Source organism: Myripristis murdjan, chromosome 24 (assembly GCF_902150065.1).
Source record: "Myripristis murdjan chromosome 24, fMyrMur1.1, whole genome shotgun sequence".
Classification (NCBI taxonomy): domain Eukaryota; kingdom Metazoa; phylum Chordata; class Actinopteri; order Holocentriformes; family Holocentridae; genus Myripristis; species Myripristis murdjan.
Window position 1 is genome coordinate 12,610,108 of NC_044003.1, and position 120,074 is coordinate 12,730,181.

The following is a 120,074-nucleotide window of genomic DNA, read 5'->3' on the forward strand; positions in this document are numbered from 1 at the left end:
CTTTAAGGCTTCCCACAGTTGCATTGAATTGACTCTGAATACACTGCTGTCAGGAAGGGATGCACTTGACTGGCAGTGAAGTTCAGATATCCACTGGCATTCAAATATTGCCCTGTTTTTATCTTTGTGCCACCAAAGGACAGCCCACATCAGTGCTACCAGTCCTGAAGCAAGCTCTCAGGCATCAGGATTCATCAGACCAGGTAATAATGAATCCCTTGCAATGTTTCCATTCTGTAGACCGACGGCCATTTGCATCAACATATGATGAAGAATACACTTAAAGTCTTAAAGTACCACTGTTGTACTAGATTGGCCGGTGACTAAATTTAACCATTTTAATGTTTTGTCTTCCCCATTCTCTCACACTCACAATCCATTTGTCAGGCTTCTCCATGCAGGCTCCCTCCTTACCCATTTTATTTATTATTTACCTACATTTATAGAAGTGCATTTACCAGGTGGAAAAAAACTGATTATGGCCTTCACCTGTATTCTTATTGTTAATCTACATATTGGAAAGCCCACATGTTTTTCACTCTCTTGTGCAACCAGTGGATGAATGCAATAATGTCACGCACACTTTTTTAGTTTGCATTATTAGTACTGTGATTCATGTAAGGTATATATGTCCATAAAGTGCCAGGCAGCTGTGAAAAGATTTTTTGGTCTTACCTAGCACAAATTTTCAACAAAATGGATAGTATCTTTGAATCCCCATGTTATAAATTGTTTAGCCATCATTAAACATGATATAAAGTGTTCACAACATACCTCAGAGCACACAAAGCTGCAAAGAGATGTAGCATAGGGTCACCCTTATAAATAGGTGTGTTTGGTGTGTTTAAACAGGGCATGCATTACCCATGTCTGGGTTGATCCACTTACCAAAGGTAGGCATGTTATATGGGACCAACACACTGCTAGGGTCAGATTAGCCAAACTATATTAAAACAGCTCATTATTCAAAAAAGTTGAGATGTTGAATAAATTTTAAAGGGTAAATTACACTTAAATTATAACTGCATCTACACGCACAGACCCCTGGATTTTGGGCCCTTTTGGTGGTCTGGTGCTCTTGGTAATGTGAAACTGTATACCCACTTGGTACCATCCATGCATTACAGATAGAAGGCTGGAAAACTTCTGATGGTGCAGATATTATGGTTGGTGCTGCACAGAAAGATGAGTCTTCAGGTGTTGAGGAAATAAAGGTGCTTCCTAGCAGTGATGAATAACAAATAGCTTCAGTGAAAAAAACATGTAAAATAAGGTGTGTTTACTCTTTTTAGGAGTACCTTCAGTTTGTTTCCTCATGCTTTTTATGCTTGTCAGAGAAACTGGCTGAATGCCCGCTACCTGCCGCCTTTTCTGAACTGGACGGCTCTCTTCTCCCACCTGTTTAATTCCTGCAGAGCTGTCCAGTGCTGAAAACATTGATCAGACATGACCACATCTTCATCTACAGGTTTATCTGAGCCACAAATTGTTTATTTTGTATAAGGTTCTTTACACTTATATCCCTAAGCTGACAGTTTTTTGATAGACCATCAATCCTGACTTGATTAAAACAAGAACTGTTGATGAACCAGTGCCAAGTTTCCTGATTCTCTGACTTCTAGCAGCTGCACAACACAAGACATGACTTAAAAAAAATAGGCTTGCCACAAGGTAAAGGATTGATTGATGGGTGTTTATTTTATTTGAGGACATAGCACAGAAATACATGTGTACTTTCAGAGGGACACATTTTTTCACAACATTGAGTTGACGGAGTGGCATTAGTATTGCTGAGCCGACGGGGGAAAAAATCATAATATTCCTGTAACATTTGGAAAGAGACGTATGTGTGTCAGCAGTGAGTTTATTATGCTCTTACCGTACCTATTGGCATTTATTAGACTCTGCTGTGGTATTGATATAACGTAACATTTCTAAAGGGCATTTATGCTGTGGTATATAGCATCTTTCTGCTTTGCTATAGAGCTGCTGTTTGATATCCTTTTCATAAAGGTGAAGGTGTAAACCATTTTGATTGGAGTCTCTTGACCAGTGCATTAGACACATGATCAGGGTATTAATAGCACAGGAGATAGTCACTGCTTGAAACCCTTGTGGTCAAACCTCCCACACAGACTGTAATCCTCGAATAAACTCACTGCTGTGTCCTTTGCCCTGAGGTGTGGCTCCAGCATCCAAGTAGTCTCTCTCTCTCTCTCTCTCTCTCTCTCTCTCTCTCTCTCTCTCTCTCTCTCTCTCTCTCTCTCTCTCTCCCTCTCAAACATGTCACTTTTAGTCAGGTTCAATAGCAGATGCTTGCTCCAGGAGCCCCAGGCACCAACAGTGGCAGTGTGATAATGGCTGCTCTATATGTGTATTTGTGATTTGTACCACCTGGCCTAAGTCACGACTCGACCCTGCGTGCTAACCGACTCAAGCATGGGCCCAGTCTTTCTGTGGGACAACGCGTGGCGTTAAGTTAGGTCATTAGCACCTTTTTTCACCCAACAAAACACTTGGGGGCGAGGTTTGCTTGAGTAATGCAGTGACCTCCGCTGATCACCATAAGGCAACGGCCACTATTAATATCAACATAGATATATTAGATTTCCAAAAGGCATGGCTTCCTTTTCTCATAAAAGACCATGCTCTAATAAATTATGCTTACGTTAGTGTAATAGGATCACTTCTGTGACTACTATGATGTATACCATGGATTTATGGCAGGCAGTAAAGATTTATGTCAGGCCCAGAAAGGTCGGGAAACTTATGTGATTACTCTCCACTTCATCTTTACTCCCAACGCTTGGTTTCCAAATGTCAGCGATGGCCGTCCTGCACACGCTAGATGGCGGTGCGTGTTACTGGAAACGGGCAGGTTACACCTCTGTCCATGGTGCTGAAAACAAGGGGACGAATGGGCCAATCACCATCTGATAGAGCGTCGATTAGAGGCCAGGTGTTACAGGTAACTTCAAACTATGGAAATGCATGTCAGTTCAGTGGCTCAAAATCCAGTCTGCTATAGCCCAGTTCTCTTGATATTTTAGGGCCTCATTTTAGGGCTCATGGGAGACAGTGGTGCTTAGCGTCACTCTGGACAGACTAAATATATGACATGTTCAAATGACATTAAACGTCCTGCTTGTTGTCACGCTCCTGTCTGTTTGGGGGTCACGCTTGTCTGTCCCACATCTTACTGGTCCCCATCGATTTGTGGGCTCTCACACTAAATGCGAGTTAACGCCGTATGACACCCATCCCTAATCTCTCTCTCTCTCTCTGTCTCTCTCTCTCTCTCTGTCTCTCTCTCTCTCTCTCTCTCTTTTCCCTCTTAGCTGCAATAGGCTTTATGCCACTAGAGTGCCCCCCCCCCCCCCCCCCCCCCCCCCCCCACTACCATCCACACACACACACACACACACACACACACACACACACTTAATGGTACACTGTTGAATACCTGTGCCATTGCTGCACTATCACGTGTTAGCTGTTTTCATTAAATTCAAATGGTTCGTGTTTCCCTAACTGCATTTTTCCACTGATGGTGTCACAGTTGGCGTGTCCTCTAGCCTGGCAACACCAGCAGATAAGTTGCTATGAATTTTCATTATCACTGGCATGGATTCACTCACTCAGCCACTAAGGTTTTCCTACATCTCCCTGCATCTATAGTTTACCGTCAAAACTTCAAAACCTGCTTGTATCTGCAGTTCCTGGGAGCAAATAAGCTACTATGGACTGAAAAGAGGTTGCAATTGTAGGTCACCAAACTACTTTGCACAAATACGCGCCCTGCTTACCCTAGTCCTGACGTCCGCTGAATTTTACCATTGAGGAAATTTATAATATATTTGTACGTTAATTTTTGGGCTGCAACAGATTTATGGTGATTTTTTATCTCACCTGCAATATTGTAATTTTATTTCATTTAACATTTTTTTAACGAACTTTTATTTATTTATTTATTTATTTATTTATTCATAAAACAGTTTTTTTTTTTTGAGGGAGAGAGACTGGAATAGTGGAGAGGGGAAAAGACGATGGGTGAGGGGGGCTCTTCACGTTTCGAGAGAGAGAGAGAGAGAGAGAGAGAGAGAGAGAGAGAGAGAGAGAGAGAGAGAGAGAGAGAGAGGCAGACGATGAGTAAGGGTACCTATGCGTTCTGAGAGAGAGGGAGAGAGAAAGTATTGTTTTTGTTTTTGGTTATAATTGTATAATAAATCGCAGGCTATGTAATTTCCGATTTTGAGTGAGTGAGAGAGAGAGAGAGAGAGAGAGAGAGAGAGAGAGAGAGAGAGAGAGAGAGAGAGCTACTCAAGTCACAGCCGAGGACCGCGCGCTACACAAGACTGACTGAGGCACGCGACATGTCTCGAGGATTCAGGTACAATCTAAGTTTTTATGGCTGATTTATTAAACCAAACGAGGTGAGCATTAATCGATGTACCTATGGGGCCATGAAAAAGACTGATGGAGGCAATTATTGAGAAATAGCCTACATGCTTCTTCCCGTTATCAGCCTCATTTGGTACATGCGTATTATTATTATTACTGTTATTATTATTGTTGCTGTTATTAAGCCTATTATTACTATTATTTTTTTTTTTTTTCCATTAGCGCTCACCGATAGCCTACTTGCATGACACTTTATGTGGCAGGGAAGAGGATAAATGTACGCTCAGTCTAACATGATAAAAACATGCATCTTATCCTATCCTATCTTCATCTACATTTCACATTTGACTCATCCACATTAGGACTGTTGCTCTCGGTTCAGTTAGAGGCCAGCTAAGGCAAATGCCGTACATCAGAGAGCATGATCAGCCCAGGCACTGTCCCAAAAACGTCCTTGCAAGGTAGTTGGGAAGCGCGCTGTCCACGGTGCTGAAATCTGGCTGCTGCCTGATTTTCTCAATGAACACTGGCCACGAACATTCAGTTTCTAGGCACACAAAGGTGTCATGCTATTTCTTATAATTTACCAGCCAATGCACCCAGAGATTTTAGGATGCTTAACTGCACTTGCTAAATATACTTAACCCCAACCCCCTCACTTCAACAAGGCTGTTTCCTCTGCTGGAGCCACAAGCAGCTGCTCCCACTGGCCAACAGCAGAACACTGTGGTTATACTGGGCAGCTCCTAGCGGCTGACAGAAGATTGAGGTTATGCTGGACAGCTCCCAGCGGCCAGCAATGTTCTAGGATTAGTCCTGTTTAGCCTATTATTGTCCACTGAGCTGTTGGGGATTGAGTGCCTTGCTCAAGGGCAGGTCGATGGAAGGCTATAGTTACCAGGTGTGTAACTGAGGCAATGTGAAATTGGGCGTTGCTGGAAAAGAGCATGCGTGCACAGTAGATTTTCCCCAGATGAATAAAGAAATGTATTTTTTTTTTACCCTGCACATCTGGGTTTGTTCCTCCTTGCGCCTGCGTTTCACAGCACTCTGTCTTGGCTCTTTGCAGGTGTGCGTGGATATGCTCCGGGCGCCGCGCTCACAGATCATGGTCGCTGGGCTAAACGTGGATGTACTGACAGACAGCAGATAGTATGCCTGCACAGCTGGCACGGCTCACGCGATGTGGCACAACATGGCACGCGTAAAGATGGGTCTCCTCGTGCTTCTGTGTCTCCCCACGTTCCTGTTCCGCGTCCTCGTGCTCTCCCATAGCAGCAGCATCTACGAGAGATCGGTGGTCCCACGCGCTGTGTCCCGTTCCGTGGCCCGGATGGATGGAGACGTGATTATCGGCGCGCTCTTCTCCGTCCACCACCAGCCTTCTGCGGAGAAAGTGGCCGAGCGGAAGTGCGGGGACGTCCGCGAGCAGTACGGCATCCAGAGGGTGGAGGCCATGTTCCACACCTTGGACCGGATCAACGCCGACCCCAACCTGCTCCCCAACATCAGCCTGGGTTGTGAGATCCGGGACTCTTGCTGGCACTCCTCCGTGGCCTTGGAGCAGAGCATCGAGTTCATCCGGGACTCCCTCATCTCCATCCGGGATGATAAGGACGGGTCCAAATGGTGCATCGATGGGACCCCGTCCAACCAGCCCCCGCCCACCAAGAAACCCATCGCCGGGGTGATCGGGCCGGGCTCCAGCTCCGTGGCCATCCAGGTGCAGAACCTCCTCCAGCTCTTCAACATCCCGCAGATCGCCTACTCTGCCACCAGCATCGACCTCAGTGACAAGACTTTGTTCAAGTACTTCCTGAGGGTCGTGCCCTCGGACACCCTCCAGGCCCGGGCCATGCTGGACATCGTCAAGCGGTACAACTGGACCTACGTGTCTGCGGTGCACACTGAGGGTAAGACCCCATCACTAGCCCCCTTACTGAAAAATTGCCATGAATCACAATAATGCCCCCTTAATTCATTATTAATCTGTGGTACACCCCGTGAGTGTCATCTCCTATGGCATCACTACAATATTACTCCCTGTGGAATTCAAAGTTTCTGTATAAGTTTTATTCTGTATCCTAAATTGTTCTTTTCAAAAAGGGCTTTCATCTAGGATTTGGGTGTGGGATGGGATGATTTTAAAAGGAATGAGATGTACAGAGGAAGCCGGAAATATGATTTCAAAGTAATATTTAAAAAATACATTAAAAAGCAAGCAAGCAAACAAACAAACAGTTTTATTTGTTAAAATGACCACCAAAATCTCAGCACACCATCGTATTTGTATAGCATAATAAATAAACCGAATTTCTTCCCTAAACAAGCAGTTTTCACACTGACTTACAGTAAACTCAATTTTTTTGTCAGTGCCCTAATTGCAACTTGTCAAGAGCACTCACATGCTTATTTGCCTATTTATGCAGGATAATGGGAATTGGTTGGAAAAGATCAAGACATTCCTTTTTGTCTATCTGTCTCTCTCCCTCTCTTTGCGTTTCTCTCTCAGGCTTTTTATGCTAATACCATTCCATCAGAGCAGAGAGGCGGTTTCGTCCACTATTCATTATGTGCATCCTTAAGTATGTCTTAATTAGGGCCTCTAATGCAGCTGCCCTGTGCTGCTCTGTCTGGAGTTGCAGATTGTGGAACTTTATAGCCTTATGCATTGTAATAACTTCTGTTGTGGGTGCACAGTCAAAATAGGAGAACGGTAAACCGAGCAAATATAGGGAGGCTACTTCTTTTTTTCTTTGAGGAAAAAACAACTTCCTTTCCCTCCTCTACCTTGGCACTTGGTGGATATGATCTGACTGATGCTTAGGTGTATGGAAGTTCTTGGCTGCAATATCAGAGATGTCATAGCAAGCTGTCATTGCAGAAGTCTATATTCAGGCAGGCACATGAGGGAGTAGGGTCAGAGGCTGAAATGAAATAGTACTATTCTAAAAAACACTGGACGCGTAAATTAAAATTAATTTTATTTTAGGTCTTCGGAAATTAGTTTTGGATTGAGAGATACGCAGTCATTGTTATTCCCCAAACACCCACCCACAGCTTCTAGCAGTGAGAGTATTCAATATTTTTATTGTGTTACAACATTTCACACCTTAGTGGGTTCACTTCCTGATTGAAAACTGTGTCACTCATTTGCTCACCCTTACATCACAACAGCATATGGTGGAGATAGAAGGTAAAAAAAAAAGAGAGAGGGCATGTGTAGGCAGTGTAATTACTGCAAAGTGAATTACCTCCATGGCTTTTCATTAAAGTCTAAGTGAAACACAGTCAGTGATGTGCACCCAAATTATGATTGACAGGATACATTACTCAGGATCCCCCTTGAGGATTCATGCACTCCTGGGGAGACTAAGACATCTTTAGAAAGTCTTGTTTTAGTCAGGTGTTGGAGTGGGGCTTTGACACAGGATGTTGTCAGGTAGATGAGGAGAGGGAGTTAGGGAGATGTAGTACCTTGAGGTATAACTAGGGGGCATCAGCTATCTGACCTTCAACAGGCCTACTGGAGGATCCTGTGGGACTGAAGTCATCATGTAAGAGTAATGACAGATCACTCGTGGGAGCAGTGAGTTTGAGTGCCAGCAACAGCAGTTAAACAATAGGCCACATTTTAGGAGAGTTAAAAATGGAAGAGGCTGATAAGTTTCCATCAAGTTTTTGAAAACTTCATGTACTTGCATGCTTTGGCTTGAGTGAGACATTTTTATTCTTATGCAAATGGTAATTTTGTGAGCGGAAATACCCACACAGGCAAAGTGTTTTGTGACAGACAGACAGACAGCTGAAGAACTGGGAACTATTGTGATTGTTTTTTAACTAAGTTGACTTGCAGTAATAATAAGATGTTCAACTGAGACCTTCCCCTGACCTCTGACTAAGCATCTGTGGATTCACCTGTTAGCGCTGCTCTCTCTATCTGTAGTTATCTCGCAACAGCGGGTACGACGAGATTCAGCTTGTGAGTTGTCTCTATCTACCTTAGTCAAGTTAAAAATGCAGCTTGTTGCCCATAGCAACAGCTAGGGCTCTGAAATTGCATAAATTACCTGTCCTGATTATCATGAGTCTAGCTGGAATATACAAATCAGGTTTTGGTGGTCAGTGTCAAATGGGCTGTCAACTAATGCATCACCACCCACCTGTCTCACAGCCTAGATGGAAAGAGAAAAATAATTGGATATCATGATTCCATTTTCCAGTGGGAGAATGAAACGAGGCAATTGAAAATACCATCAAAGGACTATTGGAAAACCAACACAGGGGCCTATTGTGTGCCAGAGTAAATGCATTACTGTGGTGCCAATTTCTGCCAGTGTCCATCTTGCCCTATAAAGCTATACCATGCACAGAGATTTTATTCATTATCACCTTTTGGAAACTATGGGGAACCTGGTATGGAGAGCCTCAGGGTCTGTCATGACGGCAAGACAAATGTTATCTGATTTTACTGGATAGGTGGTCCTACTTTTCCTTTGAAATCATACACACACATAGAAACGCATACAAGTGATGTGGCTGTCTCTGTAAACTAGCTGCTAAAGAGCTCTTCTTGGTTTTATCAGGAATCCAGACCATGACGCATTTAGTAACACTGCAGCCTGCATGGACTGCTTTACAGAGCTTTTTTGAGATTGTGATGGTGTACAGATAAATCAGGGCAGTCCTCTGCACCCCTCGCAGCTTTGATTGCAATTAGGAGCCAGTAAACTTTCTGGCTGTCATTATCAGAGGATCAGAGCTGTGGCACAGGCTGGGCCCTAACACATCAGAGTCATCACACAGACACAGATACAACAGCAGTGTAAGATTATCTAGGCCTCTACAACTGATTTATAGTCAACAACTCCTGGGTATACATAGTAAACTTCATGCGGCACACACTGCTGGGTCAGTTGGAAGGAGAACCATTTAAGCTCGCCTGATAAAAAATATGGAATAGGCTCAAAAGTTGGTGGAGTCTACATGGTTCTTGCTTTCTGCCTGATGCACTGATGAATATTATGTTTATTCAATGTTGTTTTTGTCACTTTAATCAATTTTGCATACTGCACCTTAAAACAAAAGTAATGGCTCGTGCTTTTTAGTGATGCAGGAGTGAAAGTAACAAGACATGTCATGTCTTTGTTAGTGCCATGTTTAAAACATTCATTTGTCACTTGCTGTCGGAAAGCAATGTCCTATATTGTGCTCTCTCTCAATTAGTAAAAATGCTTCTGCACCGAAACTCATCAGTGCAATATTCAGAAGGCGTATTTTGAGAAATGGTATAACTGTAGTCAAAGAAAATATTTTTCAGTGTTTAATGGCATGAAGGACAGAATGTTTTCAGCCTTTGGGATTTGACCGCTTGTGTTGTGCTTTGCCGCTGCTGCATCCTCAAGAGTAAATGACATGCTGTTTTCTCCATCAATGACAGGAAACTATGGGGAAAGCGGCATGGAGGCCTTCAAGGAGCTGGCCTCTCAGGAAGGCTTATGCATCGCCCACTCGGACAAGATCTACAGTAACGCAGGGGAGAAGCACTTTGATCGCCTACTGAAGAAACTACGCGAACGTCTGCCCAAAGCGCGCGTGGTGGTGTGCTTCTGTGAGGGCATGACCGTCCGAGGTCTTCTTATGGCCATGAGACGACTGGGTGTGTCTGGCGAGCTACAGCTAATCGGCAGGTATGTGTTGCCTCTGGGTGGGCTGTTTGGAGACGGCCAGGGAACTTCTTGGAGGTGTAAGTGTCAGTTTAGGGCAGGGTGGGTGGCTACGAGGAGCTGTGTGGTCTTCCTCCTCGTGCACATGTCACCAAGGCAACCAAGACGAATTACACCACATACCAATAGCGCCGAACAGAAATTTTCTCCACTAATGAATAATTTGTATTTCTGTCACATGCACAAAACTAGAGAGGAGAGCAGTGCTTCTCGTTTACTCCCCCCTTCTGCCTCCTCGTTCTTCCATTCTAGCCCTCCTTCTCACATTCTGTTTTTCAAAGCAATGGCGGTCATATCTCATACAGAGATCACCAAATTAGCATCCACTATACAGGGAAGGAGCTAGACGCTCACACATATCATTTTAGACACATGAGGAACATATCGAATCAATGTGAACTGTGAGATTCTCTTGATTTCCTTTGCAAGACGAAGCCGCCTCTGTATTCTCACCATGACTCGCCTCTTCATTTTCTTCTTCCTGCATGTCTTTCTCTCCTATCCTTACCCCCCCACCCCACCCATAAGTCAATGCTGAGTGACACTGACTGACTATAGCTGTAATCTTACTCATTAGAAAAGGGCAAGTAGAGTCAGCTCGCATGCATACACGGCGGTACATTACACCATGAGTTAGCCCTTGAGGAAAATTCACAGTTGTCACTAAAAGCTGTAGCGACCTCGACGGCCACATTTCACTTCATTCATACAAATTCTACTACCCATTTGTTTGTAGAATGAGGATATTTTTCACAGTCAGGTCTGCTGAAGGACTGTTGTCAACTTTAAGTTGCGTGAGGAAGGTATTAATAAGACAGCTTGCGCTGACCGAGTCGTATAGCCCGGCTAAGCATCGCTCTCAGGAGAAATGCTGAACGCTGCATGATACTCGCTGCTCATATTCAGAGCCAACATTGTCTAAGAGGAGGAACCGGAGAGTAAATACAAATACAAGAAAAAAAAGTCACAGTTATTTCCATCTTTGCTGAAATGCTTTTATGCATACCAGGTTATTCCTGTTTTGGCTAAGAGTCACTTGGCTTTAGAAGATGAGGTCCTGTAGTGTTCTACTTGCAACAGACTTATTTGATCTCATTGGCACGGTACTGGGTTTCTTGGTGAGCCTCTGATGGTGTGCCATGAACTAGACGTGCCTTTAAAGGAAAAATCCACCCTCGGATACTCCTACACTGTTAGATAACATCAATTTATGATGTTCAATGCATGCGAGGAGTTATTTTGTTTTAATCTACTTTTTTTTTTTTTTTTTGCTGTACCCACTTTCTGTCAACCTCTACTTCTAGTTCACATAGTGATTTTCAATGTTTCCCAGAATGACTTTTGACAGTGCTCCATTTAGGGACACAATTCTACAGCATAGAAAATGGGCTCTCTGTGCTGTGCACATGTAGGTGGAGAGCAATAGTGTTAATGTGAGTTTTTCCAGTCAAGAAAAGTGAGAGAGGAGAGAGAACAGTGCCATTGTGTGCCGTACCCTGTTGTTCAAGCTGCAAAAAAAAAAAAAAAAAAAAAAATCTTTCAAAGACAGCTTATATTACCTGTGGTAGATCTGCAAAGATACACGCTGCATTGTAATATGGTGCACTGGGGTTACTGTGGTGGAGAAACAGGTATCTCTGCCTCATCTATGATGGCTCTCTCTCTCTGTATGATTTCCGTATGTTGGCGCAAAAGTCTGGGGGCCAGGACTGACACCAAAACCTGATGTTTACTGTTTATAGAAAGAAATAAGATGATGAAAAAAAATAAAATAAATAAATACAGTACATGAACATTGACAGGGAAGAAGAACTTTTAATAAGTGTCGGAACTAGGGAGACGTAACCAAGCTTGGTAAGTCAGCTACTAAGCTGCAATGAATTTCAAGCTGAGAGCTCTTCCAAAAGTTTTGTTTTGTTTTGTGCATTATATGTTTTTTTTTTTTTTTTTTTTTTTTTTTTTACACGTTCTATTTAATGCACTCTGCTCTATAATCTGACAGTTTGTAGTCGCTCTGCAGATCATCCAACTGCTGCTGTTGACCCAAGCTGCTGCATAAAACTTCCTCCATCAACCCCACCTCCTCCCGCTGTTATGACGCTTGTGTAAGCTATCTCTGAATTATGTCTGGTATAATGTTACGGTTTTCATGTTATTGAATGATAGATGCCTTAGGGGCTTTTATTAATCTCTTTCATGCTGCTTGGATTCATTTAGGGCGCATCTTTACGAGCAGAGCCTTTTCTGCCAAATACAACTGTGTATTTGTTGCTGAAAAGGCTCCAAACTCCTTTGACGTAAGTGCCTCTGACTTTTCCTCTGACAGTGTCAAAGTGCTTCATGGTTGATTTTTCCTAAAGTTAGGGAAAAGTAACTTTGTTGCTGTTGCTTCTGTTTCAGCGGTGTGATAGAGTCTGACACATCTTTCTGCCAAACCAGCTGAAAAGAGTTTAGGGCACAATTTCAGTCGTCTTGGCATGCAGTTAGGATCCATCATTATATCAAATAGAACTAAGATTAGGTTTTTGTCGCATCTCAATTTGTTGCCTGTAAATGTGCACATTAGTAAAATCTTCCATTCTGGTCGATACCTCTCTCTCTCTTGGCTGGCACGCCGGGATTTTTTATCGTCTCACCACATTTACCTTTGGGAGAGCCTTTCCTATTTCCTCTAATACCTCCCAGTGGTAGAAATACAGAGTTTTAACTAAAGCGAAGGAGACAAGCGTGGTTTTTAACAACCTCTGTTTGTATTATATTCAGTACATATGTGCATGTCTTTGGAGAGGAAAGCACTTTTCTTTCAAGACTCAGTATATACCCTTTTAAATTATCTATTATAATGACACTCCAGTGTTACATTCCTCCCCATATCTCTCTCTGTTTCTCTCTTCGTCTCTGCTATAGAAGATAAGAGAGTGGGTCTTTTTTTAGCTGTTAGTGGAAGTCTCCATGGGCAGAAGAGATGCTTCTGGGTCACAGAAAGAGAGAGGGAGAGAAGGGGGAGGGAGAGAGAGAGTGAGAGAGGGACAGAGAGAGAGAGAGAGAGGGACAGAGAGAGAGAGAGAGAGAGAGAGAGAGAGAGAGAGAGAGAGAGAGAGAGAGATGACTGATGGTGATAGTGAAAATCATAGTCCTCTATGATTTTCACTGGGCCAACACAGATGCCAAGCCATGTGTGTGTTTCCTGGCATGTATTTGAACAACTGAATGAAGCTGGCAGACAGATATTAGCTCATAAACAAAGAGCTTATTTTCTTAATTTGTACCCTCACCTCCAAACAGAGTGAGAAGCTGCTTTTATGTAGTTTGTGTGAGTGAGTGTGTGTGTATACGCGTGCGCGTGTGTGTGTGCTGTGCACATAGAACTGGAGAGAACTGGATGGATATAAAAGAGAAAAAAGATAAGCTTGGAGTGACCCCGAAAAACAAGAACAGCGACTAACACACAAGCATACCCACCAGTCGCTCTTGTAGTTTTACAGAACTATCCATTCTCAACCGATTTCATCAGGTTGACAGGAAATAGCCAGATATAAGATGATGGTGCCGGCACCCTTTTCTCCAATCCGTAACAAGGTGCATCGTTTAGTAAGGATACAGAAGTTCTGGCATTTAATTATAGCACAGTGCCTGAATGCATCATACCTCCACATTGTGTTAAATTTGCAACACTTGTGTTTGACATGTGACATTTGTTTTTAAAGGTACTATTTTGCATTTTTGTGGTTATTTAACTCAGTTCCCTGTGATTTTTTTTTTTTTTTTTTTTTTGATGCAAAGCACCCCAATAAGCTAGGGGTGGGAATCACTGGGTAACTCACGATACAATACTATCTGAACATTTTACCTCCAGTAATGACGGTAACACAATATAGGCTATTCTGCATTATACACAATATATTGTAAGATAATCATTAAGCAGGAATCAGTCATGTTTTTCAGGGTTTTAATATGCACACAGACTGCAACATGTAAATGACAGAACAGTTCCGGTTCAAATACGTAAAGGCAGGGAACAAATACACTTCATAAGAACTCAAATGTGCTATCTGTTGAGTTGAAAACTCAAAATGTGAAAAATATTGATACTTGGCACAAGTATATTAATAACATCACAAAATGATCTATCATGATATATTACATTGTCGAGTTATTGTTGCACTCACTCACTCACTCACTCAAGGGAAGTTGAGGCAATTTTATTTATAAAGCATGTTTCATGCACAGATTCATGTTGCTGTACATAATGCAAAAAACATAACAATGACAATTTATCAACTGAACATCTAACAACAGAATTAGAAGAGTAACGACTAGAAGCCGTTCACTCACTCACTCACTCACTCACTCACTCACTCACTCACTCACTTTGGATGAGCTGGCTTGCCGCTTCTTATCTAGCAGCCGGTGTGGAGCAGAGAGTGTGTGCCGCAGCTGTTGGCTATTGTGCAAAATGTGCAGCAGTAATTGTGAAAACAAACAATAATTAAACCATTACTGGCTCTTCATCAAAACCAAACTTTAAAAAAAATCATTAGACAAAACAATACATATGAAAGACAAGGAAACAATTTTGTACAATTTGGGGCTTTTAACATTCTCACCTTTATTCACAGCGCCCCCTTTAGGTCAGTCAGTATGACTTTTAAAATGAGTTGGTTGTGTGTTGCAGCTTCCATCAGAATCAGACCAGCAGTGCAGCTGTCGGGACGGTGTGGCTCAGGAGGTGGAGTGGTCGTCTGGCAATCAGAAAGTTCCTGGTTCAGTCCCCGGCTCCTCCTCCACAGAGAGAGAGTGTTGAAGTGTCCTTGAGCAGGACGCTGGACCTCTAACTGCTCCTGATGGGCGGCTTGGCACCTTGCATGGTCGCCTCTGCCATCAGTGCGTGAATGTGAGGCTTTGAGTGGCTGGTAGACTGGAACAGCGCTACAGAAATGCAGACCATTTACGGCCTTTCAGTGAGAGCTGTTTTTGCTTTTGATCACAGCGCCCCTGTGAATGTACATTTTTAAACACCAGAACAGAGTGACAACATGCATCATCCCTCCATGTTTCATAAGCACCCACCCACTATTTCATAGCATGGATGGCAAAATAAAATGTAGATTTGTTGTAAGTAATTAAAAAAAAAAAAAAAAAAAGCTCTGAATGAAAATCCGTGAGCAGGCAATGAGCATACGCCCCTGCCCGTGTTATTTCCACCTCGCTATATGTATATGAGATAATCATAGAAAATTATAGAGGAGGAGGAGGTTGAAGACAGCAGTGTAAAGCAGTAGCTGCACAAATGGCAGGGAGGCAAGCAGACACACACACAGACACACACACACGCTCACAGTTGAGAGTTGAGTCTGAGAGCTTTTGTTTTTGCAGTTCGCCTAACCTGCTCTTCAGACGAGGGCCAGGTGTGGCGGTGTGCTAAGCCCACTTTATCCCTGACCTGCAGACTCTGCTCTGCATCGCTCCAGCTCTGTATTTCCACTCTGCTCTGCTATTGTCAGTCAGATGGGCTCTTGTCTCCCTCTCTCTGATGTGAGTCACGCTTTTGCCAATCAGTTGTCTCTTGTAATTGTACTACAGCACACACACACACACACACACACACACACACACGTGCTAATAGACACGCACGCAGGCAACAGTTATTGGATGCTTCAACTCACACACTTTTCTCACACTGAAGACGCCTTGAGGAGGTCATCACTGAAATGATTTTCCTGCACGGTCATATGAAGACGCCGATGTCTGTCTTCTTGTTTTGATCAAGCACATTTCAGAGCTGCTCCATTAGATGATAAATACATTCTGCACGGACATGCGCAGGCAGCCCGGAGAGCGTAATCAAGCTTGTTGTGCTTGCGCGTCCCTTTTCACCTTGTTTGATAGATGACTGTGTTGTGAAAAGTCTCTTCTATATTTACTGATGTCTTCATCTCCCCTGCTGTCGCTGCCTGAGTTGCATCGGAAGAACATAGCCAGCTCAAAATCAGTTATTGGCCTTAATGTATTTCAGCATTTAAAAATAAAACACTTGATTGTAACCACAGCATTTGGTTTTCAGGGTGTATATCCAAAATGAGTTATTTTCTTAGGGAATTTGCCCAGTTTGACTTGACCTTTCATAAACGATCAAAGACAAAATTCCACCTTGCTGAAATGAAGGTGATCGTTTCAAGCCAGGGCAGCTTCTTTTCTAAATGTCTCCATTACAAAAAAAAAAAAGCCTTCTTTGAAATTGCAAGGAATCTAAGGAGTTTAAGAAAGATGTTAGAGGGCATTCTTAATAAAGGATGAATGTAATCCTTTTAGCTTTAACTGAGAAAAGGCAACACTTTATGAATATAATATTGGTCTGTCCAGAAAAATCTATGAAAATAAACTACTTTTTGTAATTCCAATGAATACACAAGAATACATGAATACAAATATCAGTGGAAGAACAGAGGTAGAGAGAAAATCATTCAAAAGAGGTTTTGAAGAGGACGGGTGATTCAGAGGCAGTGTAAATGTAACATGCTAAGATGCACATCCCTGTTGTGGTATTGAAATTTTGTGACAAACAAAAAAACCCCAAAACACTATGTGAATGTCAAGTGCCTATATGACACAGTGTGCGGCTGCTCTTTACCCTCATAAGAAACCTTCTTGGAATGCTGTCGAACAAGTCGTGAGCTGCGAGCTGTGGGATACGGGACGTTTTGTTCTTTGAGCGATGCAGGACGTGGGAATATTCTTCACTTGAACCTTAAATTATATTTAGATCATGTCTAGTGATTGGGCAGGGAACTTCATCTTGGTGTTTATAAATTGGTATTCATCAGTTTGCTTTGAGACGTTTGTTTGGGGGTACTGCCATTGTGGAATTTGGGGACATAATTAGGGAATGTAGAAATGTAGAGAGAGGATCAGACCTAATGACTCCCACCATATGGCTGCATGTGCCATTATAGATCTACCACTATATTTAACACTTGGTCACAGATGTCGCAGATTGAAGGCATCCTTTATCTCTCTCCAAAGGATGGATGCAAACAGTTAAGCACAGTTCATAAGACTGTTGGGTTTTATGCTCCTTTCACCATCTTGTGCACTTCTTTGAGTTGGCCGTAGATAAATATGCTTTCCAAGTGACTCACGATGTACAACTTTTGCTGAGACTGTGTCACAGAGATGTAGATTCAATTCTGTGGTGAATTTAATGCTCTAGTCTTGTGGTGTTTGGAGTGTTGCTCTTTCCTTATTAAACAGCTTTGCATTTTTTTTTTTTTTTTTTACTGATTTACCTGCAAACTGGTCAGGAACTGTTTGGCCTCTTTGGTACTTGCTCTTTTAAAGTTGGTATATCCTGCTAATTGGCATTAGGCTTAATATGGCTCATCTGTCTAGCTGCCTTTGTAATATCAAATGAATGACTTCTGGTTCAACGACTACTGCTTTTCATGTATTGACCTTGTTTGATTTTGTCCGTCCTCCTCTGGTATTCTTCTTACTTGAATTGAAAGTGAACATGATCTCTCACCAGCTGAATCATTAAAAACAGGGCACCTATGAGTCGTTCTGCATAATTTCAAATACACATAATTATCAGTTAGAAAATAAGACTTTATTCTTGCCACCTGACAAAATGGACGTTTTGGATATAGATGTTTGTGCGTCCCAGTCCCAGCTGAGAGAAATGCTTTAGCTGAACTCTTACCGATCGACGCAGAGATCAAAGGTAGTACTGGGACTCGGAGCTGGGAGTTAATTGCTCGGTAACCCTAACCAAAATCATCGGTACAACTTTGCCACGGGATGCACAGATACTAGATAGAGAAAAAAAAGTGGCACAGGAGAGTGTCCATCGATTCTGTTTGAAGTCCTGAAGTCATGCTGGCAAAATAATAATAATAAAAAAATGTATACAGTGTTATTTAACAATATGCTAGTTTTCATTAGGAGAACACTGAGGAGTTTAATGATTCATGAAGTTATTTTTGGAAACGTTAATCGTGAATGTGAACAGATGTCGCTATGAGTTGATGGGGATAGTATTTAATGGCGGTGTTCCATATGTTAGGGCTGGGCGATATATCAATGTTATAGTGTTGTTGTAATGTCAGACTAGAAATTATATTGGATTTTGGATATTGTAATAGTGTGATTTGTCATATGTGCTGTTTTCCCCTGCTCTAGCTGTTCTACTGCTTCTCTCCTCCTGCTTGAATACAAATTTTCCTCTTTGCAATAGATGAAAAAACAAAAGCTGTGATTTTTCCTATTTTTTTTTTGCAGCTTTAAAAGTTAAATGTACATCCACAGCGCCTTGTGTCATCGCTTCCTCCAGCGTGTGTTCCCAAAGTGTTGAACTTAGCCTCCTGTCTGAGTGTCAGAGTGGAGTGGGCCCACCACCTACCCTTCCGCTCGCCTGCTTGCTCACTTGCAATTAGCAGCATTCATCTTCTCTCTCCCTCTAATGCTGCTTGAACGCTGTTATTACTAAACGCAATTTGCATAAGCCGCTTTCCCCATTTGTAACGCTCATTTCTGGCACTGTCTTGCAGACACAATGTTGGTCTGGGTCCCATTTTTAATGCTCGGCTTTTTTTTTTTTTTCTTTAAATTTAAGACAAAATGGACACTGAGATAGGACTTGGGATGCTCTGCCATCACAATAGCTAGGCAGCTTGGCTCTGTTGATATGCAGGGAAAGCTGTGAACCCATATTGTGTGTATCATATACAGTATATCTCTGCATTCGGCTGCCCTATTCCATTTTCCATAGCATGTGAACTAAGGTTTGCTCTTAGCTTGAATAAATGAAATGTTTGGGGAGCCTGAGAGAGAGAGGAGTTGTGGCGTAACACATTTAGCTGCCTTCTCCTGTCATCTCCCAGACTTTTATCTCCTCCCCATCTTAGGGAGGAGAGTGCCGAGTATGTGGAAATGTGCCTATTCAGTTCCTCGTGCGAGTAACATGGCAAATAGTGATGCGTGAACGAAACGATACCTTATCTCTGGCAAGAGCGCTGGCAATAATACCAAATAAATGAGCAGCTCTCTCATCCCGAACTGGAGATGCACACACAGTTAAAGCACGTCATTCACATCCCATCATTTCTAGGGTTTGGTGTAATCTGTTTATAAGTCTACCTGAATCAAGAGCCAGATTTATGAAAACGGATCAGATAACAGGATAGATGCATGGTAAGATTATGGATTTCCAGAATACACACAGAGGATGATTTGATTTGCTGTAATTGGAAGGATTTTATTCCCCCCCCCCCCCCCCCCCCCCCCCCCCAAAAAAAAAAGAAAAAAAAAAAGAGAAAAAAAACATTATATATATTTATATTGCAGCTTGCTCCCAGATAAAAAGAGATGATCGCCCTCCTGCCTGAGATTACATTTTCTAGGGCTGTGAGTATGTCCAAAAGTCTCTGGTAGCTTCCACTAGATAATCTATGTAGTCTGCTCTTCCCTTCTCAGGTTTATCCCCAAAAACGGTGTGATGCATGATTCACTCAGCTGACAGGGTGAGTGTGTCGGTTCCCTCTGCCCGGCTCACTTTCCAGAAACATCGCTCTTTCTTTAGACTTCCAGGTTGAACACATTAGTGACTGATACATTAGTTATGAGTGAGACGACTCAAATAGGGAAAAGGAGCGAGAAAGGGGTGGAGGGGGGGTGTGAGGGAGCGGGGGACCGAGGCGCAGCAGCAGAGGAGATGTGAGCCTCCATCTTTACATTGCTCTCTTTTCCGCCATGTTGCTGTCCTTTTGACCCTCCTTAGTGAAGCAGCGCAAGTTTAAATAGAGTTTATTGGGGCACACACATCACGCAGGAAATGGTTTGTAATAATGTGAGGGCAAACTGGAGATGCTCCTCTCCCCTATCAGGGCAGCATTCACCTCTGGAATAAAAGGTTAGTGTGCCGCTTATGGTGCAGTCACCATGGAGATTTTGTTTGGTCTAATGAGAGAGTTGGTGTGATCATCTCGCTGGAGATCTGTCATTCAGTCTGTCAGTGTGGCTCCAAACAATAGGCCCCTCTCAGAGAAAATGGCTGACATCTGGAAAATTTCACCCAATAACACAGTAACAAAGATTGTAATTATACGATAAAGACACGCGCACCCTCGATGTTCATTCAGCGATGCAGCCGTACTTACGTTTGCGCATGAACCTGGTTCGCCAAAGTATATCCAAGTTGAGGCAGGAGTCATGATTGCATCTGTTTGTGTTCCACCAAGCAAGGGAGCACAATGAGCCGGATCTGAATATTTATAACACGCCTCTGATGTTAATTGAAAGCAGCAGCACATTGTCAAGGGCACCTCTCTCTTTCCAGTTGATGCTTTGTGCTCCCATGTGCAAGGGAATGGGTGAATGACATTGTGATGATCATAAAGAGTATAAGCAACATGTTGCATCAGATCTGGATGTTGATGTAAGATTGTGACGTGCAAGGCCTGAAAGGCTTTCTGGTACAAAAAGCTCCCGCTGTAGTGCGGCATATTGATACAGCATGCACAAAAACAGTTTAAAACACACGCATTCACACTCACAATCACTGCAAATCAATCACGTTCCGCCCTTAAAAGCAGTAGAAGAGGCAAGCAATAGGCAACAGCTGTTTATGGGGTTGTATGGCACACAGAACTTGAATGGACTAAAAGTGTGTGCTGTGATCATTTGGCTAGTATAGAAAAAAATGGTGATTTTAGTTGTTAACTGAGATAATGTATGTCAGCAGGGTCGTAAAGTGTGTCACACTAGCTTGAGAGATGATATTTTGTGCGGTGGTTGCTTGCTAAAAGCAATAAATCAATGTTAATAGTTGCCATCAACTGGCCCAACACTCCTCATTTCTGCTCTAGCAACAGAGATGGAGCACAAGACGCCTCTCCACGCTCCAGACTCAGGTCAGCAGCCTGCCGCAAGTCATTTTTTAAGGAAGTTAAGCCACACACAGTCCTCAATACACACAAAAATGGGCACCTTCACTTGAAACTCTGTGGTATGGTGATATGTTAATTGGATCTTGTAGTTTTTATAAATTTGATTTCCATATTGAAAAAAAAAAGCCACAATTTTCTTTCCAAGTGGCATACACTCAATATCCTATCCTATTTTTTTTAAGTGACAAAGATATGTAATGCAGTGACGTTGTTGTAGCAGCTTACAGTGATAATGACTTTTTTTACCTATCACTTTTCAAAGTTACAAGAGTTTCAAAGCAAGCGTACGTTCATCAACAACAATGGTAAAGTACAATCATAATGTATATGACAATAGGATCAAAATCAAATGAAATTAATGTTAAAATGCTGTACAGTAAAGACAGTCTTAAAATATGATTTAAAAGATGACAGTGAGTGTGTTCCATTGTTGAGAGGCATTGTTGAGAGGAAAATGCCATCTTAAAACACACACTGTTCAACTCTATTTAAAACTATGGATTGGCGATCTACATTGCATTTCTGTTGCCGTTTTGTTGCTTGATGTTGTCTTTTTGGTTATTTCACAGCTAACTAGCCAGAGTTACATCCTCTCACACCACTGGTCGATATTCTCAGTGCACTTAGGAAATATATAGGAAAAAACTCAACAATCAAAAGCATTAGCTATCAAGGTGTTATGTCAACCCCTAAAAATACAAAAACAAGGCTTCTTTGTAACTGGTTTGTAGTGTTTGGTGACTTTACCAATGGTAAAGCAGAATTACATGATAAAAAAACAAAACGTCACCCGAAAAACACCATATATGTCACATTCCCAGTTTTTAAACAGTGTTGATGTGATTCAGGGTGAATTTTTCCTTTAACAGCAAAATCTTGTCCCTTTAGTTTTTAGCCTGAACTCCAGAACAATCAGTGCGGACTTGTCTGAAAATTTCAGGCTGTGCACCAGCTCATGTGGGGCCAACAGGTCTGAAATATGGGTTGGTGCTCACCCTACTTTAAAATTAATAAGTAAAATCTTGAACTTGGTTCTAAAACGGACAGATTACCAATGAGGAGATGCTAAAATGGGGGTAATGTGATTTTGTCTCCTAATTGTACATAAAAGCCTAGCAGCCGGTTTAGAGAATTGATGTCCCCTGGTAGCGCAAAGCAAAAAGGATTTTCTCCCAGCAGTATTCCCCGTCAATGAAGAGGAGACCAAGTTTCAAACTCAAACTGGGGCATGATGAATAAGTAAAGGTGCCTGGATGGGCTTTTAATGGCTCCCCGGCCCATCCAGGGCCCTCTGCCTGCCTCGAGAGAGCCCTGCTGGCACAGCGTAGCTAACAAACCACTGCTGCTCCTGTATTAAATGAACATGATCACAGAGAAAGAGAAATGCAGGAGAACAGGAGAGTAGGAAGAGAAACAAAGGTAGAGAGAAAGAGAGAGGCAGAGTTGTGGAGACGCAGCATTAGTGTGATAGTGGGGATAGCAGGACGGTGTTTCCTCCGCATTCGGCCGTGGCGAGCTAGGATCATTTTCACATAACATTACACAATATCACCACAGCTAGAGAAAATGTAAATTGAGATTAATAGTTATGTTAGCTAGATTTCCTTCTGAGACACAGAAAAGTTATAGTCGTGATGTTTACAATTAACTTTTCATCAATATGAAGCATCCAAAGAAATGTTTTCAGCACTGCAGCGGCTCAAAACCAGAATTCATCTGGGACCAAAACTAAAAGCACCCCTTGGAACCATTATTGCATGAATCAAAGTTGGCAAACAGGTAGAAAGTGACAGAGGTGATACAGGATGATGAACAGAGAGACTGGGACTTGGGATAGAGGATGAGGAAGCTGCCATGTGTTGTGCATGGTCTTATTTTTGAGAATAATTGGGTGTCGACTGGTCTAATTATGAGAATTAGACCAGTCGACACTCTTGTGGACTCTGAATGACAGGGAGATTAAAAGTCTCTCCATTTAGGCACCTGAGCTATTTCGACACTCACATTGAGCAATTAGGAAACTCTTGACAAATCTCTGCCTTTTCCTCCTCTTCCTCTTTTTAAAGAAACTCTACCCATTCATCCTCCAGGGGAAACGGCGCATGTGATTAAATCTCTGCCCTGCCAATTAATTCATGGCTTCATAAATATACAAATGTGCTATCAAACTGGAACTAGATCATCCGACAGAGACAGGGGAGCTCTGAGTCTCCTCACTGCGAGCTCTGCTGTATCCTGCTCTATAAATTATCCAGCTGTTGGCATGCACCACTTCTTTAAACAGTGCTGCACACCATCAAGCCCCAGTAAATCATCAGATTATACACATCCCCATTATTAACTATGTGGCTTCAAAAGAAGCATAGTGTGCTGCTGACTTGACTTGCGGAGATAAAGAGGGAGTTTAATGATTCATAAAATGTAGTTGGAGAATTGAGGGGAGAAGAGAGATGAGTTTTTGTTGAATACTGTCTAACTTGTTTGCCTTAGCCTTTATGCACTTCACTTAGCTGGATCCATTGTGCCCAAAAAATGTTATCTATTTTACATAATTGCTCAATTTGACCATTTACATCAGGTACAGTGTCAGACGTAGAAAAGCAGACTAGATTGTCTTGCAATACTTTTCAATATTTTGCTATTATCCAGTTGGAACTAACTGTCCCTCAAGACTGAGGATCGGGGAAGGGACAATAAATTGGACTCTGTCTGTATGTTTCACGCAATTTCTAAGCCTCTGCTGACTGGTTTTAGATAAAACTTGGGAGAAAGGTAGATTTTGACTCTGGGGTCCAGCATTGTGAATATAAATTTGAATGGCCCACCACAGCGCCACCATTAGTCCAACAGGGCCCAAAGTTGCATGTTCAACATCTCAGACTCAAAATTAAACTGATTGACCCGCCACAATGCCGCCAACAGTCCATAACTTTAAGCTGCAATGTCTCCGACAACACACATCACACATATAAAAAATAAACAATTACACCTATGGGGCAACTTGCACCAGCTGTGGAGGTCACGGTCACTGTTGACTCATTTCTGGAACTCACTGTATTGTCCCGTGTGGCAAACCAGCTCCATCTGGTATTCCAAGCAAGTTAAAACCAACTAAGAATGATTTGCAAATCATTTTATGCCATGCATCTGCTGCACCTGCCTCCCTGTCTGTTTTCAGTGTAGCATCTGCAAAATTAATAATATACTTGAACGGCGCTGACGCCTTAATCTCCATAAAAAGGTTTTCCTCTGCAGTGCATCTGACTCGGGCCATGTAAAGATAGGCCTTTCAATACACAGAGTAAAGCTGTGGAACATTAATTTAGCATAAATTCAGATTTCGTCCCATTAGGTGTCCCTCCGGTGGCTTGGGAGTTTTGATGAGGTGTCTGGATTTGTGCCATCTGCTGAGAGAGGACAGCGAGAAGACAGAATGTCATTTTGCCTCATCACAACCTCCAGTGTGAGAAACAGCAAAACATGTCTGCGAGGCCTTGCACATTATTCATGTGTGGAGGATTGAATAGCTTTTCTCCCCATCCCCACCCCCACTCCTTCCCCTCTCTCTCTGCGTCTCCCTGTATCCCAAATCCAATCTGTTTTCCACAGTTCAGTTGGGATAAATATGTTAAACCTTGCATTGTATTGAATACAGCACATTAAATGCAGTTGCTGTATTCTGTCAGGGTCTCTGTAAGCAGTAAGCTCTTGGAACACACACACACACACACACACACACACACGTGCACAAACACACAACTTTTAACATTTTGCATTTTTGTGGGCTAAAAATAAACATGGGGAGATTGTAGGAAAGGCACAGGAGACTAGTCTCTATGAGGATTTGAGCCTAAAAACAAAATTTTACGTTTTTTTTCTGTTTCTTGAGTGACAGGAATTGTAGACTTAAGGGTCAGAGAGATTTTGACCCACACATACACACATACACACACACGTGCACACACACACACACATGCCCCTACCCATCACCCAGAACATCCTATCTGTGCAAGGTAATTGGTTCTGTGGTGAGTCATCCCCTAATTGGTGGGTAGCTGTCAATAGCACAGGTATTTCAAGGCAGTAGCCTGGAGCCCGCATTAGAGATAGAGAGACAGAGAGAGAGCAAAATATAGCCCGAACCCACACTGGCTCAGACTCAGCAGAGCAGAAAAAGATCAGAGTTCAGAGCGGCACTGTTTATCTGTTAATTTGTTTTTCAGAGCCTGTGTCCCCTCCACTGGTATTTTCCATTTCTCTGAGCGCCCACTGGCCAGCTGCATGTCCAAATTAGCTGGGTAGGGGTGGAAAATTCTCACAGAGAGTTATACATGCAAACAAACAACCGAGCAGAGGGGATTGTGTAAAGCCGGCGATTGATGTTGAGGCGGTAAAGTTGAGATGTCTATCCTCTCAAATTGGGGTTTGTTACTGTGGACGGCGGGATAAGCCACTGACTAGTGTTGCCAAGCTAATTTAACAAGGGAGAAGTGGAGACGACTTACTGCCTCAGGTAAGGCTGGAGGAGACAGTTGCAGCTGAATTTCATTTAAATTAAAATCACACACATGTCCTCTAATGCTGTTTGGTCTTCTCAGTCAATCAGTCGCACATACAACAGCCTAATCCCATAACAGCAAAATATAGATATCCATCTTAGGAATTCATTTAGCCCCATATTCAGTGTTAAGATCTTATTTGTCTAAAAACAAGTGAAACAATCTGCCAGTGGGATGAAATGATGCCACTTGTTTTCCATGCAGTTTCACTTGTTTCAGGGTTTTGTCTGTTAACAGGTGTGAAAATGTCAAAAATACGACTGGACAAGGCAGATCAGCCCACTAGTATCAAGAAAATGACACTTAATTCAATATATTTTTTGATTAGGATTGGAAACAAGTGGGATTATGTCATCCTGCCGGCACATATTTTCATTTGATAAGAAAAGCAAGATTTTGACACTGAATATGAGACTAAATGGGGATTTGTTTTTTCTGTTTTCCTACTTTAGTATTTCACTTTATTGCATATTAGTGCTCTGTATATTAGCCACTCAGTGCATCCAAAGCGCTTTTCTCTATTGTTCTGACTGATTTTTTAATTAATTTATTTTTTCCGTGTTCATGGTACGCCTCTCATGCACTCCAACTGTGCCGGTCCTTGCCCCACTGTCGCTTTTCATAATTGATTAGTGGAACACATCTTGTTAAAGTTGGAGTAGTGTTAAGTGAATTTAAGTGTTAATGATACCACTCGTGTGCGCAGTGCCATGCCCCGTTGTGATCCGAATCAGAAATGAAGCGTAAATTAATTCATTCTGTTTGCTGTACTCTTTCCAAGACATACAACTGAAGATTATTTATGGTTACAACGCTGCTGCTGCTGCTGCCGCTGCTGCCTGAAAGCAAGCCAATACAAAGCAGAACGATTCATTCAGCAGCACCCCGAGCGATACAATACAATGAAACCTATGACAGTGACAGCCGCTGCATCACCAGAGCGGCACCTCCCACTCTAGACTACCCCACTGTTTCATTCAACTTCTGTCTTTCTTGCTTCTCCGTAATCCTTTCCTTTTGAACATCTTTCCATTCACTAACCATATCCTCCTCCACTCCTCTCTCTCTCCTCCATTTTTGCCCGCAGTGATGGGTGGGCAGACCGTGACGAGGTCGTGGAGGGCTACGAGCAGGAAGCAGAGGGAGGAATCACCATGAAGCTGCAGTCTGCCGTGGTCAAGTCCTTTGACAACTATTTCTTGAAGCTGCGGCTGGACACCAACACCAGAAACCCCTGGTTCCCCGAGTTCTGGCAGTACCGCTTCCAGTGCCGCCTGCCGGGCCACCCACAGGAGAACAAGAACTACAAGAAAGTCTGCTCTGGTGCGTGAATGATCAAAGTCTACCACCTGAATTTTTTTTTTGTGTGTGTGTGTCTGTTTTGGAGCAGTCGGTTAGATTTGAGAATAAGAAAAAAATCCAGTCCAAATGAAAAGGAAAATGCAGTCTGTCTTCTCATGTTTTGCTTCCAGGCGTTGCCCTCCTCTCTTTTATAAAACTGTCAGAGAGAGGAGAGAGGTATTTGCCTGGATTCCACAACTCATGCATAATAACAAAAAACTTATTTTTCTCCCCTTTTTCTTCCCTGAATATTCTCTCTGCTTGCCCACAAAAGGTGATCACGGTAAATAGAATTGCTGACTTGACAAAATAGTTCATCATATTTGCAAGAAATACCACAAAAAAAGAACACATATATAATCAAAGCTACATTAAAATGCATTGATCAGCATGCTTTCAAAAACAAATGATAAATGAGAAGAAGTGACATAGCGGATTGTAATATAGCTGCATATGACGACTCATTCCTGTGTTTTATTTTTACATTATCGTTGAACATATTTGATTGAGAAAAAGCATTTTACACTGAACTTCAAAAAGACAAGCTATCAGACCAGTAGAGTTATGGTTGCTCTTCTATTATCTGTTATTGCTTTCTATTACATTTTATACTTCTTTTATTCCAAAGACCTTCAAGGTGGTAAGTGAATATTTTTCGCCCATGATTGTGGTGATGATTTTTATCCACCTGCACTGTGTAGATTTCACTCCTTCACAACAAGAAGAGTTTGACTGATGCGTTGTTGGTCCACAACACTCACACCAATCTTGGAATTGTGCCTTAGTGAAACAGAGGAGACACGGTGGAATGGTATTGGCACTTTTAAGGTTTTATAAAGCCTGAGGTGAGGACTGTATCAGTCAAACTCTGCTGCAGAGCACTGGGCTTGTTTGAACAGATTAAATAGCAACCTTGCACTTGGAGTGCACAGAGGAATGGCCCACCCAGCACCCACTCTTCACCCAAGCCCCTGAGACGCTGTGGTCCGTGACAGTGTTGTTTCAAGACAGATCACACCCTCAGCCACCGATGTGCATGTTGTTGTGAAAGACAATGTGTGTCTGAACTTCAAACGCACTGTCTAGGCCGAGGAAAACACGTAGACACATTTTTAGAAAGTGAGAAAAGTTTCGTAGGATGTAAAAAACATACAAAGCAAACTTTGGTATGAAGAAAGCTTTTTTTTCTTTTTCTTTTTCTTTTTCTTTTTTTTTTTTTTTTTACTTTTGCTTGAGTTTCTTCGCCCACAACACACTCTGATGACTTTGTAACATTTAGACTGTGCGACAGTGCTTTAAGATGGCTGACTATCGAGTGCTTCCTGGTGTCCAAAGCCTTAGCATTTTCCCTTAAGTGTTCCTCTGCATCGTCTTCCCACTAAGCCTCTGGACACCATGTTGTGATTTCTTTACTGTATGCTGATCATATTTTGCTGCAAAAAATTGATTTCTGTTTTTCTGTATTCTGTTTTTCATGCCTGGATCAAAGATCACTCTGTTCTGTGCAGTGCTATAATGGTTTTGCAGCACAATATTTGTCATGCCTTTATTTCCACAGTGCAACTTCACTTCAAACACGCACGCTGCAAGGAAATCATCATCTTAACAAGTCATTTCATGTCCAATTCAGTGTTAAAATCTCATGAAAGTGAAAAAAGCCAGTTGGATGAGATAATCCCATTTGTTTCCAGAGCTAATGGACTAGAATTCAAGTGTCATTTTCTTGATCTTAGTGGTCTGATCTGCCTTGTTGCACCATATTAACCCTCCTATTATGTTTGGGGTCAATTTGACCCCAGCCAATGTTTAACGTCTCTAAATAAATGATTAACATCATTTTTTTTGCTTCATATTTAATGAGTGTTCCTAATGTAATGGGCACTACTGGGTAAACATGAAATTGACATGATGATATGTTTTCAATGTCCTGTACACACTTTGTAACGCATTGGTTATAAATGACAAAAATCTGTACTTAGAAATAATATAAAGCCATTAAAACACCAAAAATTAATATTTCTTTCCAATTTTAGATCAATCAGTGAGATTTTATGGTGATTTGAATATTTTTCCATTGTCGCGTAATAGGAATACTGGATGTATAAGTAGGGGTGGTGGGGAGTTATGTTTTATTTAAAGGACTATTTAGGTAATCAACAAAGAAACATCAAGTACTTGACACATAAACTTTGGTAACAATATTAGTTATAATAATTTTGTGAAAGTTTAAACTGCAGGGGTCAAATTGACTCCAAACATAAAGGATGTTCAAAAATGTGAACATAACAGGAGGGTTAATGTTTGCTCCCAGAAATATTCTGAAGTTAAACTGCATCAAAAAAGAGGGATTATCTTATCCCACTGACAGATTTTGTACACTTGTTTTAAAAAAAGCAAGATTTTAACGGCGAATATGAGACTAAATGATTTGTTAAGATGGGAAATTTTGCAGTGAAAAACAAACAAGAAGGCTTTCCTCAAAGACAAAACTAGATAGAAATCTTATCTATGTTCTTCTTTGCCCCCACTAACAGGAAATGAGAGTCTGCATGAGAACTATGTTCAGGATAGTAAGATGGGATTTGTGATCAACGCCATCTATGCCATGGCTCATGGCCTCCATGACATGCACACTGAGCTGTGCCCGGGGCAGACGGGGCTCTGCGAGGCCATGGACCCCATTGATGGCAGCAAGCTGCTGGACTACCTGCTCAAAACGTCTTTCAGGGGAGTCTCAGGGGAAGAGGTCTATTTTGATGAAAACGGAGATACCCCGGGCAGGTAAGAGGATGAGCAGGGTGAAAGACTCGGAGGTTGGAATGGAGAAGCAGGCAGGAAAATGGGAAAGGGGATTTCATGTCATTGAATTGGTTATCATCTATGAATCTCTCGCTTCTCCCTCTCTTGCTCATTAGCACACACGCACACACAGACACACACTGACACACATGCACACACACGCGCATCTTTAGCACGTAGGACTGTAATGAGTTTGGACTGGAACAGATTCAGTGTATCGTCTGCTGCGGCAGTTGTTTTCATCTCCCTTCAGTACAACAGACAGCACTTGACAGTTAGAAAACAAAGCCCTGTCATCCCCCAGTCAGCTCGAGGTCAGGTGTAGCAGCCAGAAACATGGTCACATCCTGGTTCAATATACAAATGAGGCCACCGTGTGCACTGGCACGAGCTCTTACCTCTGGTTGCTCTGGGTTGTAAGCTGTTTAAGTGACTCTGGATAAGAAAAGAGGTTTGCTAAGCCGCAGAACCGTTATCATTAAATTACCTGTCACTCGCCTTTTCTCCCCTCACTCTCTAGTCTCCTCTCTCCCCTTCTGTCTTGCACTCGCTGTCTGTGATCTCTACCTCTCCCTTGTTCCTCCTTATCCCCTCTCTCTACCCTTCATTCATGTTGTACTTTTTGCCTTCTCACTTAACAAACTCTTCTCTACTCGTTATCTGTCTCCTTCTCCACTTCCCTTCCCTCACCCTCTCTCTCAGGTATGACATCATGAATCTCCAGAGTGTGGGTGATGGTCACTATGACTACATAAATGTGGGCTCCTGGCATGAGGGCATCCTGAACATCGACGACAACAAGCTGTGGATGAACAACAGTGAAGTGGTCCGTTCAGTGTGCAGTGAGCCCTGCTCCAAAGGACAAATCAAGGTGTGGACCAGAGCTGCATCAAATCAGGACACGCAAATGTTGCCTACAGTTTGTTTTAGGCGACGACAGCACCAAGTGGGAATACTTAGCCACCAAGAGCCATACAATGTTTTTTGAGAGGCACTGGCTGCTCTGTTTTAATGGACTTAAGTAAATATATAGTGCTGAATCCTATAGTGATTACTTCCATTTAATTTCACATAATATGGTTTAAGGCAGAAACAGGTCAGAGGGTTAAGAGTGGAAAATACAGACCATAAGCAGAGCCGCAAAGTGTCACAGGTTATTTGTATTCTGCAGTAAATAGCAATTTGCATTGTGTTAATTGTTTAATATGCTTGTGCTCACTTTACTTTGATTCATGCAATTTTCACTTTCTGCTGAGATTTCATTTCTAAATGACCTTCATTAGAGCAGATACACCATGCTTAATTTTGCACAAGACTTACAAATTAATTCCCTTGCCTTTCGCCCTACCTGGATAATGACACAGCCGGCTAGTCGCAGTAAATAATAAACATTGGTATTGAGTCTAGCTAGAGGAAATGCCCTGATTTGCTTCATCAGGGGCCAATTGTTTTCAGTCTGGTCATACTCTAAGTCCCCCTGAGGGAGGCTGCATCCTCTCTCCTGCCTGCTCTAGCTTTCCTCTCACTCTGCTTTGTTTCCTGCCCCACTTGTCACCCTATTTTACATATCACAGCGCTGGTAACAGCTTCTCTTGGAGTATAAAGTAAAAGTAGCTGGCCTTGTTTTAGAAACAGTGTGTCTGGGGCTCAGGAAGAAAGCTGTCCTAGTGCAGGTACCTTGTGAAAAGCACCAACAAAAATCTCTGGTATCCCTGTGCATTAATTTAGGTTTGGTTTAAGTGCAATCGATCGCTGATCCTGGCTAGGCTGGTGCTGTGGCTGCTGGCTGTGGTGTCCTCGAGTCCTCACGGTTGATGTTTGGCCTCTATGTGTGCAGGTGATTAGGAAGGGGGAGGTGAGCTGCTGTTGGATCTGTACCACCTGCAAGGACAATGAATACGTACAGGACGAGTTCACCTGCAAGGCCTGTGAGCTGGGATGGTGGCCCGACGAGGAACTGGAAGGTAAGGGAGACAAAAATCAGCTGGTTTGAGCCGAACCCAGACCTGTCAGCCCTAAAGAACAAAAGTCACTACATTGATTTCGCAATGCAATTGTGTTTACCTTGTGTGCATGTGCAATTACATGTGACAAAAAAATGCACCATGTCATACTGTAAGTGGAAATACAAACAAAAAAACAAAACAAAACAAAAAACTCTCCTGAACAATTTGTGTAAATACATCAATTATCAACTAGCCTACTTACTGATGACATTGTACTACCTAAAACTGTGCTTTACCTCCGTGCTATCAATTTTCATACAAATTGGAGAAAATTGCTAAAGAATGTACCACAGAATGTACTAGATAATGTCTCCTGAAACAAGGGACATAAACCAGAAAAACACAGGTCAAGCTCCAAATTAAAATTTTTTTCCTTTTTACAGTAATTTATAATGTACAAGCTAATTAGAATGTGTTTGTAATTCATAACAGTGGACAATAATAATATAACTGGTGGTAAATATCACAAAAGCTCATCACATGTCCTGAATTTGTATTTGAAGCAGTTTTGGAAATAACATGATATTTCACTTTCATATTGCAAAATAGTGAAATAGTTTTTCCCTCAAGGTCCTAAAGAGTGAATCACTGGAGCACCGGTCTGTACTGTACCTGTATTTTGGCGATGTGTCTTGGTCTCATAAATAAATAAATAAACAACCAAACAAAGAGAGCCCCCACTCTTTTGGCATATTTAACCTGTACAAGTGTATGACTGTGAAATTGCATGGCCCCTATGCTGAGTGCACAAAAGTTGGCGGGTCTGCAGTCCGCAATCGTTTTCTCCAGCAACCAGGCATGGACTGGCCATCTGGCATACCGGGTATTCTCCCAGTGGGCCGCTGGGTCTGTGGTTCTTTTTTTTTTTTTTTTTTTTTTTTTCTTATGGAGTGGCCCATGGCTGATTGGCCCACAGAGCAGGGAGATATTGTGTGATCGGCCCTGTGAGCAGAGCACAAACCTTTTTTTTTTTTTTAAACTTAGCTACGAGGTTAATAATAATACACACACACACACACACACACACACATGCACACACACACATATATATATACATATGTGTGTGTGTGTGTGTTTTGGCTATGACCAATATTCCCTGTCATAGGCCCAGTCATAGTGACCCAATATGTGAGTATCACCCTGCATCCTACTGCTCTAGTGACAGTCTGTCAGTCAGGGCAGCTCAGCAAGTGTGTGTGTGATTCACGGGCCTGGAACCGAGCTAAAAGGAAGTAGCTTCAACACCACAACTTGTACCTTCAAATGACACAGACTTACAAACATCTTCGAAAACTGAAAAAATGCATCAAGATACAAAATAGGGGATTTAAAAAACAAAAGAAAAACAACAACAACAATATCAATTATACGGAATCATTATCTTTTTTTAATGGAAATCTTTTTTTACCCCAATGTTCATCATAATTACAACAAAATAACCCCTAAAATACAACAAATTCTTTTGATCTTTTTCCATCTTTACATGATGTTTACTATTATTCCTTGTATTAAGAGCTCAGTTAGTCAACTAAAGCATGTCTAAAGTATGTCTTTAGTCATACTTGATGGTGCTTTTTCGGTGGTGGTGGTTGGCCTTATTTACTTTTGGATCACAGACTGAGCTGTTGGTATGAAGTATGAAGGCATATGATGATGTGACATCAGTCAGCGGGGAAAACTGTGTGTTCATTTGCATCTTCTGCTTTTAAAATAGAGTTGCCCTCAATGCCTGGGCCCAGTGTTGTACATTAGTGAACATTTGCTGTCATGCAGGCAGGTGGTGGGGTAGCTGGTGGAGCTGGTGTATTCATGCAGTGTGGGCCAGTGGTTCATTTGGGGGCTGTAGAGAATATGGAAGGTGTGCCTGTGCTTGTGAGCCGGTCTGGGGCCACGTTTTGGTTCCCGTCCATCCGTGCCAGCAACACTTCCAGTGCCTCCCATACTTACACCTGTGCTATTTCCTGCCCTGACACTCCTACACTCTTTATTTTACTCTCTGTTCATATATTTGCTCACAGCTCTTCCAGCAGCAATATCACTACCTCTTTTGAAACAGTGCCGACCCTTGTGGATAAGCTCAATCTGGATCTCGCTCTCAAGCACCCTCTTCCACCCATACACCTATTCATACTGTGCACCCTGACACCTCAGCTGCTGCGTCTCGTCATCCAGCTCCTGTGACCCTGCTCTTTCACTGCTTCCTAGCTGCTCTCTCACAAGGGACTGTGATAAATTACCTGTCTTTTTTTTTTTTTTTTTTTTTTGCATAATGCATTGATATTTTCCATGGCTATCAGTCTCTGTGTCACTCTGTCACTCTCTGTCAGCAGCTATCTTCCAAATATGTTCATTTATTTCATGATGATATATATATTTTTTACTTGAATCTCTCTTCAGCTGCTCTCTTGCAGCTGTTGCCACCCCCTCCTCTGCATACCTGCCAAAAGTCTCTCTCCACTTGCCTTGCCCCCCACCCCCTCCCAGCTCTTTGCCTTGTTGTGACCCAGTGGTTGTTTTGAAAGAGATTTATAGAGTTGAGTGCTGCTCTCAGCTCCCAGGTGTAAAATCCTATTACTGCCGTGAGAAGCTTGGGGATACATTTCACCAGCTTGTCGAGGAAGAAATTCCACCGTCACTCTCATTATATGTACCTACCTGGAGAATACTAATAGGGAGAATCATTATGTGATTCCCGTAGAGAAGTTCTCATGTCCAAATGTTAATTTAGGCCATGGCTTTTGATATAAAATCACTCAATCATGCCGTTTGTTGTTTCTGTCAACTGCCAATGTGCTCCGAAGAAAATGTACATTAGAGGAGTGAGTTTTTTCTTTGAATTATTCACTATAGGTTTTAGAATAATAAGGGATTTGAGGATTGTGTAAGAAAGGATGAGTGCATTTCGTCTTCGCTCCCCTTGTCCATTTGCACAAAGTGAGGCAGATTTCTCGACAAGCTGAGCTGCGTGGTCAAAACAGTTTGTATCTGTGACACTTCCAAGTGTTATTCGCACTCTTTCACGGAATCATGTTTCATTAATATTTCCGCAGTGTAACTACTGTTTCACACCTTGTCATTCATATTCACACCATGTCAGAGTGGGCTAAACGACACCATTTGTCGCTTATGTACCTGTTCATTTCTTAGCCATTTCATTACCACACCTTTGTTAATTTAGTTTCATTACCTGTTCAGTTAACCATTCCACGTAATAGCGACAATAAACATTACTATTCTAGCTCTGTTTGCATTTAGCATTATCAATCAGTCAATCAGACTTATTTATATAGTACTTCTTATACAAATACATCTTTTATTGTGCTTCACACAATAAAACAACAACTAAAAACAAAAACAGAAAAAACTGCATCTGAGGAAATCTCAGCACTTTGCAATGAGGAAACACCAAAGGCAGGGTTAAGACTCATAAAAACAGATAAAACACAAAATAGGAAAATAAAAGCAATAAAATGAGTAATGTATGAAAAATGAGAAAACAAACAAACAAACAAACAAACAATCCTGGCCTGTTAAGCATTCAGTGGTTTCAGCAATAGTGTTGAAGGAGCTATCAAATGCCAGGGGGCGAAACTGCTGATATTGTTAATATGTATTTTCTGAATGTTTTTTTTTGTGTATGGCCAAATACATTTGTTGATGCATTCATGTACAGTGGGAAATGACTGTCTGAGATATTTAGGGTTCCCACCCTGTAGTGATGGAGAGAGCCAAATACAGTCTAACGAGAGGATGGCAACAACTATCTTACAGTCTTTGATGTCCTGTGTCCAAGATGCAGGTTATATGAAGAGACAAGCGAGGTTATTTATAAATTCCAGATTAACTTTTTGTGATTTGGCATATGGGGAGTTAGCATTAATGTGCAATCCAGAGGTGGGTTTCTCCATGCATTGCCTAGCCTGTGATGGCAGTGACTGTAATGCTATTAGGCACTGCACGTAATTTATGGGTTTTTAAGCTGGGGAAGTCTGGGGATGTCAATTTTCTCCCATTAAGCTCTACCCACTTCCAGTGTGTGCTGGATGACAAATATGTGCGTCATGATGGGCAGACTGCAGACGCTCAAGTACAGTACCACACACACATCCACACACACACACACACACACACACGCACAAATGCACACACGTGCACGCACTCGCGCGCTCACACACACACACGCACACATCATGATGAGAGAGAAATCTGACAGAACTAGAGCTTTGGGATGTGTATGATGACACTTGTAAATTAGTTCCTGAGTAATTTTAGGCCATCTTTGAAGTGCTCTGATCTCTGCTACGTACCTCTTGACTTCCCCAATGTCTCAGAATCTGTGCGTCGCTCTCCTCTCTCCTGCCTCTACACTGTGTGTTCACTGATTCCTTTCTTTGTTCTGTTTTCCCCTGCTTTCTCAGCGACACAAATACAGTATGTACACATCAGCAAAAGATTAACCTGACGTCTTCTCCTCTGCTCTTCCCAGGTTGTGAGCCGCTTCCCTTGAAGTATCTTGACTGGGCTGATGTGGAATCCATCGTTGCCGTGGTTTTCTCCTGCGTGGGCATCCTGATCACCTCCTTTGTCACCTTTATCTTCATCCAGTACCGTGATACGCCTGTGGTAAAGTCTTCCAGCCGAGAACTCTGTTACATCATACTCGCAGGCATCTTCCTGGGCTACATCTGTCCGTTCACCTTAATCGCCCGCCCCACTGTGGCTTCCTGCTGCCTGCAGCGTCTCCTGGTGGGCCTGTCATCTGCCATGTGTTACTCCGCCCTGGTGACCAAAACCAACCGCATTGCCCGCATTCTGGCAGGCAGCAAGAAGAAGATCTGCACCAGGAAGCCTCGTTTCATGAGCGCCTGGGCCCAGGTGATCATTGCCTTCATGCTGATCAGTGTCCAGCTGACTCTGGAGATCACTCTCATCATCCTGGAGCCCCCTGAACCCATCAAGTCCTACCCAAGCATCCGTGAGGTCTACCTCATCTGCAATACCAGCAATGTAGGCATGGTGGCGCCACTGGGCTATAACGGCCTGCTAATCATGAGCTGCACCTACTATGCCTTCAAGACGCGGAACGTGCCGGCCAATTTTAATGAGGCTAAATATATTGCCTTCACCATGTACACTACCTGCATCATTTGGCTGGCCTTTGTGCCCATCTACTTTGGCTCCAACTACAAGATAATCACCACATCATTCTCTGTCAGCCTGAGTGTCACTGTGGCACTGGGGTGCATGTTCACACCCAAGATGTACATTATTATCGCCAAACCAGAGAGGAACGTCCGGAGCGCCTTCACCACATCTGATGTGGTGCGAATGCATGTCGGAGATGGGAAGTCTGCAGCTCCCTGCGGGAGCAACAGTCTGCTCAATATGTTCCGCCGGAAGAAGAATCCATCTAACACTGCCAAGTGAGTGACCTTTTACGTTGGTTATGTTATTGTATTAAATGGTAGTTACTGGGGTAGCTGGCTGTATTCAGTGACGGTGTGAGGCCTAAACACTCAAATGGTGCAGTGACCCATCCAATGATGTACTTGTGACATTTGTTGAACAACAGAATCAATTATTTTCCAGTGATACATTCATTTATTTTTTTTATCTTTGAGGGAATGTCATGGCACTTGCTCTCCAATGTGGATTATATTCTCTATATTCTCTTCTCTATGTCTATATTTTTCTATATTTTCTATATATATATATTTTTCTGTTTCTATTTTATTTTATTCAAGAATTTCCCAATTTCCCCATTTTTTCTAGAATTTCCAAATAACAATGAAAACAATAGTCTATCTATCTATCTATCTATCTATCTATCTATCTATCTATCTATCTATCTATCTATCTATCTATCTATCTATCTATCTCTTCTAGTCAGTCTATTCTATAGTCTTTTTCCCAAGAGGAACATGGTCATGTAGCCAGTTAAATTCACCGAACAAAGTATAAACATAACAAACTGACAGAGAGAGCAACATTGTGGATTATTACCAGGAATATTTGAGTGTTCATGCACCATGCTATCGATCCAAAATTGTCTTCCCAGCACCCTAAACTGTTTAATAAAACATGTATTCCTAAATGTTTAGATGGAATTTAACATCTATAGAGTGATTGATATGACACATCCCCCCTTCCCCTGAGAATATGATAAGACTACAAAATGTTATCACTGACGTTAAGTTCAATTTGATAGAGCAGGAGGTTTGGCATTCATTGATTTAACACTAATGGGCTATGCATGATTAAAGTACAGATTTTACTGATTCTCATCAGATGTAAGACTTGCAAAAAAAACTTTCTTGAGATCCACAGCAAAACCACATGGACAATTGCCTAAAGTAAGGTGTGGGACAGACTATAAAAGTGATCCTAGTATGTTTAAGTGTTGTCTGTCACCCTTGCTATGTTGTCTTTCTAACCTTTTCAAACTGGACACAGTATTGTCTGCTAGAGTGTCATAGGCTGGCAAATGTTGAGGCACAGGGTTAGTCAACTCCTGACCTGGAGAGCTGCAGTATCAACATATTTTTTTAATACTATACATTATCAGGCAGGGACGTTGAGAGCACTCACCGGCCAAATGAAGACAAATTTCGGCACTTGTGACAAAGTCTGTCTACTCTCAAGGCTGGAGCAGGTAACCAGTCCTCATTCAGGTTGGCTATCTGCTTGAGTTTGCTGAGTTGTTTTATTTGAACAACCAAGTGAAATGGTGAATTATTGGAACCACTGACCACTGTGACTGGTGAATGAAAAGGGTAATCTCCTGCTCTGAACAAAATAGGATGATGTATGTAAAGCTACCCAGGTTGATCATTGGCTGGGGGGGGGGTTACAAACCACCACTCTCGTTTCTGCATTTGAAGATAATGTTTTTTGACACTGCAACCCTCCAAGTAGGTGATTTGCCACCCTGCTGCTTTTGGTTTATCCTGAATTACCCTCACATTTAGCAATTCTCAGCATGAACGCCTCTCTGCCCCCCCTCCCTCCCCAACTAATCACATTAGAGCCAATCCTAGCTCCCTCTGCACTAAACTCTGTGTCATCTTCAGACCAGTTCAGGCATCACCAAAAATACTTTGCAAGTGCATGTGTCCCATTTCAGCTCTATAAGCACTTAGTTAAACAGGACAAAATGAGCTGGACAGCCCCTAATGCTGTGAGCTCGGTCATTTGAAGATCATAATGCTCTGTTTGCAGTACATTATGAATCCGTGTATATTTGTGTAGTGATAAATGCAATACTGTTAAAAGGTCATGAGTGAATCCTTAGCAATGTTGTTGATGTAAAGTCATGTGGTCTCAAAATAAGTATTTTAACATGCATCAGAAATGTTGAAATGCTGCCAGTCTGTTGTGCCACTGTTCTTTTGATGTTGTTGATGTTTTTGTCTGCAAACTTCTCCCGGTTTTCCTGTGGTAGTAACTTGGGTCTTTATCTCGTTCATAGTTCTAATGGCAAGTCTGTGTCATGGTCTGAATCAGGTGCAAGACACCCTCCGAGGGGGGGGAATGTGTGGCACAGACTGTCTGTGCATGTGAGGAAACAGGAAGCCGGCTCGAATCAGATGGCGGTCATCAGGCCCCTAACTAACACCCCCGACCCCCACAGTTGTGAGCCCACCACCCACGACCTTGGCACAGACCCCCACCTCCCCCAAGAGCTACCTGGCGCTAAGGCTCTATACAACCTGGCAGAGGAGGACGACGAGGGGGATGTGCAACGCCCTCTCTGGACTCCCACGTGCTCTGGACCGATCCAAGGGCTGGACTCCGATTTAGATAAGCCGACTTCTTATTTGCCCACTAACTTGATGAGCTGCACCACTGAGCGCTTGAAGGGGGCAGTGGTGGAAACACACAGCTCCAATGCCCCTGCACTGAATGATAACACCACTAAGGAGGCAATCCCCTCCAACGAGCCTTTGAGCTTGGTCCCCTCTCAGCTTCCTTTGGCCCTACAAGTGGGGGCCTTTGGAGAGGAAGGGCCAGAGGGTGAGGACCTGGACCTCTCACACAGCTACATGTTTGATGCCAAGGAAGAGGAGGAGGGGGAAGGGGATGATTTCACTCAGAGCAAGCTAACTCTGGAGGATTCCCTGGCTCTGTCTCCCCCCTCCCCCTTCAGAGACTCGGTGTGTTCGGGGGAGTCTGGCAGCGGCTCCCCCGTCGTTGAGTCGATCCTCGGTAGCCCTCCGAGCTCAGTCTACACCTCAACTCTCCTCCGAGACTTCGCACAGAGCTCCTCAACACTGTGAGAGCAGAATGGGCACTGACACAGTCGCTATCAGCACACTTTCACATCACACAGACATGCATTCCCTACGTACACACCCCACATACATGCAGATGTGCCTGCACGCACACACACACACACACACACACACACACACACACACATACCTTATATACACATTTACAACATAGATTAATCATTTCAAGTTTTGAAAATTCCTTTGATTAACATTTTCTTTTTCTGAATTGCTCAGTCATTTGCTTGCTTGTATTTTAAAACTCTGCTTTTATCAAGGAGGTGTTATTCAAAAGTTAAGAAATAGGAATAAACACCTGGAATCATCCAGAAGCTCATACACTTGTGAAGGGCTGCCAGTCCATACAGTATAGCCTTTCTGTAAACTCTGAAACTGGGAACAGTGCCAAAACTAGCCAGCTCTTCTGCCAAAATGTGACGGATTAAGCCAAGCTGAGAATCGTAGTAAAGGATGTAGCTATTGTTTTCATATTGTTGTGCAATTAAATAGCATACATGAGACAAATGGAGGGAAGCCCACTTGGTGTGTGTGCACTGTACCGTAAGATACAGCCAAACTGGCTCCAAGGACTGCAATAGCTAGCATGCATGTCATGCCACATCTAATTAGCTCTGCTCTTGTCCTGCGCTGCACATGTACTGTTCTGTTCATGTGTGTAGCAGCTGCAGAAGGATAAAAACAAACAAACAAAAAAAAAACTATTTACTTTTTGCCTTTTTTTCCATTAAGATTCACCTCAGCTTTCTCACTTCTGACCTCATTGCAATTTATAAACATTTCAGAGAGACAAAATGATATATAAAGTATGTCGGTTGAGTATTACATTCAAATATTACAAGGTCTGTTAAACACTGCAAACAGATTATATCTAACTCAAATTCAGCTGAAGACTTGCGCTGTATGATATTATGTGATATGGATATAATGTGCCAATCAACGTTGTTATCAACCTTCTTCCCTGCTTTCACTTTTTACTATGTAGCTGATAAAGGTTTGCTTGATTGTAGATGATGGCAATGTTGTTTACTCAGTTTACACACATGCCCTGAGACAAGTTTTATAAGCATGGGATGTGATAAAGAGCTACTTCTGCTTTCCATGCTGTGTTAACGATATTTCTCATGGTTTCTGAGTTTGCTGTGTCATTGTAATGGAAAACACAGTACTTGTATAGCTCTCAAAGTTTGTACTACTGTTGAACCATCTCTTGTTTTTTCACACGGGTGGTATGTTTGTAATATCAGTAAATGTTTATATATTTAGAATGTGAATTCAAGAAAAAAAAAAAAAAACGTTTATACATTTTGAAACTGTCCTCAGATGCTTGTCAAGGAGCAGTGTGTTGGCATTGGTTTTGGGTAACTTTTAAGCTAACTTTATGAGTCGACTGTATCCTCTTGAAAAATATTCATTTGTAAAAGTAACCAATTGAATAGTTGCTTCTTGTAATGAGATTACATGTTTCACTTTTGCTTATTATAAACTTAAGTAGTTAACTTGAGCTTAAGTTTCTTAGTTCTTTATCTATAAAATGCAACTTTCAAAGTACAACAAAATACGGTATGTACAGTAACTTAGTGCAATGGTATTGTATTTCCAAATGTTTTTAGTCGATTATAGTGTAAGTTGTTTAACAATTTTAACCAATGTAAATTATACGAGGGTGCCACCTGTCAAACACTGTCAAAGCTAGAATGAAATAGGCCTTCATGTTTTGGGCAAGCTGAACAATGCTGTAAAATAAACAAAAAATATTTATATTAAGAAGACTTGATTACCTCCTGCAGTAGCACACTGTAAGAAGCACAAACTGCCATGAAGCTGCAACTGTGTTATCTGTGGTTGGTGTGCAAAAAACACAATGACTTGCAAAGCTTGATCAGTGTTTACCAAGACCTGTGGTTCCCAAAATGACATCTGGGGTGTTTTAAAGTAATCCAAGAGGTCTCCAACATTATGAAGAATGCTTTTTAATTTCAATGTGATTTCACTTTCTAGACGTTTACATAAAAGGAAGACGACGGAAAGGGATGACTTTTATGATAACAAAACCACATGCACCTCCCCATTGTTACAGTGTGGATAGATTTAAAGTCACATCTAAACTCAGATGGGGTTCCGAGCTGGCGCAAAATCAAATGCAAATCAGTGGCTGGCGGAGATAACACGTCATTATGGAGGAATCACAGAGGAAGGAGGGCTAGAAGTAAAGAAAAAAATGTGTGCACCATGACATTTCCGGGTCCTATGACTTATCAGGTGGTTGTTGGGCAGGAGCAAGAGGCGGAGGAGGAGGAGGAGGAGGAGGAGGAGGAGGGAGGAAAGGGGGAAACAAATTTACTTTCTGGTACATCTGCACTCCAGCACAGCCCATCCAGCTCCCCGCAGCGAGCTTATATGAGAGGAAAGGGGGAAGTTTTGAGTTGAGAGAAAGTTGCCAGGGTCAGTCGTCCGTCAGCATGGCTGGAGGCTCGGTGTCGGAGTGTAAGGAGTACTTGTTCAAAGTCTTGGTGATCGGGGAACTAGGCGTCGGGAAGACCAGCATCATCAAACGCTATGTGCACCAGCTTTTCTCGCAGCACTACAGGGCGACGATCGGGGTAGACTTTGCACTTAAAGTTATCAACTGGGACAGCAAAACGCTGGTCAGGTTACAGCTGTGGGACATCGCAGGTAAGCGCATGTTCTTTGCACGACAATAATAAGCCTGGTGCGGAAATTGCGACACCGCAACGCGTGCCAACTTCAACTTCTGCTCAATCTGCGACTCCCCTGTCGTGTAGGCTATACATTTCACAGATACTTCACAGTGCTTCCCCGAGTGTGAATCCTCTGTGAGGTGCCCAAAGTGTTAAAGTGTTGTTTTTCCTCATGAAAGTCTGTGAGAAATTCCCAGGCTCAAACTGACACGGATTCTCCCTGTAATTTCCAGCAAAAGCAGATCTTATTGTAGATCTGAGCCGGCCTAAATCCTTAGGAAAGTTTTATGCTACCTCTTGGAAACGTCTGAGAGGGATTTCCAAAAGGAAAGTACCAGTCGATCGTGTTTTGTTGCTTTCAGTTTATGATCACGGCATCCCGTAATTGCCAGTGGAATGTAGGTCACGTTATTATTGCCGGCTGGTTGCGTGAGTGCCCCCCTCCCCAACACACACACACACACACACACACACACACGAGAAAACCCATCATATTTGTGTGATATTCTCCCAAGGGACTTAGACGCACCCATTAGTAAGTTTATTGTGGCATTGCTGTAGTTGATGGCATATTTATGGAGGTTAAATCCCATGCATCACACTTGAGGATTTGTAAGTTTACTTGTACTCTGTTCATGCACAATGCATGGCACGATTATACTCTAGTGCTTTTTCCTAAGAGTTGATCAACCTGGCACAATACCAACCTGCGCATTCCAACGGCTTGAGCAAGCAAGCTGAAATCAGTGCTGTGTAAAGAGTTCTTCCACATACAAGCCACTCTGCCGGGGCTGTTTGTCATCTCAGGGCAAATTTGAAGGCAGCTGATGGCACAGAGAAGAAAAAACATCACACTGTAAACAGGAAAAGCATTGACAAAATAGTCTGGAACGGACAGGTTGTAGAGGAAATGAGTTCAGGTCAAGATGAAGCAGGCAACAAAATCATTAACAGGGGAAACTCCACCTGCCAGATGCGGGTTGACTGCAGATCAGTGAGGGAAGGATGGGGTGTTACTGTGAAATTCCCCCTTTTAATTAGTTTCATTTTCCTTTTGAATACATTATTGATCTGGAGTTTCTGTAAGTAATGATGCACCTGACATGGTAAGGCTCCAGAAACTGCTTGGTCACACATGAAGTAACTCATTACACTCATTTTACGATGGGTTTGTGTAACATGTTATGAGATCAGGTGGTTTCTGGGCCGGAGTCTGAATGTGGTCTTCTGACAGAAACTTTTTACATGTGAAAATACTGACTGTAAGTTTTGTTTGTTTGTTTGTTCGTTTGCACTTACTCTATGGTGGTGTACAAACAGGCCTCCTACATATAAGCATTGTCTTCCCATTATATAAATAGAGCATACTAAATGTTCCTCACATGTGTGGACTCGGTGTGAAATGCATTCTGCAGACAGTCGGAGGAGTTAATGATTCCCTCCATAGTCAAGGTCTTGGAATGTGGATAAAGGATTGCATGTGTGTAAATTATACTATTCACACTGCTTACTGTAATAAGGGAATGTGACACCAACGACTTTGTTACTGTATGAAATGGAGAAACATAAAAACCATCCACGTTATCCATGCTATACACCTCCTTTTTTTGCTTTTTGGCATTACAAAATTATTTATTAGTACTTTGTTATAAACACCAGTAGCAGAAATGGAGAAAGATATTACTTGGTGTGGCAAATGGCTACCATATGTTCAAAATAGCCTAGATGTTGAGATTTGATTTACTGACAGACTGATAGGTGTGTCTTTCCACTGCCACACATTCTCTGGTTAATCGTCTTTTTTTTCTTGTTTGAATTTTATTTATTTATTATAAAGTAAAAGTAAATTTACTCATTATTGTTATATTATTATTAAGTGTGATTATTTTGCCCTGCCTTGCTTCTTGATTCGTAGCTGTGCAGGTCCACGCTCTTTTTCTCTCAGCTAGACCTCATATGCCGAGGCAGATCTGGACAGATGGTTAGAGGACTGCTGTTTTTATATTTATTCCATCGCTTACAGCATTGACAGAAAGGGAGTGGGGGGGGGTGGTGGTGCGTTGGGCGGGGGGTCTTCACAACAACTAGTGTGTCTGTCACAGATTGATTGGCGGCCAGAGGAAGTGTAGGCTACATTCCCCTCTGTCGCCTGGGCCCCGACAGCATAGGCTCAGTGTGCTGGGGCATCTCTGACCGACTGCCAGGGGAGGCCGTCTGCCTGTCACAGTTAGCGCCTCCATCAGTGGAACTGTTAGGGTAAATAAACTACTGAGACACACACACACACACACACACACACACACATACACACAGATTTGGACCGACTGATATCATTCAGAGAGACAAGAAAACACACTCATAGATATTATTATCAGGAGCATGTCTTGATCACGCCTGTTCAGGCTCAAACACACACACACACACACACACACACACACACACACACACACACACAAACAAACACTAACCCTTACCAGAAAGACAGTAAAAGTTTGAGATTGGAAAACACACATGCTTAGACTCATTATTAACACCTACACCAAGGCCTAGCCGGAGGACAGTCTTAGGATAAAAAAAGTAATGGAACGTGGGAGTGAAAACCGGAGGTATATTTGCCAAGTCATTAAGACCAGCCATTAAGCCATTTAATCGTGCAGAAGAGGAGAAAGAATAATCTTCATGGCAACAGAGAGATCAACATCAGAGTTAGGTCGTCTTTTTTACCAAACTTAATAGTGATTACAGTCTGGGAGGAATGATAGTAATCAGAACCTAGTGCAAGATGGGTGCACCATGGAAGTCAGTGTGACGCTCTGGACTTGCCCACCCCTTTTCCCCTAGAATTGCTACTCTCTTCTGCATTTGTCGAAGCCAGTGGACAAGATGATTACCACCATGGCATAAAGTAAATAAGCTTCTACCTTGTGCCAGAGGCTTTATGTTTAGAGGCGACCACCAGTGGCTGAGTCGAAGGGGAGGGAAGCAAGGGTAATACGCTTTCAAGGCTGGGGATTTTTCCCTCAATCCAGACTTCGCTCGGTGCTGAAGGCTGTAGTAAGCTGTAGTAAGTCACTTCTCACGTGCTGCTCAGTGGAATTTGAATGTGCCGGTCATGTGTTCGCAGTCCTCCTTTTAAAGCTCGTCCCATGCTCAGCTGAAAAGTGCTCTACCTTAAAGGCTGTACCCTGAACTGTTGTTATTTTAGTGTTGTTGGCAGGGCGTTGGGAGAAGGTTCACAGCCAGTTGCCTCCTAACAACAGACGGAGACTGCCGCTGTTGCTACTGCCATGTCTGGCTTGGACAGTTTCTATGGAAACCCACCCACAGAATAGCTGTGTGTACGAGCATAGAGGAAACTCGGGTTGCTAGGGCTATGGATAATGATAAGACTTCTCTTTCTCTGTGTTTCTCACATACAACAAACAAAGGGATGATACTGTGGCTGCAAAGAAACTGTCTCTTTTCTTTTTAATGAGTTGTTTGAGTTGGTTTACAGCCGATTTGAAAAGATTTCAAATGTTCATAACCAAGATCTAATCATCACGTTGGGGTTGTGCTCCGTTATCCAGCAGCATAGTAAATTGTCATGAAATGTCCTTGTTCAAAGCTTTGGAATTCCACAGCGATCATATAGACAGATATCGCCATACTTTTTTTTTTTTTTTTTTTTAAGTTACTATCTAAAAAGTTGATGCGTTCAAAGAAGCATACTCATTTATTCTCTCCTGCAGTCTCATGCCTCATGTTCACTACGGCATTTAGTGGATAGATGTGATACTGCCATTGTTCATCCCTCTCCCTGTGTCTTCCGCTGATTAGGTTAGCAGCATATGACTCTAATTTATGCCCAGAGTTTTATTTTATTTGCCCCTCATTTAGAAACGGAAATCTCCCTGAGACTCAAGTCTGAAAAGTAACAACAAAAAAAGAGCACACATCAGTGTAATCAAACAATAAAAAATAAAGTACCTCACAAGAGTCAGAATACAAAGTATAAATGCAGTGTCTATCTATTTATCAACCTCTGTCTGTGACATTTGAGAACATTTTGTGCCATTAGACAGTAAAGTGATCTATCTATCTATCTATCTATCTATCTATCTATCTATCTATCTATCTATCTATCTATCTATCTATCTATCTATCTATCTATCTATCTATCTATCTGTCTATCTGTCTATCTGTCTGTCTGTGTTGTTGCCTGAGCCTTTCCAGTTTTTCCCATTACAAAATTTCATCACTTACTTCACTGCTGTGCATTAATAGCTATAGGTTGCCGGAAGCGCTGCTGTCCAATACACACACGGACTCGGGGCCAAAATGGTAATCTCCAACATTTGTATCTAGAAAGCGATTAAAACGCATCCATTCAGCACAATAATACTCACTCTGCTGCGGGACCTTCCTATGTCCAGCGTATAATTATCCATTGCCTGAAGCTTGCATTAGATGTGTTATTTTAACCAGAATGAGCTCAATGGCAATTACTGTGGACGGCTGATGCAGTGTGCACTGGATGTTCTGTAAATACAAACTGCCAATTGTGAGAAAACGCTCGTGTCAACCTTTTAGTGGTAATTACAAGTGGGATATGTGGGAGTTTTTGGTAGGCTGGCATCAGACACTGTGGAAGTATGTCAACACAAGCAGTAAACAAAGCAGCAAATCCACCAGTGTTGGTGGTCCAAGGTGTGAAAAGCACAAGTATGAGTTATACTCACACTAATATAGTCAACTTGTTTCTCACAAAAAGTGAGAAATATCAAGTGCTGTGATCATTGTTCAATCGCAACTATTTAAAGATAACAGCCGTGTGTTAATGTTTTGAATGGACATGCTTGAATAGCTTTTTGGATGTAACTGTTGTAAATTACCCATTGGCCTTGTGTAAATGTATTGGAGAGCGGCTGAAAGCACTACGGTGAAGTCAAGTGATGAAAATTTCAACACAGTCAACCGTCATGGTGGCAAAAACTAGGAAAGCAAGGCCTGACTATAACCAAAACCATCCTTTCATTACCAATGTGATATTTTGTCACTTAAATTATTGGTACAGTCCCATAGATTCTTGAAGAACCGGACTTGCCGACCGAAAATATTCTTCAGACAGCTTTCAGATCTATTTATTGATCAAAATGCTCATCCCATCTGTCACAGCACAGTCAATACAGTCCACTAGCTAAAGCAGAATGCATTACTTCAAAATACATTGTATGCTCATATTTGGCTGTCACAAATGTACAACTCTTGATTAAGATTTTATTCAGTTATCAGTAATGTAACTTTCATTAACTAAGAACTAAGAACTGGTTCACTGTTTTGTTGTTCATGGTTTAGTAAATGGAGTAGAATAATTATTAGGATCCATTCATGACATTTTAAAGGTCAGACATCATGGGATTTGCTGTCATTTAATGTTAGTGACTGATGCACCTCAACCATAGCTCCTCATCAATACATCAAATAACTCATTATCCCTACCACAATCTGGTGTGTGTGTGTGTGTGTGGTTGTGTGGGCGCGCGCACACAACCACACAGTCACAACAGTGATATTGACTGATATAATCACACCATAGGAATCTTTTTCATTCAGCCAGTTTTCTCCTGGGATGAGCACTCCTACAGAATGAGGTTTACTCCTCCAGACAAGCTTTGTGTACTAATCGATTCCACAAGCAGAAGCTTGTCCTTCGTCTCTGGAGCAGCACAGCTATCGTATTTATCCTCGGCATTATTTAGCACATTCTTTGTCAGTTCAACACAAAAAGTCTAGGTACAAGTTAAATGAATGGACCTATGTGATGAATTTGCATATGTCCAGAATGGGCCACAGAATGAGTTGCAACCTTGGTGTTGTATGACAGGAATCTGTAAACATGGCATTCTTTTATCAAATTCAGTGCATTCTTGGTCCAAGGTGAGAAGGTGGAAAAAAACAACAATTGTATCTCGACCATTATTCCGTCGGTCCTGCCTCTTTTCACCTCAGCAGAGAAATGTTTTTTTAGCCGTTATGAGAATCAATACAGCATAGTGGGTCCACTCCAATGTCCTTGTGTTTCTGTTTATTGGCGACAAGCTTGAGTTGCTTTGTCTTCTCTGAATAAAGCTTGGCATTCTGTATTTTTTTCCCCTCAGCAGCTCATTATGACATTTCTGCCGCTCTTTTCCTACCTCTATTGACAAATATAGTAGAGATAACATTTGGAAAATATTTAACTCGATTGGTCAACTGGTCAGTCAGTTCAAACTGGAAACAATATTGGTGTCAAACAGAGCTTTCGGTAGATTATAAGGAAGAGAAAAGCCCTGGAAATTGTGAAGCGCAGTTTCCTCTTTCTCCCTTTCAGTCCACTCGGCTGGATGTATGAGCTCCTCAAGACCTGGAAATGAAAGCCTTATTTCAGTCTATCGGCTCTTTATCCCACTGTGTCGTGTCTCTGGTGAATTCACCTGGGGTTATATCAGCTAAAATTAGACTCTCAATTATGAGCAATTACCGTCAGGCCTGTAGGCCCCATAGTGTATTCGCTCCCTTGCTCACACCCGCATTGTGCCACACCACTCCAGTTCCTTGCATGGTTGGGTAAGTAGTGTGTACCTAGAGTAAAGTGGAAGTACACTTGAAGGAGCTGCATTCACAGTACTCAAACCTTCTCATTAGAGATGCACGATATTGGATTTTTTGCGGATATCCGATATGCTGATATGTTCCAACTCTTTGCCGATTGCCACTGCTGATACTAACATATGCGCATATTCATTTCCACCTAATTGCAGAGAACATTAAGTGTCTCCTGTAATGGAATTAAAATATCATTATGCCTTCTTTTTTTTCAAAATCCATAGTTACAAATTTACAAAATAAGAAAACTACACCAACTCAGGCTATGTAAAACATTCCATCTTTATTTTTATTAAGGATGCATGATAATGGATTTTTTTTTTTTTTTGCCGATATCCGATATGCTGATAGTCATTTTAAAACCTTTATCAGCCAATACCGATGACATGCTGATATCATCGGTCATCCTCATGATTCTTTTTGTATTATATATCTCAGCTAAAGTGGAGGGTTTTAACTGTCCTGCCATGTGTCCTATAGGTTCTCTTAAATTGTAGCAGTGTACCTATAATATGATTCTTTTGAGAATATTTCTTCTGAATCCGTCAAATGCTTCCACAAGTCACTGGATGTGTGTTATCATTCTAAAGACCAAATCTAAAGAGAAGTCAGATGAGCCAGTTCCCAAACTGTATTGACTTCCTGTTATGTTTAGGCATGTGACTGTTTGATCATTTATGCTTGACTGATATTGAACATAAAAAACCACAGAAGAGCTTTGGACAAAAACAGGAAATATATTGGGAAGGTTATGCAAGGTGGTTTGCAACTGTGTGTGTCTAACATTTTATGAGAAAGAGAAAAATACAGCCGTCGTCAAAACACATTTGGGGCAAACCAAGCCCCTCTATCTGACTTTTAATATAAAGCTATTTTCAAGGTATCCGTACAAGGACTTGTCTTTCACAAAGGATTGCTGTCTCAGGAGGCGATGGGGCCTTTTGTAGCCTTTGGCGTAAAAATGATGAATTCTTTCGAAGGCTGTCCACATTCTCCCCTCTGAATATTTTTCCTTCTGTACATGCAGCAGACAGGTGTCTAAGTCGCAGAATGTGATCATAGCCACAGCTGGCACTTAGAGTAACTATCCAGTCCTGGGAAATCAAGGGCCCTATCAGTCCTGTTTTGTGTGACTAAGCAATGTGTGTACTTGTGTGTGGTTATTGAATTTAGGATGCATCTTTACGCTGCATATCTGTTACCTATTTATATCCTCAAATCACCATATGTACTATATATGCACTCATCGCTGGGAAATATGTGCTGTGTCGGGTTTAGCAAAAGGTCAGTCATCTCTGGCCTCTGTCCTGTGGGATGATCTAAGTTTTGTATTACATAACCCAGATAACTGTGTTGTTATCAAGTCCAACCAGTAGAGCTTAAAGGATTCATGGGCAATCGCTACACCATTTCCAGCAAAAAACAACAACAGAACAACCACACCCAAGTGTTTCACATAAGGAGAGGGAGAAGTGAAAGCATGAAGAGGAAATGGAGGGCAACCCAACTAAATTTGAATGGGGGCCTATTAGCACAATGTTAACCCAGTGAGTGTTCCAGCAGAGCTTGTCGTACATCGCTGGTTGATATGACTAAGCAGGTTATGAGAAAGCTTTGATGTGAAGACTGACATCAAGAGCTCTTTTGATCAGACAGGTGTGATCGCAGGCAGGTACAACCAGTGATACAGTTTTCTCACTGAACCTCTGACCAAAGATTCACCTCCACCCGCCCGTGCACGCCTCATTGCATAGTTATTCTTAGGGTGACTGATATGGGCAAGCTTAAAGGTGAGCTCAAGAGCTCCCCGGGAGATTACCAGAGGGTATTTTTTTTTTCTCACCTCAAGAGCCTATAGTTCCTCTTTAAGGTTTCATTTCAAAGGCACTCATCACAGGATGGAAATTCCCATGAAAATTTGAATTGGTCAGGACCACAGTGGGTCCCCACGGTAAGTCTCAGATCTCCCACACAGTAAATGATATATTCAATTGGCTGTAGTTGCTTTCAGTGATGCAAAGCCTTCAAAAATAAATAAATAAATAAATAAAATGCAGTATTTCAAATAGGCCATTATCTGCTAACTGAGTCACGCCAATTAATGTATTCTGAGTGCGCTGTAATTAATCAAAAGAAGGAACCTTTTGCTCGATAAATAATTGGTTATTGCCCTGCAGCAAATTAGTGTGGAATAAATGTTCTAAATAGAAAAATACAGCCATTGTCAGAAAAAAAGAACCTAAGTGGTACAGTTGTGCTTAAGTTGAGCCCTTTTCAGATTGCTAGTGACACTCCATTTCCCATTGGCAATTCCCCTTGCTTTGCCTTTGTAAAATATCATCTCAGGTTCTCTTAGAGGATGACAGCAGAGAATGGGTTTATTATTGTGGCAGATTACTTCTGCAGTTCTCCATGTGGATTAGGACCATGGCAAATTAGGGAAAGTAGGTCAAATAAGAGACATTTCTTTCCTCATCATTTTTGGCCGTATCAGGGGAGGAAAAAGAATCAGATACAAAAAGAAGGAGAAAGAAACATGTCGTGTAATGTAGTTGCCCAAGCTCAATGGTAGACGTTTGGTTTCTTGTTCAGCAGACTGTTTTGGTGTTTTGCTTGAGATACTTAATCACATCTATTCGTGACGGATTTGTCACATATACACATTTTCTTAATCGTTTGTAAACCTAAACCCCTATTACTCATCTAGCTTAGCATCTCATCAGTCTTTCAGTGGTGCTTTATGCTTTGTAAAAAAAAAAAAAAAAAAAAAAAAAAAATCAGATATTCCACCATTTCCTTTCACTTCCCCCAGGTCAAGAGCGTTTTGGGAACATGACACGGGTGTACTACAAAGAGGCTGTGGGGGCGTTTGTGGTGTTCGATGTGACAAGAGGCTCCACGTTTGAGGCCGTGTCCAAGTGGAAGCATGACCTGGACAGCAAGGTCAAGCTGGCTAATGGCAACCCCATCCCCTCAGTGCTCCTGGCCAACAAATGTGACCAGAAGAAGGACAGCACTAACAACACGTCCCTAATGGACAACTTCTGCAGAGAGACCGGCTTTCTGGGCTGGTTTGAAACCTCAGCCAAGGTGAGAACTGAAAGGTGTCGGTCACAAAGACACACTGTTTAGACTCACACTGTTCCGTGTTTATTTTTCTCTGACAAAGTTTCTGTCTAAGGTGTTTTTAACCCTTTATATTGTGTTTTATTTAGGATTACTCCATAAAAGAGCTTTAACTGGTTATTTTCACTGTCCATTAATCTAATGAAGTTAAGTTAATTAAGAAGTTACCAGAGAGTTACCAAAGTGACGTATTCAAATTCCTCCTTTAGCCTGATCAGCAGCCAAAAAACTATATAACCTATACATAAACATATGAATGGAGCAAGATAAGCAAATCTTACCATCTCAATGATCTTGGTGAAAGTGTTATCAGCAAATGATTTTTGATTCCTATAGATAGGTATACTTTGTTGATCCCAAACTGGGAAATTCCCAACATTCCTACATGATAAATGACTATGATGATTAATCATCACGGTCATTTATCAAGTAGGAATCATTCAGTAATTATTCATGTTGTCATTCAGTAAATTAATGAATCAAATTCATGATTGCTTGATTTTTTTTCTCAGTTGATAACTAATCCTAATAATCGTAATCAGTCATCATAACATAATATGAAATCGGTCATATCAGACCACATGTCAGTGCTGGCTGAAATACCTGGTGTCAGTTGGGGTATGTAATTAAAGCGTCATGAGGCAGATTCATACATGGTTCCTAATAGGTTCAAATTGTGTTTCATGCATGAACATGATGTGTGGAGTTAATCCGTTTTGACAAGAGGTTTGCAGTGTGTAGGTATGATTACTTTTGTCAAAATGACAGGGGTAAAAAAAAAAAAAAGAGAGAGAGAGAAGGAAAGACAGCCTGAAAAGCTAATGTGATAACACTAGTTACACTGTGGCGAATGCTCATGTTACTGATGTCGAGAATCTATCTTGGAATAGTAATTTGCTGTGAAATAATTTAGTGTGCAAGGGTTAGTGAGCTCCCTCATCAAATGCTGACATCAACTGTTTTGGTTCTCAGTTCCTTGGAAGCCACACTAATAATGGAGTGTGAGAGCTGGTTTAGGAAAAGACAGTTTGGTAATTTGCTTAGTATGAGTATGTAAGACTATGAATAAGACCTTTGCAGGTTTGAGAAATGGCTGTAATTCTGCTCAGACTGTTCAAATAACTTTTTGATAGGAACATTTATGATTTTTTTCCTGACATTGCTGACATTCCTGTTTTCTGGACAGCTTGCGTAACATGGCATCAGATAACAGATTGATGTTTCAGTCTGTTGGGGCGGGTTACAGGGGTAGGGTTGTTGCAGATAATACTCTTTATTTAATTTTTTTTTTTTACTCAAATTTAGACATAGCATCATAGGTTTTATATGACTTTGTCAGACCCTGATGTTTAGTTTAGGTCTAAGGTTAGTGTAGAGATTAGGATTAGGTTAAAGTGATTTTTGGCTCCTTACAGTGGTGTTTGCTACTCAGTGTGTGCGTAATAGATCCTCCAAGTTTGATTTCAGTCCGCTCCTTCCCTGTCACAAGCCCAAACACTTCACTGGGAGTGTGCTGCTCCAAAATGAATGAAGTGGATCTGGCCCAACAACACGATTTTGAGCAGCAAGTCAAAGCTGAAAAAATGTTCTGAGGGATGCACAGCAACACCCGTTTGTTTGGGATGCGTTATCAACACTCTTTTCCAGCCCTCTTTTTTTTTTCTAACGGCTTGAGCTGCTTTGTTTCTGTATCACTACACAATGCCTTAACCTACTAGGTGTGTAAACATACACACAGTACTGAGGGGAGCTGCTGTGGAGTGATGCAGACCCAAAAGTGTCACTTACAAGGCTAAGGGTAAATTTAGACATGTATGGTTTACTGTTTTTTGATTTGATTGAGGTTTAGGCTTAATGTAGTTTACTGGAGGACAAAAATAGTGTGTGATTGTGTCTACTGCATATGAGAGAGGACAGGAGATTGGAGATTGCTCAGATTAAAAATGTCAAACCAAAAACTCTGATTACTTCACAGAGTCAAGGTTTTGTATGTTAAGCCTGTTGTGTCTGTTCGTACCGCGCTATTAAAACAATTTGACAGGATGGCAAACATTGCTCTGGTGAGACGCCCTCGGGCTTTGTGAAATCCAGACTCTTGATGCCACCGTATTCCTGTCAGCAGGTAACGGTGCGGGCGAGAAAGTGACAGAAGGCTTGCCAGGTCTCAGCGTGCGCCAGCTCATGTTCAGAGATAAATGACTTCCTTCTGACGATACAATTTAGTTGAACGAGTGTTTGTATATGATTGTGGCTGTTCCACAGAAAGTCAAACAGCCATTTTCCTAATTAGGAGACTACAGGGGAATGTAACCCCCTCCCTCACCCATCACCCTGTTCTCGTCATTCCCTTTTCTCTTTCTTGTGCTTAACCTGAAGCCAAGGAGCCAACAAGCGAGCCAAAACACTCTCACACACTCCTATCTTAATTTTCAATGTCTTTTTTTTTTTTTTTTTTTTACCCACCCTTATGTCTCTGTTGAGAAATGCTTTGAAGACTTTTGGCATCCAGAGTTAACTGTATTAACTTGTTTGGTATAACCTCCTGCCCTGTAGTTGTTGTGGTGTGACCGTAATCAACTGCGGTCACGTGCTCTGTCATGTGAAGTGTGTCAGTGAGGGTGTGTGACTCCTTGCCGACGCGCATTGTCTGCCCGGCCTGTCCCTGTCTGTCGTGAGGCGTAATGGAGTATTCTTGTATTGTGTATGTGTCGCGGCGCTGTTCAACCCAGACCACAACAACCAGCGATTGGATTTCTGCCCAGGAGTCACACCTCTCTGTCTTCCTGTCGCTCTCTCCCTCCCCACATGCTGTGTGTTTCACTTTTGCTTTCCCTGTTTCTCTTTAGAAATGACCAAACACACAGGCTGCCTCTGCCTGTATACCTGAAAGAGATGCTTGCACAGAACAGAATAGTGTCTTTCCAACAGTTTTGTGAAGATCGAGGTTAAAACAAGTTGCAAATACTCAAGTGCTGTCCTGTGCTGTGAAGATAATTTGTAGCTAGTAACACGCACTCCTTAATTAATAAGGAGGTTGGTCGCAGTTATGATTCATGCACAACCCCTTCTTCACTGGAAAATTGTGGAGTAATTGGAAAAATTGTTATTGTTTATCTTTCACCTTGAATAGTGAAGTGGACCATTCAAATTATTCTCCAATTAGTCACAAGGTCAAGCTTTGAGCAATGTGCTTGTAGGTAAAATTGTAGACCACATCACTTTTTTCCAGGCCTTACTTGTTAATTAGTGGATTAATCAAAAATCGGAATTTTGCAATTTCTCTGATTGCTACTTAAAGGAGCTGTTGATGGATAAGAGCTTTCTGAAGGACAGGATGTTTTTTTTTTTTGAAGGCCAAAAATGACTGCCCTATTTTGCTGTGTTGAAAGCTAATAAGAAGCTGTAGCAAAGTAGTAAATTTCTCACCTTTAAAGTACCTTTGGTAGAGTTATAAATGATGTGAATCTACATTTTCATCACTTCATTTCAATCACCACCCCCTGACGTATTGTGCTAGTAATGCAAAAATCCCATTCACTGGTTCCTATGAATGTTAGTATTTATTTCCTCTAGTTAAGCATGTCGCTACTCTGACATATGTTCCTTTTTGATGTTTTTGCAGGACAACATCAATGTGGATGAGGCGGCGCGTTTCCTGGTAGAGAATATCTTGGCCAATGACAAAGGCTTGCCATACGAGGAGAGCAACGGAGACCGGATCAAGCTGGATCATGAGCCTCAGGCTGAGAGCAAGTCGGGCTGCTGCTAACGCTCAATCCAGTCACATCAGCCGTGCCATTCACTCATGTGCCCTGGACTTCCAAGTTTCCGATTGTTGACTCCCTGACCTATCCCCAACTGGACAATAGGAGTCCAATTTTTGGTACCTGTTGTCTGAAATTTTTTCACTGCCTCACAACCACCAAAGCTAATCTCCTTCTTTGACCTTGTGTCTCCAAACCCCAGATGGTCTGTATATTTTTTCTCACCGCACAATTCACCCAGTATGGACTCCATCCCCTGTGTCCTGCTGCACACTAACATCCCCACACACCCTCTGAAGCCCTGGACTGTGCCTCTCCAAATAACGGGTGTAAACCATGCAAAATGTTGACATGCAAGCTACAAGCCAACCTGTTGACTCTTTTTTTCCCCCCCTTTCAGTCACATTAGTCTCTTTTCTCTCCATATTCGTTTGTCTGTTTTTGTTGAGGTCATTCATGTAGCTTTTGTTTGTAGAAAAAAAAACACACTTACTTTACTGTTGAGTGTTTCAGGAGTTTCTCATCAACTAATACAGACAGATATTAATGTCTCTCAAACGTTACTCTTACCCATATTTTTGTGTCCCCAGCTGTTCTTATATTGCTACAATATAAAATATATTAAGCAAAGAAAGGGGCATCGTACGTACAGTAATCAAGCTGTCATATTTCATGTTGACAGTATTGTTGTGTGTCATATTTTCTCTGAAAGCATGAACAAAGTTAGTGAAATAATGTGCCATAATAAGTATTTTTCTTATTTTAATAGGAAGGTATGTGACACTTTTATGTGTTGACTGCAAACATCGACAAGGACGCAGAAGGCCATCAGAAAAGTCTGAAAAACTCTAATGAAGTTGCCATATGAGAAACGGAGAAATCTTTGATTGATTTGGTGTTTTCAGTGGTGTATCTGAGGTCCATCAGGAAGATCTGAGGTCTATATTTTTTAAAATGTTTTCGGCTATGTGTTATGTAGCTAGCCAACGAAACACATCAGACAGAGGACTGCTGTCATACCCGTGGGGATTACAATGTTGCTAATGTTGTCGATTGAAGTATTAAAGTTTTTTTTTTTTTTTTTTAATTATGGAGATATAATAATGACGTTTACACATGAAAATACTTTAAATCTACAACAAGAAAAGAATAAACCTTTTAACCTTTTTGTGTTGTTCGTTACTTAATGCAGCTATTAGAGATCCTTTTATTTGAATGTACTGATTCAACTGCATCCTGATCAAGAAAACTGATCGGTTTGTCTAAACGGTGTCTTCATATTTTTAATCAATGTAGGCTTGGGGTGAGTAATATTTTTTTCTCAGTTTCATGCAGTTGGATATGGTAAAATTGTAGTCACGGCGGAAAAGAGGCTGCATTGTGGTGTCTGCATTGCTGTGCCTGTGAATAATTGAGGAAAAATCTTGACAAGTGGTAAATGCAGTACAGTGGCTGTTTTTCCCAACATGCTTTAATGGTGATAAACATGCGAATGAATGGGGTATTCATCAGTAATCTACATTTTAAGTAGCCTGCAGATTTTTTTCCCCTGTTGGGATTTTGTGGTTCAATAATGTAATTTTGCAGATTATGCAAAATTGGTTTTGGTTGGCATGTTGACATACTGGATCAAGCCAGCTGACTGGGATTGACTCTCATGTTAGTGTATTTCTGATTGGCATAGCCCACAATTCAAACACTAATAACTGGTTGACGTAACCACAGACTCTTGGGACTCATACACTTAAAATACAGCATGTTCACGATAACATACTACAACATAATGGCTGTGATAAAATGGACCTAGTAATGGATACTGGCTATGATGATACTCCACACAGTTTATTTTACAAATTGTAGCACATTTCGTGATGGCAAATGACTTACATTTTCCAACCTAACTGTTCCATTTTGATATTCCAGCAAACAGTCTTGGATGAATGTCATCCCTCCTGACATGAATGTGATGAACAATATATGAATAATATATCATTTTAGGAATGTAGAGCACTGAGTGAGAGTGTGTGTGTGTGCTTGCCATAGTACTATCATGTAGTTCACATTTGAGAGCTTAGGGAAAGGAACAGCTCATAAAATGTAAAAGTATTATTCAACTTCCAATACTGAGAGTCATAGCGGAAAGGAATGTGGAAAAAGAAGTTAAATGTGAAAAAGTGTAACCAGAACATTGTGTGTGTGTGTGTGTGTGTGTGTGTGTGTGTGTGTGTGTGTGTGTGTGTGTGTGAATGAGTGTGAGACAGGACCATGTGCTTCCACTCAGGAAGCGCTGCGTGATAGTCATCAGACATTGTGCGCCCACCACTGCAGCTCGTGCTCTTCCATACTGAGGCAACATCATTACCAGAGCAGGAATGCCTTGAAGGCCCCCAGGAAACATAGGGCCCTACTGTACAATCATTTCAGCAATTGTCATTCACTGCCTATGCTGTAATCCACTTAAAATCTGATGCATTTCAGTGCAATTTAAAATGCGGGCAGGACACTGATGCATTTGCTTTGTTATCTCAGGACATATTTACATTAGTTTACCATCCACTATTTTACCACAGAAACTAGAAACTTCACTTATTTACAGCATATGTTGTTTTACAAATCACATCTGTTCTTTACTGAGTGGTATCTATTAAAAGGAAACAAAGTTGTATTGTTGCGAACAGTTAACAGTGGATCTTCATGCAAATTTTCCACACAATTCCCATAATCCTCTTCTTATTCTCTGTCTGTTAGTGTAGGCTGCTTGAGCTCTATATAATTGCAAGCCAATTCACACTCTACATACAGTGCTCCGATAAGGCACACTTGAGTATGCAGTGCTCCTATCTGTATGGATGTGATACAAGTCAAGTCACCACTGAACATTTCTCTGAAGGCACCTGTCTCTCAATGAGGGATCCAGAGAGCTGAGATCACATTGAAGTACACTGCTAATCAGGTCTGTTCGTTATTGCTACTGTTCAATGCACAGATGTGCTTGTTTAAATAATTCTTTTACTTAATTGAATTTTGTCTTTTGGTGTAATGATGGTGTCAGGATGGTGTTCTTGAATAAATATACAGCTGAGTCAGGATTTTAATAAGGCGTATTTGAGATTTGGAGATAAACATTTTACTGCTGTTAAAAAGCTCATGGGCAGTGGAAGCAGGATTTCCCATTAATACATTAAGCTCCTCTATCTCCAGTGTGCTTATTTGCTATGGTGGGTTTTGCCCAAAGAAATGTCTTTGCCAAACACATGGTTAATGCAACACGCAATCACAAAATGGGCTTCTCCTGGGGCCAGTCCAGGATCAATTTCACTACATGTTGCAGTTTAACATTTAAGTTTGGGATATTTTTTCTTTAGACTTGCAACAATAAGATGTCACATTCAAGGTGTGTAAAGTGTGAAGCTGTTCAACTTCCAATATTTGACTGTAGAGGAAAACCTGATCTTCATTACACAAGCGAAAGTGAGTGGCAGGTGAGTGGCTCAGCTGCTCGGGCTCACACAGGCTCCGCCCCCCTGACCTCATCCTCTGTCACCTAGCAACGCGGAAACTTTCACCTGCAGTGAAAACAAACCAAACCAAACCCAACCGTCCGCTTTTTGACACGGCTTTTCGTCACTTTGCTATCTAACGAGTGGCTTTTAAACTTGCTTTACATCAACTACAATGTCCAAGCCACCGCCAAAGAAAAAAGAGTCTTCCTCCAGCAGAGTGACTTCATCCCTCGGGCAGTCGCCGAGCAAGGAGTAGGTTTGGATAACGACCAAACACAAACACATCAGTTTTAGCTAGCGGTTAGTTTAATGTTAATGTTAAACGTTACGCAGCTAAACCAGAACATAAGTTAGCTAGCCAGCCCAGCCAATTTCAAGCACTGTACACCTTACAGTAAACGATTCTTTCATTGCATTATTTACTGAAACGTCAAATGCTCACTTACTGAACGTGGCTCTGACATGTAGGTTAAGAGGAGAAAGTAAGAATGTTAATATGAGGTTACATGAAATATGGCGAGCTCAATGTTGGCAACTTTGACGTTAGCACCAGGTAACTCTTGAGAAAAGTCATAGAAATCAGTGAGCTCAAGTAAGGGTCTGCAAATGTCACCAGGAAACTGTTTTGTAATGAAAAAGCACATATGTATTAAAATTTTCATTATCCATCTGTCTAGCTGTTTCTCTCTCTGTCTAAATATTTATCCAGTCAGCCAGCAAATATAAAGTAAGGTTAACAGATTTTTGGGTGAATTTACCCACCACTACATACGCTGTATTGCCCACAATAGCCAGCAACAAAATTGTTATTATTTCAGAGCAGTGTCCCAAGTTCTCAGTGCCTCTGGGAGCCTAGTGGATCTGAGGAGATCCAAATTCCCCATTTGGCCTGAGTGGAATGAGTCAGAGGTCAATGGTGAGAAATGGGACGCAGCCAAAGGACCCAAAGAGGGAAAGTCGAGCAAGAGCCCCATTGCTGTGAGTGTGGCGTAGTAAACAGTATTCTATTCAGCAAGTACATTTCTCTGCAAAAATCGAATGAATCATACATTAATCCACCACCAGTATCTTTTTAGTGCATTGTTACATTATTATTTGAACTGCTTTGTTGCTTTGTCTTTGTCTGCAGCCTTTCTTTGACGATCCTGAGGGAAAAATTAGTCTCCCTTCATCCTTGCAAGTGCACTCTTGGAAGCGCCCTTCGGAGTTCATTGTCAACAAGGTAAACTGTGCATTAACGCATCAGTTGGGACAGTACATGGCAAGTGCCTGCCTTTTTGGTAATGCAAATGATAAATATTTTTCACAGTGATCACATTGGCATAACCATGGCACTGTGTGGCTGATGAAACAGTTGTCTCACTATTGTGCCATGCTGTGTGCTTAATGGAAACTGGGGCCACTGTGTTTTGCCACATCAGTTGTTAATCAGCTTGTCAGGTGCAATAACAATAGCAGAATTTTCATGTTAGGTTTAGAAATGTATGTTAAAGCAATAGTATGTTACTTTGGAGGAAATCAGGAGCACTAACATGCTTAGCTTCTTCCCTCTCTTCCTTCACTACCCACCCAGCAAATAGCACTCAGTATGCAGCTGTTTTACAGCACAGAGCAAAGACCTCCTGTGCCCGAAAAGGAAAATCAGATCAGTGGTGTACTGAATGTTGCTGTGATTCTGAATTATTGTCTTGCTTATTTTTATTAGCCAAACATGGGGATTACTTTGCTGAATTAAACAAAATCTCAACCCATAAAACATACCTACAGTGGCTTAAATAAAGACTGTTAATTTTTCGTACTGTGTACAGACAAATTAAGGAAATCTGCTCTCTGTGCCTTCAAATATAGCTCCACAATTTAATTGCATCATTTGACTATCTTTTCTCTCACTACTCATCTAGTGCAATATTAAGCAGTTACTCCAAAACTCCTGCTTTTTGAAATAGTCCTTACCATCACATGTCACAGGATGCCTTCCACTTGGTGTGTCAAAACTGTTTCAATAATTTCATACAAGAGGAACATGTGGACCTCTTCAACCTTCTTTAACCAGTCTGTGATTCCTAAACTTGCTTATTTGATGGGAGTGAATCAAAGTTTCGCTTTCATTTAGAGTTGCTTCAAGGATGAGAGAGAGCATGGATTCCCTTGACCCTAAACCACACACGATCTTCCTCACAATCATTGCAGCCATTAATTCATATTTGATTCATACTGTGTTGGAGTCTATAAACTTGGTAATCAAATATTCATTGCAAACATGCTCTCTGGAGTATCATGGCAGGGTTATGTCAGTTTATACACTGGAATGAGCAGAGAGGCATTATTTGCAAAGTAGTCCCTATAGATAAAGACACATGAATATTTACATTTTAATTAGGTGACCTTTTTCTTTCCATTAAATGATCCAGCAATCTCCTAAAGCTGTATGGCTACCTATGTTTGTATAATTAACTGTCCTGACAGGTGCATAGTTTCTGCAGCACTGCATATTTAACAGGTTTAGTGCACAAGCTCTCTCTGTCCACCATCTAAGAGGGTTTGGCATGCTTCATTCCAGGGTCCTGCAGTTGTTGAGAACGAAATGACCTTTGACCTGATCTCCTCCAATCATCATCTGATTTGCAGTGAGGTAACTTTGCAGCAGTACTTTCTATTTGTCTATTATTTAGGATCTTGCAGATTTTTCCCTAGCCACTATTGATCAGCGCTTGGATGGTGTAAATCATGTGACAAAAAGAGTGACATTTAGTTGACAGAAATGAATTAGGGCTAACTCAGTGCAGTATTGATTTAACGAATGATAGGTCAGGTCACTAGAGTCAACTGATAGATTTACAGATCGATTGGAGGTTATCATTGAATTCATGATTACACCTTTTGTCCTTGCTGTACCATCCAGCTGATGAGGTGGATCATCAGTGAGATCTATATTGTTTGGAAGCTGTGTAACAGTGCATCAGGAGAGCAAAATGGCTGGAAACCCTGGGAGCACATCTACTCACTGTGTAAGGTGGTGAAAGGTCATATGCCCCTGTACAACATCTATGGAAAGTACGTGGTCAGACTTTACTGGATGGTGAGTCTAACAAACACGCACACGCACACACAAACACATGCACACATACATGGATAATACACAGATTACATTTTATTGTGATCTTTGTGCTGTATGAAAACGTTCAACATGGTACGAAAGTGAAGGACATCACTCTGTTGCTGATCAAGTCATTGCCTCATAGTCCCACCGTATTAGTCAAGACATTTTTCAGAGGCTCACCTGCGAAGGATGGAATGAGATCTATTGTATTATTCGGCAAACTCCACAGGAGACAGCAGATGAGAAGGGAGTTGGGATGGAGTAAGGGAGGGAGTGGAGAGACGGGAAGGGATGAAAAGACCTTATCCACTGAAAGCTCAAATCAATCAGGCTCACCGCTGTGCCAAAAGTGGCTGGGCTTCATACATTGCCTGATGAATAGATATGGCTTAACAGGAGTCAGCTGCCTCCAGAAGAGCAACTCTCCGTTGGATATCTAGGCTGTATGGAGCAAGGAGAGTCAGGCCCAGCTCTGGGGGTCTTTATGCATTTTATTGTCATTCAAATTACTGATGTGTGAGGATAAGGATATTACAAGTTTTTGGCTTATGGCCCCCTAGACACAAGTCTAGGGGGCCATAAGGTCATTGCATTGGGAAATTGCTTGAAGTTGCTGGCCTGTGAGTTTCAGTCTGTGTTGCTTGCCGCAGATAAGCTCTGCAAGGGCATTCTGCTGCTATGTTATTACAGTAAGGGAGCTTTTTACAGACTCTTGCTGTAGTGCAGCCAAGGTGTGTGAGAAAGTGGAAGAGACAAAGCTAAAAGTAATGTGCGCTGTAATAGTTCAGCTGTGCTTTGACAAACAAGCATGACATGGTTGTAGGCAGCAGTTCCCGTGCCAACCATAGCACGCTAACAGATGGTTGAGATGGCATTAAGTGCCCCACCCCCTCTCTTGTTTTCTTATCTATGTTGCTCATAGGCTTCCTATTTTCTCCCAAGCTCTTAGTTTTCCCCATTAATCTCAACTATTATACTTCCTCATGACACCGTGAATATCCACTCTGTTCTCTTCTTCTTTCTCTGTTTTTCCAACATCCAACTCTGCCTGTCTCCCTGCACTTCCTTCCCTCTCTCCTCTGACTTGTACCTTTGTGCTACATTTTCCTTCATCCCCAGAAGTCAGAACTCCTTGGAGTAATGATTAGGTGAGAGACTGTGTGTGCACGTTTGCTTGCTGGTCTGTGCGTGCACAGTGGTGTGATAGATAGATAGAGGGACAAGCCAGAGAGGAGCACAGCTGTGAACAGTCAGTCAGATTATAGTCTGTTTATATAGACTCCTGCTTCTCCCTGCCAACAGTGTGAAACTCCCACAGACAGCCAGTGGACACATCACACCATGCTGTCAGTCAGTCTGCCAGACAGCGTGTAACAACCACTGACACCACACAGGATGCTGAGATGCTAGACTGGGGTATCTAATGCTAGAACAGCTAGAATCACACACGGGAAATCATATTTGGATTCTTGGTGCTGGTCTGTGGAATCTCCTGTAGAACTATGTTCAGGAGGCCAAAGTTCACAAATTAGGCCTCTATACTTTCTATAACCATGGGTTATTATGTTATGAGCCTTTGTATGTAATTTTTCATTTTGTGTGTAGGCTATCTACGTGTTGTGTATTAGTATACATTCTGTGTACAACTTAGGCTAATAGTTTTGCTTTCAGAGTGGATGAACACATTCAAGCATGCTATAATCAAGGAAGTTTTCACAAGAGGCTCTTATGGAGTTCAAGTAGCAGTGCAGATAAACCCCTGTTCCTAGAAAACAAAATCTATATCAGACAAGGCATAGTTTGTGAAGCTCTGAACAGCAAAGTGAGGCAATCCAGTCATTGTTAAAAAATACTCACTTTGCTTTTCTGAGTTAACATTAGCTGGCCAGAAGAAATTAAATTTTATGCCACTGTTATGCAAATACGTGGATTATAATGCTTAACAGCATGCAAAAGCATTTTTATCTGAACCCCTTAGCCTTTCTTAATTTACATATTACATTTCAGGCATTTAACTGATGCTCATACTGAGAGTGACTTGCGGTGAGTGCAGCTGTTGAATAAACTTCAACTCCTAACTCACCAAAATTGAAAGTAAGCTCAAGGGTCAAATCTAATAGAATGTGAGTGCAGTGGTGTATTTATTAAATTTTAAATTCACAGGGTATTTTTCCCCATTTAAACTCATCAGATTATGATATCTTTCATGATTTATTGACACCTACACCTGATAAATACAGTTTTGGCTTTCACATCTTTGAACAAACACAACAAAGCAAATCTGTGGATGTAGAGACTATCCGTCTGTAACTAAACTGAAATAGTAAAAATAGTAAAACCAAAAATAGTAAAACCAGTAAATTACCCTTCATGTTGTGCAGCATCTTCACTCACTGCCTTTCTGTTTGCCTGCTAGGGTTGCTGGAGGAAGGTGATGATAGATGATGCCATGCCGTTTGATGTGGACAACAACCTGCTTCTCCCTGCTTCCACTAACCAGTCAGAGTTATGGCCAATGCTGTTGTCTAAGGCTCTCATTAAAGTGGCCAACACAGAGTGAGTTACACTCCAGCGCAAACTCTTTGCTCACCTTGGTACTGCTCCAGAGAGCCGGACTGAAGTTATTATACACAGCTAGTAAGAGGGCATAGGAATATTTTCAACTCGCTCTAAAGACCCTCTGTCCACGTACAACATTTGCACTTAAAGCAAGTTTTACAACATAATTCACCATTCCGATGCTGGCAGCGCGCATAGTTACTGTTGCTTTGTCTCAGAAGCCATTGCCCTACCTCAATGCAATCACCTGGTCTCACCTTGGCAGTTGCAATTTCAATATGTCAGATGATTGAGCTTTAATCCCGATAATATAGGGCTACATTATCTAACGAATGACATACGCTATATCAGATGGGGACTGCCACTGACGTTAAATCAAGCTACTGTAATGTTACGAAGGCTAATGTTAGCCCACTGGAGTGAATGCTCGCTAAAGCTACATGAAAGGATCATTCATAATGAATAGCCCCTCCTAGGCTATGTCGGATTTACAGTTTAATGTTGGTGACGTTACTGAAGGAAATTGATGAAAGGAACTGTAACATCAGGCTCATTTCATTTCTATGATCAGAGTAGGAACTGCGTTAGCTGACATTACTTGTTAGCTAGCTAGCAAGCTAATATTATAGAAATGTAATGTTAGCTAGCTACGTTAGCTGGCAACTTTGTTGCACTGCTTGTAATAACGTTATGACTCGACATTGCGAATGGGGCAAAATGTCATGTAACCAGTTGGATAATCGGAACAAATAGCAACTATCAAAAAAAAAAAGTGTAACATTTAGGGCTTACCTTCGAGCATACCGCCTTGTTTTTGTTTATTTTATGTACATTTAGTTGTTCATGTGGCCTTCCGCAGGCTTCAATCCACCGCAGACATTTCTCCAATTGTGTTTTTGGCTTGGGTAAATTAATTAAACGAGCTCCATCTAGCTTCTCTGGGTACCTTTGGTCACCTTTGCATGTCCCCCAAGCACAAGTGAGGACCATTTCTATTAAATAGTAACGTTATCATCACCAGTAAGCTTCACCGCAAGACTTCAGTTATATTGTCTAGTAGCCAAGTCAGGGTTTCCCCCAGTGCTTTATAGGCCTGGCGGGCCGCCAGGCTTTTCTTGCCCCCCCGCCAGGCTAAGCGTCGCTTGTTTATTTATTTTAAATAGTTTTTTTGTGCACCAGAAACAGTGATACCAAAGACGGTATATAGAGCTTTTAACCGCATCTGGTGATACGGTTGAAAGCGCAATGGCAACATCTTATGGTCGATACGTGAACACTTTCTTTTTCCAAAGTCAGAGGAGCACTGGAGGAGACGATGAGCCCGCTCGTTCACCCCCAGGCCGAGGGGAGTGCATCCCCGCCGAGCCGACCGAGCCGCGGCTCGATGATGAGGCAGAGCCAGTGCGAGTTAGCACGGATGTTAGCACGTCGTCAGAGCAGAAATTACCAGGATAACGCCCACCAAGTTGCGCCGCTACGCGGAATATGGCAGGATTTTACATAGGTTGAATGAAATGTCGTTTTTGAGTGGAATATGAACGTATATCTGGCAAAGGCACAGAAGATTTCCAGCTACTGCAGCGCACTGACATAGATTGTGTAACAAAGTGAAGAGTCGCCACTCTGCTCTATTTTCACTGGCTAACAGCAGTACACTGGCTTAGCTTGTCTATTCAGAGAAGAGGTATCACTATGGCTTATTTTTCAATCTGTGTTATCACAGGTGTGTTTGATAAGTAATTTACATTACATTGGAGTCAACCATTGGCTCGGTGGCTGTCAGGAACTCAGGCAGATGGAGTGCAAAGACAGTGAGAAAGTGGACAGGATTATCTTACTGCTTGAGCTTGTGCTAAGGCAGAAAGCACACTGGTGGTGGTGGAGACTGCAGCGTAAGTCCCATTCCCATAGCTTCAAAGCGGTATGGTTGATCACACCAGTGTTCTGCAGTGGAGCTGAGAGTGGCATGTCGTTTCTGTTTCCAGTTCAACTGGAAGTTTCCCCAGTGTGATCAGCCTGGTCTGACCAATCAGAATTATCAGAATCTAATAAGGCAGGACTTATTCCATATCAGCATCGTTTAGAATGGCAGTTCAAGTTCAAGTTAACGAGCCGCTTGTTACCTAGTAACCAGATGGAGCAACTGTCTGTCCAAGCACAGCATTATGTTTTGCCACCAACATTTTCATTATGCAGTGTGATTGCCACCTAAGAGTTTCATTTCCAGGCAATGTAAGCATGCACATGAAGTGTCATTTTCTTGGAGAGGATTTTAAACTGAAATTAATACTTGAAAGCTCACATGCAGGAGCGCGCACACACACACACACACACACACCCACACCACATACTCTCTCTCTCTCTCGCTCTCTCTCTCTCATACACACACACACACACACACACACACACACACACACACATACACACACACACACACACACACACACACACACACACACTCACATACACACAGTGCCTTTTGCTGACTAGGCCAAACTTTCACCTGACCTAATCTCTGCCTGGGGCTGTGTTGAATTTGGTGACAGTCAGTGTTGCACTGTCATGGTGCAACATGGGATGTGTCAAGGTTGCTGTTACTGTGTGCACAGAAGGTCAAGTCATGAATGTTTCATCCAAGACAGGAAACAAAGGAGCCTCTCTAGCAGTGAATCATTTATAAGCCATAGTGAAAGTTTACAGGAGTGCCAAACTTTTCCAAGGTGTCTGTTTGGAGTCTCTCTGTTTAATAGCTGAAGATGAGTGGAGGGCTCCCTCGTTTTGGAGGTGAATAGCTTTTCTATTCTGTATATGGAGTGGGGTCATACTGATCAAGCTGTATTGATTTCATTTCACTGGGGAGCATTTCTGTGGACAGGACAGGTTGGACCCAGGATCCCACGAGGACCAATTAGAGCTGTAGCCATCTGTTTTAACTGAAAAACGCCACCAAGACACGCACGCACACACATTCATAGACACAACCACACACAAAATACAAAAATGAGCTCTAGTCCCGAAGATTTCCCACATAAAATGAGTTTCAGCATGTACATCATAAGCTCAGTCTGTATCCTTGGCATTCAGTTACACAGACAGCATACAAATGTCCAGGCTGGCTGAGACAACATTAAACAGCTTTGTTGTCTTGTGTAAGCCACAGAATCCACATCTCTGGGCACCACATTTCCTATCCTATTGCTGCCTGCTGTGAGGGGGAATAGTGCCAGTGTCAGTATGGATGGGTTTGATGGGGTCTAGGCCATCTAAGTTTTTCTTCTGATGTACAGTTACCTTTTTTTTTTTTTTTTTAAGATGATGCAAGAGGTTTTTTTTTTCTTTTCACAGTGCAGTGTCAGAACTCAGGAAGGAGATGAGTGAGTTCACCTTCATCCACACCCTCACCGGCTGCATCCCAGAGATCTTTCCTATACAGTATGTGTACCCATCTAATCTCATGTCTTTGCTTTCTTATTTTGTGTGTCCTTTGTCAGGCAGTTACAGTATATGTCCTAAAAGTCACATGTACTAAATCTATTCCTATTAATGGCCTTTTTAAATAGGCTAAATGATTTTCAATTCCCCCCTTTGCATTCCCGTACATTTATTCAAATCAGAGAGAGAGAGACATTGAGGATATCTAAACTCCATTGGTTTATCACGACAAATGCTATGGTACTGTCAACAAAAACAATCTTGACAACTTGTTCATTTTCTCACTCACTAAACATACTGTAACTCAGTCATACTGACAAGTACATCGATCTACAGTACAATGTGGATGATCACATTTTTCTAAAATGGATGCTGGTGGATATGAAGTACAGGGGGTGGAGTGGACAGTCTCAGCTTGTCAGTGATGGAACTTTAATGGGCGAACAGTGTTTTGGAGTGGAGCATGGGAGCGTTATCCTCCTCTCTGCCTCAGCAGGTTAGCTGTTGTTAGTGGGTCTCCTGGGGAATCTATCAACACACACAGGCAGTGAGCGTGACTGTGCCAGTGTTGATTCATGACACATGTTGTGCAGTCTTATTCACAGGTGTGCACGTGCACAAACACACATTCACACACACATTGTTTCCAGTTACGTCATTTATGTTTCAAACAGTATGTTAAAAACATGATGAAGTGATGTGCTTCAAGTAAATTGATATGCTTCAAACAATAGAATCTAACTCTCTTATTCTCACTTCTCCCTTTCCCTGTCACATGCAAATATGCTTCTCTCTGGTTTAATAGATAGCAGATAGTAGGCAAACACAACCACTACCTCTGCTTCACACTCTTCACACACTCATAGCCTGATTGTGCTTAGATGTTCCATAAATTTGTCCTGGAGGCTGGGAATCAACTGCCTGATATTGTTTTGGCTCTGGCTTCATACTCCAGTGGATTCCTCAGAATCCAGCCAAGCCTGGGATATTTACTCAAAAATCCCTTTTAAAAGATGCATTAGAATGCAGAGGAGATTGTACAGGCACTTAAAGTCAAATCAAATGTAATATATATCATTAAATGTGCACGTAGTATGGAGGAAAGGTTGCATATATTATTTAGGTGTTTTCAGTCACATGATGTGGGTGCGTGCGTGTACACAGTGTGTGCTCCTGATTTTGTTGTTGTGGATGTGTACATGCTGCAGTGTCACTGTCTGCATGTATCCACAGTGAGCAGAGCAAAATGTTGGATATGAGAAATGTAGTCCAGCTCATCACAAATACAGGGACAGCACAGCAACAACTCAGACAGGCACATTACACAGTGTGCAGGTAGGCACATAAGTACTCCTCATAGCTGAATTCAGATCTGCCAGGGAGTTTTAGTAAACCAGACATACCCATATCTCCATAACAGAATATACCATTTTGTGGATATTTTCATCCAAAGCATCTTATAGCATCATGAGTTTTTGCATCTGGTAGTGCAGTGAGTTTTTGCTGGGCCACACAGTGGTGCAGAGCCAGCTGTGACTTGTGTCACTGAATGAGTGAATGAGTGAGTGAGTGAAGTTACACAATTGGTCAGCATACCAAAGTTGTTGGCTGTGTGTTGGACTTTCCATTATGGCTGTTGCCCTTTCAAAATGACTGGGCACACTGCAGCTCATTTGAAATTTAGCAAACACACACACAGCAGAGAAAGAGAGAGAGGGAGAGAGAGAGACAGAGAGCAAGAGGGTAGGATATGTCTGTATGTATGTATATACTGTATATACAGTACAGGCCAAAAGTTTGGACACACCTTCTCATTCAATGCGTTTTCTTTATTTTCATGACTATTTACATTGTAGATTCTCACTGAAGGAATCAAAACTATGAATGAACACATTTGGAGTTATGTACTTAACAAAAAAAAGGTGAAATAACTGAAAACATGTTTTATATTCTAGTTTCTTCAAAATAGCCACCCTTTGCTCTGATTACTGCTTTGCACACTCTTGGCATTCTCTCGATGAGCTTGAAGAGGTAGTCACCTGAAATGGTTTTCACTTCACAGGTGTGCCTTATCAGGGTTAATTAGTGGAATTTCTTGCTTTTGGGACCATCAGTTGTGTTGTGCAGAAGTCAGGTTACTACACAGCCGACAGCCCTATTGAATAACTGTTAAAATTCATATTATGGCAAGAACCAATCAGCTAACTAAAGAAAAACGAGTGGCCATCATTACTTTAAGAAATGAAGGTCAGTCAGTCCGGAAAATTGCAAAAACTTTAAATGTGTCCCCAAGTGGAGTCGCAAAAACCATCAAGCGCTACAACGAAACTGGCACACATGAGGACCGACCCAGGAAAGGAAGACCAAGAGTCACCTCTGCTTCTGAGGACAAGTTCATCCGAGTCACCAGCCTCAGAAATCGCAAGTTTACAGCTTCTCAGATCAGAGACCAGATAAATGCCACACAGAGTTCTAGCAGCAGACCCATCTCTAGAACAACTGTTAAGAGGAGACTGCGCCAATCAGGCCTTCATGGTCAAATAGCTGCTAGGAAACCACTGCTAAGGAGAGGCAACAAGCAGAAGAGATTTGTTTGGGCCAAGAAACACAAGGAATGGACATTAGACCAGAGGAAATCTGTGCTTTGGTCTGATGGGTCCAAATTTGAGATCTTTGGTTCCAACCGCCGTGTCTTTGTGAGACGCAGAAAAGGTGAACGGATGGATTCCACATGCCTGGTTCCCACTGTGAAGCATGGAGGAGGAGGTGTGATGGTGTCGGGGTGTTTTGCTGGTGACACTGTTGGGGATTTATTCAAAATTGAAGGCACACTGAACCAGCATGGCTACCACAGCATCCTGCAGCGACATGCCATCCCATCCGTTTTGCGTTTAGTTGGACAATCATTTATTTTTCAACAGGACAATGAGCCCAAACACACCTCCAGGCTGTGTAAGGGCTATTTGACCAAGAAGGAGAGTGATGGAGTGCTGCGGCAGATGACCTGGCCTCCACAGTCACCGGACCTGAACCCAATCAAGATGGTTTGGGGTGAGCTGGACCGCAGAGTGAAGGCAAAGGGGCCAACAAGTGCTAAACACCTCTGGGAACTCCTTCAAGACTGTTGGAAAACCATTTCAGGTGACTACCTCTTGAAGCTCATCGAGAGAATGCCAAGAGTGTGCAAAGCAGTAATCAGAGCAAAGGGTGGCTATTTTGAAGAAACTAGAATATAAAACATGTTTTCAGTTATTTCACCTTTTTTTGTTAAGTACATAACTCCACATGTGTTCATTCATAGTTTTGATTCCTTCAGTTAGAATCTACAATGTAAATAGTCATGAAAATAAAGAAAACGCATTGAATGAGAAGGTGTGTCCAAACTTTTGGCCTGTACTATATATGTATATATATATCTATAGAGAGAGAGAGAGAGAGAGAGAGAGAGAGAGAGAGAGAGAGAGAGAGAGAGAGAGAGAGAGAGAGAGAGAGAGAGAGAGAGAGAGAGAGAGAGAGAATGTATAACTGGTGCTGATGTGAAGAGCCAAGCTCTTGTACATGTGTGAATTCACTTCTAGGTACATCTAACAACACCAACAAGACCTAATTGGCTGCTTAACATGACCAGTATTAAAAGATTTGCTGAAAAAATATTTTTTACATGGTTGGATTATTAACTACGACACACACTTCACAAGTCTTGCTCTCTGTAAGATACTGAATTCGAACAACAGTGGTTTATGTGTGTGCATGTGTGTGTGAAGGGGCAAAGGCTAGATGAAGATGTTAGGCAAAAATGTAACCATCAGGGCAAGTACGCAGGCAAAAAACATAGCAGCATAACTGTATCATCAAAAAATGCTGGATTATGTTCTGAAGGTGAGAATACATCACCTCTGTTTAACTGTAGAAATAATCAGGGTTTGAAATCTACTGTCCAGTACAGCTGCTGTTCATGGAACTGATGTCAAAACAGATGCTTTTTAAATGTTGTTGCAGCCCAGCTATATACTAGGTTTTGACCTAGTTTTGTTTCCAATATGGATGGTCCCAGTTGCCAATGAACCTTTACCCTTGGCAATATTAATGCCGTGCTCCACCCACCACTGCATGCAAGAATCCCCATCCAAAAATCAGGATGAGAGAGACACAAGGGGGTTGATTAACACTGATTATTGCTCAGCCAATGCGATATAACCTTGATTGGACAACTGAGACTCAATCTGATGTTTATGGGGTGACTGAGATCTTGTCAGAGAAAGTCTTATCCTATCTGTGCTTTTTTTAGTTGCACGATAACAACATGGGAGTATTTAGATTAAAACATATGAAAAGCATATGAAGAATTGTGCCTTGTTCATGACCATGAAGGATTTTACATGCTCAACGAGAATTTGTCTGAGAATTAAACTGGGAACTCTGCTGTCGTGTCAGCAATTTAAGTGATGCATATACTTAATAGTTTAAGTACAGAATGCATTGCAACATTGAGCTTTTGCAACACTATTTTTTTTCCAGTGAGGAAGTGAGTCAGACAGTTAAAGGATTGGTAAAGGTCACGTCTAGGATCGTAAATCAGGCTGACATTTTGACTGGATGCTTGGGTTAGATAGACTATCATCAATCCAGTAGGGCACCAGTCTGTTTTTGACATGCAATTTGTTGTCTGTGTTTTGATGGACAATAAGTTAAATGATGTTTGGGGGGTAATTTTAGTTGTGTAAATTTTCAGAGTGGTGACATACTGTACAAAGACCACTGATATTCTCTCTGCTCTACCTCTTCTCAGATCCAGATACATAGGAAAGGTCTGGGAAATCTTGGAAGACACCATTCCCAAATTTACACATCCACATGAGAGTTTATCAGAGGTGAAGCCCCAGGCTGCAGAGTCCACTGAAGGGGGGGGCTCCTGCATGAGTCTCTGCAAGAGTGAATCACCCACAACAGCCCAAACTCCAGAAAAAAGAAAAGGTGCTGACACACGCACACTTTCACATGCACACAAGCATACATACATATACACCCACAAACATGCATCTCATTTGCACACACTGCCTGCCCATCTAATTGAGTGAGTCAGTTAAATCATCGATTAGATTAGGATCATTTGCTTGCACAAGCTTTATACAGCTTCAATTAATCAGCTGATTAATTTTTCAACAGACGGATGAACTGAGTTGTGATTTAAACAAACTGGTTAAAATATAATAATAAAATTCTCTTTGATAACGGCTTTACGTTTGATATCATACATTTTTTTTCAGGTTCAGAAAATAAAAAAGGGAAGGAAGGTGATAAGGATAAGAAGACTAATGGATTTTCCTCACCTCATCATAGTTGTGTAGACCAGTCTGCTGCAGAGAGTATGGATGCGCACACACAAACACATACACACACATACACTCATACACACACACGCGCACACACACACGGACACACACACACGCACACACACACACACACACACACACACACACACACACACACACACACACACACGCACAAGAAAACCCATCATATTTGTGTGATATTCTCCCAAGGGGCTTAGACGCACCCATTAGTAAGTTACACCCGTTTATCTATGTTCAAGCCCATGAATAAGCAAACTTATGTAGAGTTTATGTTTAGTTTTTCATTTTGGAATGTTATTATTCAAGTTTATATCTGTATAAATACTATATATACATGTATGTGTATGCTCTATGTACGCAAAACTGCCCTCCCACCCTGCATCCATAATTTAACTTGTATAGAGCATTACAATGAATATTTTATTCTCATACAGAAACTCTCCATATTCTTTCTGAAAACACTTATCAATAATTCCATCATTGTATAGCAGTAATCACACCCTTATACTCCTGCAACATTTATGCTACCATCCTGGTGATATTCCTACTTTGGGACAGGGAGAACTCCAGGCCTGTGTTCACCATCACACACACTGCAAAACAGCTCCTTTTCCAAGCCCCATCGCCAGTCAGCCAACCTCGTCTTGTCTCTTTTCCTGCTGTTTCATGCATCACTTCCTGTTTACCACAGCTCATGTAATATGGAGTGTAGGGTGGCTTAATGTGTGTATGGCAAGCTATAAATAAACCAGCAGGGGGAGCATTGGCAGAGTGAATAATTTGGTGTGCCCGCAAGACAGAAGAACCCGCCAAGTCAAGTACAGTTAAAATCTGATGGAGCTAGGGAGCAAAACATTTCCTCTAAAAGACAACCAATAGCTAGAAGTTGTTCCAGGTCACAGAGGCAGATACTGTAGGGCTGTACAAAAAACAAACAAACTAACAAACCAACAAACAAAAAATGCCGCTTTTCCCAGAAACAGTTAATCAATTCTTTGCTGGCCAATGACCAACCTTTTACCAAGTTGGACAGGGGTAATTGCATAACCCTCTGCTGAAGACTTAAACTCTCTGGTGGTGGTAAAAATGTGCGTCTTCATGTATCACAATTCTTATTTCAATCACAATATTTAAGTAAGATTTAAAAAAAAAAAAAAAAAAAAAAAAAAAAGGAAAAAAAACGATATTTTGTCACTGGACTATCTCCGTCTCTCTCTCGCCCTCTTTCTCTCACATATTCATCCACCTGCTATTGCTGACACTAACCACCTCCTTGTTCTCTCTTACATTCCCACTTGTTTTAGAGTAATTAACGTGTTGAATATTAAGATAATGTGGTGACATGCATGCACAAAGTAGCACGAAACATTGCACGAAACAATTGTGCTTAAGGCTAATGAAATACACACACACACACACACACACACACAGTCACAGAATTACCACAGTGCTCTTGCTTTCTCTTTACTGTGTCTCTGCTCACTGATACATTCAATTTGAATGCATAAATTGAAATGCACAGCTCACTATGCAGTGTGAGAAGCACTTCTCTGTTCAATTCTTTATGTGTAGTCTCTATATTAGTCCAGCAGCGCTCCCGTCTCTCAACGCCATTGTCCTTCAAATTGATTTTCCATGTCTCCTGGCCTATGTGCTCCTCATTTGATACATACCAAGGTGTGCAACAGGGGGCAGATTCTTACATGCAGATCTCTCTTGCCTTATTTATACCTGTGGAGGATCATTTCTGGTTTCTCATGCAAGAGGCAAAGTCTGAAAATCTCAAATGATTCTGGAAATTGTTATTTGCTTGTCTGTCAATTGAGAAAAATGCGCAATAGACAGTTGAATTCTACATATGATTATAATTATATGATAATATGGTAACATGATACATATGGTTATGATTATTATAAATATATTTGAATACCGGTATATCTTTGTACGCATGTGTGTATTTCTGTGTGTGTGTTTCTCAGGTACACACCCTCCTGTCCCCAAGATGGTGGTATGTGCCAGCTTGCACCCTCTTCAGCTGCTGGATAACAAGACCTTTGTGTTTGGTCAGATGGTATGTTGCATCTTTCCTCCTCCTCCTCCTCTCTCTCTCCTCACACTTGTTCTTTCAAAACATTTTTCCCATCACACTAGGAGGCATTAAGAGACACATTTGCATGCATAAAAATCTGATTTTTTTGCACATTGCCACAGAGATCTTCAGGACCACATTTGGGAACAGCCACACTCAAATTGTAATTTCTACATTGTCTGGATATAAGCTAGCAACCATGTCTTAGTGAGCATTGTAAAGAAATGGAATTGAAAAGCACATCAAACTGATGTGAGTCCAGATTTAAATACAGTCATGAAAGACACATTTCCAAGACATTTTCTCAGATATCAAAAATTGGATTTCATCTAACCATTTTCTCAGTGGTTTCAATGATCTAAACAGTAGCATTAATGTTACACCTAGCCTTCCAAGAAACAGGTCTGATCCAGTTCAGATCAAGACTCACCCACCCTTTTTTGATCCACATAATTTGATGTAAAAGGTATAAGGTCAGTGTATAATGTCAGAAAAAACAATTTCTAAATAGCCAAATCTGTTTGAATTGATACATACAGTACTTGTTCTTTTCCACTTTGTTCTTGCACTGAACCAGCTCTTTTTCAGTCAACACATCCTCTGCCTCAGATACCTCTCTGTTACTTTACACAGTAATATGAAATTGCACTGAGGCCTGTTGTAACAGTGGGTGGTAGAGATGAAACATGCCAATGCTTGTGATCTGCGGGCATGTTGTGTTCTATTTGGATGCCTCGCCTCAACAGGCTTCACTTGTTCTATTATTTACACCCTAAACCTAATAGCTGGATAATTTCCAGGATGTTCCTTTGCTAGAGGTATTATATCACCTCTAAGCTCTGATCTGAGACCAGAGTGGCCTTTTTGCTATTTGACTTGATCCATGAGAGGATTTGACAAACAACTGACCTTGGTTAACTGGTTATAGGTGACTCTCAGAATGCTAGTGTATTTCTGTGTGTGTGTGTGTGTGTGTGTGTGTGTGCGTGTGTGCGTGTGTGCGTGTGTGTGTATGTGCCCCATACAGGTGGATTCCTCTAAGAATTTAGGGCAGTGCCCTCTTTCCCAGCTGTACAGTCACATTGTGCTGCTGACCAGGACTCGGGCATGCCCGCTGGAGCCCCCACCCAAACCACCCACTGTGCCCCGTTGGAAACTCATCCGCCCTCGCAAGGAGACCATGGTCATCAACAAATCTCAGGGTGAGAAGAAAGCTGAAAGGAAAGGAGAGAAAGATGGTTAAATGAGGACATGTGGGGCAACAGAAAAATGTTTTGTCTGTGGAGCGTGGAGTGAAAAAGGCAGATGGTGAAAGAGTAAGCAAGAGATCATAGAGTGATGGAAGGAGGAGTTGAGTTCAATAAATAAATGTGTTAGGAAAAGTGGGCTAATGTTAATTCTGGGAGTCAGAGCCTACAGAGGGTATGTGCTGAAATGCAAATAGGAGAAGAATAGCTACAATTTTTCAGCATTCAAAATAGCTCCTGGCTCGGGCATATCTGACATCTACTGAACTCTGAGTGAAAAGCAGAAAAAGCAATAAAGACAGACAAGCTGACTGTAAAAAAGAAGCGCTCATGTTATGTGTAAGCTCTCTCTTTTCTCGCAGAACTCCCTGTGCTGAAACCAGAACAATTCATTGAGGTCTCGAGCCCTTTCCTTTCCTACCACGTGAAGAGTAGCATGGGGCCAGTCCTAAACCTGTGAGTATACTGAAGTTCTTGAAAAACTGAAAAGCTATTCTCCTGTATGTCTGCTCATTTGTTCATCATAATGGTTAGAGAGACCGTCCCTCAGAGGCACCTGCCCTGCTGAAGTGTTTAGTGTCTTGGCTGAGCAAGACACTAAATACAAATACAAATTCCTCCTCTCCCCCGTTCACCTTCCAAAAACAAGACCATAATACACAGGCAGCATTTTGGGCAATGCACAATATATGAACATTTCTTCAACAGCTGTATCTTTTTTTAAATACAGTTGTGCCTTAAAAACCCTCAGTGTTATCCAGACTATGTTCTTCCCAACTGACTCTTGCAGTATTGACTGGAGGCAGTATTTGCACATCTCCATCACCTCAAAAATGAGCTCATATACAATTATTTATTATTTGTTATTTACTCAAATCCACTATCCAACTGCCTTTATGGAGCAAAAGCACTGTTAAAGCAGAAATACTGCACCAATATGATTTGATGTCTAATGTGACATCAAATCCTACTTGACTTATCATGCTTAGATAATATAGCCTCAATGCTAGTTGTTTGTGGATGTCTAGTTTTACATTCTCTGAGATGTGTTTTTGAGGTGATGCATGTTAAACAGCATATATAAATCATGACCCATATGAACTAAATGTGTTTGTTTGTGTATGTTAGGGAGGCCAAGCAGGACAATCAAAGGAAGGATTCCTGCAACTCTGCTCTGGTGTCCTTTGCTGAGAAAGAGGAGAGTGAAAGCCGAGAGGGCGTTGAGGCTGATGCAGCTGAACCCAACAGAAACTCACCAAACACCACTGACAGCATAGAGGTACATAGATCTGCTCTTATTCAGAATTCATGTCAGTTTAGTAAATTGTAAATTAAAAGGAAGCCTTGTGTTGAATTTAGAAAGTTAATCAATTGGGTTATCACCAGGCCATTCATTGTAATGTCTATAGGGATCTGTGCTACCATGCGCTACTAATGTGATTCAGCCAAAGGTGGCTAACGGCATGATGTTCGCTCTGCTGACTAGCTGTCAGTTGTAGCAAAACAAGCACACAGAAAGAAAGATATTATCAGCTGCCTACAAAATTTTGTGGCCTCCTCTCATTGTTTCCTCACTGCATTCTGTGCTCCCTAACTCTGTCTGCCTGCCCTGGAAGTGTGTTGTTGAAGGCTCATCAGCACTGTGTTGTGTGTCAGTGACAAGAGACTGCCATCCCCCAGTCTCAAAGTCACTTCTGCTGTCTCCCAGCCAGGCCACCACTGACCAGGGGCACATCTGCACTAAAGACAGAACTAGTGAGGGAAGGGAGAATGAGGGGGGATGGGGTGCAGAGCAGTAGACAGACACAGAGACAAGCATACACGCAGAAACAAAGATAGAAAGGAATAAACTGAGGACATCTGCACTGAAAGCGAAGAGGGAAGAAGAAAAATGGAAGGAAAGTGACAGTTAGGAAGGGAGAGATGAAAGCGGAGCAGAAAAGAGACAGAGGGGAAGGGAGAGTCTCTGGTGTGTGGTGGTGGTGAACGGGGCGCGTGGGTTTCATACAGGGAGAGGTCGTGTACTCTGCTGATGAAAAAAGCAGCGCAATTAGATGGTGAGCCATCAGTGTCTGCGTCTCCTGGGGGGCTCATTATTACACTTCATTCCAAGCATACAGAGAAAAAATAGTTCATATTAATCGCCCTCTTGTGTAACTGTGACCAGCTATAAAATGGTTAGGCCAGGGCAGTATGGATACGCTATTTTGATGTGTGGTTTGATGTATGTGTGCACGTGTTTGTGTGTCTAATATTCATGTGGTCTGGGCACGTGTATCTGTGTAATGTGTACCACATTTATTCTTGTTTTTACTGCATGTGCGTTCATGCTCTTCACAGGCATACAGTTTGTTGGGTCACATGCTCAAGGGACTATGTGTCAAGTGTGAAGGAATTGTTTACTGTTGACCCCACCCTTTGTTCAACACGGGCCAACAGAACCCACCTCTGTGTCCAGCTCCTAGGATATAAGATGATGGTGTCACATGATGGTCCTAATACCCTGAATGGGACCTACTCACTCCAGTTTAGTGTAAGGCTAAAGAATTAGGTCCTGGTTGTAAACGAGCCTTTTTGATATGTTTGGAATGCGGTTAATCGCCAAAGCCGCTCTGTGACGCCAGTTTAGTTGTGTTATAAAACCACACTTCCCACAGTGCAGTCCGGCATCTGAGATCAACAGATTTTTTTCTGCCATTAGCCCCTTGCGCACTGAGAATGACCACAGATAAGTGTTTTTAACTTGATGTTGTTTTAATTTATTTCATATATGAACTGGGGGACACTTTGGGGGAAAAACTGAAATATGGAGAGAGTCACTTGGAGAGAAGAGACTTAACTCTGGCTGACACTCAGTGTAGAAAACTAAAGCCCCGTGAAGTTTCAGATTAAAGAAATGCCCCCCTCCATGCCTGCCAATTTGATCACAGGAAAAAAATAACTGTCTCCTCAGTCAGAAGCAGCTTAAAATCCCTGGAGCCTTTGGTCAGTGTAAGCTCTTATCAGTTTGTGTGTATGAGGATGTTCTGTTACTGCATATGGGTAAAATAAGCACTCTGATAAAATGACATGCTGTGGGTGGACTGGACATGACATGCCTCAGAGCTTTGATCAAAGTTTTTCTATATCTTGAAATCAGGTACACACCCACATAAACACATGGTCCACTCAGTCACAAGCATATACTTGGACACACACACACACACACACACACACACACACACACACACACAGACAGACAATTTCCTTGCTGAGTTGAGGAAGTGGTGCTGTAGTGGTGGAGAAGAGGTCAAGTGCGTCTTGCAATCACAATACCTCTTTGTGTCTGTCTTGGTCTCTGGGTACTTATTCAAATGAGTAGTGACCTACACACACATGCACAAGCACACACACACATGGAGTGACTCATTCCAGTCTTAGCTGGGGTTGCTTTTGAAGTAACACCATATGAAGCCATCATTTTCATTGAGGGCTTAGTAAACTGGTGAACATTCCCTGAGCTTTTCACTCAGGAGGATATATTTTTTTTTTTTATCAAGCCCAATTTTTCAGTGCTTGCAGAAATTGTCAGGTAGTATAGTACAGGTACAGTACATCATGTACCACATAGAAATCTAGCCTTGTCAGCAAAGCACAAGTGCTGCCATTTTCCAGGCCAAAGTCTTTCTCTAACCAAAAAAAAAAAAAAAAAAAAAAAAAAAAAACTATTATGGCATATGGAGTACTTGATAAATGTCTTGTTAGCTTTATTTCTTCATTGCATCGGGCAGACTAGTGTGAAGTCCAAGCTGTTGAGTAATTCCCCTCTAAGAGAAATTACATGCTAAACATTATAATAACTCCTCATCTGTCTGACAGTCTAAGTAAATTAGAGCTGGTGTTCCCCATTGGTGTTTTTAGCTGGGGAGGAGCAGCCCTTGTCACATTAAACTATGTCTCATCTCCTGTGGTGCTCAGCGAGAGCAGCACAACGCCACAGCTGGCATGGAATCACTAGAGGGTGGAGGCGTATCTCTGGCACTGTTACTCTATCAGCAACTCACAGCTCATGCATCCCCCCACCCTCTTTCTTTCTCTTTCCCTTTAGGTTACTACAGAGGACAGGAAGAAGGACGATGATGCTGTCTCCAATGGTATAAGCTGTTCTTTTCCAATGCAGAGCTGCTTATTATGTATAGAATAATCTATAGTATATTTTACACTACGCAACAGGCGATTGTTCAGCTTCCCCGAGGTCAAACTGTAGCCAAGCAGATCATGCAGTAGCTCATTAAGTCTGGTTTATTGGAAATGATAAATGTAGTGTAGGCCTTCATTATGGGTTGACTTGGACAGACTCAGCATAGCATGGTCCATTTTGTGAGATTAGAAGACTTCTTTGCATCTCTTGTCTCTCCTCCCTCCATCCTTCTCTCCATCCTTCCTTTGGTTGGCCAAGACTGTTTGAAGAAGATGGGTCTGAAATTATGCCTTATGACAACTGGCCAATTACCCGCCTTCTCTCGGCCCCCGTTTAGTTGCTTAGTAACACCTGCAGTTTGAGTGAGCAGACCACCATTGCTCAGCAGCAGAGACTCTGGCCCTTGCTGCCTCAGTTCTCTGATCAGACTCTCGCTTTGTGGAGCTTGGGAGCAAAGCAACTGCGTGTCTCTGTGTATGTGTGTGTGTGTGTGTGTATGTATGTGTGTGCGTGTGCATGTGCATGTGCGTGTGCATGTATGTTTTTCTTTTCAGGGTGGAGGGGTTCTGCATGCATATGTCTATGACTTTACAGTGCATGCATGGGGATTGTGGGAGTCGATGAGTGGGAGTGCGCGTGTGCATGTGCACTCACTATGCCATTATGTGGGAGTTTGGCCATTTCGACTCACTGTGTTTAAGATAATGATTAGAGTCTACGATAACTTGCTATGAGTCACAAGAGGAAAGGCATTCTGTTGCCCACAGCATTTTCAAATATGAGATCCCATTCTATATCCATTTAGTATTAAGTACAGCATGAAAAACACAAGTCAAGTTGATGTTGCTCAGCTTGATAAGGGTATGTTTTTCTTATAATGAGCCACTGAGTTTAGCATTAGCAAATTATGATTAGTAATACTGAGGACTAGCAAACAAAGGGAAGTGTAGTATTTTGCTTCAGCTTACTAAAAAATGTAATTTACAATATGTCCACAAGTGGCAACTGAGGGGTTCAGGAGCTCCCTGACAAAGAGAGAAGAAATTCACAGAATACATTTTGACACCAAAAGCAGGTGAACACCATGTATGGGTCACAAAGCAAAGCTGGAAAAATGTCAGTTGCTTTGACAAATGACCTCAGCAGACTCAAATGGATAATCTAGCCACAAACCATAATTGCATGGTTCAAACGTCAAGAGCAAGCAGAGGAAGCAGAAGCAGAAGATAAAATGTAGTTGGCATTTGTGACATTTCATCCAGCACATTCAGAAATAATATTAACTAAAAATTTATCAGCACACCAATGTCTAGTTGCATGCAATCTGAATATTTTCCATCATTGGTCCTTAATTCGATGAAGATTAATCATGGTCAAGCATAATTATTACTGAACATTTCAAATTACTTACAACTGGACATTTTGATGTGTTATATTTTTGTCAGCATGTGATCACAGTCAGTTCTGGCTGTAAATAGAGGGGAATTAGAGTGTACGAAAGATTTGTTTGATTCCAGATATTATCATAGCCCTCTAGGCTAAAGGAGTTGCCATGAATAAAGTGCTCATTTCAAAAAGCTGACAGAAATTTCACAATGATTGGACAAACTACCATGGAGTTTGGCCAAGTATGTAGTTGGCCATGATTTTTGGCAAATTCAATTTTCAGCATTCCAGCAGCCAACTATGGTTGCTCTAGTTAACTTTTATGTCTAGAACACCTTCAGCACAGAGGAAGAAAGATTCCACAGAATTTTACAAAAGGTACCATTTTTTCATAATGTTCCCTCATTACATGCTTTGACTCGACAACAAAATATAGCTCAAACATTTGGTTTTGCATACAATAGGCCAAATAATCCGGCCAGTAATATATTTTCCAGTTAAAATACTGTTTTATTCAGGAAGGCAGTGCCTTCTCGCCTTGAAGAACGTAACAAAGGCCTTTGTTCCAGATCAGCCTGAAATGATGACCAAGGAGCCCAAACCCCAGGACCTCTCAGTTCTGGACAAACCCATGCTGCAGGAGACCTGGGTGGCCCTGGACGACTTTGCTAATTGCTTCAAGTGAGACACAACCACATACACCCACACACACCCACACACACACATGTATTTCCATATTATCCATATTGACACTAAGGTATCTCAATATGGACAATGGGGTTTGACAGTGACAAAAAAGGATGGTTTTGCTAAATACTGAAAAGGAGTTGACAAACCTTAGGGGTCTGTTAACTCCTACTGAAGAACATTAGGACAATTTTGACATTTTGACTTTAATCTCACAATTCTGCAATTTAAGTCAGAATTCTCTGAGAATAGAAGTCAGAATTGTGATATTAAAATTTTGACTTTGCTCTCAGAATTCTGACTTTGAAGCCCTAGTCCAAAATTGATTTAGATAGATAGATAGATAGATATACTTTATTGATCCCAACCAGGGAAATTCTGGAAGTTCACAGAGTGCAGCGGTTGTGCAGCACGAGTTTGTTTGTAAACTGAGGGACAGGTGAGCTAGTTATTGTGAAGTCAGGATTGAGGTGGGACTGGAGTTAAAGCCTTGGGGAAGGGCAGGAGAGTCAGTGTTATTCTCTGCATCATGACCAATTAAGGTAAGTTGTGCTGTATAAATTCCAGATCTGACAGGAAGTTTAATGGCAAAGCAGCTGCCCAGTGAAAGTTGCAAAACCAAAAAATAATGGTGTAGCAATGCAACATTATTTTTAGCATACACACAAGTTTTCTGTATGCTGTAATCAGACTGCACTGCTTTCTCTCTCTCTCTCTCTCTCTCTCTCTCTCTCTCTCTCTCTCTCTCTCTCTCTCTCTCTCTCCCTCTCTCTCTCTCTCTCTCTCTCTCTCTCTCTCTCTCTCTCTCTACATATATATATATATATATCCTTGACAAAATAATTGGGATTGTTATCAGATTAGGTCAACAGGACGGGATCAGGACAGGATTGGCTATTTGTCAAAAGTCTTGGTACAGGAAGAAATAAATTGGGATTGGGCAATATGGGACTAGAGTCCCTCCACTTACCGAATGCCTCTCCAATGTTAATTGATGTTAAGGTTTATTGTGTGCAACTTTAGATGGTTTCTAAGGTCTCAGAACCTCAGAATTGTGAGATTGAAGTCAAAATTCTGGCTTTATTCTCATAATTCTGACCATTTCTCAGATTTTTCACTTTTTTTCTCAGAATTCTAACTTTAATCTCAGAATTTTGAGATGGATCTTTTTTTTTTTTTTTTTCTATGTGGTCCTAATCTTCTACCCTACTATGCAGCATTTTTTCTTTGTGTAACAAATGTTGCAAAATTCAAAATAGATGTGATCAAAATATTTTTTTAAAAAATATTTTAATAACTAAACACACACAAATCACTGACAGAATTTGCACTTTCATTCCAGGACTCTCTTGGTGTTCCATAAGCCACAAACATATCCACACCATGTCCAGAAATCTAATTTTAAGGTAGGTATCAAGCATCAACTCATGGGATAACTGAGTTGCACTTTTTCAATTCTTCTTCTTCTTCTTCTTCTTCTTCTTCTTCTTCTTCTTCTTCTTCTTCTTCTTCTTCTTCTTCTTAATAGTATCATTAGTTAATTTCCACATTCCCACATCAGTGTTCTTTGACACATTGATATTGTTTCTATATTGGACATAATGGGCTCTATTTTAACAATCAAACACAAGTGCTCATCCGTTTCCATCGATGGCAACAGCAGTATTCCATCAAAACTGAGTGAGGCATCTCTGTGTGTGTACGCGCATTGTGCACCCACTTATGCAGGAATGCGTTGCTACCTTGATAATGTAACCTTAAAATAACAGTGAAATTCTGCACCATTGACTCCAGACATGGTTTTTAATCGCGCAATCACTTTCAACTGCCTCAATTTAGCCATACTCCAACAGTGCACCTGACCACACTCTGTATTTGCTATTTACACAGTGTTGGTGCTGGTCGGGAAAATGACAACTCGAAAAGACTAGAAAAGACACTTGCATTGCGCTTGGTGCCACTTTGCACCAAGTGTAAGATAGAGCCCAATAAAGTTACCATTAGCTACTGTTACCCGCAGAGTACCGTTACCTCCAAAACATCTAGCATAGGCATTAACTCCACAGGAGCGTCCACCCACACTACTGCTACGGCTGGACCCCTGCCTGTGTCATCTGCTGCTGCTAGTCCACAAGAACACACACACATACACACACACACACACACACACACACACACACACACACACACATATGCTAAATGTTTCAAGCTGCCAGGTTGATACATACAGCAAATGACTTGCCATGGGTAGCCCAACCTAAATCTATGTGTAGCACTATCTATATTGTTGACTTGATGCCTCTACAAGTGTCCAACTGCGTCATCCTGCCTGTCTCTGGGAACTAATGAATCTGTTTAGTTCTCAAAGCACACTCCCTATTAGCACTACATGCACATCACACAAACGCGTGCGCACACACACACACACACAAACACACACACACACACGCACACACACACACACGCACACACACACACACACACACACACACACACACACACACACACACACACCTCTGAATGTTCACTCTGCTTCTCATTCCAGACACGTTTGTGTTCTCTTCATCTTCTGTTGTTCTCCATTTCTCTTTCCCTCTCTTTCTCTCTCTCTCTGTCTTTTTGTTCTTCTCTTTTTCTTGCACCTTAGCTCTGTCCTTCCCACTGTCTTCCACATTACATTCACCATCTTGGCTTCTACTTAGTTGCTACCACAAATGCGTCTTTACCTCTCAACTTGCCTCTCGATCACCTCTCTATCCCTCCTCTTACCTCCTCTGTCTTCCCTTTCTGTGTTGTTTTCTCTTCATTTTCTTTTAGCCTCTCTTCTACTAAGCTTACCATTCTATCTGTTTATCAACACTCCTCCCTGTTGCTCTCTCCTCTTTCTTACTCTTTCACTTGTTCTCTTCATTGAACGCCTTGTGTGTATTTGTGTGTGTGTATGTGTGTATGTTTTTGTGTGTGTGTTTTCCCCAGTGTCCAGAGGAGAGAGGCTCTCACTACCTGTACGTGGACAGCCTGCAACCTTCGCAGGTCCTCATCAGCTTCTCTGCTCTGATACGCTGGGGAGAGAGAGCTGAGGACAGTAAGCGTTTATCTGCACTGCACGCATGCATGCACGTGCACGCGCGTGCGTGCACACACACACACACACACACACACACACACAAACATTCACATACAGACAAAGAGCATGCAACATGCAGAGCTTGACTCAAGTCTTTGCCAACAGATATAAATCCCCATCCCACACACGCTGCACACACCAACATTAACATAATCCCAAAAAGAATAATTTACTGTATGTGTTAATGATCCATGTTAAAATTTGGAATATAGCACCCCCAAACTAACACCACTGCCAAACAGCAATACTAAAACACTGTGGTTATGATTTTTGACAAAGATCTTTGGGCACACTCTTTTTCTTTCCACTTCATTACCCCTCATAGCGAAGGAGTCCTCAGCAGCATGTCAGTCTGCAGTCCTCCTTGCCCAGCCGTACTCCTGGAAGAGCCTGCAGTCTCAGCTGCCAGTCCTCCACATCCAGACCACCTCCCACAAGGCAACCCAGCTCACCTTAGCTCCCGGGTAGGGCTGTCAGCAGTAATGCAGATTTGCCAGACCAATTACTGTCATGTTATTATGCAAGAGATTGCTGAAACAATGATCAACACTAGACGTTTGGAAAAAGTGCATGAGCACACTGACAAGAGATCAAGCTCTTTATGAATTGTTCTTTTCACTATGTTCCTTAAATTGTGAACTGTCTGTGTAATGTATAATTTTCCTAGATATAGGTCGAACTCAGCAAGCTGCTATCTTCTTCCATGAAATACATGCACTTTTTGATACTTAAAATGTTGATATGACAAATCATTTGAATCTGAAATCAAAAGCATTCCAGGCTTGATATCTTATATTGTCAGATTCATTTTATGTGTTGTGATATTTTTAATTCTATATATGGGAGTCATAGCATTTCAGGTGTTGATCTTCAGCACCTTACAGTATGAAGAGAGTTGAGAATATGCAGTCTGGGAGAAGGTGATATTTGATGGAGCTAGATATAGTCAGAAAAGTCCTGAAAAGCTAAAGGAACACAAGACTGTAATATATACATGCAGCAAGATACACGTTTCATAGAGGCAGTGTTCCTCTGGTGCAACAAAAAAGGGGAATGACATGAACCACAGAGGAAATTACGAGAGTCTGCTAAATACAGATTTCCTCTGTACTTCACGTCATTTCACCTTCACAGCATTTTGTTGTTTTTCCAGTTCTTATTTCTAAGGGATTCCTTTATGAACCTTTAATGCAGCATAATGCATGCAGCATAGCCTGCTAAGTTTATATATTACAGTTTATATATTAGCTTTTCAGTATTTTTTTTTACATCTGATTTATTTTAACTAGATTCAGTAAATATAAATTTTTTGCATTCAAGGTGCCTCCTGTTTCTCAGCCTAGTTTGATAACCCATATTTCTCCCACTTTTGCCATCCTCACAATGTTTAAAAAAACAAAACAGAACAAAACAAAAAAATATTCTTCACATTTCCCATTTCCGACTCATGACCCAGTGTAACCCTCAACGATATTTAGCCTGGCATGAACACTTTCAAGATTAAGCATGTACTTCCCAGCATTGGCACCTGTTCACACAACACTATTTCTGGGATTTTGAAAAGCTTTCACCAAATGGTGTGTGTGTGTATATATATATATATATATATATGTGTGTGTGTGTGTGTGTGTGTATATATATATGTTACCTTTTAACCATTGTTCAGATTTCTACAGCCATGTAGTGATATACTGGAGCTAGGAATTGCAAAGCTAAAAGTGAGCAGGGGATATCTGCGTATCTCAGATGCACTGAGAAGCAGTAAAAAGCATCTGTCCTAGTCTCTATTAATGGATGCTACTTGGCCTAGAAGCAGAGGGCCTAGTTTCTGGGGTCAGGCGGAGGTACGCAGCAGTGCAATTACCACTATGCCGTAATCACACGCCTCTCAACTTATCTTGCCTATAGGCCCCATGGAATACACTCTCTAGGAAAAAGGCTGATTTGCCATTGCTTTCTTACAGCAATCAATCTCAGCATTGACTTTTTCTCCCTGTCTGTCTCTCTCTATCCATCTCTCTGGGGTATAGTATTTTGCCAGTGTGTCATTTTCTTCAGACTCTCTCCCCAACCCCCTCTTTGCTCACTCTACCCGTATGATTTGAACATACAGCTGGCTTGTTCTGGTGTTCTGATTTGTGAGGGTTTTTTTTTTTTGGCTGCATCTGCTCTTCATGCTTTTCTCCTCTTTCTTAAACTAATCTATCCATTTTCCTTCTCCTTCCCATTTGCCCCACTTGTATGCATTTTTCTTTCCTCTGGAGCACTTGCCCATTTCTGGCTCTGCAATGCTCATCCATTTAACTGGGCTGTGATGGCTGAATTATGTAAAGGTAATGGGTCCAGGGAAGGGGGGGTGCCATTTTGTCAGGTCTGACCAGGCCCTGTGAACTCAGCATGCATTCGGCAGAGGGGAGGTGGGACTGCTCGATCCAGTCAGCGCCACCATTCAGAAGAGAAAGGATTTTTATTAAAAGTGGATGGCTTGTTGTTTCATGCATTTGGCTGTGATGGGTAAAGAGTCACATTTTCACCCCTAACGACTGGTTGTTTTTAGTTTGATTTGGATGACCCAGGAATTCAAAGGAACAGTTTCTTAAAATACATAGAAGATATCTGCTCACTTACCCCTAGTGTAGTCTCTCCACCCAGATAGTTTTCTGTGTCTGTCACAAGCTCCCCTGTGTCCTCGCACTCCAATACAGTAGGGCTCGATGTGTAATATTTTCTGGAGCTTAAACTGTCAAACATTTTCATATAAAAATCTTAACAGTTCTTAGAAAACAGAAACACTGACATAATGCACAGCCCTCCATGGTGCAGAGTTTTGTTGGGAACTATCTCCTTCTGAATGATATTGGCAAACTATATCTTTCCACCTCCAAAGAGCACAAATAAACTTTGTATGCTTGGTTAACTATTCTTTTAAGCTTATTCTACTATTACATTCACTGTAAGTCAGTCTGCACCGGAGAGGAGAGTCATCAAAATTCCTAGAGTGTAATTTCATGCAGTGTTAATGAGAGGGACAGCAACATGGAGAAATCCTCTTGTGAGGTTTAGGAAGCCAATCAGACATTTATAGCCTCAGGTATACATGTATTCTTTGCACCTGTATCTGAAATGACTTACCTACCTGTCTCTCACCAGGCGCCATGTGCTGCGTGTCCACACAAGGGCAGCGCTGGGCTACCAAGTCAACCTGTGCAGCGAGACGCCTTTTGTCTTTGGAGATGAAGAAACTGTCATGCCACACCTCACCAAGGTTAGCGAACCCATCAGAATGTAGAATGTAAAAATCATTTTGGTTCTATGACCCAGGTTCGACCCACTGCAGGATCAGTGCTAATAGGAGGACAACAGGGGCAATGTCCACCACAGCTAAATGGACATGAGTTAAACACTGTATAACCTTCCCCATGTTCTTTCCCTTATTCTTCCCTTGTTTCATGTTTAAATTCACACAAGCCAATCTTTTTCACCCTCTTTCATCACCACATGCATTGCCTCCTCTACTCTGTCATCTATCATTTCATCAAATCTGTTGCTACAAGAGAGAGACAACTCGACAAGTGGATTTATAATGTATGGGATGATATGCGTTTTGCTTTCATTTCATTCTCCATCTTCATCTTTTTTGAGGGAAGAGTGGGTGACTGTGTGTGTGTGTGTGTGTGTGTGTGTGTGTGTATGTGTGTGTGTGTGTGTGTGTGTGTGTGTGTGTGTGTGTGTGTGTGTGCGTGTGTGTGTGTGTGTGTGTGTGTGTGTGTGTGCATGTGTGTGTATGTAGAGGCACTGTCATGACCTTAGGATTTCTTACACTTTGATACTATTTTTGATACTATGATGATACTTGTTTCAATGTATTTGTTTTGATTTCTTTTGAAGCTGTATCTCTGTGATGTCTAGTTTTTAACTCTTGCATGTTGAATCTGCCATCTGCAGTTCTGCACAACAGATTTACCCTTGGGTCCTAATAAGAAACCTTGAGCCTTGAACCTTGAACCAACTAACTCCCTCTCTCACAGAAAGCTAATGCTAGTCACGGTACACCAAAACAAACAAGCTGGGAGATGGGGAGGTAGTGAGTGCAAAATAGAGTGGTGGAAAAACAAATGGATGAATCAATGAATACTTGATTAATCCCAGTGAGGGAATTGTCTTGCCTCATGCAGCATGCAAAACATAATGGAACAGACAGAAAACATACAAATACTGTACAGTACATAGCATAGGTGACAAGACAAGACAGATGTCATTATCAAAAAGTAGTCTGGGTTCATACAAAAATTACAGTGTAGAATGTACACTCGCTATTTATAGTTATCTTATATTAAAGTGATGGAAATATAACAATTACAGAATTGAGCTCAACTGAACATGGGGAATGACAAGATGAACTCACACTTATAAGATTATCCGTGCTGCAACATAATTGGAGTAAGGTTCATCCCAGCTCCCACTTTAGGAAAAACATGTTTAACAAGCATATCATCGTCTTGACAGTAACAGACTACAACTCTATACTCTCAAGTTTTAGATGGATGTGTCGATTGGCTTTTTTTTTTTTTTTTTGATGGTTATGTATTTAATTTATGGTTGAAAATTCATTGGCTGTCTTATTCACAGCACGGCAGTGAGTAGAACAGTACTAGAACGGTACTTCTTGCCATATTACAGATCAGACTATCTAATCTAGTCAAGCTCTGTTGCAGGGTAGACAGGGACTATACTGTGCTATAGAATTAAATTCAGGCATTTTGATGAGACTTGTGATTCAGACACTCCTCAAGAGTTTTTTCTGCGTTTTTATTGTACTTTTAGTGAATATTGTTACTGCGCTATTATTTAAAAAGGTAAACAACATTTTTCTAAAGCAGCTTAACAATTGAGAAAAAGTGCCAGGGATGGTCAAAATGCCATTATTTCAACTTTCTTCCACAGTCCTCCTAAGCACTGTTAGTATAGTCAGTTCACCATAAGCAGTTTCAATGCATTCCACCATTTAAACCTGCAATAAGTGATTTCAGAACCTGTTAACAATTCTGAAACTAACTTGTGTTTGATGGAGACTTTTGTACCCCTAATTGTCTGAGCAATACCAAGTTGCAAGGCCCAGCCATTTTTTTTTTTTTTTTTTTGGTTTGTTTGTTTTCAACCTCTTTTCTGTCTTTGTGGTCAAATTGCAGCCTAGAATGTAACTCTGCCCATTCGTCCCCCTACAGAATAAAATCTCCACTCTCCCCCTTCCAATTCACCCTCATCTCTGAAGCATCTCTGAAACTGCACATACCATGGATAAACATACCCAAGTTTCATATCAGTCATACAGTATGTTAGTGCCTCTCTCTGCAATCAGTCCTGCGGCCACAGAAAAAGTTCATTTGAAGCAGTTGTTGACCTTGTCACTGAAAGTCTGCAGCTTCTCTACATTTTCAAATCGGAGGTCAGAGACAAAGTAATCCAAGTAATCCAACAAGAGGCTTGTGAAAGTGACATTTATCCCTCGTTGCCATCCAAAAAACCCTGCATTTTTTGCCATAACTTTGGATTTTGTAAAACCAAGCTACCAAGAACTCTCAACACCATCTAGTGCTCAGTAAAATACTTACTGCAGTTTTAAAGTGCGTTCAGTTATATTGTAGACATTCTTCTTTGCCGTTCCTTTTAATTCCATTTTTTCCACTCCTTCTCTGTGTTGTCCAGGAAAGTGAGCGTTTCAGTGAGCAGGCCTCGTTCATCCTTAGGGCCCTGGTCAGATTGGTGGCCTCCTTCAGTGATGAGCAGGAGCAGCCAGTAGCCAGGAGGGCGCTGGAGGAGGCCTACTGTCCCAAAAACATCAACACCACCACAGGAAGATGGGAACACCACAGGGTATCTTGCTTAAATACAGACAGTCACAGTCATACATGCAGACAATAGCTTCCTAAATGTTTTGCAGTTACACACTGTACATTATATAAATATAGTATGTTGTATATGGTTGTGGAGTGACAAGGATCACACTGTAATGCACACCTGTGGCCACATAGCATTTCTTTCAAGTATTAGTGAGCGAGCCCAAAATTACCATTCCTATTTGTGTTCCTCAGCAACTCCCTTGCTTTGCTGCTGTTCAAGAACTATATTATGTTGAGGAAGAATAACTTTTAACACGTTTTCAGTTCAATTTATAAAGTATTTGAGTTATTTCTTTATTCATGCCTTGATGTTTTACAATTATAACTCAAGGCCTTACTGTGAGCAGCAAATCAACAAAATCTCTATAATGCATGGCCTTTCGTGGCTTATTCCTTGAATGTATACATTTATAGTGCTGTAAATCATGAGCATAGCTGGAAGAGTTAGCACCCTCTTTCCTGTACCTCCCAATACAAAGTTCTGCTTCTCTCCTGTGTGTGTGTGTGTGTGTGTGTGTGTGTAGGTGTTTAACAGGGCAGTGTACCACATGCTGTGCAATGCCTTGGACAGGAAGATGACAGCAGAGGAGCGGTTTGCTGTGCAGGCCCTCACCGCCAACCCCTCACTCTTCAGTACTGACACCAAGGAGCACTCCCCGATATGTAGGAGCCACTTGTGTGTGTGTTGGTTTGTGTGTATAGGTTATCTATTTTTGTAAGTATGTGTAACAAACAAGCCTAATATTCTAAGATTAAGTTGAGCACCCCTTTTAGACAATTGTGTATTGTCATCTAGTCGATCTGTTTTCATAGAAAACAAAAAAAAATGACAAAACAACAACTCTTATACTTTACAAGTAAGGCTTTATATTGCATATTATTGACGTTGTTAGCTATTGATCCCTTTGCTTTGATAATTTTAATGATATTTCTGTAAAAAGCGACAAACATCAGGTAGGGATTGGGACACCCAGGTATACTACTTCATATTACTTAGGTGCATGGAATAAAAAAACAAAAAAAGTGAGGGTAAAGGTTCTAGAAACACTAGTGTACTTTGGAGTTGCTGGATTTTTTTTTTTTATCCGAAACAAACATAAGGTACTATTTTTTCCCTCAAAACAGATCGATAGTGTTTTGAAATGATACCTCTCCTGTGTTCCTAATATTCACTGTATGTCTAGCACACGTGGTTGAAATAGAATCTTATAACAATTCTCACAGGTTTTTTTTTAATGTTGCTGGAACATCAGGTGTTTGGAACTTATTGCATCAGGAAATTTCACTAGTGTTAAGTGAGACCTTATTTACAGAACAGTACAGTACACCAAATGGAATGCATTCAAAATTTTAGAATACTTTCCTGTGATCATCTAAACCCTCTGTCACTCAGTTTGCTTTCCTGCAGTATGTGGGAAATCCTGCCTTTCTGATATTCAGAGAAAGTTGACCAAAACAGTAAGAATTCACTGTAGATGTATAGGTAAAACCATTCTGCTGTAACTTTGTGTTTAGTGGAAGCTGTGTCAGAGCCTCCGAAGGGCTGGAGAAAAAGGCAGCCAACAGCCAGTGAGATCCAGGCAGTCACCATCATCCAAGCTGGCCTCAAAGGACACTTGGCACGAGAGGTCCTTAATGCCTCAAAACCTGGTACACACACACACACACACACACACACACACACACACGTATGAATCCGAAAGACACTGATTGTGTCATGGCACATTTTGAAATGACTTATTGCTATTGCAATGATAGACCCCATAGTCAAACTCATAGTCAAACCAGAAACCCAAAAGTTGATACAAACCCTAACCCTAACAGTTCGAATTCTGTCATGGTTAGAAAATAATTTAAATACAAAATCATAATCTCAAGAAAATATCTTTATATTGGCCTCATGTCCTCATATCTTGTAACTGACCAAAAACAATTGGAACAACACATTTAGCATCCTCCACTGTTAAGACTGTAAAATCCCAATCAGTGATAAAAAATGGATGTGCAAGTCGATGTCTATAGTTTTGACACTTGGTCTTTGAGATACAAAGGGATGTTTACTTGTTGTTGTTTACCTACGTTATGCAATGAATGTGTAGTGTTGAGGCATCTGGTGATTGTCTCCCATGGCAGAAAGTGCGATGTTGATGTGGCCTGGCAGTTAGCATGGCCTTTAACCCTGATAGGCATCTTTGCTGAAATAGAATAGAATAGAATGTAGACTACTTCCATGGACACACACAGATGCACACACACACACACACACACACACACACACACACACACACACACACACACACACACACACACACACACACACACACATACATACACACACACAAATACACATGCTACATATTTTGCTTCTTTCTCTCACTGATTTAGCCCCGTGGCATATGTTGAGCCTCTGGGCAGGGGGGTGAATACTTATTGATGAGGCTGCCAGTCTTACTAATACACCCTGACAGATGAGGGGGTGGCCAGAAAGGACACACACACATACACAAACACACAAACTTACACAAATATACTATTACACCTTCAGCTGCAAGTGAAAGAGATGGGGAAGAGAAGATAGGGCAGCAGGGAAAGAGTTCACATTGGACAATTTTAGAGACTGAGAGGGACTGCATAGAGAGAAAGAGAGAAATACAGTGGGCCTGGTTGTTGCACAACTGTCTGGTGTTTCCACTGTTGTTTTATTCATTAGTGGTGCTTTGGGGTAATGCTTTGTTATCATTGCTTAGGTCCTTGTTTTGGTGCCAGTTATGGCTCTAGTGCAGGCCCCAGTGCTGAAAATGTTTGACTTTGGATAATTTATCATTACGGACATATTAATGCAAGACTTTATAGTCACATCTTTTTATGTTTCACTTGTAAATTATCTGAATTACACTGCTATTTTGATTTTGTACTTTCCATTGCGGTGGTGATAATTTTCCTACTGTGATGGAGCACCACTGTAGAATGAATACAGGGGAAACACTGGAGGTGAGAGACATGCCCAGACATTCTCTATATATTGCCAGGGCCTGGAGCTTACTGAGTCCTGTCCAGGCTGGCTGAGCAGATGACACGCTGCCCCTCTGTCTAACTGTAGGTCACACATATGGGGGTACACACAGCCTCATTAGTGCAACATTCACATAAAACTATGTTCTGCTGTAGGGTCAATGGAAACTAATCTAATTCTTTTTTTAAATTCTTTTTTATAGACTGAGTGTGTGGCTCTATTGCGCCAAATGTCCTGTCTTTTTGATTTTATATCCACACCATTATTGAATCCATCTGCCAGCAGCACTAAAAGAACACTAAAAAAACACTAAAAGAAGTTGGTAGCTATATGGCTTAACCACATAGACACACACGCACGCACGCACGCACGCACGCACGCACGCACGCACGTACACACGCACACACACACACATGCGCTCGCACACACAGTGCAGACAGTGGGCCTCATTCATGAAACGTGAACAGAAAGAATTTGTGTACAAAACCTCTTACTGCTAAAAGAAATAGTCTTACTTTTACATTGTTTTTTACTTTTATTTTTTAAAAAATGGGCAATTTTAAAATCATTTTTGGATGTATTTCTGCTTTTTTGCAAATTATGATATAGCATAAATAAAAGAAACAGCTTATTTAAAGCTGCAATAATCAAACTTATCGGTTGATTTAAATGAGGACCATTTGGACTCAATCATCAGAAAATAAGCAGGTCATTGGTGCGTCTGAATTTTTCACAGATCTGGAAGGATATAACAGCATTCAGCTCACCTGCACCATCTCTTTATGTGTTAACTTTTTGCGAGGCCATAATCCCACTGCTTCTGCTGCAGAGTAATAGGCTGTTGCTTGTTATTTTGATTTAGTCTTACCTGAGTTTCTGTGTTGCAGAAGTTCTTCTTTTTCATGTTTTGCATTTTTTGCAATGTCATTTCAGTCCAGTAAGATTATGAATACACATTTCCTCTATTGCCTAATATGCTTTTTCTGAGGCAGTGTCATTTTGCTAATTCATGATGATTAAGGCCCCTTGAATATGCTTTCCATTTATAAATGATTGGGATTCATCAACATATGCACGTGAAAATTTAAGGTAGGCTACCTGTGAATGTTTGATGAATCCTGTGTGAGTTTTTAGTCTGGATGTTTTTTTATGTGCAGCTATACCCAAAAATCTACTGAAATTTTATGGATAAGACCCAATATGCACTTACATAGATACACACACACACACACACACACACACACACACACACACACACACACACACACACACACACACACACACACACACACACACACACACAAATATTACTGGTCTGTCATAGGTTAATGATAATTCTGGTAATTTTCACTTTGGGCACCGTTTTGGGCCCAAATTGGCCCCATCATCCAACTGACTGATAAGGGGAAGTTTTTCTTTTAAAAGTGGTCCATTATTGAGCAAAAATGCTTCAGCCAGGTGCGAAACAGGCTGCAAAGGAATCCCAAGGGGCATGTTCACCTATCAAATTTTGTCCCATAAAGGTGCTTTTTTCTGGCACTGACAGGCTCAGATTGTTATTACAGATTGTTATTGTCTGACATTATGGAAAGGAAACCTACAGAGCATAGACTATATGCTTCAGAGATAGTTTTCTTTATGTCTAATAGTATTACCTCCACTCTGTCGGTAGCAGATCTCTCCACTCCCGGAACAGACTTTTTAGAAAAAAAGTGCTTTGGTGTAGGAGTTTTTCTCCTATTTGGCTGGCAGTTGTAAATCTGATCAAAATGGCCAAGACCTGATGGTCTTCAAATCTGTGTGGACCGGGGGATTTGGATCCATTTGTAGCACAACTAGAGACAACTTCAGTGTGTCCCTATTCAACAAAAATAATCTGCTTTTTGAAGTGTGGCAGGTCATTTTGTTGCCACATTTCAGAAATGCATAAACATGAAACATTGTTCTTATTTATTTATTTATTTACTTATTTTTGAACTTTTAGATAACATTAAGGAATGTTTCCTGTATTCCAAAATAATAAACTCTTTCCGGCGACTCCTCTCTCCCACTCTCACTCACTTGTCCACTGTGGTCTTCCTGCAATAACTCACCTCACTTGAGATTTCAGAGCGAGAAATTCTTTTTGAGCCCGACTTCTATTAAGGTGATAGACACGTCTTTCTCTGTAGGGATCCTATAACATTATATATAATAACAATCTGAATCTGTCAGTGGCAAAAACAAGCGCTTATATTGGACATAATTTGATGGGTGCAATTTCCTTGTATGATTACATTGCAGCCCACTTTATGGCTACTGGCTGAAGTGTTCTTGCTCAATACTGGTCCATTTCCAAAAATTTTCATCCCTATCATTCATTTTTACTCTAACAGCTGAAAAATTGGGCCCAGATTGAAAAACAGCAGAAATATCCTTTAACTCTTTTCAAATCTCACCCATTTACCTGTCATAGCATGAAAAGTGGAGCACTTAATGTCAAAACACTGATTGTATTTTAAAAGCAGTGCTCATCTAGCTACTCTTTGAAAAGCCATTTTAATAAAAAGTAGAAATCTACCCTTTGTTGTTGCTGACAAAAACAATATATAACAAACAGCCAATTTCGCAGCACATTCTGTTTGTACCATGGTGTACCTCAAACACCTCTCCTTTGCTCGCTGTCTCTCTCCTTCTTCTCTCCTGCTTCAGCTTTTTTATCTTTCTTTTTCTCTTCCCTCTCTCTTTCCTCTCTCTGCCTGTCTGTCTCTTTCAGTCTGCTCCTTTCTCTGGTTAAAGAGATGATAGGAGTTCTTCATATCTGCATCACCAGCCGTGGCCCCTATAATGGCTATATTGATTTGGAGAAGTGGCCATTTGAAAAGCAGGGTTGGGCACTAGAGAGGGAGGGAAGGAGGGAGGAGGCAAGGACATCCATACACCAGATGAGAAAACGCCTGTCACTGAGCTGTCATGTCAGAGCATTTCTCTCACTTACGTGCACAGAGACAAATAGTGGACCATTCATACCCATGAACAACTAGAACTGGATCTTTCTTGAAAAGGCTTTGTCGACTATGTGGTCACCTGCTTTTTTTCACTAAAACAGTCAAAAATGCGTTTTGTCCCTTATATTTTTACTACTTTGAACTATCAGTTAAAATAATGATGTATTCATGCCCGACTGTTTTTTTTTTTTTTTTTTTTTTTTATCTTTTATGGATAGCAACTACTTTTCTGTCTGTATATGTTTGTGTGTGTATATACTTGCATGTATGTATGTGCGTATTCGCATATCAGCCTGTGTGTATTTTCATCTCACACAGGCACAAAGAAGAATCTGAGTGCATCAAAGACCCTTTCAGACATGTGGCTGAGTGTTGAATCAGACACTGAGAAACATGCTGTCTTCTTGCTAAGGTAAATATAATATAAAGTATAGTAGAAATTATCCACGAAAAAACATACTGCGTCATAAAGAATAATTTGTAGATAATGCATTAATCTTGTATGGCATGCAGTTAAAAAGCGCACAGTAACGGCACACATCACTACCATAACACACATTTGTTCACATCAGCTAATACCATTATTCGTGTAAATATGCGTTCCTCCCATTCATGGTACGGCATTCGTTTAGCATCTCTCTGTTGCACCGCATGCCCAGAATCTGCTCCCTATCCTGGCTGTGTCCTGTGGCGGCCAGGCGGGGAGTATTTTTCCACATTGTGTTCCATCTTTTCCCGGTGGTACCATCTGCTGTTTATCCTCTCCTTGTTCCAATCGGCTAGCGGTATCTGCCGTATGACCCGCTGCCTGGGGAGGTGTGTATGTGTGTGTGCGTCAGTGTGGCTTGGTGGGTGTGTGTGTACATAGAATGGGGGTTTGAGGCGTGGTGGGAGCTTTTGTGATTGTACTGATTGATGCAAACATCTACTTCTGTCAAAGTTAGAGCTGAGATGTGAACTGCAGCCACCCTTATCAGATGAAGTCTTTGTTGCAAGTTTTTCTATAAATGACATTTCATCCATAATACATCTGAATTCTGTTTTGTCCCAGTTGTGGGTATTATCTGTTTTTTGAGAATGGTTTTTGCAGTAGCTTTAAAAAATGGTTAAAATTTGTTGTTTGAAATAAAAAAAATAAATAAATGAAACACCATTTAAATATACTACATTAACATTGCTGAGTAACCTAGACACTACATTTTCCCTCTTTTTGGTTTTAGGTCGCATAATATTTAAAATTTTAATCTTTTCATAAGCTTGTATGCTATCTCAGTACTGGATTTATGCTCAAACCTAAGATTGTGTACAGATTTGTAAAATTTAAGAAATGAAATGAAATAAAAATAAATTAATTTTGATCTTGGGAATGTAGTGTAGTGTACTGTAGTGACTGTTCAGGTAGTGAGGTACTGTATGCAGCACTGTCAGGGAAGGCATGAGGCCTTTCTACTAATGACTGATACACAACATGCTTTGAGATACACCACAATCCATAATCACTGCCTCAGTCAGTAAGGCTGTGTTGCTCCTCTCACAACAAAACAAAACAAAACAAAACAATAAAACATTGTGCTAAAAGCTTGAAAGTAATTCTGAAGCTTACATGCAGCAATATATGCTCCAGCTGCTCAGTGTTCCTCCTTCAGGCATTTGCTGTAAAATGGATGTGCTGTGGATAAATACAGGTTAAAAAAAAATCTTTAATTCGACAGAGCTATTTTTTAAATTGTACTGTTTCATTCACTAATAGACAATACTGATGTTTTGTGCACAAATCTATATGTCAAAATTAAGCATATAGCAAATAGCAAATGCATATGCCATTTACCACACAAAAATTGGTACTGATAAAAAAGAGCATTTCATGCAAATGAACATTCCTCCTTGCCTGCATTGCAATATAGACTTTGTGAGCTGAGTGTGATATAGTAGTGTGGCAAAGAGAGGGTAACATAAAAGACAGCATTTTATTTGAAGCTTAAAACTTGTAGCAGCCTGTAGCATAGCAGTTTCAATAATGAGGATAACATTTATAGATTTATAGAACATACATCTATAAGCCATTAACTCTGGTGCCAGTGAATTTGTTTACATATTGTCACCCAAACCACTCTGTAATGTGGGAACAAGAATAACATACATATTGGATCATAAATTAGACCCACTCATGCATAACTAGCCAATAAGTTTTTATAGCTCATGATGTATAGCGGTGCATAACAGTTGTGTGTAACACTGTTTTCGTGCTGAGAATGGAGCCAATGCAAGACTAAGGAATCAACAAGTCTGATTTTCTGGCTCATCATAGTGATTGGTTTTCTTGCCCAAATTAGGTCAAATAATGATGTGATGAGAAATGAGCATTAGGCTTGTGCATATGTCCATAGTTTCATCATAACTGAGATTTATTATCCACCTAAGCAGGGATGGCAATCTAAACAAAGGACTGTATGCATGTGGTTGCACATATTTTTAGTCTTGCCCTGCTGGCCTCTAGCCCTCTTGTTGAAGATTATGTGATAAATGACCTTTTCCATTCTATTTTTACTTTACTGTTTTACTCAAGATTATTAATCTACAACAAGGCTTTGACAAGTCACAAGTCTTATTGTAAAAGGTCGTGGTTAAAGTTGCAATGTTTCTGTATGTGTTTGGCGCCAGGTAGAGAGACTAAAGGTTGTGCATTGTCCTAGAGAAAGTTAGTATAAAAGAAATGTCTGTGTATAGGACAGTTCTCCCTTCCCTTCACCATATTGCCCTGATTGTACTGACGCCTCATTATCCAACTCACTCTCTTCCTCTCTCTCCTGCTGTAATTCCTGCCATATAGGTATATCCTCAGCCACTCTGAGAAGACAGCAGAGCTCTACCCATGTCAGCAGGATGAGTGGACCAGAATTGCCTTCGCTGATTACTCTGTTCCTTTCCCTGACACAGCCAACTCCTGGGTCTTGATTTTTAGGTTAGAGCATGCAGGCAAATTTTCAAACAGTTGCTTAAAGGTTAAAGACAGAATTTACGGAATTTGGCTTGTCACTGCTAGGTTGCAAGTTTGAATCCCTCGACCAACTTGCAAAATAAATTGTTGGCATTCTGACCTCAACAAATACTTTCAAGTTACCCTTGACCTAGGCACTTAACTCTCAATTCCTATGTCGATGCTGCTCAGTGGTCAGTAGTAGAGAACTGTGGTTGTGCTGGAAAACTGCAAAGTGTAAAAAGCAAAATCAGAAAAAAAAACTCTCTGTATAGTTGTATATATTTCTTTAATATTACAATTCAGAATTTCAACAGAAATGGAATCAGGGGAAGGAGAATTTGGTCTGGTTCTGGATTTTGTGCACATTTCTCACCCCCTTGTCTTTTTTGTCCAGACAGGTGTTCCTGGTCCCTAAGGATATGCTGCTGGTAGCAAAGGTCTACTCCCCTGTCCCCTGTTGCCTGCTCCACATCATTAATAATGACACAGGAAAGGAGCTATGCAAGGTTTTCAACAAAGTAGCTCCCTATGTCTTTGAAACCAATAAGGTTTGTGTGTGTGAAATGTATTGTAAATTCTTGTGCTATTAGCTCCTAGGTCTTTTGCATTCTAGACTTGTATTGGTCATTTTAAATTATTTGTATAACTCTAGTTTTCTAATTAGTATGGTAAAGTTCCATATTCCAGGAAAGCTTGTTGGGACTGATGGGTGACATAGGGAGAGGGAGGGACCTTTTCCTCATTGACACAATATTTCGTCATGTCAGCCAATTAGGGCAGGTGTAATGTTGGTGGACATGCTAGTTACAGAGCATAGGAGGTATTTCAAACTGTAAAAAAGGGAACAGTTGATGCTAATTTTTCTTGCTGTTAATTCCTTATCTGCATCAGTCTCATACATACCCTTCTGTGGGTAAAGATGTGTTGGCATCATGCATAAATGTTTCTGCCTCCTTTTCTGCAGCTTGGCTATACCTTTGTAGCAGAAGCATTCACACCTGAAACACCCCTTGTTGGTGCCAAGTGGAGGATGCGCCTGATTGGCTCAAGGGAACCCCTTCCACAGCTGGCCTGTGAGACTCCTCTCAGCAGCTTCTCAGTGAAGGAATTCTGCGATTATTACATTCCCAATGACAAAGACATCATATGTCGGTAAGACAGAGTCATTTGGCATTCATCTGACTTCACAGGTTAAGTTCATTCATCATAAGATGATTTATACTGATCACTGAAAAATTCACTGTTGTTCAGGGTGTATCATCAAAATGCATAGTGTGTTATATAGTAAGGTATTCATAAAGATTGTTTGCAGTATTTTCATAGTAACAAATACCAATTTTCATGTTAATATAATGAACAACATTTGCAGCACAGCAAAGATGTTACACATCAGTGAATGGAAAACTGATTTTAGGAGAGCTTGATTAATAGTGACAAGTGATGACAACAGTTATATAGTAGCCTATAGAATCTATTAAGCACGCAGTATTTCACAAGTATTAGACTGCATTAACTACCTCCTAGACTCAAGAATTTTGACAAAGGTCCAGTTTCGGCTATAAGACAACTGCAGCGGTGCACTGAGTAACTGATGACACTCTGGAACATTTCAGCTACTCTGTCAAGGTGACAGCCGACCACCTGGGAACAATACAGTTCCAGACATCCAAGCCAGACGTGATCATCTGTCTGTCCATACTGGACCATGAGAAGAAGGTGGCCAGTAACACAGGACAGGGCCATGTGATCATTCCTGTGTTCCACTTCCAGTCCAACAGAGGTGAATAGTCAACTGGCTTGGGCGGAAATGAATAAGGCAAATGCTCCTGCATTTTCGCAGAAGATTTCTTAGATTGCTACATAATTATCTGTCTCTCAGGAAATTGTGATTATCTGGCTACATATAAGCTCAGTGACATTTGGGTCATGTGGGTTGTTTTTGTCTGTCCTAATTTCAGTTGCATAATTTAACCCTCTAATACAGCCATAACCCCAACATATGACAGCAACTAAACAGTAGCACAGCAGCGACAGTGTTGTGCAAATACCCTGTACACTGTTCTCATAATTGAAGTTATTATTTTATTTTATTTTTATTTTATTTTACTATTATGTTGATAATTGTACATCTATTAGATCTAGCCCCTGTTGCACAAGTAAAATATGGAAGTGGGGAGGGTGTAAAGAGGGTATTATATGCAGTGAACTCTGTGAGTAGGTTTCAAGCCCATGACATTGTGAGTACATTGTATTTGTCTTAGCTTTGCCAAAGCACCAGGACACTCCTGCCTTATACCCTTGAACTTACATTTGATTTTCACTGAGATAAGGTCAAAATGTAAAAACACCATGTAAAGACGTTTTTGTTCAATGGGTATTTGAGCAATGACTCCTCATACATACTCCTCATACATACATCACAGTGTCTCATATACCATGAAGCATCACATTCTACAATTACTGTCCTTAACAAATGCTGTTAGCAAAAGCTTGATAATTTTTTTCCTGTCCTCATTAAGTTTTGATCAGTTGTGCTCTGTCTCACAGGAACAGTTGTGTTCTCTGTTCTCTCTTACCCTTCTTTTTACTGGCCGTTTTATGAACAGAGCAGCATGCCGCACAGTTAGTTTTAGTGGCAGCACTGAAACTGTCCCAGAATCCATGAATAGTCTATCAGCTAGGCTGGTAGCCAGCCTGCCATTCAACGTCAGGCCATAAATTCATTACGTCAAATTGGTTTCCCTGCTACTTGAAACCACACTAGTTTAGTTGTGGTTCATTCCCCTCCCCCAAACACCAGATTTTTTTTTGTGTGTAACATTTTATTAGTGAGCCAGAATTATGGGCAAAGGGACTTCAAGGACAAAATTTGTAACGTGAATGGAAATATGGACTGTAAAGGTATAGATTTGTCGGTTTCACTTCCTCATATATTGATTGTTAAAGCAACAGTTCCAAATAGAATTTATTCTACCAGTTAATGCTGGCAGTATCTATGTAATTGTAAATGTAATTAACAAAAGATTGATTGATTATATAGATTAAGTAATAGTGCTCTGGCTTGCTGCCATGCTCTACTGCTCTACTGCCACTGTCAGCCATGATCAAAAGTAAAATATGCCAAAACAGAGGAAATAGAAGCAATAGAGACAGAAACTCCTCTAAAGATGCCAGACTGTCTTCAGTCTGCTAGTCTGTCAATCAGGCTGACTTTCAGATGGAAGTTGTGTCATGGCAGTAAGAAAAGTAAAGCTTACTGACCACTCTCAACCTTTCTCAAATATAGGCTTTATTTAATCTCGGTATCTGTGTATAATTCCTGTTACAGCTCCCAGCTGCACAACTGCCAGTGCTGAGAAGAACCAGAAGGGATCCCCCAACCAGGACAATGGGGTCGAGGCGACAGGCACTCCCCAGCAAGGAGAGGGGGAGGAGAGCACCACTGACCAAACAGACTCCTGCCCTGACCAGAAGCAGCCTCCCATGGAGACTATGGTATCACTGACAACTGCCATCTGTCTGTGTGTTATCTGTTCCTGCTCCACACTTTTCTGATCACATTTGTATACACATGCATCTCTCTTTTCTTATCTCTTTTTCTGCTGCTTGCTCAATCACTGTCTACCTATCTGTTCTTCACTGCCAGATACTCATACTTATTATAGGCAGTTGTGCTTGCCCACACATACATTCACACAGACAAAGTATGTGCAAAAGGAGAGCAGCAACCAGTGTGGTGGCTTTGTTTTTGTGTTTTATCAGTGCATGTCAGGGTGATTTGCACATGATTTATGAGTCCTCACTTATTTTCTAATGACCCCCCTCTCTAACACTCCTGTTGTCATGTGGTGATTGCCATGCACACACACACAGACACACACACACACACACACACACACACACTTATTTCACACACTATGTTGTATACACTGTTACAGTGTATACAAGTCTGATATATCTGATACACACAACCCATCATTGTGGCACCTTGATAAAGGCATAAATATACTCACACACACACACACACACACACACACACACACACACACATTGTGTGTGATGGTTTTATTTCTTTTCTTTTTAAGCAAACCATTCCATATTATACATACTTTTTAGGGCTTTTCTCTGCAGGACTGTTCATCTGTTATTGAATGCAGAGGTACCAATAAAAAAAATTAACAACAGTGTGATTCCATCAATACTAATGAGGCACATCATGTCAGATAGATCAACAGGAGCCCAGAATGAAGAGCTATTGATCAGGATTAACGGTGCTTTGGGCAAATGGTCAGTGATCAAGGTGCTGTGTTGCCCTGCTGGAGCACACACACACACTGATACGCAGTATCATGGTTGATGGGTGGTGGAGGTCCTCATGATGTAATCTGTATGGGGCTTAAACACGCATGTGCACACATACAAAAAAAAAAAAAAACCTGTTTCAAATCACCACATCAACACTTGCTGATGTCTCTGTTTATTAGAGTGAGAGATATATGGTGGTCTTAAAGGAATATAAGGAATAGCTGTAAACATCAATCCTGGTCAGAGTGTTTTTTTTTTATATACATAACCACAAAATATCTTTTCCTCAAATGTTTTAAATCTCCCTTTGGAATGTTGTTGAAATTTTATATTTTTGTGCAGTCTGATAGATGTGGGAGTTACCACCCCTGACATAATCTTGGCTAACAAGCCCCCTGCCTCTCCCTCCCTTTGTGCCAACTGCATAGCCTGTGCTTCTGTCAAAGAGGGCAGAGAACAGCCAACAGAATGTGCAGTTCCTCTTTAAGATCTCTGTCTCTGTCTCTCATCACCACCAGTACAGTTTACATCTTTATGTTTGTATAATGGTATGCACCTTGTGTTGTCTTTTAGTGTATTTTATTGATACTTTATGCTGTATATGTGTTTATCTCTGCCAAAGTATTTAAACATCTTGATCAATACATTTTTGGACACTGTAATTTGCATTATGTGTGTATCTGATTGCCATTATTGCTGTTAAGATACAATAAGATAAGATAGAGCTTTATTAATCCCCAAGGGAATTCTTGTGCCACAGTTGCTCAAATGCTGTTTGTACCCAGTGTAATGATGTTGTGAGTGCTGTCCACTGACTTTGTTTTGTTGTGTTTTACAGGGTCATAAATACATTGTGCAGGCAGAGGTGCTTCATAAGAGCTGGGCTCTAGATGAACCTCAGCTGGCCTTTGTCCAGATGCTCAGAGACTTGGAAAATAATGAAAGAAAAGGTACGTACACAAGTTGGTCACCCCATATCACTTAGCTGTGGTGACCCTAGGAAAGTGTTGGCACACCAGCACTGAAAGACACTGTTTACCCACCCTACGTAATGAAAGGAGGTAAGTGTTAAATTTCAGTGCCACTTGAATCATGAAAAATATGCTTATTTCAACTTGTGTTCTTTGATGATAAAAAGACTTTGTTAAGAAAGATAAGCCTTGATCAAAAATGATCAAAATGAATTCCAGTGTTTTCTGTTCAGTTTTCCCATTACGCATGGTCCAAAAATCTTCAAATATACCTATAATGGGTCTGTGAGTAATTTCATTTTTTATTATGGCATTTCAAAAATCTTCTGTTGTTTGGCCCTGAGTTCTGAATATCTTTTCTAATATGCCCGTAGTGTTTGGTTTTGCTTATTCTTTTTGCACTATGTAAAATGTGCCAGATATTCAGCATGCGGTGTCAGGGGCCAAGCCAGACGTTTTTTGTTCTCTGCTTCCGCTAGCCAGGGGCCTGTAATCACAAGCCTAATGAAAGCCAAATGAATACAGCTGCTTTTGCAGATCACAGTGGGTGATTTCTTGTGCCCACTGGTCATTGGCTGAGGCAATAACCCTCTCCTCTGCCACCACCCCTGCTCTGCTGTCTTTTATCATTCTACACAATTTGGATCGATTGAAAAATCGGGGCTTTGAATTTCCGAAAGCTTCTTAGAGAAAGGGGGCGATTTAATTGAAGCATGGATATGGATGTTGATGTGAAAGATGTGTTGCATGGCTGACAATTTGCATGACTGTCTGAAGAGAGAGAGGCCAGCCTGCTGTCATTAACATTTTCATTGTTTTTCTCTGTCGCTCCTGATAATGTTCCCTCCATTTACTCATTCAGTTTGCATGGCATGAAATCTAAGGATAGAATATGTTTGTGTGTGTGTGTGTGTGTGTGTGTGTGTGTGTGTGTGTGTGTGTGTGTGTGTGTGTGTGTGTGTGTGTGCGTGTGTGTGTGTGTGCGTGTGAGTTGTGTAAGAAATGGTCTAGTGTGAGATGAACAGTAATGGATTGTAGCTGCTTAAATATTCTAGGTAATTTTTCATTTGCCTTTGTCTCTGTGTGTGGATGTCTGTGAGCAACATAAGATCGCTCTGCTGTCTATGCTTGTGTGTGTTTGTCCATGTGCGGGCATGTGTGTAAGCAAATGTCCACCCAAACCTCCCCTTGGTTTCCCAATAAACTGGTGAAAGTGGGTCGATGGAAAGTCAAATGGAGTTGGCCCTTGCCCCCCTGTGCCCTGGGAAATATCTCTGCAGAGAAGTGAATTAATTTCGCCCAGTTTAACTCTGTCTCAGTGGTGAGGCTGTGCCCTTGATCATGCTCCGTACATGCTACATGGATACACACGCTCTACATGCCATGCCAAGCTTTGAAGCCTCCTTAACAAGCTGTCGTGTGGAGTGGAAACACCACACTGCGCATATTTCCTGCATGCACATTTACACTGTGCAACTTCGGCTTGAACCCCAACACACACACACACACACACACACACACACACATAGATAGATAGATAGATATACAGCTATACAACTGCATCCCTGAGCAGTCAGCAATACATGTACATATGGTTCTACCAATGGTTTTCATTCCCCTGTGTTGTCAACATTACTTTTAACGTCTGAAAGACAGAAATCTCAGTATTTGAAAAAATGGTGTTGGAAAATCAATTTTTGACCATAGGCATAGCCAGGAATGACATCAACAACACAGTAATATTTAGATCCAATTTGAGCATTGAATTTCAGCATGGCCTGTGATAAGAATAGCTCAGTGAGCATACAGCATGGTTCCAAAGCTCTACAGACAGAATGACAAGGTGTCAGATAAATGATGGATTATCATGCCTCTCCATATCAGAGAACTGAGACTCACAGTTGATGCCTCATCAAAGCTGTGGATTGTGTTCATTTTAGCTACAAAGTGCAACAGTGCCATCTAGCACACATACTACTGTACAACACACATTTGCCTACACTGTTACATTCTTTCACTTATAAGTTGTACTTAAACTTGCTAAACTGTGAATTTGTGGATTAAATTGGTAAAAAATTATTTTGAATTTGAATCCATGCAATTTGTCATGCTACTGTCAAAGACAGGCCTATTCCACCATGATGATAATGCTATGCCTACGGACATGAAGTAAGGCTCGCTGTATGTTTACTAGAATAGAGCCTTGTTTGAGCCTTGCAGAGAAACAAACACAAACTTGCCTACTGTATAATGTCAGCTTCATCATAAATTTAGTTTGTGATATCATTTTTTCATTGTTGCTAATGGTTGTTGAAAGAATACGTCACATTTTTAACAAATTAGCTCTCAATTAAAGGCCTTTGTACTTGCCGTTGTGTGTTGGAAACAAATGTGCCAAAGTATTGTTTTGGCTCGTCTTATTCTCTGTATTTTCTGTTTAATACACATGCACTTCTGTTTCTTTTAAAGCCAATTTAAAACACCATTCAGCTTCATGGTAGACCATTCATCCCTCCATAGACTTATCAAGCCATAATCAAGTCGGTTTTGGCTCATTTCTTGTTGTAGATATAAACACTTGTCAGGTGCGTTTTGTGGAACTTATATTGTATGACGATGGGAATTTTGAATGTTCCACCAGAGGCAAACTAGTGAGCACAGTGATTAACACCATTTGATGTTGTCAGCATTTGATAAATAAGTACACACCAGAAATACTGAATGATGATGACAAATTGGTAACTCATAATCACTGCATGTGAACATTCAGCCAGTGCGGAGACCAATGATGGGCGCAAATCTTCTACAAACAAATCTAATCGCAAAGGCAAAGGCGAAAAGGAGAGGGAGAGACCAGGAGCTATCTCCAAACCCGGCCTCAGGCACGATGCGGTAATACATCACTACAACACAGTCATAGAAAACAGTAACTCTTCGATGCCATTGCACATTGAGGCTTGTATTATGTTTCACTTCAGTATACTCAGGGATAAGTTGTCTAAGGGCAACCTTTTCTCCCTGTTTCCCTGTGATGACATGTATTGCAGAACTTTTGAAAAGCTTTGCATTGTATGTGCCAAATTTCATTTTCAAAAAGTCACTGCTACTCAGGGTTTCGCTTGCTTTAATATTTCATTGGACATTCTTATTCAATAACAACACACATTGATTTTATACCGCTTTATACTGTATGAAAATCATTTATTAAAGGAATTTTCTGCAAGGACATAAATCATAAAGATTCAGTAGTCACTATAGCCCCAAAACCAAGGGTATACACTTATTTTCACTTATATTTGCAAGTGCATTTTTTTAAAAAAAGATTCCCATTCCCATCTTATGGGAATTCAGCGACAAAACACGATTTTACTTAAACAAATGGACAAGTTTGCCATATTTTGTTAGCAATACCAACTTTTACATATTTGACTGGTGAAACTGGTAAGAGACTCTTAACTCTGTCAAGCACACAGCAAATTGTCTGTGCCCTACATGTACCAAGCTGTCTTGTATGTATCTATATTACAACATTTGCTTCCATCATACAGCATAATCTTGTGGTTTGTTATTCATTGAATGAAGGTCTTGGTTTAGCAGTCACAGCCACAGCTGCTTGATAAATCTCTGATCCATGTATAATTGCTTTTCATTCTTTGCTACCCTGCACGTCAAATACTAAACACAATGAAATTTGAAAGGCAGATTTTCAGAATATTGGTCCTCTTCGATAAATTTCCATTTTGAATACTTTTCCTGGGTTGGCAGTGCGAGTTGGGCGGAGGTAGAGCAGGTAATGATCTATGAATATATGAACTAAAAATGATCCATTATTTACAATGACGATGAGACAGCTGAACAGGACACAGAGTTCTGGCCGGCTGGACTGGGTCTGTACCAGACTGTCTGAGTTGCTCATTTAAAGAGACATTCTCATAATGTATTGTGGTACTGTGACCTTCATCTGGGATGTGTGTCTGTGTGTGCGGATGTGCATATGATTTCATCTAAACTGTGGATGCTTATTAGCTGTGTGTATGTGTGCAGAGCTCGGATCTGACCAAGCCTCTCTGGACGCTGTGTGTGGTCAGCGATCAGAGCAAAAGCAAGAGCATTGAGGTGAAGAAGGACACAGAGAGAATAGACAAGATCAAGGCCATAAAACAGGCCTGGGAAATGGCAGAGCCTGGCCGCTCTGTCAAGGTAATTAACAATACATTACAAAGTACATAATATACAAACAAATTGCCTCAAGTGAAAGCAATAAAGTTTTCTCAGACCAGACACAGACATGCTAACTAGGTGTGGGATATCAATGCTTCACAAAATATGTTTTGTAGCCATTTTTAGTACTTAGCACTTGCAGTAATTTGTTAATGGTAATATGTACGGCTATAATACAGGGTGATTGTGTAATGCTATAATTACGTCCTGAAAATTTTATAGTAAAATTGATCATTGTGAATGCCTAAGACTCATCTGAGTTAAGGCACATCTTATATCTACACTGCAAAAACTAGAATATTTGTCTTATTTCTAGTCAAAATATCTCATTACACTTAAAATAAAACATGATCACCTCAGAAGTAACTTGTTTTTAGACAATTTTCACTTGTTTCAAGTGAATTTTCACTTGAAATTTTGCTTATTTCATTGGCAAAATTTGCCAGTGGAAAAAGTGAAAATTCACTTGAAACAAGTGAAAATTGTCTAAAAACACGTTATTTCTTAGGTGATCATGTCTTATTTTAAGTGTAATGACATATTTTGACTAGAAATAAGACAAATATTCTTGGTAAGATTTTGAGTTTTTGCAGTGTATAGGCACACAGTCAAAGCACCTTTTTGTTTCAGCCATCTCCTTTATTTACTTTACTCCATTTTTTTGCTATTCCTAATCATTGTATCAATTTATTATTTGTGTTTAATGTCATTTTTATTGCTGCTATTATTACAATTCTATTTGAAAAGTTAACTGTTTGACGTAACTTGTTCTTAGGCCTTAAAGTCACGTCAGACATTTCTCAACCATGTCCAACATGGAGTGAGTGGTGACACACCTGTCGGTGACTCAGAGAGCAAAGAGCCTGGTACACACATGCACACACACACACACACGCATGCACGCACGCACGCACGCACGCACGCACGCACGCACGCACGCACGCACGCACGCACGCACGCACGCACGCACGCACGCACGCACGCACGCACGCACGCACGCACGCACACACACATACACACACACACACACACACACAAACACATGTCAATTTGACTAAGTGGTAGTTAGCAGTTATTTTATATATTGTGGTAATGAGGCTTTTTCTGATTGGATCTTTTGCAGCTACTTCCCAGCTTTCTCCCGGCTCGTCCAGTCACGAGTTGCCTGTCGCGCTGCCCAGTCTCCCACAGTCACATGTTCCCATGGACTACACTCCTTTCATCAGGTCTTCTCTCTCTCTAGTCCTATGACAAAATTGATTAGTTATGATAGTACTCATATTATCTTTGGTGTAGTTGTAAGTGCATGTCTGGATAAAAGCTACACAGTAAGTGATTGTATGATTACAAACTTTTACAAACTTTTTTTTGTTACTTGTATTTCTAACCCACTGTCTTTCAGGTGGCAACAGGCTGTCACATTTTTTTTGCAGCATTAATTGCTGTGTTTGTCTCCAAAAACATTTCCATTTTTTCATGCTCTCCAGTGTTGGCAAAATAGGGCACCAAGTTTTGTTGCGCAAACAGATGGTCACTAATATTTTGATTTTTTTTTCACATTAAAGGCAGAAGTACGCTCTCTCTCTCTCTCTCTCTCTCTCTCTCTCTCTCTCTCTCTCTCCCCCTCTCTCTCTCTCTCTCTCTGTCTCACCCTTTTACTCTCTCACTTTCCTGCTCTTTCTTTTGTTTTCTTACTGTTTCCTTCTCTCTTTCTCTGCTGGGACAGCAGGAAGCACGGTATGAAATTACAATGATGTTGCAAACTCGTCCTAAGCCCAGCGGTTGCTTCAAGAAGGTCTTAGCTACTACACCAGAATATGTGGACACAGTACAATTCAAACTCATGAGGTCTGCAAGCATGTCATGTAAATACCTTGCTGTAAAAGACCTCAGCACAGCCTATTCAGTTTGATAAACTCTTTTCTCAGCTGAAAGGGGAGAGAGGAATAACAATCTATATTGTAAATGCAGCCCAGACAGACTCACCATCCCACTGTATTTGTCTAATGTACCATTTCATTTCTCTCTCTCTCTGTTTGTTCAGTGGGTACTACGCAGCACACAGTCCGGCTGCCTTATCCCATTGTTGTATCCCTCCACTCTGCTCGCATTGCCAGCTGGAATTAAGCTTTACTTGTTAAGGCCTGATTCTACAAGGGAAGGAGGATGAGAGACCGAATACAAATAGACTTGTGGTTTCTTTAGTTGAGTGTGGTGTGAATGCACTGCCAGTGTCACACGCCTATTAGCTCCCTAACACTGTGTGGAGTGTTAACTTTTGACCTGTGTCAGCTTGTGTTCTTCTATAAGGGACAAGTCTCACCCTACAGTTCACCCCTGAGTCTAGCTATCCCATTGCTCTTCTTCTCTCCCTCCTGTCATCTCTCTCTGTCCTGCTCTCTCTTTTCCATCTCTCCCTCTGTCCGTCCCTCTTTATGATAAATGAGATGATATTTGGGTCTGTTAATTAGAGAGCTATTTCAGGACCCTGATGAGCACGCCGCTCCAGCAAGATGTGCCCCTTTCTCTCACCCCTCCATCCTGTCCTGGTGCTTGCGTGTGTGTGTGTGTGTGTGTGTGTGTGTGTGTGTGTGCGCGCGCACGCGTGCGTGCACCTGTGTGTATGTGTCTGTGTTTCTGTGTGTCTGTGTGTGCATGTGTATGTGGGCGTGCCCATGTGTCCATGTCCAGCTGCTAATGGTTGCTGACACTGTGCCCTGTGTTTCGGGCCGGGAGAGAGATCCTGAGGAGCAGTCTATTAGAAGACTCTGATTAGTCTGCAACTTACCTCTCTCTAGCTTTCACACACACACACACACACACACACACACACACACACACACACACACAGACACACACATACATGCTAATACACACACTCACACGTGTCAGCTTAAACATATTTGCACAATCACACACACAGTGTGAAAGAGGTCATATGGGGTGATGTTCATTAACCAACTGAACTCCATCACCACCTCTCCTGCCCTCCCCTCTTCATCAAGGTCGGTTTATAGGAAATAGACAGCCATATTTAGCACTGTCTAATCTCCCTTTGAATTCTTTCCTCTGTGTATATCCTCTGGCAGGGCAACACACTCTCTCTCTCACACACACACAAATTCACACACACACGTGCTCTCTCTTCCTCTGTTTCTATCTCTCTCCGTTCTACAGACACACACACAGACTCACAGATTCAATTCTGAACAGAGAAATACAGGGATATGGTCTGGTGGTGACTGAAAAGAAATTGGCATCTCAGATATCAATCTGAGTTTAAGACCTGGGATATGAGATAAGGCATGTACTGGGTGTGTGTGGGTGTTTTTGTGAGTGTCAGTGTGTGTAACTTCATACACGGCTCATGAGATTATATGCCGGAATGGGGAAATTAATTTTATTAGACTATCATTTCCATCATTTCTTCTGGCTATCTCTGAATTTAATCTGCCACATTTTCATTTCTATCTGTTGTCCCACACCTTGGTAAAACTGGAGAATATGTATGTGTGTGTGTGTGTGTGTGTGTGTGTGTATGTATATATATATATATATATATATATATATATGCGTGTGTGTGTGTGTGTGGGGGGGGGGGGGGGGGGGGGGGATATATATAGATTTAGATATATAGATATATCATTTTAATTTGCTTGCTTCCTGCTGACCCAACAGAAACAGCAAGAAAGTGACAGAGTGAGAGAGAGGGGGAGAGAGAGAGGGAGAGAGAGAGAGAGAGAGAGAGAGAGAGAGAGAGTCAAATCTTTATGTAAATTACTAAGAAAAGCTAAAATTTGTTTAAAATGTGATGTATCTTGAAAATATTCCCTCCAGAATATCATTCAACAGTCTTTGACATACCTGCTTGTAGCATAGCACTACACTTAAGGACTTGACTATAGTCTATGAATAAATACATATAAAATATGGTTTGCGATAATTTTCCAATGGCCAACTCTAAGAAGTAGCATCTTGTGGAATAGTAAAATGTACATGCAGTAATGTAGGTCCTATACGTATGTAGATGCCAAAAGGATTTTCCAGTGATGAAGGACCCAGAGGTAGAGGAGGCCCAGCAGAGGGCACGCTCGGAAAAGATCCAGGCCTTCCGGCTGCTCCGGGAAACTGTGCTGGAGCACCGCAAACAGGAGGCAGTCAACAGGAAGGGGCTGAAGAGACGCCAGCGGGAGATTTATGAGGACATGCAGGTCAGCTAAGATACATATACAGTCAAGACAGAGACAGAAATGCCTGATGTCTACAGCTGCCTGAGAAGATGCAAACTGCTGTAATGTGGAGCTTTGAGAGGGAGAGAGAGTCAGAAATATCGGGTGTTGGCCTTTTCTTATCCCATGGTGTCACATCGTTGTGTAACTTATCTCTCTCTCCACCTCTTTCCTTTGTGTCAGCAGTATAAGAAAATCCTTGCTGTTCGTGAGGCATTCCATGGCCATCCTGCCATGATGAAGAAACAAGAGAAACAAACACTTGAGGATGGCCAGCAGGCAGACGAAGAGAAAACAGCTGCCACTGTTGCTGCCACCCAGCAGCCCGCCAAACCACCCAAGAGTGCTGGCAAGAAGAAGTGATGGCCACTGGCTCACCTTCACTTCTCCGAAGCCACCGCCTCTCAGCATGATGGGGATCTCAGCTTGTCTCAACACTGTAAAGATCTCAATTCAGTCACAACGTTGCAACATATGCTTGATGAGATAATATTTAATAAATATTTTTGGTGTCCAGAGGTGTGTGTGTGTGCGCGTGCGTGTGCGTACATCTGTTGTTTCTGGCATATTCCATGTCATGCCATCCATGTATGAATTCATTGTCAATACCTGCTATCCCAACTTATCCAAATATTTTTTGGCATTAAGCAGGAAAACATTCCAGTCCATCACAGGGCTGAAATGCAAAGACAAAGGAATTTTTTTTTTTTTTTTTTTTTTTTTTTTAATTTTATTACATCCTACTTCTTAACTGCAAAGTGAATCAGGAAACTATGGTTGTTTGATCCCTTCCTCTCATCTTGTCCCCTTTCATCCTACTATTATAGTAGTTGATTCTGACATGGCACATGGCATCACTGAGACATATATCAAATCAGCTAGCAGTCTGTCTGCCGCCCATGTACTCAGCACACATAAACAATCTCTAGAAATATTGTTTTCCTACCCTGTCCTTATCAAAAGTAATGAATTAGAAATGGCTGTTATGGGCAGGCAGGTAAAATTTCTTTCTATTCAACTATTTCGAATGTCACTACCATCTTACCTACAATATATGGCTTTGACTTTTAGATGCCCTGAATACGTGATTATATTCCTCTCATTTTGCTTTCCTGAAGGTCGCTGTATTGACTGCATGACCGAAGGCATGCTGGATACACCCTTCCACCCCTCCCCTCACAGGCTGACTGGTACTGATTGATTGGTTGATTGATGTATTCTTGCTGATAGAGAAGCCCATAATGATCCATTTGTACAAGACATTCTATAAGTATGAAATAGAGCTAAGGTGGCTAAACAATAATAAACAATTCCTAACCAATGTTTTAAGACTAAGTGCATGTATCATTAAGTTTGTGGTTAGGTCTCTAGTATGTATAAAACACTTGATCAGTCTGTTGCCTTTGTCAAATGAATTTGATAGGGTAAAGTAAATACCCTTTATCCGAGCTTAGTATTGGAGTACATCCAGCTGGTCTCCATCCCAGAGTCAGCTGGTCAGCTGAAGAATGAGCAGCTAAATTGGAAATGAAAGGGAAGAGGGTGCCATCTAGTGGCTGTGGACATTAATAAATTCTCATTATCATCCTCATCCACAGGCCTCCACTAAGCTGTTTTCAAGGTTGACAATAATGAATAGTTCAATTTTGTGCTGCTGCACCAAGGAAATTATCATCTTGCCGTGTGTGTGTGTGTGTGTGTGTGTGTGTGTGTGTGTGTGTGTGTGTGTGTGTGTGTGTTTATGAAATACACAGAGGAGAAGAATTAGCTGTGCCTGCTTGCACATGTGTGCATGTACAATGGCAAAATCAAAGAATATGTTGGTGCAGTGCAAGGTCATCCTGCAGTACTCCTCTGCTGGTGTAAAGCCTTAGAATCCAACACCGTTGATAGATATTTCATATAATTTTTCTTAAAGAACTGTTCCCTTGTGTTAGGACAGGGGACAATAGTTTATTTTATGTAATAACTTATTAGTAACATTTTAGATTAAGGTAAACAAGGTTGAGCATATGTGCAACGAATAGTATTTGTAAGTGTGCTTTTAACTTTGTAACTGATACATGTATCAAACTTTAAGTGTGATTTGTGTGTGTTTGTACATGTCTGAATGTGTTTGTGCACACACAAACAGAGGCACTCATTGTGTGCATAAAAAGCAATGATTCTGATTTAAAAAGGCTGCACCGATTGATATTGTAGGTGCGACTGAAGGAGTGGACACCGGGGGAGCTTACAAACATTTAGCACCTTTGATGAATATGTATTTCAAGGTGTTTCAGCCAGAAAGTATAAAGTAAAAAAAGGCCTATTTAACCCCTTTCACAGCTTATTTAATTGTGCACACTGTTTACCGCCCTGTGAAAGCATGTTTTATTTTAGGTATTTTATTTTTTAATCTATCAGCGGCCTAATTGATGCCTACTTCATGTTACAGCACTTACAAAGCATTTTGCCCATTAATCAGAGGTATGGATTACATTAAACTATTTCCTGATCACAGTGTTTTTCAATTCATGAGGAGGCTGAGCATGAACCTTGCAATCATATCTGTTGACACCTCTGCTAAATCCCTGTGGAGACGAGATACAACAATGGCCACATTAGAGCCAGAAATGTGGTGTAGCAAATGTTTGATGTTGTGATTTTGTTGCCTGGACTGCACAGGTGGAGCTGTGGTACAGTCCAGAGGGGAGACCACTGCTGTTTGCTGCATGCTCCACAATGTTCACCTGTGGATAAGGGCAAAGAGGGCGATGATGAGGACGATGATGCAGAGGAAGAGATGAGGGAGGATAAGAGGAAGAAGATGAGGTAGACTCTGCTCAGGTGTGGCAGGTACATCAGGGCTTAAGTGATAAGAGATTTTTTCTCTGTTTTCATGGATGGCCTACTGACCATAAGGATGATTTATAATAAAATCTAAAGTATAAATTCTGTGTAATGACTGCAGGCTATCGCTGGATAGAATTACTAGAAACTACTAGAAGTATTTACCCATTTGGATTGGATCATTTGGAAGCAGATCAATCACGCGCTGAATTGTAATAGTTGTTTTTTTTGTGTTTGTTTTTCTTGCATGCTGCTTGTTTGCGCCCACCTTAGTAAATCGGGGACAATGTGTAATGATAGTATTAATATCCTGAGTGTAACCACTCCTGAGTGCTGTTCAACATGCGCTTTTTTAATTGTCTGCGTGCATGCATGTGGTGCACGGTGTTTTCTTTGCACATCAGAGAGTGCTGCCACATTATGCGCGTGTGTGTTTTACACTGCGACTCGTGTGTCTTTTCAGTCTGTCAGGCCTCATCTAGCCAAATACTATTTCTACCCTTGTAGCCGCATGACAGAGCTAATCCTCAAAGCCTTGTTCGCCCACAGAGCATTCTCCCCACTCTCTCCCCACTGTTCCCTCTCACTCAGCTCATCCCTCTTTTTCAAAAACATGAGTTGTTATTTGCTGTTTTTTTTTTGTATAGCCAAACTCATCCTCTCCTCTGGGCAATCATTGGTTTGGTGTGAGCATACGTGTGTGTTACAAATTTGTTAGAGAGAGATCCCCCAGCACTCTAATTGGCAGTGACGTGTGTGTATTAACGGAGAGGCTGTTTGTTAATTGGCAGCTGTTGGCTGGTGGTTTGATGCAAATGTGTTGTGAACGGTAGAAGAACTATGACGTAACCTTGAAAACAAGGAGACATTTGGCCTTTTGCATTGTGAGGGTGTGTGTGCCTGTGCGTATTTGACTTCGCACAAGTAATGAGAAAATATTTGATTCTTAAATAGAGCCACACAGTAGGATGATGAAATCAGATGAAACTGGATACACACACTCCACCATATCCCCTGGGTGGAATGGATACTCAGCCTTGTGGTTACCCCTTGCTTCACTCTCCATTTTGGAGCCAACTGTTTAAGAATGTCTTCATCCATTTCTTTAGTGTTCCCTTTGTAAATGACAATGGACATACGAAATTGCAGGAAAAGCAGTTGTTCTGCAAGCATTTTGCACTCCTGGGTGCAGATATAATACTGCAGCTTTTATATGTACAACTTTCTGTTATTCACCCATATAGAACTGATTTTCTGATTACTCATCCATAGGACAGCATGAGCCTATACTGCACCCAATCTAGGAATCTGCAATGTGTGCAAAGGATATGCAGTGCCCTTCAAGTCTTTTAGTGCCTTACAGTCAGCTCGATTTGCAGTTTTTTTCCCCTGTTTATTCACCTTTCTTTGCCCTGTGCTGGCACACTACAACACACACACACACACACACGCACGCACCCATACAGCAGTACACTTCCAGCTGGCACAGCGTGGCTACTGGGTACTCTGCCTTGCTGGTGCAACATGCTGCATCATTGTCCCAGTGTGGTTGCTCTCTCCCCCTGGAACTGATACTCTCTCGAGGTCCTGCCTTAGAGGTCAAGCCTGCCACACTTATACAAGACAGAGGAAAGCGAGAGAGCGAGAGAGAGAGAAAGAGAGAAAGAAAGAAGAGAGAAAGAGAGTCCTA

The 120,074-nt window shown here is 41.4% G+C and overlaps 3 protein-coding genes across 3 annotated transcripts; all 3 read left to right on the forward strand.

Moving 5' to 3' along the window:
* Positions 1 to 5,596: 5,596 nt before the first annotated feature.
* Positions 5,597 to 40,101, forward strand: grm1a (glutamate receptor, metabotropic 1a). The gene is made up of 8 exons (XM_030047102.1): positions 5,597 to 6,314; positions 9,842 to 10,091; positions 26,717 to 26,952; positions 29,505 to 29,751; positions 30,472 to 30,640; positions 31,607 to 31,733; positions 36,262 to 37,198; positions 39,244 to 40,101. The coding sequence occupies exons 1-8, from the start codon at positions 5,597 to 5,599 to the stop codon at positions 40,049 to 40,051; spliced, it is 3,492 nt and encodes a 1,163-aa protein (XP_029902962.1). The 3' UTR covers positions 40,052 to 40,101.
* Positions 40,102 to 42,388: 2,287 nt separating this feature from the next.
* rab32a (RAB32a, member RAS oncogene family) lies at positions 42,389 to 57,449 on the forward strand. The gene is made up of 3 exons (XM_030047699.1): positions 42,389 to 42,739; positions 52,205 to 52,482; positions 56,141 to 57,449. The coding sequence occupies exons 1-3, from the start codon at positions 42,526 to 42,528 to the stop codon at positions 56,285 to 56,287; spliced, it is 639 nt and encodes a 212-aa protein (XP_029903559.1). The 5' UTR covers positions 42,389 to 42,525; the 3' UTR covers positions 56,288 to 57,449.
* Positions 57,450 to 59,957: 2,508 nt separating this feature from the next.
* On the forward strand, positions 59,958 to 116,027 carry adgb (androglobin). The gene is made up of 35 exons (XM_030047842.1): positions 59,958 to 60,037; positions 60,604 to 60,763; positions 60,915 to 61,007; positions 62,346 to 62,417; positions 62,688 to 62,864; positions 65,302 to 65,441; positions 68,790 to 68,876; positions 73,666 to 73,808; positions 74,144 to 74,242; positions 76,210 to 76,301; positions 77,347 to 77,521; positions 77,929 to 78,022; positions 78,695 to 78,845; positions 81,654 to 81,699; positions 83,702 to 83,813; positions 85,162 to 85,225; positions 86,796 to 86,904; positions 87,272 to 87,410; positions 90,097 to 90,211; positions 92,653 to 92,820; positions 93,371 to 93,509; positions 94,362 to 94,496; positions 99,165 to 99,258; positions 101,677 to 101,808; positions 102,221 to 102,374; positions 102,791 to 102,978; positions 103,440 to 103,606; positions 105,155 to 105,321; positions 106,970 to 107,081; positions 109,873 to 109,994; positions 111,147 to 111,302; positions 112,099 to 112,189; positions 112,447 to 112,549; positions 115,351 to 115,534; positions 115,739 to 116,027. Exons 1-35 carry the CDS (start codon positions 59,958 to 59,960, stop codon positions 115,913 to 115,915), a joined length of 4,437 nt encoding a protein of 1,478 aa, XP_029903702.1. The 3' UTR covers positions 115,916 to 116,027.
* Positions 116,028 to 120,074: the final 4,047 nt, after the last annotated feature.

Bases quoted from the DNA above. Each gene is read 5' to 3' on its own strand.
- grm1a (XM_030047102.1), top strand. From the start codon at position 5,597: ATGGCACGCGTAAAGATGGGTCTCCTCGTGCTTCTGTGTCTCCCCACG. The intron at 10,092-26,716 runs GTATGTGTTGCC...TTTTGCCCGCAG, and splicing joins GAGCTACAGCTAATCGGCAG to TGATGGGTGGGCAGACCGTG. The intron at 29,752-30,471 runs GTAAGAGGATGA...CCTCTCTCTCAG, and splicing joins AACGGAGATACCCCGGGCAG to GTATGACATCATGAATCTCC.
- rab32a (XM_030047699.1), top strand. From the start codon at position 42,526: ATGGCTGGAGGCTCGGTGTCGGAGTGTAAGGAGTACTTGTTCAAAGTC. The intron at 42,740-52,204 runs GTAAGCGCATGT...CACTTCCCCCAG, and splicing joins ACAGCTGTGGGACATCGCAG to GTCAAGAGCGTTTTGGGAAC. The intron at 52,483-56,140 runs GTGAGAACTGAA...ATGTTTTTGCAG, and splicing joins GGTTTGAAACCTCAGCCAAG to GACAACATCAATGTGGATGA.
- adgb (XM_030047842.1), top strand. From the start codon at position 59,958: ATGTCCAAGCCACCGCCAAAGAAAAAAGAGTCTTCCTCCAGCAGAGTG. The intron at 83,814-85,161 runs GTGAGACACAAC...CTTTCATTCCAG, and splicing joins GACTTTGCTAATTGCTTCAA to GACTCTCTTGGTGTTCCATA. The intron at 112,190-112,446 runs GTACACACATGC...GATCTTTTGCAG, and splicing joins CTCAGAGAGCAAAGAGCCTG to CTACTTCCCAGCTTTCTCCC.